This window comes from Mytilus trossulus, chromosome 10 (genome assembly GCF_036588685.1).
Source record: "Mytilus trossulus isolate FHL-02 chromosome 10, PNRI_Mtr1.1.1.hap1, whole genome shotgun sequence".
Lineage (NCBI taxonomy): Eukaryota > Metazoa > Mollusca > Bivalvia > Mytilida > Mytilidae > Mytilus > Mytilus trossulus.
The window spans coordinates 48,023,424-48,167,602 of NC_086382.1; the positions used below are offsets into that span (position 1 = coordinate 48,023,424).

The 144,179-nt window shown below is 32.4% G+C and overlaps 6 protein-coding genes across 11 annotated transcripts; 3 read left to right on the top strand and 3 right to left on the bottom strand.

Moving 5' to 3' along the window:
• Positions 1-1,792: 1,792 nt before the first annotated feature.
• On the bottom strand, positions 1,793-38,723 carry LOC134687521 (glucose dehydrogenase [FAD, quinone]-like). Of its 5 annotated transcripts, none has more exons than XM_063547888.1 (12): positions 38,616-38,723; positions 35,597-35,742; positions 34,268-34,476; positions 32,830-33,019; positions 32,285-32,413; positions 31,011-31,132; positions 30,135-30,302; positions 7,095-7,245; positions 6,469-6,629; positions 5,194-5,368; positions 2,829-3,054; positions 1,793-2,210 (listed from the first exon to the last, which is right to left on the bottom strand). In XM_063547888.1, exons 2-12 carry the CDS (start codon positions 35,724-35,726, stop codon positions 2,039-2,041), a joined length of 1,833 nt encoding a protein of 610 aa, XP_063403958.1. In that variant the 5' UTR covers positions 35,727-35,742; positions 38,616-38,723; the 3' UTR covers positions 1,793-2,038. The 5 variants fall into 5 exon arrangements, with proteins under 5 accessions (XP_063403958.1, XP_063403955.1, XP_063403957.1 ...); XM_063547885.1 differs by lacking the exon at positions 7,095-7,245 and adding an exon at positions 29,363-29,513; XM_063547887.1 differs by lacking the exons at positions 30,135-30,302; positions 31,011-31,132; positions 32,285-32,413 and adding exons at positions 8,221-8,388; positions 10,801-10,922; positions 11,396-11,524 and having other exon boundaries at positions 1,794-2,210.
• LOC134687522 (alcohol dehydrogenase [acceptor]-like) lies at positions 20,980-26,495 on the bottom strand. Of its 2 annotated transcripts, none has more exons than XM_063547891.1 (4): positions 26,241-26,495; positions 24,972-25,146; positions 22,034-22,094; positions 20,980-21,221 (listed from the first exon to the last, which is right to left on the bottom strand). In XM_063547891.1, the coding sequence occupies exons 1-4, from the start codon at positions 26,364-26,366 to the stop codon at positions 21,050-21,052; spliced, it is 534 nt and encodes a 177-aa protein (XP_063403961.1). In that variant the 5' UTR covers positions 26,367-26,495; the 3' UTR covers positions 20,980-21,049. The 2 variants fall into 2 exon arrangements, with proteins under 2 accessions (XP_063403961.1, XP_063403960.1); XM_063547890.1 differs by having other exon boundaries at positions 22,034-22,259; positions 26,241-26,482.
• A 13,967-nt stretch (positions 38,724-52,690) lies between the features above and the next one.
• On the top strand, positions 52,691-63,742 carry LOC134687523 (uncharacterized). Its single transcript, XM_063547892.1, has 3 exons — positions 52,691-53,154; positions 59,346-60,352; positions 63,203-63,742. Exons 2-3 carry the CDS (start codon positions 59,346-59,348, stop codon positions 63,726-63,728), a joined length of 1,533 nt encoding a protein of 510 aa, XP_063403962.1. The 5' UTR covers positions 52,691-53,154; the 3' UTR covers positions 63,729-63,742.
• Positions 63,743-64,844: 1,102 nt separating this feature from the next.
• Positions 64,845-98,800, bottom strand: LOC134687965 (receptor-type tyrosine-protein phosphatase alpha-like). Its single transcript, XM_063548430.1, has 14 exons — positions 98,666-98,800; positions 87,633-88,833; positions 81,307-81,424; positions 80,744-80,836; positions 73,063-73,144; positions 71,800-71,890; positions 71,294-71,391; positions 70,629-70,751; positions 69,621-69,755; positions 68,569-68,691; positions 67,737-67,888; positions 66,710-66,848; positions 65,913-65,994; positions 64,845-65,079 (listed from the first exon to the last, which is right to left on the bottom strand). The coding sequence occupies exons 1-14, from the start codon at positions 98,783-98,785 to the stop codon at positions 65,051-65,053; spliced, it is 2,586 nt and encodes an 861-aa protein (XP_063404500.1). The 5' UTR covers positions 98,786-98,800; the 3' UTR covers positions 64,845-65,050.
• Positions 74,074-75,699, top strand: LOC134686400 (uncharacterized). The gene is made up of 2 exons (XM_063546072.1): positions 74,074-74,696; positions 75,144-75,699. Exons 1-2 carry the CDS (start codon positions 74,371-74,373, stop codon positions 75,697-75,699), a joined length of 882 nt encoding a protein of 293 aa, XP_063402142.1. The 5' UTR covers positions 74,074-74,370.
• A 3,716-nt stretch (positions 98,801-102,516) lies between the features above and the next one.
• On the top strand, positions 102,517-114,046 carry LOC134687966 (von Willebrand factor A domain-containing protein 2-like). The gene is made up of 11 exons (XM_063548432.1): positions 102,517-102,590; positions 104,566-104,633; positions 105,512-106,069; positions 106,809-106,844; positions 107,261-107,362; positions 108,163-108,281; positions 109,723-109,740; positions 112,085-112,192; positions 113,063-113,080; positions 113,460-113,564; positions 113,937-114,046. Exons 1-11 carry the CDS (start codon positions 102,580-102,582, stop codon positions 113,976-113,978), a joined length of 1,185 nt encoding a protein of 394 aa, XP_063404502.1. The 5' UTR covers positions 102,517-102,579; the 3' UTR covers positions 113,979-114,046.
• The last annotated feature ends 30,133 nt before the right edge of the window (positions 114,047-144,179 follow it).

Sequence of the window (144,179 nt, forward strand, 5' to 3'; positions counted from 1 at the left end):
TATAAATAGACTTAGTTTTTTTTTCTGCGGGGAAACATAACATTCACTCTGTGTTCAAAGATTTTAGAATTTTAATAACTTTCTTAAACTATTCTGGGTTTGTACCAAACTTGGACAGAAGCTTGTTTATGATCATAAGATAGTATCCAGAAGTAAATTTGGTAAAAATATAAATCCATTTTTTCCGTATTTTATTTTTAAATGGACTTAGTTTTTCTTTGGGGAAACATCACATTCACTCTGTGGTTAAAGTATGGACTTAGATTTTCTTTAAGTTAACATTACATACAGTTTGCAGTTAAAGTTTTCAAAACATTCATTAGATTTATTAACTATCCTAGATTTTTACTAAACTTAGACAGAAGCTTCTTACAATCATAAGATTTGAAAGAGGAAATCAAGATCAAGAGAAAAATTTTTATTGATTTTTTTCCTCATTTTTGTTGAGCCCGCGATTTACAGCAAAAGTAGGCGAGACACTGGGTGTCGCGGAACCCTTACAATTTTTTGATAAACGACGAGCATACCTTCTGAAACTGTTCGCTTTTTACTCTTAATAACCCCATCCTCCTACATTTTTGAGAACGAAAGTATGATATTTGTAATGTAGACTTGATGATCTTTCCTTTGATATGCGACATGGTCCAAATATGGTATCTAAGAAACCCATTTACCAACACTGACTTACATAATTACTGAATGTACAACAGATAACATGATGTATTAAGCTTTACAATTTATTATATACATAATGTCCAATACTTTTACAAGTATAAATAACATAAAGCCCACCATAGAATTTTAGTGTAAAATATAAACGTTAATAGTTTGTCAACATCGTATTAAACGTATTCAAACATCTAGGTCAATCAGAGTTTGGTCCATTTATCTAACATATTTAGACCAATGCCTTATGTGTTTTACTTGCTACGCTACCATAGCATGATCATTGTACCAGCTAAGCTACATTAATTACATAGGGAACCCAATACCAGGGTTGGTTGATAGTAGGAAAACATACAACCTGTCGATAAAAGTTATTTCCGAAACTTTCATAAGTGTTGTCAAGAGAGAGAAAGCGAAGGGGGGGGGGGGGGGGGGGGGGAGGTGGGGGGTTAATCATCTCACCACACCTCCAGTAAGTATATCTGGCATTTTTACCTTTCTTTTTTGAGAAAAATGTGTTATATGATTTGCAAGCAGATTAATCAAACAGTCAGAAAACTTTTGTTTGATACGATTGTTTGGAAGTGAGGTATAAAGAGTGCTTACTTCAACCCAATCCACAGCACTTTATTTATATAAAACATGCAAAGACCGTTATACACTCCAATACGTTTATCGGTTACTGTACACTGTAGAAGACTTTCTAGAGGTCGAGATGAAATGATATTTCCATTTAAAAAAAAAGGATATCAAGTTCTTATTGTCAATAACAGATTTGACAGCTAGTGTTTGTTTTAAACAGTTGTAACTTTTCGTAAATATCCACAGAAGTCCACAAATAAAAATATAGCAATTAAAACAGTAAAGTAATGTCAATGGCTGGAGGAAAATAAATGGACAAACAAAACTTTCAAAAACCTGTTTTGGGGATTTCAGAAATGTTTTTACAATTCGTCTTGACGTTCCTCGTTAATGTGACTAATTATTGACGGCCAAATGATCAAGTAGATTTGAGATGAACACAAATATAGGGAAACAACTTGAGGCTGCACATAGATTCGAATCTTGCATATTTTAATATGTTAGTGTAAAATAACGATTATGGAAGCAATAAAATGTTAATGACAATTAATTTGGTATTCATTAGCATTTTACTATTTGCAATTTTTAGTCAAATCAGGGCTCTAATTGGACGTTCTCGTTTATTAAAAAATATAGAAAAATTATATGATGTTTAAAACTAAACCTTAAAGTCATATAAATGTCTCTAGTTAAACTTAATTATTATTAACATGTATAGCTATCAACAATTTAACCAGTTGAGTTATATCATATACAGCATACCGTAAAAGTTAGTCCTTGTAACTTTGAATTATAAATTTAATTTAGAAATCTGTTTTCGGAAATTGTAAACGGTATCTTTTCCTCGAATTAAATCTGCAGCTTTCTCGCCAATCATTATACACGGTGCATTTGTATTTCCTGATGTTAAATGTCTCATCACAGATGCATCAGCTACGCGTAAATTCAATATGCCTTTTACTCTGAAAAAGAAAAGTTGTTTTGTCAATACTTTTAATAATTATGAAACATCGTTTGTTAGAAACTTAAAATATGCATGAGTTGTTGATAAATGAATATCTATTTTTCCGTTTACAGTCGGTTACCTGCAAGTTTTCTGACTGATATATATATAAATCCTTTTCAAAATTTGACTCTTGTGAATGAAGTGTGTATTGTGATATTTTTGGTTTATGATATTTTCTGAACACTATTCTTTTGAAATAGTCAGTTTATTCACATATCCCTTTCATTGCCAATTTTATAGTTTGCTTTTAAAATGATAGTCTAATTTTAGTTTACTATGAGAGATGACACTGATATCATCATTGATTTGGTTTGATTCGATTGGTAAAAATAAATAGTGTATGAGAATAGGTCACTCTACCGACCTCTTTTGAGTTTGTTTGCTTATTGGATTTGAATGTGTGGTGCTTGTTTTTGTTGTTGTGGTTTTTAATTGAATTCTATTAAAAAAAGAAAAAAGTATCAAAACTGTCTCAAAAGTTCATTGTTACCAGAAATAATAAAGCCCAATAATATGCATGTTTTTTTGTCAAATTATATTCATTATTTACTAATATGAGACTACTGAAACAAACCTTAATTCAGGATCAACAACTGCTGAAGGGTCTGTTATTGCTCCCATACGACATGTTGATACTGGATGATAAACAGTGACAGTAAAATAACGGATTAAACATTCCCAATATTCGTCAGTGTCAAAGTTAACTTTGTCACAAATTCCAGGAAAATCTCGTCTGACTAATGTTCCACCTAATTGTTTGAAAACCTTTGTATTCATCAGCTGTTGAGTTTTACGTATTGCTGTAAAAATATTAAAGATGATAAAAATGTGAAAATACTATGGCCAACTATTTGAATTGACGTTAAACCAAGCGTTTGAAGCTGACCTCAAGATTCATATTACAATATACTCCGTCTTTGTTTCGCCTTGACGGAGTCAAAAAGCGAGACATAGGTTGCTGCGTCCAGTGTCTGCGGCGGCAACAGCGGCGATGGCGTCAACAATGTACTAGTTTGTGATAAGGTCTTGTTTTAGTAGGTTATTCATATTTGGTATGCAGTTATAAAAGTATTGGTACATCTCATTTTCATGTAGATTATTTGGCCCTGCAGTCAGTCATGGTCTATTGACTTCAAAACTTTTGCTTATTTACATAAATTAGTTTGTGACTGGGTCAATTTATGTGGAACCACAAGTGGTAGGTCAATGATATTTGGTATGCAGTTGTATAAGCATTGGCACATCTAAATTCCATGGAAATTAGTTGGCCCTACCTTTCAGTCATTGTCTATTGACTTCAAAACCTTTGCTTATTTTACATGTATTAGCAAGTGATTAGGTCAGTTTATGTGGAACCAGATGTGGTAGATCAACAATATTTGGTATGAAGTCGTTTAAGCATTGGCATATCTCATTTCTATGGAGATAATTTGGCTCCACCCCTTAGTCATGGTCTATTGACTTTGATTTTTTTTTAAAGTTATCAGTCTTAGTTTGTGATAAGGTCATTTCAAGGGGAACAATTAGTGGAATATGTGGAAGGCCAATGTTAATATTTGTATGCAGTTGTATAATCATTGGCACATCTCGTTTCCATGAAGATTACTTTGCTCGCCCCTCAGTCATAGTCTAATGACTTTGAAATTTAATTTATTTTACGTGTATTAGTTTGTGATTAGATCAGTTTAACATGTTTAAGATGAAGTGCTAATGTAAAGCCAATGATATTATGCATATTTATTGGCATTTGCAAGTATCGTGTCCATTGAGATTATTTAGCCCCACCCCCTGTTCATGGTTCATTGACTTTGAAACTTTTTCATAGTTTACAAGTAAATGTTTGTATTTAGGTCTGGGAACGACTTATAATAACTCGATGGTATTTAGTATGCAGTTGTATTAGCATTGGCACATCTCATTTACATGGAAATTGATGAGCCATGTTACTCAGTCATGGTCCATTGACTGAATATTTGCCTAACTTGTGTAAGATGTTAAAGTTTTGCTATTTTGATTTCAACATTTGCATAATCAAAATTACAAAAAGGCGAGACATATCTCTGTGATAACAGTTTTTCGGGGCGTACATCAACACTTTTATTGACTTTCAAAGAAAATTTATGATTTAATACGACGAGCCACAGTTTAAAACAGTGTACGAAATAAAGCTTTAGAAAAAGTAAGACATTCCAGCTGTTCAACTTGTGTCACTCATCGTGTTGCTTAAACTATTCAAAATCAACTGTCTGTTAAAGAAGAAATATATAATCAAAGTGACTCTGTAAATTGCTCGATTTTGTTCCCCCTCATTTTTATAAATGGGTCATATGAAGTATAATATTAATGTCAGTATAATCTAAGTACAATTATACAAATGGGTATTAAGTTTGCACATGTTTAAAAAGTCTATTGTGACCAATAGTTGCTTGCATTCACATCATTTGGACATCTGTGGATAGATGTCTTCTAAATAAATTCATAACATATTACACTATTTTCATTAAATGATTGAAAGAAAACCCTCTGAATTGTAAGAAATTAAAACGATGAGAAAACAGATAGGTATGCAGGGTCAGCATCCTCCATCAGCATAACGCTTTTCCTATTACATTTTAAAGTTTTGATGTCTGTATAGGGTTTAACATCTTCGCTAGCCAAGGCTAGCGATGATGAGGTTTTAAGTGGACCATTATAATGAAACAAGAACAAAGAAAGCTGCAAATAGAAATTAATTTATTGATTACTCTAATACTTCATCAAGATAAGTCACAAAATTTTAAGTTCATTTGATTATAATATTGTAAATCTCCTTAAATTAATAATATTTTATTTTCTCAATTTCTAAAGAGATTTTGTAAGTGAAATTGGTTAATCTGAATACCAACTGTGACGATGATAACATAATGCAGATAAGTTGCACGCTTTAAACTTTAAATTACCTGCAGTCATCACTTTAATATCATATGGATTTTCGAGGTAATGTGGATCTATCAATGGAGGATCAAATGGGTCAGTACTTTGAAGTCTAATAGTTCCTCTACTCTTTGGATGCAATCCAATCAGTGCATAAGAAAATTCGTTACTTTTGGCTCTTGTTTTGAACAACTTGGTCACCTTTAAAAGTAATACGTAATCCTGTTACTCTTGTTTAGAACCCTATTTCTGAACTTACAATTAACTTAGAGATAATCTAGTGAAATTGTTCCTAGATATCATCATAATCTTAAATGATTGGGTCACCTCTGTCGAGATCTTTTGAAACACACGGATCGACTCTCGCTAAGGTCATATTGGTTTTTAGGCTACAAATTGTTTTCAAAACACCAGGTGATTTAACCTTAAATATAACTGTTACGTTTGTGCAAAAATTATATCTCCAAAATATTAAATTGTTTACGGAGATTTTGCTGATACTAAAAAAGAAAAAATCTCATTTGTTTATGAAAAATGTTGAAAAAGATCGTGAGAAATATTGTCACAAAAATATCTCATGGAAAGTGTTATTCAATATATAAAACATTATATTAAATCATTTAGTTTAGAACTTGTATGTGCCTTGTTTTTGCAAGTCCAAATCTATATGAAAATTGACAAAAATCTGCATAATCTTCAAGAACATGCGTAGAAGGATTTTTTTCCAGTGACATCACAACTGCATTTATCATGACTTAGTCGATGTAAATGCTTAATTTTGTTTTGTATTATCTCAACTTTATAACGATTTATACGAAAGCTTCGATTAAAATTTCAAATAACAATAACAGAAAGAAAAAAAGATACTTATTGCATCTTGTTTCTTTTTCGTATAGCTGAGGGACCAAGCGTATGCCATAATGTTGACAATTTAACATCTGTTTTTTGGCAACTTACGGAGAATGTCATTTTCTTTGTAATCGAGGAAAACTTGGTTATAACAAACATTTTTTTATTATTCAAAATTCCTTTCGGAAAAGAAATTATTATATTCAACTCAGACGTAATTTTTGAGTTATTTATCAGAATTAAAATTTCAGAAAATTTATATCATTCATTTTGTAGTTTATAAATGCACATGTCGCATCGTTACGCGATTCGATTGTTATTTATGTTTGTTTAAAGAACATATCAAACCAATGAAGACAAGCTTTTTAGAGTTTTTATTATGCATTGAATTATGAAACGGCTAATAAGTTTTCAATTATCATGCACACCCTTTTTAAACTGTATGCAGTTACCTCAGGCTTCATATTCATATCAAGTCCATAATCTAAAAATCCCTCGTCTTGAGCTACACTGAATAACGTCATCTGGTAGTCTGGGTAGTCAGGTTCTGCGGGATCACGGTTTGGTATTCTATCCATTAGATCAGCTTCCAATCCACTACCAGAGTATATACCTAGCAGATGCAATTATTTAGAAAATTCAAATAGATGATGATGATGATGATGATGATGATGATGATGATGATGATGATGATGATGATGATGATGATGATGATGATGATGATGATGATGATGATGATGATGATGATGATGATGATGATGATGATGATGATGATGATGATGATGATGATGATGATGATGATGATGATGATGATGATGATGATGATGATGATGATGATGATGATGATGATGATGATGATGATGATGATGATGATGATGATGATGATGATGATGATGATGATGATGATGATGATGATGATGATGATGATGATGATGATGATGATGATGATGATGATGATGATGATGATGATGATGATGATGATGATGATGATGATGATGATGATGATGATGTTTTATAAGTTATTACTCACCTTTTAATACATTCTCTGAAAATTGCATTATATGTTAGTTTGCTTTACCTGTTTTGGAAAGTGTATATTGAAGTTTTGGTATTGGCGCCTGGAATGTTTGAGTATTAATTGATATACTAGAGTTGATATTGTATTTCATATGGAACATCATGTGATCTTGTAGGTTGTTTCCGACTGGAAGGTCTGCGACAACCGGTATCTAAAATGTAAACATGAATGTAATAAAGGCAACAATATTATACCGCTGTTTTGAAAGTCATAAAACGATTAAGACACAAAACAAATCCGGGTTTCAAAATAAAACCGAGGGAAACATATCAACAAAAGAGGAAAACAACGACACACTACTCAAATATAGATATTTTTGATGGGAAGTTCTGCGATATCAGATATCTAAAATATACACCTGAATGTAATACACAAATATTGACTATTTCCGACGATGCAGTCTGCGATGACAGATATCTAAAACATACACCTGAATGTAATACACAAATATTGACTATTTCCGACGGTGCGGTCTGCGATGACAGATATCTAAAACATACACCTGAATGTAACACACAAATATTGACTATTTCCGACGGTGAGGTCTGCGATGACAGATATCTAAAACATACACCTGAATGTAATACACACATATTGACTATTTCCGACTGTGAGGTCTGCGTTGACAGATATCTAAAATATACACCTGAATGTAATACACAAATATCTTGAATATAAACATGAATGTAATATACAAATATAGATTGTATCCAACGGTGAGTTCTCCGACAACAGTTTCTAAAATATAAAAATGAATATCATACACAAATAAGCATTCCTCTTTGGGGGGACAACGTTACAAAATCTTTTATAGATTTAACTGCAAAAAAAATCAACCTTTGATTAGAGACGAAGAACTGCAATTATAAAAGCGCCGTTCTTTTTCTGTTTGTGTTCTGCTGTGCATATACGAATTTTGTGCCTTGATGGATACCCCATATCATTTCTTGTTTATTCTATTCTTTGATGTTATCATGAATTTTTTTACCTTTGAAATTTTTTTTGGAGTTTTGCTAGAATCAGTGTTACATGTATGTACTGACGATTGTTACAAAGATTATTAACGTACAACTTTTAATTGTCGTATTCACGATAGGAAAACAATACTTTTGATAAATAAATATACCCCAAACTCCTGTAAATGATCTTTAGGACCAACGCCTGACAACATAAGTAAAACAGGGGAGTTAACGGCACCACCAGATAAAATTACTTCTTTGTCAGCAAACACATGGCTTTTTCTGTTGTTTTGAATAACTTCCAAGCCTTTTGCTTTTTTATTTTCTATAATGATCTGAAAAGAATGAAAACATTTATTTGAAGCAAGTTTATGACATGAATACTATTTTTTTGCTCGTATGTGGCTATATATGTTACGCTTAAAAAATGTATTTAATTGATAGTGTATATTTACTTGATAACTTTGTGTCTGTTGTATTATTTTAAAACAAATTATTTTTTTTCCAGATAAATTGCATTAAAATTTAACTTTAAAAAGTTCATATAACAAATATTCAATGAAATATATATATATAGATTCTTACATTGATACCAGTGGATTATCGGATTTATCCAATCGAGATAGTTAAATTATCAATTTTAAAGTCCGAGCCGCCTCGGCGAGGACTTTAAAATTTTTCATTTAACTATCGAGATTAGATAAATCCGATAATCCACGAGTAACTATGTAAGAATCTGTTTCTCTAATGATTAAAAAGACATTTCCTTTTTTTTTTTACCGAAAATCCCTTTCGAGTGCCTTTCACATTGCACGAAGTTGTCAATTTCATTAAGACCTGTTATCATATTTTGATTCATTCAGTTAGCTAAAAAGGTCATGACCCTCAAAATCATCCAATGATCTTTTGAGATCACCAGCAACCACACGTTGATTAGATTTTTTTATACAAAGGGTTCGGAAAGGGATAAATTTCCATAGAGTTAGAGAAATATATATATTAAATGTTTATAACTTAGATAAATAAGGCAAAACACTGTACATACATTTAATTCAGCCTAATTTTGACTCAAGTTAAGAATTGACACCGGTTCTGCTTGTTTAAGGGGGTATAGGCAAATTAAACATAAGAAATTTATGTCGTTGTCCATTGGGAAACATGTCACATGCATTTCAGGATGATTCAACAGCAAACACTGCATTAAATCTATTACACATAAACAAATTAGGTACAAAAAAGGTTAATACTGGTCGTATTACCAGTACAGACTATAGATGAATGGGCATTTAAAAACTCAAAATGCGAATACATATGTTCAAACACTTATTAAGTCATTTTTTAGTAACAGCAAAGAAAAGAAATATGTCAATTTGACATGCTTTGATACTGTAACTATAGATATTTGGATGGTATATTGGCTCTCAGTAATTACGACGTCAGTATGTATACTAAATAAATGTATCCTGTTGAACTAAATCTAAATAAAGCTACCACTAACAATTAACACTTCCCTTTCCTCGATCTTGATATAATTAACTCAATACCAAAATTTATGATAAAAGAGATGATTTTTCATTTCCTATCGTTCATTATTAATTTTTAATTGTGACATTCTTTTATCACCATCTATGGTGTTTATATATCTCAAATTGTAAGATTCGCTCGTTTATGTAACAACGTATTAGATTTTAGCGAGAAACATTTGCGTATTACTGAAAAATTATTACACCAGAGTTTTCGATATCACAAACTAGTTTAAACCTTTACTAATTTTATCATCGTTACAAGGACACCATTCGTAAATATAATTCGACATGCAGACATCTTGTACATTCAGGTATTTCACATCCATTTTTTTATGGTACTTATATTCTTGACAGAAACAAAATTGTCGGCATTTACATTAAAAGCCAACAAAAACTTTAAACATGCATTAAAAGCCAACAAAACTTTTAAACAGCTATTTAGAAGGAATATAGTTACACTTCTGTTATATTTTGGCTTAAATATTGATTCACTTATGATTATTTTGCATCGGAAAAAACACATTTATTCTAAAACTAGTTGTTGGCATAATACGGGTTATGTTCTTCTCTTATATTTTGTGATGGCAAACTACTAAATCCCTATCGGCAGGGATTGTACTTGATATTTATATGATGGAGACATAATCTATCAACCAGTTTAATTTAGGTCTGGAGCTGGTATGTCAGTATGTGCTAGTAGTCCTTTGTTGATTTATCTATCATTATTATTTTGTTTAGTTTCTTTTGTTACCTATATTGTCATTGGACTCTGAATTCGTTTGAACTCAGTTTTACTGTGCGTATTGTTGTGTGTTTGTTTTTTCTACATTGACTAGCGGTAAAGGGGAGGGGGGGGGGGGGGATAAAAAAAAAATGTTTAACTCCGCAACATTTTTTGCGCCTGTCCGAATTCAGGAGCTTTTGGCCTTTGTTAGACTTGGATTTTTTTATTTGGATTTAGTTTCTTGTGTATATTTCGGAGTTTAGTATGATATACGTTATCACTGAACTAGCATACATTTTTCTTTAGGGGCCAGCTGAAGCACATCTCCAGGTGCAGGAGTTTTCCGATGCATTGAAAACCCATTGGTGGCCTTCGTGTGTCTACTCTTTGGTGAGGTTGTTGTCTCTTTGACACATTCCCAATTTCCGTTTTCAACTCTAATTATATCAATTTTATCAAAGTAAACTAAACCAATTGGAAGTTATTCGTGTAGTTACCTTTGTTGCCATGGTATTTGTACTAATATGTAAATTAGGTCTATTCATAACTGGTCGTAAGTAGGCCTTCACAGTACTACAACGTTCTCCATTCCTAACCGAAGATTGCATGTATGAAAATCCTAAAATACAATAACGAAAACGGAATTAATATAAAAGGGAATGCTTAATTTTTGTGCAGGTTAATTGTATATTTATGATAATCTCCGAGTAAATAGATTGACGTTTGTTTACTTCCAGTGGCAAATGTAACAGGCGTATTCGAGAACAAGTCTATTAAATATGTGATGCAAAGGACGAAGAAATAAAATACCCCTGGAAAAAGAGACGTATTTGGTAAAGGTGAGACAATTAACTTGTAAGGTGACTCAATTGACTGGTTTGAACATCATATAAAAATATCAAGTACTACTCTTTATTAAATTGTGTAATCCAGGACGGGAACTTAATTGTCTTAAGTCATTTCTTGATGATTGTGATTATTATTTGAAGAATTTGGCATTGATGGACATCGTTGGTTGTTTACGTATTCGGTTTATTCACGACTTTGTAAACATATTTTACTAATTAATATATAAATATATTGTTTTGATACCTATTTGGTCTTCACCATTTTTATCCACAGTTTTATATCCCAATTCTTCTGATGCTTTCCTATACAATTCTGGCAGTGGTGTGTCCCCAGTCTGGGAAACTGTCAAATATCCTCCTTTTGAATGGTAAGCTATAACACAGATTATTCACTTGTTATCCATTTGCTTGATGTGTTTGAGCTTTTGATTTTGCGGTTGATGAGGGACTTTCCGTTTTGAAATTTACTTGGAGTTTAGTCCTTTTGTGAATTTACTTTCAAATTAGTAATTCCAGTCAGTTTGAACAAAGTGCAAAACGGATTGCATAAAGTATTATGGTGTCAAGCTGGCGATTGGATATACTTATTATATGTAAGAAATTAATGTAAAAATATTTTTTATTGAAGTTTTGCATTAATTGTTATGAATTTGTTTGAGTAGTAACCCCTATATAAGACTTCTGGACTACAAATTTAATATTGAGTTATTTTAAGTAACATTTTACATAAAATGATATCAATGTTATATAAAAATCAACCCTTTTTAAATATTTCTCCAAGATTTGTGAATTCACACAAATTTTGAAGCTTTGCACTTGCTACTTTTTAATTGTTTGATGTATTTTTGTTTACCAATGTATGTTTCCTTGTATTTCATTGTTGATAACAGCCTATCGTCTATTGCCTAAGAATTGGTGTGTGTAAAACTTCCTTTTTAATGTTTTATATTCAAATTCAGTATATTGTTGATTATAATTTTATTACCTTCTTTCGACTTATGACTAATTCGCCCTACTTTCTACAACAATGTTTAGCCTACGAATGCTCGTACATTCATTTCCTTGATGAATGTACAATAGCAGGTTTGAAATTGCAATCAGAACTTATGAACTAACAAAAGTAAGTGCTGTTACTTCATACAAATTGGTATCCTTTATAATGATATGCTGTATTACATATATTGAGCAAGATATAAATCCTAACAGCTGATTAATATTTGATAAGCAAGACGATTGTTAAACTGAAATATAACATACGTTAAACTTTCACTATTTCTTACGGGAATCATATAAACTAGGTATTTGAATGTCTTCCATTTTCAGAAAATATGGCAACACATCTTTGTAGCTCCACCCTTTACAGCCTTCCTTCTGCCACTGATTATAGTCATGTCTGCTTCCACGGACAAAAGCCATGTAGTTTAAATTACTTGTCCCTCCAAGAACTCTTCCTCGAGGCCAAAAACTTCGCTATTAATTCAATATTATAAGCTAAGTGCAGTAATGTATGATACTATATTACACCTTAAAATTAAGTTTTTATCTTTAAGAGCTTTCAGTTCTATCATACTAATGAAAATTGTAAAATAGATCATGTAAGTTATAATTGAGCCTTTTTTTATAGTGATTACTTGAGTATCAGACCTAATGTTTCATCATTATTTGAATTTTTGATTATCTAGGATTGTGTTTTTACTCATTTGATTATCTTGTTTGAAAAATATTGAAAGATTATGTGATTATATTTGCAAAACATTTGTGATCATGTGATTTCTTAGACACTCTCAATAGGGGCCTCATTATTCGGACTTTATTCTCGTTTAAATCGAAATAAAATAAAATAGAAATTGTACAGTTACCTGTTCATTCATCCCTTTTTGACTATTCTTTTGAGGTACAGTATAAAAGGCCCAGTCATGTTTGGTTTTCTGTGCAAACGATGCTTTTAATGGAACTCTAAAGGTGTCAGACTCAAGTTCCGATCCACCAGCTTCAATGAGTAAAATATTGACATTCGGGTCTTCCGAAAGTCTACTAGCAATTACAGCACCCGCCGATCCTGCTCCAACTTAAAATAAATGAGTACATCCTTAGGTTCTTGTTTCCATGACAAAATCAATGCGAAAAATCTGATCATTTAAGTAAATTGTATAATTTAATTTATTTTAAAATCGTTCTGTTATAGGATGACCGTTTGAGTTTTATTATATAACTTGTTTAATACAGTTTTGTTATAATTAACCACTCGCTTTATAAAAAAATGATAACTGGTTGTACCTTGGTACGCTATAAACGCATTCAGTCTACATAAGACAAAAGTTGAATGGTCAAATCAAGTTCAAAGTCAAAAAGCATTCCCAGTTCGTCAAACAAATAAAAAAAAGTAATAAAAAATGTGTACAAAAAACAAGCTGCGGTCATCTATGAATAGTGGGGAAGAAATCCCTCGAATTTCTTATACTTAAAATCTAGAAGCAGTTTTTTTTAACAAAAAAAACTCTATTAATGATAGTAATGTCAACAGAGAAGTACTGATTACTCAATCGTCGATAACCGCTTCGACAAAACGACCAATATAATTGGTTATGAATAAAATTTATAGGTAAAACCAAAACATTGAAAACCAAATATTTAATAAACGTGTACCAAATATTACGACGGTCATGTATGCTTGTTTTTAGACTACTCTAGATTTAGCAGATGTGTGATAATATAATGTATATATTCATTAAATATGAGCGTTTACTGACAAGGACAAGTGTTTTCAATTGACATTGGAGGTATAAACTGACTAATATGGCCGAAGCTCCTGGACCATTTATCCATTTGCAGAAATATAGACACGTCTAGAGCGAAAAACACACCTCAGTTGCTTTACATACCAATGATATAGTCATACGTTTTGTTCATTGTTTTGATTAAGAACATGTCCTGGACCTCGTTATCTTCTTGCCAGTAAAAGGCCAACATTATGGATAATAACATCACCACTGAAGCAATTTTCCCAATCATTATTGCACTGTAGAAACTGAAAAATGTACAAAATATTTGTAAAAATAATGTTCCTTCAGGTTGCACTTTGTAAATACAGCTGTTTCTCAAACCACGCCTATTTTGCGTATTCTTAGAAAACTTTTTTTTTTACATACTGGTTCACAGCTCGGATCTGTATGTTGCATCTCATAGAAACATAACTTAATGATACCAGTAAATATACATGTGCATACTGTTTATATTGAAAACTGTGGTAACCCTTCATACGAGGTAGAGGTAAGAAAATTAGTGTTAGTTTAAAATCTGAGAAGTTCAGGGCATATAAACGTTGAAATTTTGCCGCATATCCCTATATATTTTGACCTTTGAAAAAAATTATAGTGCATAATGAACTTTCATTTCTAGGGTAAGATTTTTTCAAAACTCCATTGTAAAAGTGGTACAGTTTTAGCCGTAAAAGGAGTGCATACGGGAAATTGCATTGTCAATATTTCCAGAAATACTACCTCCAAGTGTTTTGATGATTGATAAAAGTTTACAAACTAATAAGTAACATCTGTTTTTTTGTGTTTGTTTTTTTTGTTTTTTTATCTCATTGACCTTTACCCCAGGGTGTGGCTTATCATTAACTGATCCATTTTCGTTGAATTTGTGGATGATTTGGATTAATGTAGAGGCTACAAATTCAGTCTTGTCTTAATTGAATGCTGTGAAAGGCTTTATTGGATCATGCCCAAAACAGCATGTCGCTAATTGTCAGAAAGTCCTGGCATTTACTCAGATGTTTATTGCAGTTTCCTAACAATAAGGGAAGGAAAAACATGACATTAGCCAAGCTTTAAAGACAAAATCGTGAAAATGGTGCGTATGTTGAAAAGCGGTGAATTCGGTGTATGTCCGTTCAAAATAAGCCTTACTTTGCATTTGTTCCAAAAATCACTCAACCATAAAGTTGCATTAGATACGTTTGCATCTATTAAAATGATACAAATGTATTGATTTTAACTATAGAAATTTTATAGATCAGATAATATTGGCATTTAAACCCATTGAAGACGGGTGTACTTTTAGAAGAAAGAAAAAAAACATGTACTCAAAGTAATTCGGTATGGTAAACGTGTTTCCCAAATATACTTCGAAACGAAAACTACATACAATTTGAGTGATATTAAGTGGTATTATTCATATCAACAAAATTTGACGAGGAATGTAAATAAGAAATATTAAGTTTGATTTAAATGAATAATTTTGTTATATTTAACTTATAAATATAAATATTTTACAAGCGTAGATAGTTTTTGCTTTATTTTAATATTTTTAAAATTAGCATTTTAAGGAGAGATAGCGATATAATTCCGAAATAGCGCATTTCCGAAGGAATCTACATGAAATATCGATATTTTATATAACAGTCTGAATAAGCGCACGGTGACCCTATCTTTTCTTCTGATATTCCCAAAGCAATTACTTTCTTGTGTATAATTCGGAGTTAAGTATGACGTCCATTATCACTGTACTATTATGCATATTTTTAGGGGCCAGCTGAAGGACACCTACGGGTGCGGGAATTCTCGCTACATTGAAGACCCATTGGTTGCCTTCGGCTGTTGTTTGCTCTATGGTCGAGTGGTTGTCGCTTTGACATATTCACCATTTCCTTTCTCAATTTTACTATAAGCTATCTTTTCGTATTTGATTTTCCAGTTCTATTACTTAGTGTAGCTTCTAATCACACATTGATGTTTTTCCCTGTATAATCAATGTGTGGCAATCTGTAAAAACCTGTAGCTTGCGCTAATGCCCGGTGACCTTTCATTTTTATAATTTTCACAATAAATATTACATTTTGAACAAATCCCATACCAAATTTATTTCATTTAAAGAGAACTGAAGGAACTCTCTGAAAAGGCTTACATTTAGAAAACGTTTGAGTAATCTTTTACTGTATATGATTTATGAAGTAAATTCTATTTCAAATCTACCATGCTTACATATAGTACGACTTCCTTGGACTTCTACGAAATGTTATATATTGTGTCTGATCTTTCTGTTTATATTTGAATGGATAATTTTAGATGTTTACTTTAGCTCGTGATAATACATCATTACATATCTCCTTGTCTATCGACTTACCTCTATTGTCAGGACCCGTCGTGCGGGTCTCATAATGTTTTATGACCACTTTTGATTCATACAGAGATATCTATTTGAAATCTTCACTACTTTTCAAATACTATTGCTAAATTCTAAGTCATTTAAGTTACCGTCATCTTTGCCAGCCAAGGGTTACGATAGCAGGAGTAGAAAGTACACATTGACATTAAAAAAGTTGCGCGAACCACACAATGGAACATCAATGAGTCGATTAAGAACTTTAGAATCGATACTTGAAATCGTCCAATGTTTTGTGGGGGTAAGACGTGTTGCTCAATCAGCACGTGACACCTGTTTATTTGCATCTTCTACATTTATACGTGGTCATCTTAAAGGCGCGTTAATATTGGATGCAGCCACGTACAACTGAGACCAATGGAAATCATTACCTCGTTGATCCAGAATTCTAGCATTAGTGGAGTGGACTGGATAGTAATACTTGGTTAACGATGAGAATTTTCATTGAGAATCGTCGACTTAGCAATCATACTACATCTTGTTATTTTTATATATGAAAGACACCAATAAAACTAAAGAACTTCTGCTTTACTGAAAAAATCTTTTCGACACCATGAGAATATTTATTAAAATGGGATTGTTTTTGTGATAATTACAATATTTATACATTTATCGATAAAATCATGAGATCGGTAAGCATGGTTAGAAGATTTAACATCACTTTTGGTGAGAGGATGTAAAACGCTGTTTAAAGACCAAATGACGCTATTTCAAATTTATTTTTAACTTTTATTTCGTCTGTTGTAGATACTGATGTAGTCATGCAGTAGTTATGATTTGCACGCAGTGAACTAATCAATTTATCAATACCGTTTAGAATATTGCATGCCAAGTTCTTTATACCCTCTACCCCATCCCTGTGACTATATCGTTTTAGAATCAAAGAATGTTGGCATTATCATCATTATAAAACGATTATTTTTATTATCAATATAACATTATTATACAATCATTTAAATAGTATTTCAAATGGCTACTTTCCCTTTCAAACATGTTTAGTTGTTTTGAATATAAATGCGTTTTAAATATAGTATGGCCTTAGGGATAATCAATCAGTACTTACTGCAAAAGTCGTTAGCAGTTCGTTCTGTATGAAACTAAATCAGGGTAGTACACACATATTCTGTTATTCCAGATAAATTTGTTATTATATTCAAGGACACACTTTTATCAGTGTGTGTCACTCACCGATAAACAAGTTGTTTTTACAATTATATAGTTCGAATATTAAGTAAACATGGTAAATAAAAGTAACCCTATTTTATCCTTGTCGATCACACTGTTTTATCAAATAACCACATTGATTGATAGATTGGTACATGTTGCTAAACATCTAATAACAATTGTATCAAAAAATCCTGAACGAGAAAATCAACAATAAATACAATAGTTTCATTTGCATATTCAGCAAGGTAGGTCGGTCATGGTGAAATGCAGGAATAACACAGTCTTGCATACGGCCAAATATGGGCCCCTCAGACCTAACGATGTTACAAGGGGTCTTTGTCTCTATTTCATTGTAAGGACCCTTTTACAAATAAATCATGATAAGATATATTTGGTTTTATTTTTGAAGTTATCAAACGGCAAGTGATGATAAGTAAAAGATGTAAAGTCCTGATAGGTAAGTAAATATTACTTTTGACATTTAAACTCGTTTCAGCGCAAAAAAAATCAAAATCGTTCCAATTAACAATTTTATTATCAATTATTTAGTTCACTTGATTCCTATATACTGTGTAATAATTTTATCGTAAACATTGCTAACGAGGCTCACATTATCCATGATACTGGGATAATACTTTCCACACACTTAGTAAGTTCAAGAACAGTTTAACACATTTCGCCGCCAAACAGTCTATCGGAGTTTTAATACTCTTCAAGAACAACGCAAAATGTTTAATATTTTTTAAACCGAAAATATTACATTGCGAATAATTCAGAGATACAATCTGCATAATTCTCTTTGTGAACCATGTGTTCTCTCATTGATCTGATTCATTGAATTGTTTTGAATATTCACAATTTCCCAAAAGTGTGATTTGAAAAACAATGGTTTGCTTTGACTTTTGATGACATTGTGATAATAAAGTCATAAAGACAAGGACATATATAATGTAAGAAGTATTGCATCGACCCTAGAGGTTCATCAAATATAAGAAATGATGTTAATCTTAAACGTAATTATCTTATAATTATTTTATTTTTTTCAAAGGGAGTTATTGCATCAGACAAAATAAATTACCCTAGATTCTTCTCATATATCTTGCAGGTAATTGATTACCGTAAAACAACAATGATGATGCTGTTTTACATAGCTGACGAAGGAGCATGTTAAATTTAGCGTTGATTTATGCAAATGTTTGTGTCGGCAAATATAAAGAAAGAATAGTTGATATTCCTAAATTTTATCATATCAATCACATGAAAAATCTTAAGACTGAGAATGAATTTGTTAGTTTCTAAACCGCCTTGTCAAGGTGCGTTCGAATTTTATCATACTTGACACGGATTTTCATTTTTCCTATTGAACGAAGGCTTCTACAACCAACACAAATTTTCCATCATGATATACTAAAGTGCTGATCGTAGTGTTGTACGAATATAACAATCGTGTCCTTTTCTTATTTCTGATTATTTAAGATATAATTTAGTTGAAATGCACTAGAAATCAACAATAAACGTATACATTTTTTGAAAGACCAGACAAATGAAACGAAAGATATCTAACTCAGAATGAAGTAAATAGGACAATTAGGTCGATATTATTTTCGGCATGTTTTGAAAATGGCCTAATTATAACAAAGAGAGGCACTTAAAGTGTCATCAATATCTCCTGCTAATCAACCAAACAACATGGCTAAAGTTAGGACATAGAAGTTTATTTCATTTAATGCAGTAATTGTCACTTTTTTTAAAGGAAAACAATCAGCTTACAAGTTAAGATATATAAGATAAGGATATGTGGTATGATCGTCAATGACGTATCCACCAAAGTTCAAATGAGGTTGATATAAGCAGGCATAGGCAGTCATTAAAAAAAGAAAAAAAGCCGTATCGTCTAGTCGGCTCTAAAAAAAACTCCGACCTGAAGATATGAGACAATTAAACTAAGAAAACAAACGGTCTAACCATACAATTTACAAGAAAGAACTATGACAGACATGAACCAACGATTACCACTAAATAACAGGCTGCTGAGTTAGGACAGACACATAACACCCTTTCTTAACTGTGGACATTGGTGTAACAGTACAGCATAAACCAAGCTTTCATAACCAGTTTAGACAGGCAAAACTCATCAGATCTATTCAAGGATGAACATCAAACAATTACCAAGACAGGACGTGGCAGAATATGTATCCAACCATGAATACTAACAAGAGAAAAGACAATTAGTACAGATCTGAGCGTACTCGTATACGTAGTTGCTGTTGGCTTGTACAAAGCCAATAACAACTGGTTTTTAAAACAAAATGTAACTAAGACTATAATATATAATCCATTTGATTAAGTGTAAAGATGTCATTTACCGTCAGAGAAAAAAGATGACCATATACAATGCCAAAATATATTGATCGACATATATGAAATACTAAGTATGGTTTAACTTACTGATAACAGAAACATTATTTTCACAAAAAAACCAAACACCAATACTCTAAGATTCAATTAAAGTAATGAATTAGTAAGCTTATGAAAAAGTTTACCTGGATTGTATCTAAGTTTCAGGGCTCGGTTGAAAACATACCGTAAAATTTAGGATCTGCAATTCCGTGTAAAATATTGTTTTACAGTCAAACTTTGAGTAACTTATGGTAACGAAATCCCCGACTGAATAATTTAGGAGTAATGCACATATTGTGCTCATTGAAACCCTAAACGTCACAACAGATATGGGCATAGCTAACCGTCAAACGGTGCCAATGGAACATCACCGTCCAAAAATAATTTATCAATTAGAAAAGGGATATAAAAATCAACTCATTTGTCAAACACTTTTGTATGACGTTTCTTGTTTAACACTGGTATATCGATATATCATTAAAGTAAATTCCTTCAGGGAAATGACAGCAGTATAGTTAAATGATACTTGATAAATCTAAGGGTCACTAGCAGTCAAATTCATGTTAACTGATTTGACTGAAATTATCATTTTTGATATATTAGATACGAAAACGTATATCCAATTTATAGAAAATCTGAAACATTTTTTTATACATAAGATAGATAATATGTATCAACATTTTGTGTGTGTTTATGTCTAGACGTAATTAACAAGTGTTGAGACCTCTGAAAATTGTTTACGGTCATATAACTTGGTGTAAAAACAAATGTATGCATAGATTGAGAACACATGTAATTGTAATGTTTTTAAGGTCTGTTTGATTTTATATAATATGTTAAAAATATATGTTTATAATAGTTTTACCTGTATAAGAATGAGTGCTTTTGATCAAATCAGTCAATCAAATTGCTAGTGCCCATGTGATGCATTTAGTGGTTTTGAGATTGCAGTCAAATCACAGCTCTAAATGAACTAGAATTACGCTACATTCAAAGTGTAACAGTCAGTCGAGAACGAGCGTAGGCGCTAAACGAGAGTTATCGTTTTTTCAACAACATTTAACAACAACTATATCAAACAAAAACCCAATCATATAAGTCATATAAATTGTTTGTATTAAAAGTTAAATATAATTTAGCTATCTACAATTTAACCAGTTGATTGTTATAATTTTAATTTAGCAATTTGTTTTCGGAAATCGACAACGGTATCTTTCCCTAGAATTAAATCTGCAGCTTTTTCTCCAATCATAATACATGGTGCATTTGTATTTCCTGATGGTTCATTGCGCATGACAGATGCATCTGCTACGCGTAAATTCAATATGCCTTTAACCCTGAAAAGGAAAAGTTGATAATTATGATACATCTTCCGTCAGAAATTCCGAATATTCCAGATATGTTGATTAATGAATATTGTTTTTTCCATTTTCCAACTGTTACAGTGTTATCTATCTTCGGTAACATACAAGTTCCAAATCTGCTCTATATCCTCTCGAAAATTTGACACTTGTGCATAACGTTTGCATTGCTTTTTTTTTGGGGGGGGGGGTATTTTTAAAACACTTTTCTTTTGAATAAAGACATGATATTTATATGTCACTTGTATTATTGATTTCAAAGTTTTGCTACATTATATTTTACTTTTAGGATGAAAATCAATACCACAATCATTATTTATTTTGACTACATAAGGGGAAGAAGTTTGTTGGACAACGCAATTTGATGATATTTAACTCTTTATATATTTTGAAAGTTTGAAAAAGAAAAAACGAAAATACATAAGGAAATTCATTAGGGACAGTCTGTTATCAAATGGCAAAATTAAAAGCTCAAACACATCAAACAAATTAATAACATTATCGTATTCTTGACTTGGTTCATTGATTTTCTTATGCTGACAATGGAGGATATAACCTGGTGTTACAACTGGATAAAACTCACACTTTTAAGACAATCACATAAAATTCCATTATACTAAATACGATGTTTGAACACAATTAACAGACATAATAGGTATCAAAATTGTCTTTAAAGTTCAGTATTACCAGATTGGATATAGCTCAATGAAAATCATGTCTTTTGGAGTAAAATCTTCAATGACAAAATCATTTTCATTATTCACTATTATGACACTACTGAAACAAACCTTAATTCAGGATCAACAACTGCTGAAGGGTCTGTTACTGTCCCCATACGACATGTTGATACTGGATGATAAATAGTGACCGTAAAATAACGGATTAAACATTCCCAATATGCATCAGTATCAAATTTAACTTTGTCACAAATTCCAGGAAAATCTCGTCTGACTAATTTGCCACCCAGTTGTTTGAAAACCTTTGTATTCATCAGTTGTTGAGTTTTACGTATTGCTGTATAAATATTAAGAATGATTAGAATATACATATTCTATGACCAACGATTTGAAGTGACGTTGTTAAACGTACGAAGCTTACCCTAAGATACATGTAACAAAATATTTCGTTCTTGTTCCGTTCATCGGCTTTCGGTGTGTAGTAGCCCCTTTACATCAATACATTTTCAAAGAAACTTTTTTGTTTAAAAACGACAAGCTACAGTTGAAAACGGTGAATGAACTAACACTTTGGTAAGACATTTCTGTTTAACTAATTGCACTCGTCGTGTTGCTATAAATATAAAAAATCAACTGTCTGTAATATATGATAAACATATAAATAAAGTTTGAATGTTTTTGCCTTATTTTTATTTTTGATGCTAAGAACATATATGAATTATATTAATATCGGTAAAACATCAAGTATAAATGAGCAAACGAGTACAATATGTAGACTGTCAAAAGCCTGTTGTGCTTTCATTCGCGTCATTTTGACCTCCGTGGAAACATGTCTCTTAAATTCAATCATGCCATATAAAAGTAGGGTGCCCAGTATCGAAATAGGCGTCTAGTTAACGTGTTTAAGTTAACAAATAACACACGGCTATATTTATATGCAAACGATTGGAAAAATCATTACATTTTTAATCATGAATGTCGTCGTCTGCTACCGTGGTCACGTTTTTTTAAATTTTGTGGTTTCTTTGGGTACCAAAAGACACCTCATCGTACAGACCATCTTCAACCGTTGATACTTATCATTTAGTTTAAAAGTTAAATTTATCATATAACGAAAGCTGAAAAGATTTATATAATTAAAGTATAAGTATTTCATGATTTTAGTAAGGCTATTGTTTTAGTTAAAATTTACCACATTTTGAACAAAAGAAAATTTATTACGTATTACTTTCACGGGATTTTTACTCTGATTACATCAATAACACATGGTTTATATGTGTGTCAAATATCTTTTGTGTAATGTTAATCGTCGAGTAGAAAATAGCAATTTAAAACACAAATTAGATGTAAATCTACCTTGGTTCAAACACGCCTTTTCTTATCAGTTCAGTGAATTTTAAAAAATTCCCTGAAATGTCAGTGATTTTACAATATCCCTGATTTCACAAATTCCCTGTAATATATTTATATATATATAAGTATTATATTTTACATGGAGAAGAAGAGAAACAATTTATCCTTTTAGTCCTCAAAAACTATGTCAGTGCTATTTCATTCCATCAATTGAACTGATCATTCCCTATGTTTTACATTTAATTCATTAAAAAAAATGTGAACTCTTATTTAGGTTTGGATATTACAATGGGAAAGGATAATTTTGTACGGTCACATGAAAGTGTGAATATGTTCTAAACTGGTCAGACAATACTTGGTCATGTTTTATGAAGTATTCTTTGGGCTGAAATCTTCATAAAACATGACCAAGTATTGTCTAACCTATATATAATTTGAATTACTGTGTTATTTTCTTTTCATCATTAAAGCGTTTCTTAATAATAAGGATTGTAAATGAGTTTAACCATGTTATCGTGTACAACGATGCATTAATATACCTCCGATCACAATTAATTGGTTAACACAATACCAACATACCACTTCTAACTTTTAACATCTTTATATTATGACGCATCTGTATAATATCTGTTTTCTTTTTACAAATTAAGACAAATTCAAAGTTATTTCTAATAAATTAGAAATGGGGAATGTGTCAAAAAGACAACAACCCGACTAAAAAGCATATATACAGCATATATGATAAGTAAGTAACCGAATCGCTATCAAGGCAAACCGCGATGTTCTTGCGTAGGAATTTGAGAGCAAACATTTGTAAAAGTATGTAGTAAAACAGATGAAGTCATAATATAATAATCAGAACCCAAATTGACAAATAAACTATTCATACTTGTTTGATGCATGTGAAATAGCCGCTCGAAATAATAATAAAATATAAACGGTAAAACTCGCTATTATAACAAAAATATCTACTTTATCAAGCAAAATTATAAAAGAAGAATATCTTAAAAATCGAGACAACAGAGCGAATACAGGGATTTCAACCTAAATCGACTAGTCACTGACTTCTACTAATTGATCTCAACTCCGCTAACCTCACGGCTACCAACTCATACTATACGACTGCCTTTTCTATATATGAAGATACAAGTCCTGTGTGTCCGTTGTACCGATGTATGTCATATGTTCATGTATACAATATTTAAAATAGACATTTAAATTAACCTATTGATAGCCGTCCGTGAGGTTTCATAGATGTGTTGATGTCTGTCACACATAACCGATTTCAAGGAAGGGTTCGTTTGTCATTGAAGGCATATAAAAATTACAAAATTAAAGTATAAAAAAGAAGATGTGCTATGATTGCCAATGAGACAACTATCCACAAAATACCAAAATGACACAAACATTAACAACTATAGGTCACCGTACGGCCTTCAACAATGAGCAAAGCCCATACCGCATAGGCAGTAAAGGTAAGTTTTAAGATAATTACATTATTTAGTGAACAGAAATCAGTAAATTTACCAATTCAAACTTGTTGAAGTTAGGCACACAAAAGAAAATAAATTGAACATAATTTGGTGTTCAATTTCAGTGGCAGATTTGGAAATGTTGATTCTAGAAAAAAAAATCTACATAAGATGAAAAGGATAACGCCACCACAATTGTTTAAATGTTTTTAACTATATCTTACCTGCAATCATCACCTTTATATCATATGGATTTTCTAGGTAATGTGGATCTATCAATGGTGGGTCAAACGGGTCAGTACTTTGAAGTCTAATTGTTCCTTTACTCTTTGGATGCAGTCCAATTAGTGTATTCGTAAATTCGTTACTTTTGGCTCTTGTTTTAAACAACTTGGTCACCTTTAAAAAAACAATACACAATCCTGTTTTTCTGATTGACAACTCTGTTTCTAAACTGATGATTAGCTTTGAGAAAATAAAATGAAATCAGATCTATTTATCAATATACTTTCATCAAAACGGGTCACCTCTTTCATGCTCTTTTAGATACTGTAGGATGTGTAGCAATGTTCATATGAATGGTGACGGCTTATACCATCTTAGAATATTAAAAGTTTTGTATTAATTTTAATTTATCAATTTTTTTTTAAAACGTTATATAAAAGGTTTGTTTTAGTCTGAGCTTGCATAGTTAATGTGTTATTCAGTACTACGTCTTTTTCAGACTTGAAAACAAAGGAATGGGGTGTGCTCAAGAAACTTTGATTTTTTTTGCCCTATACATTTTATTGAGATGCGATAATCAATCGTGACTTTAATACAATTGACAAGTTAGTGCAAAATGAAATGTCTGTGAAATATTTGAATAATTTAAAGATATTTTTGAGTCGCTTAAAAGGAAAATCTGATTTGTTCTTATGAAAAATTACGAAATACGCAAACAAGTAAGAAATATTGTCACAAAAATTTTAACATGGAACGTGTTACTTTTATAAATCGTTATTTGAAATTCCCTGTATTTACAAGTCCAAAAGTTTATCGACGAAAATCATCAAAACTACATTGTCTTCAAGAACAAGTTTACAAGGATTTTCCCGAGACATCATTACTGCAAGCGTATATTATGACTTCGTATTTTCTTTGTATTCCAGGTAAAATTTATGATGATAACAAATATTTTTGATAATTCGTAATTCTTTGTAAAAAAAATGGTATTCGATTCAGACTACATTATGTTTTAATATGTATTAACAATTAAACCCATACATTTGTTTTTATCATTCATTATGTAGTTTATAAATGCACATATACACGTAACAGCTTTACGCGAATTGAATGTTATTTATATTTACTAATAAAAACTATCTTCTTATGCTTTTGACTATGTATTAAATTGTGAAACGGATAATTATTTTATCAACTATAATGCCCACAGATGAAGGAAAGATGTCAAAAATGAGACTTGAGACCTCTTTCTCAATCTAAGCAGTTACCTCAGGTTTGATATTCACATCAAGTCCATAATCTAAAAATCCCTCGTCTTGTGCTACTGTGTATAGCGACATCTGATAGTCTGGATAGTCAGGTTCTACGGGATCACGGTTTGGTATTTTATCCATTAGGTCACCTTCCAATCCACTACCAGAGTATATACCTACCACATGCAATGATATAAATAAAGGCAACAGTAGTATACCACTGTTTGAAAATCATAAAACGATAAAGAGAAAAGCAAATCAGGGTTTAAAACAAAAGTCATAACGGTTATGATTAAATAATTAAACGATTATGATGGTAATGATAGATGACTGCTTATCGTCCAGTGGCAAGTTAAATACTTATTCAGGACAAAACATTTTTATAGAATATAAATTTTGAACCCTGCTTCTGTACGCTGAACCGGATTTGAATGTGATATCTTAATATGTAACAGTTCACAAGGATACATGTTTCCCTCGTCGGACACATTATCTGAGTCTTCTGATTCCGGGTCGATCAGTCGTTGTTGATTCTCCTAAATGCCCCTTGCTAAGCGTAGAATAAGCTGATAGCAATTATCGAAGTTTTTCAAATATCTGAGACCGGTGATCGAACCCTCGAGCTTCTGTATTAGAGACAAACACACCATCAAGGCACGACCGAGGAGGTTAACAAATAAAGACAGCAAAAAAACCCAACCCAAACAACAATACGTGCTGAACTAACCATCAATACATACATCTTATCGGAGGTTAGTTGAACTTCAGACTTTTAACATGGAACGTGTTACTTTTATAAATCGTTATTTGAAATTCCCTGTATTTACAAGTCCAAAAGTTTATCGACGAAAATCATCAAAACTACATTGTCTTCAAGAACAAGTTTACAAGGATTTTCCCGAGACATCATTACTGCAAGCGTATATTATGACTTCGTATTTTCTTTGTATTCCAGGTAAAATTTATGATGATAACAAATATTTTTGATAATTCGTAATTCTTTGTAAAAAAAATGGTATTCGATTCAGACTACATTATGTTTTAATATGTATTAACAATTAAACCCATACATTTGTTTTTATCATTCATTATGTAGTTTATAAATGCACATATACACGTAACAGCTTTACGCGAATTGAATGTTATTTATATTTACTAATAAAAACTATCTTCTTATGCTTTTGACTATGTATTAAATTGTGAAACGGATAATTATTTTATCAACTATAATGCCCACAGATGAAGGAAAGATGTCAAAAATGAGACTTGAGACCTCTTTCTCAATCTAAGCAGTTACCTCAGGTTTGATATTCACATCAAGTCCATAATCTAAAAATCCCTCGTCTTGTGCTACTGTGTATAGCGACATCTGATAGTCTGGATAGTCAGGTTCTACGGGATCACGGTTTGGTATTTTATCCATTAGGTCACCTTCCAATCCACTACCAGAGTATATACCTACCACATGCAATGATATAAATAAAGGCAACAGTAGTATACCACTGTTTGAAAATCATAAAACGATAAAGAGAAAAGCAAATCAGGGTTTAAAACAAAAGTCATAACGGTTATGATTAAATAATTAAACGATTATGATGGTAATGATAGATGACTGCTTATCGTCCAGTGGCAAGTTAAATACTTATTCAGGACAAAACATTTTTATAGAATATAAATTTTGAACCCTGCTTCTGTACGCTGAACCGGATTTGAATGTGATATCTTAATATGTAACAGTTCACAAGGATACATGTTTCCCTCGTCGGACACATTATCTGAGTCTTCTGATTCCGGGTCGATCAGTCGTTGTTGATTCTCCTAAATGCCCCTTGCTAAGCGTAGAATAAGCTGATAGCAATTATCGAAGTTTTTCAAATATCTGAGACCGGTGATCGAACCCTCGAGCTTCTGTATTAGAGACAAACACACCATCAAGGCACGACCGAGGAGGTTAACAAATAAAGACAGCAAAAAAACCCAACCCAAACAACAATACGTGCTGAACTAACCATCAATACATACATCTTATCGGAGGTTAGTTGAACTTCAGAATCAAGTTTGTATTTAGCCTGGCTCATTTGCTCAAAAATATAAAACTAGGTTCAATCCACCATTTTCTACATTTGAAAATGCCTGTACCATGTCAGAAAAGTTCATTCGTTTGATGTGTTTAATCATTTTATTTTGCCATTTGATTAGAGACTTTCCGTTTTTGTATTTTTTGTGAGTTTACTTTTTGATATAATCATTTAAATGTGTACTTATTTGCTTTTTCTAATACTTATATATGTACAAGTTGACATCACATTGCTTTTATAAAGACTATAAAATACAATTGATTTATTGAATGGTACTAAACACTAAAGTTTCATGTTGATGGTTAATTTTACTTTATTACTAGGTTTAGTGGGAAATATTTAGGATGTGAATTAATAATTATAAAACATTTTATTCAACTATTAAGGTGGTACCCAACACTTTCACTAGAATTAATTTGGCTCGTTTAATTTTCATAAAATTTTGACAAAGTATTTACTTTGACCCTTTTACAAAAAAATCAAAAAATTTGAACCAAGCGTTTTGTCAGAAAAATTAGACTGGTTATATAGCAGTTTGACAAACACTTATTTTGATCATTGAGAAGCTTTATATTGCCTTCACAACGCAACGTTAATTAAAACGTTAAGCTGATATTACAGAGTTATCTCCCTGTAGTGTTAGGTACCACCTTAAACGATTTTTCTATGTGGGCAATTGAGGACACACTATGAAAATGAACTGTCTCTGAACAGAGAATATGCTGGATCAGAGAGAGTAGGTTTATTCTAAAAAAATATGCATTAATCGATCACCACTGATTGTTGTTTTGTGTTAAGTGTTATCAAATGGATCAATATGTAAACATCGAATTGTAGAGATTGAATACTAACAACTGAAGAAAGTTCAACACCATACCAATTACCAACTACTATACCCAATCCAGGATATATCGACCCAAAGAAGTATATCGATCTCGGACTTCGTCCTCATTCAATATACTTCTTTCAAGTCAATATTTCCTTGTATCGACCTCATACAAAGACTTTAATTGTATAATATACCTATGTACACACTGACTTTATATACGTTTGATATACCTGTTTTGAAAAGTGCATATTGAAGTTTTGGTATTGGCGCCTGAAATGTTTGAGTATTCATTGATATACTAGAATTGATATTGTATTTCATATGGAACATCATGTGATCTTGTAGGTTGTTTCCGACAGGAAGGTCTGCGACAACAGGTATCTAAAATGTAGACATGAATGCAATACAAAAATAAAGATTGTTATGGCGCAAAAGTTCTGCGACAACAGGTATCTAAATTGTAAACATGAAAGTAATATACAAATAAAGATTGTTTGACAGGAATGTTCGCGACAACATGTATCTAATATGTAATATACAATACACGAATAAAAATTGTTTTGGCGAGAAGGTCTTCGACAACAGGTATCAAAAAATATAAACATGATAATAAACATGAGAATATAATTAATAAATATGCAATGATGCCCGGGGGAACTAAGTAACACAACTTTTCATAGATTTGAAACATTTTAAGGGAAATGATAAACTTTTGACTTAGAAACGAAGAAATGTAATCAAAAAAGCGCCGTTTCACTGTTTGGGTTTCTGCTGTACATATTCCAATGTAATGTCACGGTTGGGTACTCCATATCTTTTCGTTTCTAGTCAATTCTTTTGAGTTGAAATGCACGTTTTCATTTTGGAAAAACTCAATTTGTTTTTCGCAAGATTCAGTATCAATTAATATTAGTACTGAAGACCGTTAAAAAGGATAATAACATTTTGCTTTCAATCGATGTATTGACGGTAGGAAATCATACTTTTGTTAACTAAACATACCCCCAACTCCTTTAAATGATCTTTAGGACCAACGCCTGACAACATTAGTAATACAGGGGAGTTAATTGCACCTCCAGATAAAATTACTTCTTTGTTGGCATACACTTGTATTTTTCTGTTGTTTTTGATAACTTCCAAACCTATTGCTTTTCTATTTTCTATTAGAATCTGAAAGGTATGATATGTTATATTTGATGCGAATTTATCACGTGAATAGTATGAGTTACACAGTGTGTACTTGTCCTAATACCAAAAAATTTATCGGGTCAATAAAAGTCATATCGGGTGGGGCGAATATTGACCCGAAAACTTATCGTATTACAACAAATGCACACTGTGTCACTTATATAATTGCTTTTGTGTCTACATGTTTGTCATAAGTTTACAAAATGTATTTAAATGATAATGTATATATTATTTGAATAACTTTGTGTCTCTTGTGTGATTTTTTAATAAATTGATTTTTTTGGAAATAGATTGCACGGAAATTCAATTGAAGAAGTTAATAGAATAATGATTCAATGAAATCTGTATATTTTATGTTAAGATGGTAACGTTTCTTTCTACAACCAGATAAATAAGGAAGACTCTGTACATCAACTTCACCTTAATTTTGGATCATGCTAAGAAATTACAACGGTTCTGCTTGTCTAAAGGTGTATTGGCAAATCAAAAATAAGACATAATCACCTGGTTAATTTGCATGTATTTGTCAATTAGACAACATGTCACATACATTTTCATGATGATTCAACAGTAAAAAAAAGCATTAATTACAGTAGTGCGTATAAATTGGCACTTAGACAAATAAGAGACACTTAAATTTGCTACTGGTACAAAACAAAAACTTAATCAACTTAGTATAATTTAATTTACCTTTGTTGCCATGGTATTTATACTTATATGTAAATTAGGCCTTTTCATAACTGGTCGTAGGTAAGCCTTTACAGTACTACAACGTTCTTCATTCCTAACTGAGGATTGCTGGTATGAAAATCCTAAAATACAATATTGAAAACAAAATTAAAAAAAAAGTAAGTTTTAATGGGGGTACAATTGCATATCTATGATAATTCCCTTGTAACATATTATTTGATTGATGTTTGCTGACTTACAGTTGCAAATATTTCATGTGTATTCAAGAACAATTATATATGGTCTGCGTTGGACTTGACAAATTTTAAATGTCACTGGAATAAATATTATGATATATCAAAAGCTGAAAGGAACAAATCCTTGGAGCGGATTTCTCACTGTTGTTCACTCAAGAAAAGCTGTTATTTTACAAAAGGATATTAAAAATTCGGTTAATTTGTTACAAACATTTCATTAAACACTGAAGCAAACAATAATAAAGGTTCTCAATATAAACAGGGATATGCGAATACTTAAATAACAGTGGAACAAGTATGTTTCCATAGTACATGTATGTCTATTCACACAATCGTTTTCTATATTCAGTGGACCATAAAATTGAGGTTGAGATTATAATTTGGCATTAAAATTAGAAAAACCATATCATGGGGAAAATTGGGTTTTGAGTTTCAAGTTGAATGGACTTTCACTTCATCAAAAACTACCTTGACCAAAAACTTAAATCTGAAACGGGACAGACGGACAATTTAAAAAAAAATTAAAAAAATGTTTGTGTCCATAGTACTAGTACATGGATGCCCCACTCGCACTATCATTTTTATTGTTCAGTGGACCATTAATTTGAAGTCAAACTCTTAATTCGGCATTAAAATAAGAAAGATCATATCATTGGGAACATGAACTGAGCTTCAAGTTGACCGGACTTTAACTTCATCAAAAACTACCTTTACTAAAAACTGCAATCTGAAGCAGGACAGACTGACGAACGGATGAACAGACGAACAAACGAACGTACAGACCAGAAAACATAATGTCCCACTACTATCGTAGGTGGGGAATACAAATCAAATATATGTTCCAACTGGTACGGCATTCAGTGCATCAACACACTCAGCATTTAAAACAGATCAACGTTTAAACCTGAAACAAGTTCATTTCCGTCTCATGTGAGGATTTATCGTTGATAGACATCTTCGTTTGTTTTCCGTTCTGTTTATTCAAAAATGTATTAGACTAGGGACGAATTTTACCATTCAGAATGTATCTTCTCATACCTATTTGGTCTTCACCATTTCTATCCACAGTTTTATATCCCAATTCTTCTGATGCTTTTCTAAACAATTCTGGCAGTGGCGTGTTTCCAGTCTGGGAAACGGTTAAATATCCTCCTCGGGAATGGTAAGCTATATAACAAAATAATTACTTGTTATCTCTAAACATTAATGTTAACATAATTTCCATATCGATCAAAGAAAATAAAGTTATTGGTCGTAAAAAATCAGAGACAGGAAGTTTATAAAATATTAATAAATTTGTATTTGTAATATAAGTCTGTTGAACAAAGGGCAAAACGGATTGCATATATATAATAGTGGGGTAACATGCTTGCGATCGGCTCAGTACTTATTTTATATATTAAGTTATTGTGTACAGATATTTTCCATTGATATTTTCCATCTGCTTGTGTGAATTTGTTTGAGGTTTGCCCCCTCCAATTGTAGACTTTAGAGCTAGTACTAAGTTATTTCTTATAACATTTTACCTAAATGATACCACTTTGAATGTTCAATAAGTACGATGAACTACAAGTATTTCTTACGAGAATCATATAAACTTGGTATTTGAATATCTTCCATCTTTAGGAAATATGGCAACACATCTTTGTAGCTCCACCCTTTACAGCCTTCCTTCGCCCACTGGTTATAGTCATGTCTGCTCCCACGGACAAAAGCCATGTAGTTTAAATTACTAGTCCCTCCAAGTGCTCTTCCTCGGGGCCAAAAACTTCGCTTTTGATTTAAATAATATCGGGTAAGTATGATGGTATATTAAAACTTGAAATTAATTACGGTATTTATAGATTCTTACATTTATTAAAGTGAATTATCAGATTTATCCAATCGAGATAGTTTGATAATCGATTCTGAAATCTGAGCCTCAGCGAGGTCTTCAAAATTTTAAATTTAACTATTGAGATTACATAAATCTAATAATACACGAGTTACTATATGAGAATCTGTTTCTCTTATGATTAAAACATATTTTCATTGTGTGGTAAACGAAAATCCCCTTCGAGTGCCTTCCACATTTCATTAAGTATTTAATTTCATAAACACCAGTTGGCATATTTTTTTCATCTGGTGAGCTGATAAAGGTTATGACCCTCAAATTCATCAAATCATCATCTACGATCAGCAACAGCCACACGTTGACTAAATAAACTTATCACAGATACCAGAATTGAAAGGACAAGGTACGATAAGGCCCATTTTTGGCTTCACTATTTTCTCATTTTCTAAATTTAGTTTTTGAAAGCTACTGATCACGTAAAATATATTCCCTTAGGTTTGGAGTTCGTTTGGATGACCTTCAAAACCATTAATTTCAGAAAATTATTAAGGTAAGGGGGTCATCAAAAACGTCAAAAGAAGGGAAAATAACGAATTTTTGGCCATTGCTTCTTAGAATTTAAAACCGTGCGCCTACGTGACCCGGAACAAATTATGGTGATTTTGACAACAAAAACAGTTCTCATCACATTGGAATAAAAAAAAATCCTGAGTCACGTTGGCGCAGGCACTAAAAAAATGAAAATTTGTTTTAAAATCACCTGCAAAATCAGTCGTTTGAAGTTCATTAAAAGAAACTTCAAATAAGTCGCTTTCCAAAACAGAATTAAAAAATTGAGAAAAAAGGTGGCAAAAAACAGGCATCAGTGACGCTGGAATAAAAAAAGTGTAAATGAAAGTTCAAAGTTGAAGAGCATTAAGGACTAAAACTTATTTAGATATAGGGTTTAAAATTATTTATACAATAGGGTTTAAACTTATTTATACAATGGGTTCGAAAAGGGTAAAATTGTCATAGAAATAGAGAAACTTATTAATCAAACAGCCGCTTACTTTTATCATTACATAAAAACTAAGTATTACCTTTGTTTTATTTTAATACATAAAAGATGTAAAGTAGTTAAAACATTTGATAATGCGGACACCTTTTGTTTTAATGAAAATGAAAAAAAATTACTGTACATTTACCTGTTCGTTCGTCCCTTTGTGACTATTCTTTTGAGGTACAGTATAATAGGCCCAGTCATGTTTGGTTTTCTGTGAAAGCCATGCTTTCAATGGAACGCTAATAGTGTCAGACTCAAGTTCCGATCCACCAGCCTCCACCAGTAAAATATTGACATTCGGGTCTTCCGAAAGTCTACTAGCAATAACAGCACCCGCCGAACCTGCTCCTACTAAAATAAACAGTTAAGTCCTTAGGTTCTTGTGTCCTTGACCAAATCAATGTGAAAAATCTGAGAATTTAAGTAAATTGTATATAGTTTAGTTTTGACATCGTCATGTTGCAGGATGACTGTTTGAATTATATCATATAATTTGTTTAAATGTTCAAATTTTTGGTATAATTGACAACTTACTTTAAAAAAACTGATCAAAGATAACTAGCTCTTAATTTGGCTCACCATATACTTTTTTCGTCCACATAAAGCTCTTCAGTGGCCCTCAAATATACAATTTTTGAAAAGCCAAATCTAACACAAAGTCAAAGTCAAAGAGCATTACAACCACCCTTAACAAAACACAAACAGATTAAAACATAATGGAAGAAAATCCTTTGTATTTCTAATAGGTCAATTGTATAAGCAGTTTATTAAAAACAAATGACTATATTAATGATGAATAATGTCAACAGGTAAGTGCTGGTTACAAGGTTGGTGATAACTTCGTGGATAAAACTTCAAATAGAAAAACAATTCAGAGATAAAACTGAGAACGAAGTTGAATGGCGTTGAAAATCGAAAGTTTCACAAATATGCACCATATATTACTACGGTCATCTATGGTTGCTACTAGACTGCATGTTAATATAGATTTTGCATATGTATGATGATATGTACATGATTGTATGAATGTATACATTGTTTTTTAGATACTTTATGTTTTAAATTTGCTCAAAATCTAGCACAATTCAGTGCTATTATATATTTGACATGCATATCAATTATTTGGTCATTCTCATGAATTTACTGGTTTCAAAAGTATAAATTATTCGAAATGCTTTGAATTTTCTTATCTAAGGAATAGATTACCTGACCCGTATTTGTGCACAAGTTTTAGGAATATTGAATCATCCATGCTCTGCAACTTTGTACTTGTTTTGGCTATCAAACTGACCATCACTAAAGACGAAACAACCGTCTGGCGTATAAAATTATGAGCCTGGAACTATCAAATTATCTTCAATTGATATGGAAACTTTTTTTAACGGAGTCATATGACTTTATCGTTAAGAAAGGATGTACCAATAGAAGAAAAATGGACACTTGTAGAGCGAAAATATCCTATTTTACATACCAACGATATAGTCATATGTTTTATTCATTGTTTTAATCAAGAACATGTCCTGGACCTCATTATCTTCTTGCCAGTAGAAGGCCAACACGATGGATAATAGCACCACCACTGTAGCGATTTTCCCAATCATTATCGCACTGTAGAAACTGAAAAATAACATAAGTCACAATATGTGATTTTTTATTTTAGATTCTTGGGTATTTTCGAAGTTTGATATGACGTCCAGTGTCACTGAACTGTTATACATTTTTGTTTCGGGACGAGCTGAGGCACGTCTCAGGGTGTGGGAGGTTCTCGCGAAATAGAAGACCCATAGGTGACCTTCTGCTATTGTCTGCACTATGGTCGGGTTGTTGTCCCTATGACACCTTCTCCATTTCCATTCTATTTTTTTTTCCAAACAAACAAAAAGCAACAGGATAAAAATTATATATATTGCATCAAAAACTGACGATTATGTGACACACGAAATAAATATGCCTAGAACAGCTAACTTAATTAAACAATTAAAAAAGTAATTACTCATCAAAAGTTTCTTTGCTGATTCGTATGGCTAAGGCTGATATTGGGACACTGTTCCTACAATGAACTCCTTGATTATATGAAGTTAACAATTTAAGAATTAAAGTTTGTAAATATTGTCATGACCAACGCATAAATTGGTAATTTTCCTCAGTTTAGGACAATATCTGTTATAAGGAATTTACTGACAGTTTGGCTATTTGACTTATTCGTAGATCTTTTAATAGTATTTTTTAAATATTCTGACTTCGAACATGCACATAAATAATGTCTTTGGGATAAAAATGATGTCGGACAGCGCCATACCATTCCTTAACCTGGGAAAATGGTGTAGTACAACATTAGAAAACATTGTAAAAATCTGCTGAAAAGGATTTTTTTCGTAAACAAAGCCATCAAGGAACTAACGAAGTTGAAGAGCTTTGACTTTCCGCGAATGTCCAGGATTTTTAGTGTACTTGGTTTGAAATTGGCTTATATCATATTGATCTAGTACATACTAAAAGTAAACATTTTATCAAGTTATTATGACACTTTTGTTGGAATACTAGTGTGAAAGATCTTCTTTTATATCGACATAAGGAGTATTGATATAACTTTTTGATTAAAAAATGTAATGATTTATAAAGTACACATTTTTTTTAATTTTATTTTTTAGCTAATACCATTTGACAGTGTCATGATGCATGTTTCTACCAGACATAGTATCCGAAGCGTAACAGTTTAAAACGTATTTTCTTTACATTGACACATAAAATATGCATTTTAAATATGCTTGTATTTATTTTTTATTATAACACACATTTAATGGTTTTTACTATAAAAATTATATAGAGCATAATATGTTGACATTTAAACACACAAAAGATGTGTGTATTTGAAAACATTTAACCGACTAGTGCGGTATGGTAAAGCATAACACAAAAACTCTAAACGACAACTTAAAAACATTTCCAATATATCAAGACGGAATTGAAGAACTATTTGAAAACAGGTAGTTTCAATGTTGATATTACTTATGATACGGTATTTATTCAAGGGATTTGCTTTAACAAAAATCATACGCTCGGATTACTACTTAACTTTCTGCATCGCAGGCAATTTCTCTAAATGGTTATTGCATTAATTTGTAATTTAGATTTATTGATCAGAATAAAGAATTTTGCTCTGCAATTTTCAAGATGTCTTTCATCAACAAGGAATAAAATCACAAAAAAATACTGTACTCCGAAGAAAGCTCGAAACGGAAAGTCTCTGTTCGAATGGCAAAATCAAAAGCTTAAACGATAACAACCTTCGTACTTCTGACCTGGTACAGACATTGTCTTACGTGGAAAATCGTGGATTGAAGTTGGCTTTATAGCGAAATAAACCTCTCACTTTATGAAAGTCGCATAAAATTGTATTCTATTGACAATAATGTTTGAACAGAAAAAAGACATAAAAGGTAAACATGTCAAAAGAGAGGTGCAGCAGTCACCATAAATTTAAGATATGGTCCCTTGTCTAATAATATAACGATGTATGATGCGCTTCATTAAGGCTCAGTTGCTTAGAAAAATCATTTGCATTATGTTTTTTTACAAAAATAAACAGAGACAAGTGCAAAGAACATATTTTACACAATGAGTTCCATGTTAAATCCATAGACCAATCAATATTGTTATGATTATCTTCGGAATGTATTGTAAATGTAGGTAAATGAATATGTGGTCAACACTTAATTCTCTTTACAGTTTAGGATCCCAGTATATTGCTTCTGTGTGCCTTTTATATATGGGTGCTTTCTTGTTAGTATACCTTTTATTTATTTTGGTTAGTAGTAGTTTCTCATGTCACCAGAAGTTATGATTCCAAATTAGTATACTCTGTGAACCCAACGATTCGTCCCTATCGTCTAAAACATTAATAAAATTGAGAATGGAAATGAGGAATGCGTCAAAGAGACAACAACCCGTCCAAATAAAAAAACCAACAGCAGAAGGTCACCAACAGGTCTTCAATGTAGCGAGAAATTCCCGCACCCGGAGGCGTCCTTCAGCTGGCCCCTAAACAAATATATACTAGTTCAGTGATAATGAACGCCATACTAATTTCCAAATTGTACACAAGAAACTAAAATTAAAATAATACAAGACTAACAAAGGCCAGAGGCTCCTGACTTGGGACAGGCGCAAGAATGCGGCGGGGTTAAACATGTTTGTGAGATCTCAACCCTACCCCTATACCTCTAATTGCATGCCAAGTTCTTTATTCCTTGTAACCCTACCCTGTGAGATTGTCGTTTTAAAAGCAAAGCATGTTGGCATTTTCGTCATCATAAAACGATAAAGTTTATCTTTAATACACTAATATTATTAAATATACATTTATAAACATAGTGTTATAAATATAGTATTTTAAATGGCTACTTTGATTTTTAAACATCTTTAGTTGTTTTGAATTTATATGTGTTTTAAATATATTATGGCAATATTAATAATCAACCAGTACTTACTGTAAAATTCGTCGGCAGTTCTGTATCCAACTTAATCAGGGGTGTTCACACATTGACCCACAATTTCTCTTTATATGCATGAGCTCGTTACAAAATTCAAGGACGCACTGTTATATCACTACATATAAACAAGTTGTTTTTACAAATATTTACAAAAATAAAATATAAAGTACGTAAAAGTACACAGTTTTTATCCTTGTCAATCAAATACACACTGTGACGTTACATATTTTATTTGACGGATTGTTGCTTGCTAAATGTCCAACTGCAAAATAAAAAGGAAAATCCTAGACAAGAAAAATTAATAAATAATACAAAAAATAGGTTCTTGAAGGTAGATCGACTGTGGTGAAGTCCGGGAATTAAAAATTATGCATGTACTGTAAATTCAGAAATTGTTTCGATGTTTTTATTCTTGTAAATAATGCGACAGGGTAATAACTGCATTTTGAAACTTTTGATATGAATTAAAAAGATTTTTTGTTTGATAGGGAAGGATAATTTTCTTTGCAATGTTCCTTTTTCACAAAGGCTTCATTCTTTTCTTTCTATACTATAGTCAAATGATTTAACTTCTCTATTTGATCGGACGTGTCTGCATATGTTTTCAGCCCGCATTGCCAAATGATAAATAATGCAAATTAAAGACGTACCATTTGTTTTTATTATCTTTCTTGTATACTGTCTTATCACTATACAATTTTCACTGAGTTTTATATCAATTATATGAATTTGATATGCTAGTATTATACTCCTTTAAGGGAGTTTGTTTGTTCAATCTATTTTTTAATGATTACAAAAATAAAAAAAATTAATAAGTCAATGAATATTCCAACTCGTTTTGATGTCAAGCAGCGTAACAACCAGGTTATACTGTCAACGAAATCAGTACAATAAAAATTGTATTACATTTTCTGAACAAAATACACTTAAGTAAATTTCAGTACAAGTCAAAAAGTTTACATTTTTCTTACCCTAAAAAATCTTGCAATTTGACGTTCTTTGTGATACAGCCTGTTTAATTCCGGTATTGACGTTTGTTTACCGTTCTACTTCTCTACGAATTTTTCTTGTTAGACTTTCACAAATCGCTTATATCGTTCAATTGCGTATTTCGTTGATTTAAGCAATGAAAAAATTCTAATGAAAAGAATCATCAACTCTTCGTGTTTTCTTTCCTTAGTATGCAAGTCATTGGGTCTCTTGTGGAGAGTTGTCTCATTGGCAATCATATCATTTCTTCTTTTATAAAGTATCCACCCCAACTTCTTATATGAAAAAAAAACCAAAAGCACCTGTTATATATATTGCTATTGTCATCTATGCTAGAGGTTCCATGACGATTTGCCGGGCATTGGTGGCCGAGAGATCAAAGTAGTTACTACTGTAATCACTAGCCAGTCAACACTGAGGTTGTGAGTTAGAACTCCACTTGCGCGGGTGTACTCGACTCCAATCTTAATTGAATAGATTGTCAGTGTTCCTATCAATGCTCGTTGGTTCATTTCTCCGGGCACTCAGGCATACTATTTTTTTTATTTGCATATTGTGTCATACGAAGTATGTCTGAAGAATTTACCACACATCATCTTTAAAATAACCGAACATGAGTGTAAAAAGCGGTTTTATACATCGAAAATAAATAGACTATTTTTTCAATTAGACAATATGATTTTTTTTTTTTCAAATCCTTTACTCGGATACAATTAAACCCGTTTCATTGTAATAGATTGAGTTGCAGTTCTGACCTAAGGCCAGTATCTGGTTTGCACGACGGGTTGTCTTTAACTACAACGGTTTAGTATCTATCAGTACCATGGTCGAAATGTTTAACATATCGTAGGACGAAATCATTCTAGTACGAATTTTGACGCTTAGAGATATAATCTGTATAATATTCTTTGTGAATCATTTTTTCCTTCTTTTGACCGCTCGAACTTGTTTTTAAATATTACCATCTTGCCAAAAGCGTTGGGTCGAAAAACAATAGTTTTTCTTGACTTCTTATGACATTGCGATTCTAAGATAGTTATAAAGTCAAGGGCAAATCAAATGTTGGAAGCATTGCGTCTACCCTAGAGGTTCATCAAATATTTCAAAATGATGTAAATCAGGCTTTCAACAACGGTTAACTTTGCTTTAAAGCTTTGGCGGACACGCAATAATCTTGCCTTTATGTAATTATTTTCAAAGGAAGTTATTGCGTCAGACTAAATAAATCACAAAAGATTCTTCTGAGATATCTTGCAGGTAATTGAATACCGTAAAACAACAATGATGATGCTGTTTTACATAGCTTACGAAGGAGCATGTAAAATTAATGGTTGATTTATGAGTATGTGTGTGTCGGCAAATATCAAGAAAGTATAGTTGGTATTCATGAATTTTATATAATCATTCACATGAAAATTGTCCTCTACAGTTTTTAGACACATTTCTTGCTATCTCTCCGGATTTTTACTGGATATAAAACGATTTCCAATAATTGAACAAAACACAGGTATTGTTTGTAAAAATTTTGTTTTATGTTGTTACAGTGCTGTTCCACTTGATCACTGGTGTCAAGGTTATGATCGTAACTGCAATTACGATCATCACAATATGGCAGACACAAATCTATTGAAAATATAGAACGCCGATTTCTCCACTTTAACAGCTTATTTTCATATTTGTTTTATATCAATCAAACTTTTTATCTCTCCGGATTTTTACTGGATATATAAAACGATTTCCAATAATTGAACAAAACACAGGTATTGTTTGTAAAATTTTGTTTTATGTTGTTACACTGCTGTTCCACTTGATCACTGGTGTCAAAAAAAAGGGGGACGAAAGATACCAAAGGGACAGTCAAACTGGTAAATCTAAAACAAACTGACAACGCCATGGCTAAAAATGAAAAAGACAAACAGAAAAACAATAGTACACATGACACAACATAGAAAACTAAAGAATAAACAACACGAACCCCACCAAAAACTAGGGGTGATCTCAGGTGCTCCGGAAGGTCAAGGTGACGATCGTAACTGCCATTACGATCATCCCAATATGGCGGACACAAATCTATTGAAATTATAGAACGTCGATTTCTCCATTTTAACAGCTTATTTTCATATTTGTTTTATATCAAGAAAAAACTAAATAAGCATTGCCATTGAATATGTTTTTCTTAAATGATAGACAAAGGACCAGCAGAAAGAAAATCGAGATCCGAAAAAACACGATGATGATCGTAACTTAGTCTATGGATGATCGTAACTTGAACTTGTTTTTATAAAAAAGATGATCGTAACTCAAAATTTACGATGTGTTTTTTCTTTGAATGAACATCGTATTTAGCAGTCACGATATATTGGTATTACTTCAAAAATAGTATGATTTTAAAGCTAGACAAAATGAGCTTTAATGATCACCGCTATTTGTCAATAAGAAATGGCACAAGGGGGAATAAGCAGGCTTAAATGCACATGTCCTCAATATTATTTCTTATGAGTAATTTAGTTAACATTCAAAATGAAATATATACGTTGATATGAAGTAAATATAATTATCATCCTCATAAAAATAAATAAAAGTTAAGATCATCATCGTGTTTTTTTGTATATAGATTTTCATTCTTGTTGCTTTTCCTTCATGAACTAAAACGTATTTCAATGGCTATGCTTATAAAGATGTTTCTTGACCTAATACAAATCTGAAAATAAGCTGTCAAAGTGGACAAATCAGCCTTCTAAAATCTCCCTGAAATTATAGAAGTCAGCCCTGAATATCATAGGTGGATAACAATCAGCTAACAGATGAGTATATGTCCAGTTTGGATTTCCGAAAATTGTCAAATTAGAAAAGTATATTTTGATAGAAACTTTATTCATTTTTATCGAACATACTAATGTATGCTACATGTGTTTCCGCCCAGCCTCAATAATATTGCAAAACATATGTGTACGATACAGTTTCGCAATGTGTGTTCTGCGCTTTTCGTTAATCAACGTCTCCTTGACTTTTTGTTTTAAAATTTTAAAACAACTAACTGTCCAAGACACCTTATTTTACCAACAAAGTCATAAGAACACCCAACTGTAGTGTGTTTAGGCTATTGATGGCCTATTTTCTGTTACGCTGAAGACCAGAGAAAGTTTCGTATTACTCGACCAACACGCGTTAATTAGATAATGTATCTCCGTCCGTTCTATCGTATTTTTCTTTTTCTTTTTTTGTAACTAAGTTAACATAACTTTTGAGTGAATAAATAAAAGGAAATGTGATGTCTTGTTTAATAGCCATAATCGTTTTGATGAATACATCGTATAAATCAAGTCTAATTAATAAAGGCAAAAGTAGTATACCGCTTTTCAAAAATTGATAGAGAAAAGATAATTCCGGGATACAGACTAAAATCGAGGGTTACTTTTTAGAGGAAAACCACGAAAAAACAGTACACTAAAGTGAAACAAAAAACAATCGACAATGCAACATACAATGAAATTAACTATTAGATAATAACTGCCATAATCCTGAATTTGTACAGGACATTTTAAGAAAAATAGAAGAATGGGAAGAGTAGGAGGTTAATCTTGATATGAAACCAGGTTTGAACCACCATGTGTCTCATAAGAAAATGACTGTGCCCAGTTAGGAAAATGAATATTAAGACAGTATTATCCATTCGTTTTGTGTATTGATTTTGCCATTTGACTGCAATGTAGGAGTTGTCCTTTCTTTTTAGATTTTTAGAGTCCAGTATTTTTGTTATTTTAAATTATTTGAGAGCATATCACAACTTTGTTTTCTAATATACAATAAGTATGCCACAATTCTCAGTTGAATACCTATGTTACTAAATATCCACCGTTTTTCTGACGCATTAACAAACCATATACTAATAGTCTCTTAATATAAGCATAATTCATCGATGCAGTTTTAGAACCTTTCAAGATACCTATGTCAAAAAACCTTCTATGTTTGAAAAACCGTTTTTTCCCATTACCTATTGAAGCAAAGACTCAGTTTTTGTACACGCGAATAACTTTATTCCATTTGTGTTCGCTACAAATGTTATTGATCGGACGTCTGATGTCAAAAGTTTCTAAATATATTTTTGGTCTTATCAAAAAAGAGTTTCAACAATATTGTTGTTTTGCGTGAAATGTTCATTTAGAATTTGTTCCCTAATAACAAAGTTAAGGCGATCACAAAGATAATTAACGTTGACTATTTGGTAATTTAAAAGTATATGTCTGTCGCAGGAAACTCTACCTTAATTTGAATGACAGTAATGAAGCGATAAGTTGTTTTAAAATGGATTAATCTTCATAACAATTTATTTTAAGGCACGTTAGTCGTTGAATATAGTCAAGAATATAAAAAAAGAGCCTGGAACATGTACTAAAGATATCTCTCCCGTGTTCAAATGAGGAATCATTCTGATTAATCGCATTTGTAAAAGATCCAGTTAGTTGTCTTTCTAATATTGTGAAAATATACTCATAGCACATGTATTCTAAATTATATCGTACAACAAAGCTATCTAATATAGATGTAATAATACCAATCTTTTAAATGGTAAAATTCTTATCAATTTTCCCTCAAATTTTGTAAGCTACATGTATAGACATCATTGAGTCCTACAAAAAAAAAATAAAGTTACATACAATATCTCTCACGGAATAAAAATTAAAATCACAAAAATACAGAACTCCGAGAAAAATTCAATCGGAAAGTCCCTAATCACAAGGCAAAATCAAATGACAAAACACATCACAGAAATGGACAAAGTTCTGTCATACATAAAGGCAACAGTAGTATACCGCTGTTCAAAACTCATAAATCCATGGACAAAAAACCATACTCCTGACTTGGTACAGGTATTTTCAAATGTAGAAAATGGTGGATTTATTCTGGTTTTATAGCACAAAGTCTCTCACTTTTACAAAAGTCTTATCAAATTCCGTTATTTTTACAACGATGCGTGAACAAAACAGACATAATAAATAGAATAGTCAAAATATGGGTACAGCAGTCATCACTGTGTTGCAATCTTAAAACAAACAATTTTACAAAGCACACACACATCTATCAAAAACACATTCATTGATTTGCGTGTCTGCCGTCTGCTAACTTTTAAGTCACATAGGAAGACATTTTGTCGTTCAATGTTTACACAAAACAATTTAATAACTTCACATGGTAATAAGCTTTCATTTTCTGTAATAAGTTAACGTGTGGCACTTTGTTGAAATATTCTAAGATATTTTCAAATGATCCTTAATAAAAAAAAGTATGAAAGTAGATTGAAATGGCTGTTTTGAAACAACTATTGCTGTATATGTCTATAGCTTTATTTCAATAAAGAGTTTATTAATCTCCGTTTTGTCAAGATATAAAACCGTATGCAGATCACCATATGTTATGTTAAGTTTCTTTTCAAATTAGGAATACTACAACGCATATCAAGTTATTCCAGTAAAATTCGGTTTTATTTGTATACAAGAACATGGTATTTTTTTTAAATATAAAAGTACCTTTAAAATGTGTGCGTGTTGATTTTGTTCCCATGATAACACAACCATTGGTCGTGGTTGTCATAATTCTTTTTTTTTTTTACGTAAGTGGATGTTATTATAATTTTTTGTGGTGGTCTGAAGTAATATTACATCCGTATGTGTGAAAGATTTTTAAGCGTGTTTGTCTTGAGATACGGACATAATGAAATGGTAATGTATACCGGAAATTTTCATTTTTCCATGGCGTCATATTTACAGATAAAATAAGGTTTTTAAAAGTACACGGATCTATTAATACTTTTGTGACCGGGTTATTCCCGTTTGTCATTATGAATAAACATATTAATCTTTATTTTATAAATAATCGATGTTTATAAGATTAGAGTTATCCTACCTGAATAAGACAAAGTATTTGATTAGTATTATAACGTTAAAAGATTAATTAACTGTTGACATGTCTATAATAGAAAAACAAACAAATGACAGCTTTTTTCAAGTCCACAATAAAAAAAAAGATGTTTTAAGATCTTTTGTTTTTTTTCGAATGTTCGGGAAACTATTTGTTTTTGTTGTCTTCTCATCTGTTTATCACATGTCTGTCAATGATTAGTTAAATGTTTCCAATTGTAGTAAAGTCCCTACTCTCTTGAATGTAGACATCATACGAAATCGTTTCAAACTTCAAAAATTGATTACTAGTAAATGAAAAAATTGAAATCCCATTTTACCAAAGAAACGATAAAAAAACAGGACAAATTTATCTTTTGTGGGGATTGGTCTTTTTAAAAACAACTATGTTATTCTGAATTTCTTGAGCAACAAGTGTGAAAAAATAGTTTGTTCCAATGAAAGTATGTTTGAAATTAGCCAAATAATAAGGATTAAACACGCGTTTATTCCTCTTTGTTCTTGAACAAAAATTTGATTTTAATCCTAATTGAGAATGTTTTTCGAGAGAACAATTAAACAAGGCCCTCATGAAAAGAATACACTTTGTATCAGACTGTCTTTAAAAAAGGAAAACAGATCATTCTGTTTCAATCACGTTTACCTTAATTTATCGGAGGGCATGTACAACAATCAGTCCGTTCGGAACAAGTCTGAACTTAATTAGTTTTATGTAAACGAGCCTAAGATTTTTTGGCAAGCTTGAGTGCTCGATATTAAAAGACGGAACCTTGCAATAACATTAAACGCAATAGGATGAATGTAATTGTAAAATGATGTGGCAAAAATGCAATTTTCTGTAATATATCATGTTTCTGTTTATTTTTTTGGAAGTGCTGACTAGCATTTAGGATTATCTGTGCGTAGTGTTGTTATTATGAATATATGTCTGTCTATGCCAGTCTTGGACGAATCAGAATTTATTTTTGAATATTTGTTTTTTTTATATTTTAGATAACCTTAGCCAAACATTGATTTATTTGAATAAATGTTAAGGGAATAATGCGGCTGCGTAATGCTAGACGATGTAAACATAAAATTCAGCAGAAAAATAGTGATTCCAGTCCTGATAGGGATGATGAATATAATCAGATTTACTGCAAAATAGATTTTCGTTGCACTGTCTGTGACGGTAATATTCATATATGCATGTTGTGGTATACTATATTCACTCTAATCATTATTATATCTAAAAGAGGGACGAAAGACACCAAAGGGACAGTCAAACTCGTAAATCTAAAACAAACTGACAACGCCATGGCTAAAAATGAAAAAGACAAACAGAAAAACAATAGTACACATGACACAAATTGCACTAGAGTATTCTGACTGAAACGAGGGTCTTTGATTGACAATACAATATTGAACTCGAACTTTATATAGTTCCCATGTTTGACATTTTAGTTATGTTTAAGTTTGCCGATGAGGACTTTTAATTAAATATATAAACGGTTTTTCTTTATTTTCTTTATAATTTAGTTCTAAGAAAAATGTAGTTGGTGTTATTCCGCTAACTTCTGTTTCGGGTATAGTTTTTGATACTCGGAATAAACTATATTCTTAAATTCTGCATGCCGCTGTTTCTGTGCAGTTTATGGTTTGTATTGCCAAATTGTTCGTTTTTCGCCGCTTCGCTGTGGTGCACAGTACACTTTATTCCTGAATTTCTATTAATATCTCGGTTATTATTATTATTGCTTGGTAACTATCACTGCAATTTATGTCATTATTGGACTGTTGCAGATTTTAACGAGAAGAAGCGTGCTTTCTAATGGTGATTGTACTTAATTTGCTTCTTTGAAATAACGATGCAATAACGGTGCTTGTTTTTAAAGTATAAAATCAGTTCATCAGCACTAAGTTCGATATTTAATTGATTGATTTTTTTGTAGCAATTTTGTTCAAAATATTTTTTGTAACTCCGCGCGCTTTCCTCTAAATTTTATCTTGTTTATAAAATGAAGATCGTTGAGAATTCGAACACTACAACCCAAATGACGAACGTATTATATTTTTATAGATGCACTTCTCTGCTCTGAGTGTTTTTATTATTTGTTTTTGTTGACACCTGTAACGGAACGTTTTCATTTTAGCGGTATATTTTAACATGGCAATATAAGTGGGAGGTTTAAAAAACAATTGATCCAGGTTAAACATATCACGTATTTTCCTAAAATGTCTTGTAAAAAGTCAAGAATCTGGCCATTGTTATCTAAAAGTCCATTTCTATGACTGTTGTCATTTGTTTTTGTAGCAGGTCAGGGTTTTTGTTATTCTGTTAGTTTCCTCTTATATTTGATATTCTAGCCTCGGTTTTTGTTTATGACCCAGATTTGTGAATTTATTTACGTCTATTTAACAGCGGTATACTACTGTACCTTTATTTAGAATGTACAGGAAAAGATGCAATGTAAATTTGATACGTAACGCTTGTGCATATTCAAACTGTACAGACCGTATTACTTGAATGTGTGTGTGTGTGTGTGTGTGCATCTTTTGCAAAGCTGCTTGAGCAAAATTATGAGAAAAGAACGACTGAAATCGACCCTAGATAGGTAAAACGGTCATCATTTCACATGTGTTAATCGATACGATGTGTCTGTTGCTGATTTAATCAGCGAAATATTTTCACTGACTGCCTAAATAGTCGTCTTATCTGTAAATAACTATCAACGGTTCTCGGATTATAATTTAATACGCAAGATGCGCTTTTCGTCTACATAAGACTAATCAATGACGCCCATATGGCTCAATATCTTTAATTGTTTTACATAGGTGGTAATGGTAACGTTTTTTCCTGTAGCTCAGTCCATATCGTAAATTTGGAAATGTATGGTAGCTCGTTTCGAAGCTGTGACATTTTCACATATGTGGTTAATTTTCGGGGTACGAAGTGAGATTACTTTTTCCGTAAATTAGCAAACCCCGAACATCCTTTTGTGATGCGGCTCCTTGTGGTAAAATATCCCCTTTTGTAATCAAAGGTTACAATCAGAAGTTTTGTCCTTGTTTTGACTAGTGTAGGTAATCTGGAAGAAATTACTTATACATACTCATTATATTCAAAATAAATGAATATAGCGACGAAAGTGTCATTGCCTTGTAGTGCTAAAACAACTTTATTTTTTTTCAGAAAGATTTATTCAGAATATTATACCGATGAAGATCACATAAAAATATTTGGAAAAATCAGAAGTATGGATTTCAATATGGGACACATCCCTAATGCGCCTTGAAATGAGGAACTCAAAAGTCAAGTGCAAAGAAAAAATCTCTGTGTAGTGATATTGGACATGTTTCTATTTTTAGCAAATGACTGAACTTATTTATTTGTGGTGATTAGGAAAGTAGAGGAACATAGAATAAATGTGTAAAAACTATGGAGCTATTGAATGTGTTCAAAGTATTAAATTTTCAAAGAATTTATTGTGTTCAAAGGGGGATATTTTACCACAAGGAGCCGTATCACAAAAGGATGTTCGGGGTTTGCTAATTTACGGAAAAAGTAATCACACTTCGTACCCCGAAAATTTAACCACATATGTGAAAATGTCACAGCTTCGAAACGAGCTATCATACATATCTAAGTTAACGATATGGACTGAGCTACAGGAAAAAACAATACCATTACCGCCTATGTAAAAACAATTAAAGATTTTGACCCATATATATAGTTATAAAGTACAAAGTTGAAGAGCATCGAAAACCCAAAGATCCAAAAAGTTGTGCCAAAAATACGGTTAAGGTAAGCTATTCCTAGGATAAGAAAAGCCGTACTACGAATTCAAAGTTTTGTAGGAAAATGACCATATAATTGTTATAAGTGCTAACTTAATCGATTGTGTCCTATTCCTTAATGTTACAATTTGACTGAATGTTGATTAGCATAATAAATGTTGCTGGCATAACAGAAGACGGTTACCTTGTACAAGCACACGGTCTCGCTACCTTTTTGTTTTAGCAAAAACGAATCCCACATTTTTAATTATTTCTTTGATTTGTCGTCTTAATCGATATATAAGATTTGACATCTGTAAACTGAAGCAGGCAGATCAATTCGGCCGAACGTCCACTAACGTATACAGTGTAAAGAACAGTGTGTCAGGATATAGGACCACATGGAAAAGTAATGGTTTACAATGCATATAGACTCTTACTCTTCATCTTTTATATAAGCTTTGGATTTCAAATATTTTGGCAACGAGCATCACTGAAGAGACATGTATTGTCGAAATGCGCATCTGGTGCAAGACAATTGGTACCGTTAATCTTATTACAAATGTTCAGGAGAATCTTGTATGATTAGTTTAGACATAGAAATAGGAATAACGGTTATACTCATAGCATTACGTTTTAAGTTATAAACGGTATTGTTTGCACTTTTAAACTTGATCATTTGACGATCTTAATCACTAACCTAAATCAGTTTTATTTCTTGTCGACAAGTTAAATTACTACTAAATGTGTATTTTCATTTTTTCGCTTACACATTCTAAATAGCAGCTTCTTCCGATGTAAACACTAAGATCGATTTATTCTCAATTCTGTATCGATTAATATGTTAATAAAACGATTAACCAAGAAAAATATGGAACAAAATGAAGGATGTTATTCCTATTTTTGTATCAAATATTTTACTTTTCTTAAATTGGCATATTATTGAAAGATAAAAAAAAACAAACAAATACTTTCATACTTAACAAGGCGATCGTAAATGATAATTTTTCCTCTGACAGCTATTTTTCTTCTTTATCACGATGAAGTTTCCTTCCGATAATTATCAGTTAAAATAGTCAACCTATTATTTCTGTTTGACGATATCTGGAAAGTTGGTTTGTGGGTCGTTGAATTATATTCATAATTACTTTTGTTTTCATATTTTCATGCTTTCATGTGATTTATATACAACATCTTTAGTCGGGAAGCAAGGAATTGAAAGTAGTATTGCGTATGGAAACAGTTGTAATATGTCATACATATGTCATAAAGCTCATCGAAGAACCAATATCAATTTTATCTGTTGAATAATCTGACGAGCCTCAAATGGCTTTTATTGTTTCCGTTCAGTTAAAATTTCTTAAAGCTGCCAACTCTCAATGTAATGGTATACATCACTAACATATCCATAGCATATCTCATTTTCAAAAGTTTTGCATTCTGTGATCTTGATCTCTAGGTTTCAAATCTTCTGTCGAATTTTCTTCAATATACGGGAACAGGTTTTTGCCTTCAATCCTATCGATATAATTGCGTACTTGTATTAGCAAAATCATGTTGATGATTTTATTGCTTATTTGTGTCCTGCTTGTTTGCATAGATAATCTGGTCTGTGCATGGTTGATTGATATGAGTTGTTTCAGTTTATGTGAGTCATCTTTCTATTTACTGTCACGATTTTTCATGAATAATGTTTTATTTATGGTAAGCATTGCAGTAAACTCATATTAGCGACAGGTTTTCATGTCTCGGAGCTCATCATCACTTTGAGTGATATTTCGTCAGCTAGGTGATTTCTTACTGGTTTTGACTTATAATGTGCAGGTAAAACACAGCTTTAAAAAGCTTATAAAAGAGTGGTACGCGATAGCACATGGATATGCAAACTCCTAAGACGAAATAAAAATGACAATTTCATGGATATGTAAAACAAAAAGGAAGAAATGGTTCTCAAAGCACAACATAGAAAACTGGCCATATCTTTGATCGTTTAACTACTTATAATTGAGTTTTTGTCCCGACACCATTTAGAGCACTGCATTTTGTAAACACAAAATTTTCATTTAAATTAGTCAGTATTAGTTTATCCATATACGTATGTCAAAAATCAATCAGGATGACACAAATCTAAGTAATATGAATAAAAAATTGAGGCAATTGAATGAGCTTCAAAATGAATGAGTCAGGAAATAGTGCTCTACACGCCGTTAAACTAGACCGAATCTAAATATTGGAAATGAATACAATTAGTATAACGTATATAAACGACTTCAAACGTTAGTTGATGCTTACAGGCTCTTTTTATGAATTAGTATGTTGGATTGGTCACTTAGTTTATGTAAACAAATGTATATGCATTACATTTGCCATCTGTAAATGTGCATAACATGCGTAATCAATAAATGTGCATTGCATTTCAAATCGATAAGTGGGTATAACCTATGCAAAATAAAGGCAACAGTATTATACCGCTGTTCGAAAATCATAAATCAATTGAGAGCAAACAAATCCCGGTAACAATCTAAAACAGAGATAAACACATCAACTATAAGAGGAAAACGACTAAAACACTGAAGCGCAACAAAAAACCACAACGACAATGCAACACACACAGAAACGAACTAATAGAACTGTTAGATAACCAATATACATTGCATTGCATGTGATATTGATAAATGTGCATTACACGAGCAATCGATAAATGTGCACTGCATGTGCCACTGACAATAATTGAGATTGTTAAGTCGTATCTTTGTATGGTAAAAGTACAGCTAGCTTGAACATATTGTTTACCTCCAAAACCCACTTGTTTTTGTTAATGTTGAAAAACAATCAAGTTTTTATAACAACAATAAAATTCCATTACGTTTTCTTTAAAATCGTGACAATTAACTTTATAACTGTCCATTTTTACGTATACATTGCTATAAATTCTATTTTTACAAGATTCAATGTTTATCTATTAAGGATAAGATATGAAATACCTCTTGAGATTTTAAACGGAAACATGAAAAGTTAGTACTTTTTATCTAAGATTACTTCAAAGAGTTTTTCACATAAATCCACTAAACACTAAATGTTATATATATCTTGAATATATCAAGAAAGGATAGATAATAATTTACAGCCATAATTTGGTGTACATATACATTCCTTAATATGAAGTAGCATTTGATTTAAAATTAATACATATAGATGTCAGTTATATGACATACTGGTCAATTCAAGTACAAACACTTTATTTGGGTGCAGCCCAGTGTAATAAAATTGATATGATGTTGAATATGAACAACGTCTACCTGTAATTTCTGTATCAAAGTTAACCACTTATTACCTGTAATTAATACAATGTCTGTATTTAGTATTGATGCGTGGATGAATTGGATCTTTGTTAAGGTGTAATGAATAGAGAGAAAAGTCACAATATACTCAGTATATAGATGGTGAACTTGATCTATAGTTTCCGTTACAATGATATTTACCTGTAAAGTGAAAAGTGAAATTAATAAGCTATGTGCATTAAAAAATTAATAAGATGTCTTTGTTCTTGGTATGAGAGCGAAATAACATGCATGATAAATACTGTTTAGTTTGCATCAACTAGACTACTGATTAACTGACTTCTGTTATTTACTTGTTAAGAACCTCAATCCCTGGGACAGTTGACACTTCTGTAGAAAGGACGAAGTTCATCTTCATATAAAGTGTATAATAAATACTTAAACATTATCTGTAGTTGTTAAGATAACAATGGCTTTATTACCGTCAGTAAAGGATATAAAATTTGATTCTTTTCAAAAGGAACCTGTACAGTAAATATGTATCCGTGGATCTCATTCAATAGTTAAAGAGGATTATATTAAATCGAAAAGGTACGTATCAGTTTAATGTATATATTTCTAAATGGTAATTTTATTATTTGTTTGTAAACAATTATTTGTATATCATTATAGACAATTGGCGGAAAAACGTAATTAATCTTGTTTCATAGAAATTTGAATAATATTCTGATTATCATACTATATATATAAAGTAGTTCATGTGGAGATTATTTTACTACTATGTGTATGTAGGTATAATAATATTCACTAATTAACTGTTTATAACACTTTGAAACTCTGAAATACTAAGACTGTTTTACCTCAGGAATAGATAACATAAGCTATATTTGTCAAAACGTTTAGTAATATTTGGTCCTCAATGCTCTTCAACTCCGTAATTCATTTGATCTTTTTGGTTATTTTTTTTTATTAGAGCGTCACTGATGAATCTTTTGTAGACGAAGTCTGGCGTAAATATAAATTTTAATTCTGGTATCTATGATGAGTATATTCTGAATGTTAAAGTGCCTAGAATTGAATTTAACAAGTAGTAGTGAGGAAAAGTACCGACTATTCCGTTTATACTTACATTTTCAATATGTGTTGCTTGGCATAATTGTCATCTTTTAGTGTCCTTTCGCCGTGTGTGTATATTTTTATGTGTATGCTTCTTTAAGAACAATTTGTATATTTTTTGTGGAGTTGATCATTGGAAATATATATAAGTTTTTTCACTGGTTGAAATAATAATTCTAAATTTTAATCAATATACAAATAATAGTATACTGATCTCTTTAGTTCATATACAAAATTATTAAAAAAAAAAAGAAGCCAGAAAACATCACAGTCTTATGAAATCCAGTTTTTCAGTTGTTGACAAATCATTTCTTTATGAGAAATATTGTAATCAAATAATAATTGAAACGTTTATACTACATTTTTAAGAAACACAATGAAAATAGCATTGAAATCATATCACTGTGTGTCTGCACAAGTAAGTGTAAAAAGCCAAAACAGGATACACTTTTATATTTGGATTTATGAGTTTTGAACAGCGGTATACTTCTGTTGCCTTTATCTGTATATACGACAGACGCGCGTTTCGTCAATATAAGACTCATCAGTGACGCTCGAATAAAAACATGGTAAAAAGGCCAAATAAAGTACGAAGTAGAAGAGCATTGAGGACCAACAATTTCTCAAAGATTTGCCAAAAAAAAATGTAATCTATTCCTAAAGTAGGAAAGCCTTTATCTTTAAAAAATTCAAAGTTTTGTTAACAGTTGATTTATTATTATGAACATAGCAATGATAACTTAAGTCAACACACACGTGATGACTATTGGGCTTGTGATACCCTCGGGGAAATACATCTCCACCAGCAGTGGCATCGATCCAGTGGTTGTAAATAAACGCCTGTCCCAAGTCAGGTGCCTCTGTCCTTTGTAAGTTTTGTATGATTTTTTATTTTAGTTTCTTGAGTATAATTCGGAGTTTAGTATGGCGTCTATTATCACTGTACTAGTATACATATTTTCAAGGGGCCAGATAAAGGACGCCTACTGGTGCGGTAGTTTCTCGCTACATTGAAATCTAATTGGTGGCCTTCTGCTGTTGCCTGCTCTGTGGTCTGGTTGTTGTCGCTTTGACACATTCCCAATTTCCTTTCTCATTTTATCATGATAGATACCAGGATTAAAAAAAATTATATACGCCAGAGGCTCGTTTCGTCCACAAACGACTCGTCAGTGACGCTCGAATGAAAAAATGTTTAAAAAGCCACATAATGTACGACGTTGAAGAGCATTGAAGACCAAAAATTCCTAAAAGTTTTGCCAAATACAGCTTAGGATTCAAAACTATGTTATATATAAAACTGTACATGAAATGTATGTGTTGTTGTGAGTTTCATGTTTGTGTCGCTTGATTTTAACTTACTATCCCATTCATTGTCAAATTACATAACTTAGTCTTAAGGCCTTTCTGTACGGTTTTGGACATCAATCGTTCAAAAAATGTGTTTATAATGATGTTTAATCGAAAATTAAGGTGACAGTAGCAAACCGATGTTCAATTCTCGGAAATTCATAATGAAGAAAAAATCAACTTAGCAATCGAAAATTGTTACCAATACAGGACCCCAATTGTAACCAAACTGGTTCCAAATAGTTTTAAAAAATGTGTCTTTAATAATTAAGAAATAATTCATGGGGGCTTGCATATCATGATTTTACCACGGGTTGGCCCTTTATGACAAATATTTTACCCTGAGCGAAAGCGAGGGGTAAAATATCGGCATAAAGGGACAACCCGTGGTAAAATCTAGATATATTCAAGCCACCATGAATTATTTCAAATCTAATGAGACAAATACGGTAGTTGTTTTATATCGAAGCGCTCTAGGTGATGGCATTTTTTGCAGTTCCAATAAATAAACGCACTATTAAATTGACATAAAATAACGGAGCAAACTGAATAAATGATGATGCTTAAACTATTTATAATAACATATTTAGATAAATTCAGATGAATCCAATTATTATTGTACTTATATGTCTCATATGTATACAAAATTGTCTAAAATAACTCATTTTAGCAGCATTTGTTTACGTTTCCTTGTTGTGATGATTTTCCGTTTCATAAGCGTGTATTTTCCCGTAAATTGCTTATATTCTGACGTCATTGTTCTATGACGTCAAGTAGCTCATTCATGAAAAAACATATGACGTGGGAGAACAATCGGAACAGCCCTTGCAATATATTCATATTTTACCACAGGTGTGTACTCAAAGCGTTTGAAGGACGTCATGTTAGAATGTTTAATCGAAAATCAAGCCGGCAATAGTAAACCGATGTTATTGATAATGAAAAAACAAATTAAGGTTACTAACAAAATATTGAAGGGATCGTCGACATAGCAAGCGTCTACTACTTTGCACACATCACCCTTAAGGAGTCAAAACGCCACAAGCAGGAATAGGACGCAATCGGTAAAATCACTATCAATTGTTATAATTGAGTCAACTAAAAATCGAATCGGTTAACCGATTCGTGATGGTAATCGCAAAACCAATGAAATGACCATGAAATAGTTTGTAAATCATCTTTAATGTTTATTATTCTCAATGTATCGTACGATTAAGATAAAACCGTAATTTGACATCTCGCTGAACTTTATTTTACCGTTTGAAGAAATATTGACTCTTGAAATGGAAACTTCTTACATTACTGAAGAAAACAGATAAAATCAATGGATGAAACATGGGCAATGGATTTTGAGTGGGATGCTTTTCATTTAATTGCAAAATCGAAAATTAGTAAATATTCTACTTAAAATAATTTTAAGACTTGTCAATAAACATCAACACGAAGATCTTGTGGTTCCTGATATTGTATATTTTCCAATATATGTTTTTTTCTTTCTATCCAAACCATTTTCCTCAGAACAAAAATAAAATGTGATTTTCGTATTAAGCAAACATTCGGTAAATTTATTTGCAGAAAATTTGATTAATATAAGATAAGCTGTGATTGTTCAATGTTTGAGTATTCGATCTAACACGAATAAAACAAAATAAACTAGAAGTTTACATAGCTTCTGGTCTTACTACATAGACCGTACACGATTAATTAACAGAGGCTATTTTCAATTCAAAATTGCTCCAAAGCAGACAGGAAAGCCACACAGTTTCAAATTTATCAATAATACTAAAATTACGAGGTCCAATTTGTCAGCCGTCATCACGTAAATTCACGGTGTATTCAGGATTAATATGCTATATACACTTCAATTTGTTAGAGGGCATGACGTAAAACAGCGAATCAAAAAATTCAAGTTTTTTATAACTAATATAGGACAATGCTGTTGATTAAAAAATACTCTATTCCAGGACCTTTTGTTTTCCAAATAATTAATATTACCAATAATTGATAAGTTCCAGTTCGACAGGTTCAAACAGAAAGATTTGAAAGCAGAGAAAAAACTGTGTATCTTATAATCGGCATGACTTTATCAGATGACAATACTAATACTAAAATAAGGCTTGCGCATAGTTATATACTTTAATTCAGTCACGGACCCGTAATATCACGGGTGTGTTCTCGTATATATATATATATTTATGCATATACATTTGGCACCATGTAGCTAAAACGACAATCACAAGCTAATGCATGAGACACATATAAACGTAAGAATAAAGTAAATAATTACTCGAGTACAATAGCTGCATTAAGCATAAATATATTAATCAATAACAATACACGTATACTGCGTTGAAATAAGTAATTTATTTTCAAGTTAAGTTCAAAGTTTTATTAACATACTGCATGGTGAATCATTCGTATTCATAAGATTTGCCCAAGTCAATAGTTTAATGCAAGTTAAAATGGTGCACATTTTACGGATCACGAAATAAACAGGTGTTAAAACTTCATATTCTCGTCAATATATCATTAATCACGCATTTGAGTTTACGTCATATGAATAAAAAAGGCGGTACTATAAACGAAATGTCTATGTTAGGGTACAGAGTTGCTATGCATACTGCGGTTTATCTTATATCTAAAAATTTGTTTAACGAGCGGTATCTAGATTTATTCTTATTTTAAAGATACAGTTAGCAATTGAAATCTATTTTCATACCTTTTGTTCAGGCGATTAAAATTACTGAATGCGAGTTTCCTGCAATTTCCTTTAAAGCACCATCGATTGATTGGATGAAAACGCAATATCTATTAAATTAAATAGCACACACTGAATAATCTCCGTTCTACTTCATCCGCACGTGCTCACCTAGTCGTATCTGTGATTTAAATATTCGGGAACTGTTTCCTTGGAATGCATCTAAGAGACCCTTAGATATAATAATGGGACATTAAATATGTAAGGCTATAGCGATGAAAGAGAAACGAAAGATACCAAAGGGATTTTTTTCAAACTAGCAAAAAGTCAAAAAGAAACTAAAAATGTCATGGCTAAAGAAAAGGACAAAAAACAATAGTATACAAAACACAACAAATAAATGTCGAAAGTGTTAGCAGATTCGATTACACATGTGACACCCGTCGTGTTGCTCAATTAATTGAAAATACTGTGATAAGTCTATTTCGGTTGAATTGGATCATCTTGTCCTGCAGTTAAGCATTCGATAAGGGTGCGGTTTTTTGGCTTTACTAGAAGTATACATTTAGATATTCGAATATGTTTGATCGGTAGGGGGCATTGCATATAATACCTCCTGTAGGGGGTATTCTGCTCTTTGCATGCATGGAACAATCACTTTAAACAAATATATTAGGGTTGGGTAGTTGACTCTACTAAGATAAACCCTTCTTCTTTTAGTTTACATATCTCGTCACGGTTGATACTATTTGGCGTTGCCTAGCCTATTGGACTGATTATCAAATTGTTTTCGCTTCATTATGCATGAGATATTAGTTACAGAACGTGTATCGAACAATCGTGCACATAATTTTTCTTTCTTTTAATAATGAGAAGTATATCGCAACTTGTTATCGACATAAGAAAAAATCTATTTAATGATTTTAATGAAAAGGTTATGTTGAATTAGTATAGTGATGTTGATATACGTTGGATATTACCTCCTTTTATCTATGTAGATCCACAATATGTTTTCTATAAGAAAATACTGCGTAAATGTTATGTGGGTTCTGGGATTATTTAATACAATCTCCAGGTATTAAATTAAGATCGAACTTTTAGCCAAAATCATTTATTTCCATATCATATCATATCTGGTGATGAAAGTATTTTACTGTTGACGTAATAATTAATAACTTTAATTTCCATTTTTTTATATTTTCAATTCAAAATTGAATGTAATTCACAAGTGTTGATATATAGTCTCCAAGGTCACAGATCTAGCAGAGATAAACATGTTCTACAACCTTAGTAACTATTGATAAATATATTTCAAATTTATAAATTATTAATTATGTGTAGGACGAACAAACTTTCATCCATACACTCACTGTCATGTATCAATGAGTTGCCGTTGTTTCTTGTCTTTGTTTGACTACTGTAACAATTTGTTTATCGTCGTGCAGGTCTTTTTATTTAGTTTGAAATATTTTAAATGAATGTCGAGGTTGTTATTATTATCATAATTAACATATAAAATATAACTAGGAATCGTTTTTCGGTCTTTATTGGGTAAAATCATTATTTAATTTGTTTATCAGCGTGATTGCACTCAGTCTATCATTTTCTTTGTTTGCAGATGCCAACATCTAGTCAAGCCTTAATTTTGTTGTCGACTGATGGACAGCTTCCGAGGTACATTTCAACTAGAAAGTTTCCTGTGTCATCCATCCCGTATCCATTACAGAGCTTGGACATTAATGCCGTTTCCAAAGATTATGAAGACAGCCTTTCGGACTTTGAACCTCCATTTTATGACAAAAAAAGACATACAAGGATTCAACTAGAATCCATAACGGAGAGTCTTCCGGAACTTTTATCAGTACGTGGATATCGTGGTTCTTTGTCGTATGATCCAGAGACCAAAGTTATCAAATGGCAGGTCAATACCGAATTGCCGAAAGAAACAATGTTCCCTCAACTTACGTTTAAAACTAATCAACTTGTCAATTTTGTTGGAGATGACCAAAATGCCACAACCTTACCGCATATTGATGTTGATCGTCCATTTAGAATACCGAATTTGGCGGGAACTGGTGGGGTGAGAGACGATCCAGATGTTCTTGCACAAAAGACAGAAGATCTTCGTCAGTATTTTTCGCTCCCAAAGATATATAAAGCCACTGTAGATTCAGAAACATACAAACGACTTTGTGATCTTGGGTTTCGAAAACCCAGTTATGACGATGTTAAGAAGGAAAAGACTAATAACGGAAAAGAAGCCAGAGTGCGTCATGTAGAATTCATAGAGATTCCTTCGGAAACTTGTGATACGGATGGCACAGAGGACAAAGATTTCCGAATAGAAGATCTTAATCTTAACCCAGATAGTGCACGTATGGCAAAAATGAAATTATCAAGCTCCAGTCAATTTCCCAACCTTTCTAAAAACGAACATTTTAAAAACTTCTTTGCAGAAAGGGACACGTTAATCAATACACACGATTATGAGAATGGGGACCATCATTCACGCATGCATGCGCACAAGCATCCAGAACATCATTTTAAGGATCATATGCGGAAACGACATAAACTAAAGTTGAGCGAGGCCACATTATTTCCCGATTCAGAAATGTATATAACGAGGTATGCTTAATTTCCCATTATGTATTCAGTTGGCTTTATTCACACGTTAAATGTGCACTTAAGAGCATTGATATCAAATACTAGTCTATCACCTCAGAAATGTAAAGCAACCGGACTATAATGCGTTTTTTATTGATGCGATTTATTGCTGAATAAAGATAAACATCTTAAGTAAAAGGTTAAACAATCCGCCTTGTTTCGTACACATAAATAGAATTCCTTTGTGACAAAACTACTTTTGAAGTATAAAAATTATTTTACCAATACTGCGTAAAAAGCATTTGTTTCATTACGTGTTAAATCTTTGAACCAATACTGATTAAAACTAGTGATTGCCAGTATTCTTCTGAGAAGTACATTCTAATATTCAAGCTCCTTCTATAGTGTTTTAAGTACTGAGAATTCAATATGCGAATTAACGCGTTTTCAGGGCATATTTTGAGGTAAGTTGTTAAGAAATTTTAACAAGTAAATAAAGCGACGTTTGATCAAAATAAATGCCTTTGAACGTTTGACAAAACAAATTATAATCAGTACAATGTAAAGCATTTCAATTCTGTTAATTAATTTTTGATACACATTACAATCAACGTTAGAAGCTGGATATGTCAACTTTGAAATGAGAATTGTCCGCTTTGAAATGAGAAATGAAATAATTTTTTCATCAAACAAAAATCTTGGACGATTTAATTAATCGCGATTTTAGATAATAGGCGCAACATCTGAAGTTCTGACGTTGCTGTAATTCATACACTTTACTTTATCAATATTGCAATAATAATCTATGTTTTGTCAAACAATCCTTTTGAATGGTAATGGTCGCTAAAGTCACAAAAAAGTGCTTAATATGTATGAAACATGGACTTTCTTGGACGATTTCATATCAGTTCACGTAACAAATAAAGGTAGACCTTAGTTTTCACTGAAACAAAAAAGCGTGACACCAAAGGTTCATCTAAAATAAAAATTCTCGACTGTTGTTAGCTGATCGTAAAATTGCAAAATATTTCATGATAACTCAATTTTATATGTCTTAGTAGCAGAACATCCTTTCAACAGGCACCCCGGTCCTTCAACTAGTTCCGAGATTTGTTCTTCAAATTATAAAGAGCATTCAACCTACCTACACTAGACATCGTATCGAATTTCATGTTGTTATCGGATTTGACTGTTGTATATTTAGTCATACCAAACAAGCAGACAAACATATACTAACATGAGTTTTATTGAAAGACAAGAGACGTCAAGTGGTAATATTCTAATAACCCCGTTAACACTTAAAATTGATAGACCCAAACGGTCGTTAATTATTAACAACATTTAAAGGAAATGCGACAAAACAACATGCAAAAATTATAATTCATCGATTGGTGTTTGCTTAGCGTCTTCAGTGATGAGGAAACACTAGGAGTATCCAGATAGTAATCAATGCGAAAACGATCGTTGCACTTCAAACTTTAAAGATAGACACTAAAAAGTCTTCTCTCAAAACAGCGGAACGTAAGGATATTGACGTTTGAACAAAAGATATCTGTAATCTTATTGTATTCACATTCTATAACCTACATCCGTTCTCCTATAACAACCAAGCATATCCAACAAATTTAAAATTTAAAACGAAATGGGATTGAGTTAATGAGTAAGACACATATTTCATGAGATACTTAGACACAACCCGAGCATACACCAAGCGTACTTCTTGTGTTCAACAATCATAAATAATAGGTTCTTTAATTTCATGGTATAAATACTTCAACGTCGACTATTCCTCACTCATGTGACCAGTTATATAAATGTGCATCAAATTGTAGAACAGGTAAACATAAATGGTTTGTTTTCATTTGTTTAAATTGAAACAAAACTTGTTGCAGTGCTACTTTAACGTGTATGTATGAGTTTCAATAAATCTCTGGTTCGTGCAGTTAGTTGATGCTCAAATAAATGCTTGTGAAGCTAAACTGAATCTGCTATGCAAATAAATGTGATTCAAAGAGACTTTCTTCTAACGCAATATTGACTTTACCTTCTGCGATGGTGGCTAATTTTTCCGTTTGCACAGTTATTTTATCATTACTAATCTTTTTTATTGGTTTAATCTCTTCAATGTTTGTATTAAGTCTTGGACTTTCCGATAATTTGGCCTTGAACATCACTGAAGAGACTTTTATTGTCGAAATTTGCATCTAGTACAGCATGTTTCCCTTATGTCGTAACTACAATACCCTTCCCTTTTCACAATTGTGACCTACCGAATTAGACTTTTAACCGGATTTGTAATAACATAAGCAACGCGACAAGTGCCACAGGTTTGATGGGTCTGCTTACCCTCCCGGAGCACATAAGATCACCCCAGTGTTTGGTTGGGTTCGTGTTGCTTAGTCTTTAGTTTACTATGTTTTGTCTTCTGTACTAATATTTGTCTGTTTGCCTTTTTGTTTTTAGCCTTGGTGTTGTCAGTTTATTTTCAATCTAAGAGTTTGACTGTCTCTCTGGTATTTTTTGTCCCTCATTTGCATCTAGTGCAGTAAGATGGTATCGTGTTTTACATATAATTATGTAATCTTACATTTTGTTAGGTAACATATTCATTATTTTGCTCTTTTGTGTAAGTTTATTTATTCAGTTTTTTGAAGACCTTCAGTTCCAAAACATTCATTTCAACAGAAGTGGAGACATTCAATTAAAAAAGTGTTAACCACTACAATGTACATTGGCTCGAGATTGTTATCATTTTAACCAAAGTAAGAGAGCAAAATATTATTTTATTTTCTTCAAGTATTTCTCCTCCTTATTTAAACTACAATGATATAAATAATAAACTCAGTATAAAAAATACAATATCTTTTGTAGAACCAGCAAAAGAAACGATGTCGGCGATTCTGATTCAGAGAAAGAAACTCTCAGACAACCTTTGTCACTTCTGGATGACGTCAAAGAGATGTCAAACTATAACAAGTGGAAAAAAGCGAGAATAACATCCATTCGACTAAGGAAAGAAGCACCTCCTCCTCAACCTTTAGCTATATGCTTTTCGTTACCGGACAATGCCAAGCCACATCAACATGTTAAATCATTAGTTGAATCGCAAACTGGAACTCCAGTTGTACAATTACAGTTTGATCCGGTTGCTGTTCATGCAATTGATAGAGATGCTAAAAGTCGTTGGGTAGTAACATTAAGTGACTATGAAAGTCGTGATTTACTTGTGGAATGTGGATTAATTGTGAATGGTGAGAAAATTGAGGTTCGAAGGTATGATGACGTCACTAGGGATGAAGTTCAAGCTTATAAGATTTTTGAATTGATTCAGAAAGGTCGTTCACAAAACGAAATGAATCAACCAAAGCTGAAAAGGAGAAAATCACGTGCGAGATAAATTGGCAGACAGAATTTATTTAGCAAAGGTTGCTTTATCTGTATTATGTATCACTTGTTTATTAAAAAAAAATATTTAAAGTTAAAGGCTTATTTGATGGCATTGTTTATGTACAAATTGTGATTTCTATTCTCCAATCTCTCTTTTTTATTGGCTTTAGAAATTATCTGTATTTCCTCCAGAAATTCATTTTTTATTGGCGTTGCTTGGTTATCTGTTGAAAATGAAAAGATGGTGTGATGATGACTACTTTACTTTACGTCGTAACTACAATCCATTTCCCTTTCATGGCTGTGACCTACCGAATTAAACTTTTTACCGGATTTGTAATCACATAAAAAACACGACGGGTGCCACATGTGGAGCAGAATCTGATTACCCTTTTGGAGCATCTGAGATTACCCCCAGTTTTTGGTGGGGTCCGTGATGCTTAATAGGTCTTTAGTTTTCTGTGTTATGTCATGTGTACTATTGTTTGTCTGTTTGTCTTTTTCGTTTTTAGCCATGTCGTTGTCAGTTTGTTTTCGATTTGTGAGTTTGACTGTCCCTTTGGTATCTTTCGTCCCTCTTTTACATTCAGTGGCAAATGAAAATATGCTTATTTAGACGAAAACATTTTAATATAAAATTAATTTGTAACTTCTTTGTCGCAGACCGACACACTGACTCAGATTTATACAATGCAAGTTTTATACCCAACCGGACAAATTATTCTCCGGAACGACCAGTCGTTGCTATTACCACTGAATAAAATTGAAGATGGAAATGGGGAATAGAGCAAAAAGGCAATTATGAACCTTATCATACCGTATCTAGCATACTCGCAACTATCTACTGAAATAGCAGAAACAGTACTGGAACACAGTTCTTCAATGTGTAATAGAAATAAGAAAATGTGGTATGAGTGCAAATGAAACAACTCTCCATTCTTAAGGTAATACCAGACAAGAAAACGTTTCAACAATAAAGCGTCGATACACTTTCTGTCATGCGATATAATGTGAGATTGCGAGAAAATTTCTCTTTTTTCATAATTTTACCTGATTACCGCAAAATGCTACAAGAAGAACAAACATGCTGTAATAACCTGTAGGATTACCTCAAGTAACACTTCCATCATATTTTAGCATTTAATGGTACAGTTTTGTCAAAATTGAAGGAATATTTAATCAGAAAATCCACATTGTGTGTTTGGAATCTGTAAAAGGATAGCAATACACACTGTTATCATGTGACCATAAGTTCGTGTAGTGACAATATGCTTCAACTTCGAGCCTCTTCCATATATACATGTAGTCTTGAAAACTTCAATGATAATAGGATCAAAACATCGATGTATTTTCATACAGTTCTGGAAATAGATAATGCATCATTATGTTAACTAACAAGTGTAAATATACAACATCTAATTAGTTTACAAATATTTATGAACATGGTATGATTTTCAAATTACAAAACAAATTTCAATCATATTTTATTTACAATGATGTACAGCATTCATCAAGCCATTCACATATCCACGAAATTCTTTCCATGAAATTTAGAACCGTCACAATACTTAAGCTTCAAATGTAGAATCGAAGTTTTCATATTTTGTGTCATTTAATGCGGTGGTATCAGAAAGGATCCTAATGAAAAAATACGCCTTTCATTGAACTTATATAAGTATGAGCGCACTTTGCATGTCATCTTTCCATTATTATAAATATAGTTTTAAAAAAGAAGATTCTGAGGGTCAAACAACATCACTATGATATTAAGTTGGTGCCTGTCGAACAAGAACCAATAGCAGTTAAAAATGAGAAATAAATCAAAATTTAAGGCAAACAAAAACACACAAATAAGAACTACACAAAAAAAACAGGGAGTGAGCTCAATGACTCGTGTGCTCTAAATAGAAAAAAAAACAAACATATTCGTACTTATCGATACCAATTCAAGATAGCATCCGTTAAAGTTTCGATGAGATAATTAAGCTTCAAATGTATCATACGAATCATGGTTTAGTAGTTTCTCTGTTAGCAGGACATATCTTTCAGAGAAGATTTGACAATAAACACGTGGTCTTGAACATCTTATCATAATTATGGGAGAAACACCGAAATGCCGCTACACATATACTGAAAATTCACTGTGGGATATAGTACATAGGTATGTGTATTTGAACATATTTAAACGACTTACGTTCAGTGTCGTGACCGTTCACACTCTCTGCAACAGGACGCATGAAATCCCGAATGCACTCGTGGATGTATATATACTGACTCTGAAATAGCCAAAACGGTTATTTTTTTCTGTTGATATGCATTAGCCAGGAAAAAAGAAAAAAACACCTGGCTAGTCTCACTTTTCAACCTGTTTCTTAAACTAGCTCCATCATGTTTTTCCGACAATGTACGTAACTTTAGTACAAATTAGCAAAGGAGAACGGAAATAGAGGTGAAACAACAAGATTACGATTGTGTATTTTTGTAGAATTTCCATTTTTTTAGAAGCATAACCAACATAACATACATGTATTTATTTTTTGGTGTTTGCTATTGTTAATGAATATATCTAAATAAAAGTCTTTAATACCAGTATCTATAGCATGCGTAATGTACAGTATATTTTGTGTTGTCGTTAAATTTAAGAATAGTCTGCTTTCGGTAGAATTCCACGTTGAGCGTACTCAAATTCAAAAACAAATAAACGCAACATATGCATATACGTCTGAGCAGGAGGCTTCAAAGTTTGTCCTTGAAAAAATATGGACAATTGAAAACACTGAATTGTCATTGAATTTAAAGGAAGTTATGATCAAAACCAGTATAATGTTCAGAAAATAGTGAGCCCGATTCACTCGAAGAGTCGATCTCAGCCCGACACAACACCTACCGAGAAAATAAGTATTTTTTTTATATATTATTATTATGATTTCGTTAAAAATCATTGTGATTAATCCAAACACAAACTGACATTTATTTTTACAACCAAATTACCTCTGTTTGTACCATATTAAGTCGACAATGTCGCAACTGTAAGATTTGTCCAAATATATCTATACTATCATCCCCATTCTGTATCTTCCTAATTAATGTGTCTAGGGTAATGAAAGTTCCTGTTCGACCAACACCAGCACTGCAGAGAAAGAAACACATGTTATATTAAGATGACATCATATTTAGTAAAATAACATATGTAGCAACGGGAAGTTTGAAATAACGTTTCAGAGAATCAAGCCCAGTCATCTATGTCCATAAGAGCTTGCCATATTTATGACAATTCTTTCTATTGCTCTTCTTCTCAAGACTACCTGCAGAACCGTAGCTTATAGGTCCTTATTCTATTTTTTATTTTACTATCCGCAAATAGTTAAAAAAAAAAATAACACAAGGATCTACGAGCAACGGTTCCACAGCTATCTCAAGATACATGTAACTCTTCTTAGTAGCTAAGTCACAAAAAAAATCACAAAAATAAAGCAAAATTATATAAAAAAAAGATGAGAATTTAGTTTAATATATATATGTTTTATCAAATTTGGGATGCTATGATTGCTTATAAATGTGTGTTTTTTTTAATTGTGCTAATACATTAAAGAGTTACTGGGTAAAAGAATTAATTAGATTCAAAATTTGGCAAATTTTTAGGGTAGAACAGAGAATAATCCGTGCTAGAATTATGTCTTATCATAAGCTATTTTACATACATGTAAACGAATTTCATATACTTTCATAAATTGTTATTTCGAGAGTTGTCTCATTGGCACTCATACCACATCTTCATATATATATTGACTAGAATGAACACAATATTGTTACTTTTGGACTGCATCCTTTCAGAGAGCATTTATTTAGTTGATACAAAATTTTGCAGGGTTCTTTTTGTTGAATAGTATTTTTTTCTGTGAAGAGATTTACAGAGTTTTGTAGGTTTGTTCTCTTTAAGATGCTACAGTGGAGAGTTTACTTCTAACACCTTAACCCGCCGCGAAAATAATCCGATATACGGTGTAAGTCATGTTACCTGCAATGGACAACGATAGGACCAGTCATATCCGGTCGTACGTCACATCTTATTGTAGATACAAATCTAATCATATAATCAGTACATGCTGGTGTTCCCATGTCTGGCCATAGTAAGTAATAATAATGCCGAACTTTTCTCTCTAAATCGCCCTAATGAAATGAAAAAAAATGTTAGCCAAGATTTTTTCTTGATTTCAACAGCTACGTATAGTAATACATATTGTCAAAACAAAAAAACACAACATTAACCTATTGGTGTCCTGTTTAATTCATTCGTATTTGGTTCTAGAAATTAATACTTTTATATATTTCGTATTTTATAAATTTTCAACCTACTGACCACCCCTAAATATGTTTCAAGATTGTATTTTTAAGAGGTGCAAAAAGCTTGGTATTATCTCTACACGAAAAAAACAAATTTCACATCCACGTTTTAGGGTAAAGACAAAATGTAACTTTATTCAGTTGAATAATCAAGGAAGAGAATTTGTACATTTATCATATTAAAATAAGTAACTAAAGATTTATCACAAAAACTCTCGTGTTAACTTTACTTACTCGGGTTTCAACAATAAGATTTTACTTGAACCACTTGAGTTAACCCCTCGTACTCTGGTTCCAACCTCACCGAGCCAGGGTTAAACTCGAGAAACTCTTGAATGACGTCAAACCAATGAGAATATCTTATCATTTATGCTTGGTCGGAGCCTTACCCTAGATTTACTAAGCGTTTTTCAGAATATCAACTCTAGTGCGTTCACGTGATAATCTATTAACTATGAAGTCGATTGTAGAGTATCATGTGAACTCTGCCATTTATATATACTCACCACTCTCAAACTAAATGTTCTAAGGATGAAATCCGGTAAATGCGATTCACTATCAAGCTGTACTACTATATCACCATAGTATAAAGACTCATTCAGCATAGGCCAATAATGCTCACATTTTTTCTAATAAGAGAGAAGCAGATTTATTAATCAATTTCATTGACATTTATTTTTTACGGTATTTTTTTTCATAAATATGAAAAATCATATTTTAAAACTTTTATAGTATGAATAGGCAAATAATTTCAAACTGATTTTTAATCTGTTCTTATGGTGTGATGTTATACCACTGTCAAAGGTTTGGGAATTAAGCTCCCTCGCACATCTTTAATGCCGATATTCTTTATCTGTGTATGTGTCTGTCCCAAGTCTTCGGTTGGTTTTTATTTTAGTGGTTGACGTTGGTTGTTGTCATTTTGAACCTTTTATAGCGGACTAAACGGAGTAAAGTTTTTGGCACAACTTTTTGGAATTTTGAGTCCTCAATGCTCTTCAACTTTGTATTTGTTTGGGTTTTTAACTGTTTTGGTCTGAGCGTCACTGATGAGTCTTATGTAGACGAAACGCGCGTCTGGCGTATTAAATTATATATAATCCTTGTACCTTTGATAACTATTATCATTCTTGAAGACCGTACAATATGAAATATGATTCAAAGTTGTCATATTGGCAATCGCATTGGATCTGCTTATCTATAAATCAACTAAAAATTAAATGTAGTAAGAAGTAAACGATAGCATGATACAAACATAAGTATGCTTTTATTTGCGAAAAAATATAGGTCTAAAACTGAATTATACTTTTTAGATATATTTACATAAACGTTTAAAAATATAATGCCACTTAATTAACAAGGACAAGTGGTGTGATGATACGGAACATCTGAGCAGACTGCTTGCACTTTGCAGCAATTGTTGTTACCGAGTACATGTATTTATCGTTATTGTTGTCTCATGTGAATTCACTCGTATCATTTTAGTCAAATTGAATATACATGTCACATATAAATCAAATGTGTACTATGAACATGGAACACGGTTAATGTAAATTACCCTTCCTCTTTCAACGCATTGTGTTAACATGACTATAATGCTAGCGTTCTGTTCCCAGATCATTCTCCAGAAATCATTTATTGTTGACGCTAATGGTCCTTGTGCTGCTATGTATTCCCGAGCTGATGTGAATCCCTGGAAAAAATACTTATTCAGATATATAACAGATCAGGAACTTGCGTGAAGATTTTTTTATTTTGTGATTCTATATCGTTTGCGCATAGTACATTTTTTGTTTTATTTATTTTAAAATAATGTATTTCTCAATCTCTATAAAAACTTTTAATGTTGGTCGATTACCATTTGAACTTATATTCTCATCTGATCTATTTCAGCCCAATTTAAGAGAAAATTTGAAAGAGACTATTGACATTTTAAGAGATAAAATTTGGGCGCTGCTCGTGTGTTCAATTTTGTGTTGTGAAACAAGAAATATTTACATAAAAAATAATAACAAAAAAGAAAACATTTTATCGCAATCAGTGTACGAGTTGCTCAGGCGTTATTAATAAAAATAACGGTACCAATTTTCTTGCACCAGATGCGTATTTCGACAATACATGTCTCTTCAGTGATGCTCGTGGCCAAAATATTTGAAATCCAAAGCTTATATAAAAAAGGAAGAGCTATAATCCAAAAGTTCAAAAAAAATAGCCAAATCCGTGAAAGGAATCAGAGCTTTGTATGAGGGAGATACATTCACAATGCCAAATCACCGTAGACATATTTCAAAAGTAATATTTAACTTTACAACTTCAACCCCTACCAAATATTATCCTAAAGTTGTGTTTTAACACTGTACGCTGTATGATAATTTCAAATATATGTTATCTAAAGTAGAATATGGTTTATATCCTCTGTGTTTGATGGCAGTTCAAATTGTCCCAAGTTGTATAGAATGATATTACAACTATCTCGTTTTGATCACATTGTTATTATCATTTAATCTCGTCAATATACAAAATGATTCCCATTAGCTTTGAAATAGTTGGTCAACTAATTACATACCAGTGCATAGTTCGCATTTATATAATCGGATCCAGGTTCATCCTCAAATGGCAACAGTTTTACACGTGTCTTATCGACTAGAATAGAAAGGCAAATATCATAAAAACACATGTAGTAGTTTTCCTATAACAGTTTTAGGAACAAGCATAGTAAAACTATCGAAATTAGTACTACTACTTGTAGAACAAGACCAGCCTAAGATCTGTCATTAATTAATAATTTTATTCAATAATAAATGGATAACCGAAATTAACCGTTTTTTATGGGGTTGTATTGTACCATCTTTTGTTTACTTAGGAGCGTTTTGTTGAGTTGTTTATACTTTTATGTCATTTTACCTTTTGATCATGCTATTGTCTGTTTTTTCCTTCAAACCAATTCGAGCACTGCTTATATTTAAAGTAATACATGTTTGTAGATAAAATGCGCGTATAAATCATAAGCATGATAACTTTAACAAGTTTGTATTCCTCCTATGACTTTAGTTTGTTGATTGCCCCCTTGTGATATCTTTCTTCTTTTTTTTTAATTCTAGACATGTCGGTACTATACTCGGCTTTGAACTAGTTTTCGGTAAATGCGAGGACTCTTAAACCGGTACTTTGTGTTTTTATCATAATGACATATCATAATGACATTTGCTAGCCTTTGTTATGGGCACGAACATTTGAAGTTTTTTTTGCAGTATGGATAGTAATGTAAGAAATTGCAATGTTCATAAATTCACTAGATGAGAACAACTGCGTAGTATAAACACAGAAATCTGAATGTACAATGCAAACCATGACATATAAAATATCGAAATCCTGCTCTGCTTGTGCAATACAAAAATGTACAACACGCCATATTAAACTTTATTTTGGGATTTAACTGAATAAATAAACAAACGTTTTATTCCTCTCGTGATTAATTCCTTAAATCTTTCTTAAATTGTCCAACGTCTCTTCATCAAATAAAACCCTTGTTTAATATTCAATTTATATCCAAGACTAATGTATAGCTGTTGAATTTATGCTTCGATGCCTTATAAACAACTAGAAAAAAATAATGGTGCGGCATTTAAATTATAGAAAAACTGACTGCAGGAACAAGCTATGACTTTATAATTGAGATTATCAGCAGAAGAGAGATAACTCCATGTTAATACAATAGACATAAGTAAAAAACTTACATGGCAGTATATTGGTATATCTGTTTTTTAGCCTTGTCTCCTGAAGTTCAGCGTCTGTGGTGGGAAATTCCGGACTCAATATATTAAGATCCTGAAGAAAAAAATGATACTCCAAAAAAATATTATTTAAAAATGAGCAAGTAAAGTATGATGTAAATGCATCCATCGATTTCTTAAAAAATAATAATCTAAGCATGAACTAATTTTTAAGTTGTTCAAAATAATTAAAGAAATAGTAAAAAACATCTGTTTATCAATTTTCAAAGGGTGTGATGCAATTTGGGTTTTCTTTGTCACAGAACATGATAAAGAACCGTTTGGACGTCGGTTCAAACCCACTTTTCTATGATTCAATATAAATTTTAATTTGAATGGGTGTATCTTCACAGAAAAAAAAGGAGACATCTTCAAAATAAACACAGAATGGAAACTTTTGTCTGCGTCATAGATAAATGTGGGTAAAAACATTGTCAAAACAATTGCACATGAGAGCCGTGGTGTAGTGGTTAGTGCATCGGATTACTTACACAAAGGTTCCTGGTTCGATTCCCGTCTGGGATGAAAATTTCAGGGACTGATTTTCGGCTCTCCCTTGACACCATTGGCGAGTATGGTCTTGAGGAAACGATGATAGTCCGTCGGAAGGGGACGATAAATGGCTGACCTGTGTTAAGAGAGAGCCATATCTCTTGCACGTTAAAGACACCCTTGTAGATTTCGAAAAAGAGTAGGCTAATGCCGCTACAAGGCAGCACTCGCACCCGCAAAGTGGAAAGGGATTAATATATATAAGTTTTACTTGTTTCCCAATCCACTATAAATTAATATGTTTAAACTAAAACAATTGTTAAAGAATAGTAAAAATCGATATTAAGGGAAACAAAGAGAAAAAATAAACAAGTTTCTCTTTTTATATTTTATAAAGTCATCTTCCTCTCAAATTTTATTATATTTTCTTCCTGCTTACATAAATTATGAAAATAAAATATTCACAAACCGTGAGAATATGATACGGTAGCTTGCAAAATTGGCATATTATTTTCATAAGTTTGGAAATACCCTGAAAGAGGATAACAGCAATATTTGATCTTTTATAAATAATACTTCTTTGCTGTCATAAAAGAGCGAACATATTGAATTATTGGTCTATTGATGGGAAATTTCATGTCAAGTTAGGTAATTTTATTTCAATCATAAGGAAAGACGTATATCATATGTGAAGTGACAGGTTTATATTGAAGATATTATATAAGTTTGACATACCTGAAAATCTTGGGAAAATAGTAAATTAGAATCAGCTGATAATTGTTCAAAATGCGAGCCCATGTCTGATAACTTAACTGGTCTGAAAAAAATACGACAAAAATGAAAGCCAACATATTTTGAATTTAATGCATTCAAACATCATACGCAATTACTTATTTTATAATAATAATAGAACACACCCGCGAAATCGCGGGCATTCAGAGCGTATTTGAGAGGATGTAAAGTGTTTTGAAGGCAGTATTTTGTAATAGATTTATAATGACTTCAGAATTTCAGGAAAAGTATCAAAAGTCATAGGTGCTTGGGGACAGGAAAATGTTTTTATTAACCCTCCTCCTTTATTTCTAAAATTCCTATTTTTTTTTGTTTTCTATTAATGTCATTATTAACATACATTTAGTGTACATGTATTATGAACACTCCAGTCAGGAGCCTGTAATTCAGTGGTTCAGTGATATTTGTTTTTCGTTCATTTTTTGTACATAAATAAGGCTGTTAATTTTCTCATTTGAATTGTTTTACATTGTCATTTCGGGGCCTTTTATATCATACTTTGCAGTATCGGCTTTTGCTTATTGTTGAAGGCCGTTAGGTGACTTCTAAATGTTAATTTGTGTCATTTTGGTCTCTTGTGGAGAACTGTCTCATTGGCATTCATAATACCACATCTTCGTTTTTGGTAAAACATTTAGCGACTTGAGAATTTCAGAAAAGGTATCAAAAGTCATAGGTAATTTGGGACAGGATAATTGTTTTTCTAGCCCGGCTCCTCCTTTTTCCACAATTTTTTTTGTTTGTTCTCTATTAATTTTAATGACACATGAATAATTTTAGCGCTTATCTGTATATTATGAACATTCATTAATACCCCCTTCATATACACGAATGTTTCTTACGAATGCTAACGAATCACCAAAATTTACAAGATTCGTTAAACTTTAACGAATCTTTTGCGAATAAACCACTTTTACGAGTGATTTGCGAGTGCTTTACGATTGGCTACGATTTACTAAGAATGAATGCGATGCTTTTACGATAACAGTAGACGATTCATTGCGAATAGATACGAGCAATTAACGAATGCATACGAGTGTTTTGCGAGCACAATACGAATGGTAACGATCTGATCCAAGTTTTTACGATTGGTTAACGAATAGTTTACGATAGCCCACGAACATTTGCGATTGAGTTACGAGTGTTTTACGAATGTTTATTTTTTTTGCAATGGGAAATGCATGCACTCATATAGATAGTAGGCCATACAGTCTCATTTATTATCCATGTAAACATTCGGAGTAACAAGACATGTCTTACGAGAGAAATAAATTATTACTCTTCCATAACTTCCTTCGACTTCTTCTTCCACTGGCACAGAGGGCAGAGGAAGAAAATCAACAACTGTTTCCTCTTTGTTTTAGGAGGAGGAGGAGGAGGCGGACTCAACGTAGATTTTGGTGCAGGCCATGGCTCATCAGAAGAACTTTGTTTGGACAATATGACCAACTCCTGCATGAGCTTAACCGGGAAGATGCGTCTGGTTACAGAAACTTTTTAAGAGTTGATGCCGACTTGTTTGGGGAGATACTTGACAGAATTACCCCTGCAATCAGAAAAAGCTCTACCTCTTTCAGGTAAGTACTTCAATTTTCAAGCAAAATAAAACAGAAATGTACATTAAGAATAATAGTTAGTTTTATTTTGTATGCTGACTATATCATATGAATATCCGACGGTGCCGAAGGACGAGGCTTGGATTTTCCGCATGATATAGTCAGTTTAGAAAACCATACTAACTGTTTTTTCAGAAATTCATATCTAAGTAAAAAGGTCAGCAAAACAATCTTTTAAAAACATTTCCTTAAGCACTTTGCTTCTAAATAATTCAATTTAATACAAAGTGAACAAAGTACGTGTTAGTAACGCCCCAAATAACGTTCGTATTCATATGGAAGTGGGTATATTAAACTGTCTTGTCTTTTGTTATTCTAATGTATGACACATTTCCAGTTTACCTTTTATGCGACAAAAAATATTCTTTTAATTGCATTGTAAGTTTAGATAAATATTTCTCGTTACAGGGAACCACTTGAACCAGGACTGAAGTTAGCCGTTACACTCAGACATTTGGCTACCGGTTCCACGTATGCTGATCTTATGTATGCCTTTCGTGTTGCCCGGAACTCCATATCACTCTTTGTGCCTAAAGTCTGCGAAGCAATTTACTTAGCATACAAAGATGAAGTCATGCCGGATGAGATTACGACGGAAGATTGGATGCGTATAGCATCTGACTTTGAAAGAATATGGAACCTCCCACACGCTTGTGGTGCTTTGGATGGGAAGCACATTAGAATAAGAAAACCGCCTAACTCGGGGTCGTTATTTTTTAACTACAAACATTTCTTCTCTACAGTGATGATGGCTCTAGTTGATGCAGATTATAAGTTTATTTGGCTGAGTGTGGGCTCATACGGAAGTGCATCTGATAGCCAGATATTTAGGGACTCGGAACTACGACCAATGTTAGAAGATGGAACTTTGGATCTTCCGCCTCCCTCCCCTCTCCCAAATGGTGAAACAGACATTCCTTATTTTTTATTGGCGATGACGCATTTCCTCTCCGATCATGGATGATGAAACCCTATTCAAGAAAACGTTTAGACCACGATGAGCGCATCTTTAACTATAGGTTGTCCCGTGCACGTAGAATTGTGGAGAATGCTTTTGGCATTCTTGCCATGAGATTTCAGATTTTGATTGGAACTATGCATCAACTGCCAGGAACAGTAGATTTAATCGTACTGTCTTGTACTACTCTTCATAACTTACTTCGGATAAGGAAACGTGCTGATCTACAACTGTTTGCTGACGAAGAAGACAACAATCATAATTTAATAGAGGGACAATGGCGACAAGGTGCGCAACTTACCGACGGAGACCCAGGGTATCAGAGAAATTTTGGTAACGCTGCTGGAATTGATCAAAGGAACTATCTTAAAAATTACTTCAACTCGGAAGCAGGCGCCGTAGATTGGCAAGAGAACATGATTTGACTGGTTCAGAAACATTGATTGTTTTGAATGCATCAGTATTGTGTTAATTGATGTAATGTTTAAAAATAAAAATTTAGATATAGATAGGACTATAAAAAATCTCAGAATGAGGTTCTATCATAATGAATAATTCACTCCAACTTTGTTTGACATACACTTTATAATACAAATTTGTTGCAATACTAGTACTTGGAATGGTATTTAAGGGATAGAATATGAGTGAAGACGGGGAATGTGTCAAAGAGGCAACGACCCAACACGCGCAAAAAAGAATAGGTTGAGTTTAAACACAAACTTTGATAAGCATCAATAAATGAGTTTCAGAATGATTTTGACATTTAAGCTAAACGACGGTTGTCACACTTGAAGCAGGAGCTGCTAACCCTTCCAGGGTACTTGAGTTCACCACATTTTGTTTTTGTTTGGGGTCCATGTTGCTTTGTTTTTAGTTTTTGTTATGTTGTTATTTGTGTTGCCTGTTGTGTATTTGCCATGGCATTGTCTTCTTTGTGGTTTATGATTATTGATTGCTCCTTAGTGTGTTCGAATTTGATTTACAACTAAATGTACATTGAAAAGGACACAGGCGCCAAGTAATGGCAAAAGATTCCGTTTGCATATTACACTTTTCAGCGATGTCATTTTTTATTGGTTTTGTTTAAAAATTTTGGTTCCTAAAATAAACAACATAAACAAATGTGGATTAACCTATTTCTTTTCATTCTCAAAAAAAGCTACAAATTTTCTACAATCTACAAATAGTTATACATTTAAAGGTTCTCTATTCAAGATTTTCCTAAATCTTTTCTAAATGAAAATAAACAGTCATTCACGTCGAAGATCTATATGAAAGGTGTTTCTGGGTTTATTGTCTCATAAGCATCCGTCAGTACTGATGTTGTATCTGTCGCAGTTGATTCAATAGCACTTGGTGTCTGACTTGTAGTGTGAGTTGAGTATACTGTCTGTTGCTGTTGACCCATTAAGATAGGTTGCAAGTTAGTCGGTTGCAGTTCTGCCCATTGGTATCGACCATATTGTTGAAGGACGTCAGCTGGCGGATTCGAAGCTGCTAAGTTGCGTGCAATGATATAGTCGCGATCAGTAGACATTTGTTGCGGCTGACGATGCCTGAACGACATGGATGATGTTGTCGGTCTAATTGAAGGCCTGTTATTTCCTACTGCAGTTTGCTGTTGAGGTTGTAATTGGGTAAATTGAGGTAATGTTTGGCGATTTACTTGCTGGGAAGGGTCTGTGAATGTAGATGAAAGCTGGGATGGCTGTATAAAATCATCCCTTGGCGGTTGTTGTGTTTGACGCTGTTCCTGTTTAGACTGTTTAACATACTCCATTGCCTTGAAGATAGTTTCATTCGTAAAATCCTCCAGACAGGAAGGGGTCATCTTTGCCATTAGCGTACTAAGGAAATCGCAGGTCTTCTCAATGTCACTCTTTGGGACTGCTAACTGCTGAGAAACTTTTTCTAGGCAGTCAGATATCTTTGTTGTAGTTGACGATGTTGTCACTGACTGTGGTGTACTTTCCATGGTCGTTATTGATGGAACTGATGACTCACTGCAGTCTGAGTACCGGTCAGGTTTCTTGATCTGTGACCCCTTGGTTCCTCTTGCCTGACAGACAAAGGGTTTTACAAACTCGAATTTCTCCAACAACCAGCTAGTTCTAGATGTTAGCAAACCATCTCCGACACCGGCTCCGGATCGTGTGGTGTTTTCTCTTTTCTTTACTTCTTTCACATACGTGGTTCTTAAGGACGTATACCATCTTTGAAGATCACCGGGATTCAACTTCATCCTCTGTTCCATTTCATGCCATGTTCGCTCTTTTTTATCGCGATTTTTGAAATCAATACTTGTCTTGTCGTATAGAAAACGATTTGACTTTAACCACTCAATTACTTCGTCTTCCTCTTCGATCGTCAGTATTCTCGCACTTTTAGTTTTGGGTTTATTCTTCTTGCGAGTCTGAAAATACACAATGTCCATTTTCGTGATAACTATCAACGACTTTACTATAAAATACACTCATAAATATTTTTATAATGACCGGTCTTTCAAGAAGTTCATATGCTGATTGCAATTGTTTGAAAAGTATCATAAACATTGTTATCTTTTTTAATTACATTTTTGCCAATACGTTCAACAACAGTTATACACTGGCCTCTGGATATAGATTCCGTGTTATAATTATTTTAACTTTAATCTTATTATATTGCTATTCTGTCCAACTAATCTGATTTAAATAATGCAGATTTTCTTTGCGTGTATCGTAGTTTGATGATTTATTTGAATAAAATGCAGTTCCTCAATTGCCAATTTCACTAAATATCTGTCTATGAAACTCATACATTTTTTATGTGCTTTATAAAGGTGATTTTCAAAGACATTGAATAAGCAAATCTCACTTACTGCTGCACTGGTTGTGGCAGTGGCTATCAAATCGTCCTCATCTGAGGCAAAGTTTGAGCCGGCTGTATCAACATTGTCAGTATCTGAAAGTTGCTGCTCAGGATATTCGATACCAACGGTTTGTGGGTTTGCCTCTGGTGGTGGTAATTCGGCGGGGTTTGGTGTTTCGGGCGATGGTGGTGGTGGTGTAGGGGATCTAGGTGAAGCAGGATTTGTCTTCCTTTTCCTTGCAGCAGGTCTTCTCTTTGGAGCCATGATTCAATAGTAAAATGCGACTTCCTTCTTCCACGATTTTATAACAACTGAAACGAACTATTAGAATAAAAACAAAACCCCAATTTTATCGTCAAATCATTTGTTAAATATTCCTATTTGTAAAACATTCGCAAAGCACTCGCAAAGCAGTCGCAAAGTATTCGTATACATTCGTAAAGCAATCGGATATATTCGTAAAGCACTCGCGTGAATTCGTATCAATTCGTTAATCCATCGCAAAGCGATCGTAAACTGCTCGCAACTATTCGTAAATGAATCGTTAAACATTCTTAAATCAAACTGTTCACGATTTCTTGCGAATGATTTACGAGTTGTTGCGATCGGTTAACGATGCATTAACGAATTATTGCGAGTGATTTGCGAGCTCTTTACGAATGAAAGGATTCGTGGACATTCGTGTAAAATTTTTGGAATGTCCAAAAATTTCCAAATAGTTTTACGAATCGATACGATTGTCTGCGAATGTCTACGATTTGTTTAAGAGTGGTTTACGATTGCTTGCGAGTGATTTACGATTGCTTGCGAGTGGTTTACGATTGCTTGCGAATGCTTGCATTTGATAAAACAAACAACATTCGTAAGGAATCGTAAGACACATTCGTGTATGTGAAGGGGGTATAAAGGGGGGATCGGGGCAGAGGCGGATTTAGGAGCCCGCCCCCCTTTTCTGAAAAAATAATTGGTTGCTTATATAGAGATTCACTGAAGCATGACCGGAGCGGACCCCTTCTTAGGCAGTCAACAGGCCCCTGCGTATGGACATTTCTGGATCCGCCACTTCGGAGGGGCCCTGATCCCAATATCCCGGGCTTAAAAACATGAAATCCCGAGGTTCTGAATTTATTATACAAATTAAATATCTCGACATCCCGAAATGGTAAATCCTGAAATTTCGATCTTAAAAACACCCGCTCCAGAGGTTCTGAAAGTCAGTGTATTTTCTTTTTACAGTCAATTCTTAGTTTATTAATTGATCCACAGCAGTCATTGATATATTATTCAGACCCTCCCTATTAAATAAACCCTGTGACTGCCGTGGATAGTAAACTTGAAAATGATATCAGACAGAAAATAACTTTATTCGTAGTATATGTATTTGTTTCAAAATAAAAAGAAAAACGCAAACCGGAGGTCTAATCTGACATAAATTTCGTGCATTGACGGATATAAGACAGAAAGTACACTGTATTCGTAGTATTAAAAGTATACAGAAAAACGCAAACCGGAAGTCTAATCTGACTTAAAATTTCGCCCAATGACGGAAACATATCCGGATGTCTTTTTTCTTGTTTTTCACCCAAAATAACTCAATCTGAATAATCATATGAAATGGATGTCAAATATGATTATGCACTAAACCCATAGGACAGAGGCATGATGATTAATTTATTGTGGAAAAAAGAGAAGCGACACCCAAAATGAGGTCTTCTCGTTTAATAGTATAGATGTACAGGCCATATATTTACGTAAATGGTGGTCTCAAATGCGAATGTCATGGGTTCGATTCCTGGTTGGGTCAAACAAAATAACTTGACAATTGATACTTGCTGCTGCTCCGCTCGTTAATATATGGCATTTAGGAGAGAAAGCTAAGACAGTTGGTGTGTCAGGAGTAGGAATAATGCGTTTTGTTTGATGATATTATGTCTTCATGTGGTTGCATGTTACAAAAATGTTTCTAGTGAAGAAGAACCTAAAAAGTCCACCCCAAGTGTCTGGCTATACTGCGTAATCATATTAAACAAAACGCTAGCTCTCCTCATGAATATACATTTTAAAATTGGCCATTGGACGTTAAATATTCATATATCTACTCATGCAATCCTCAGTATCCATTATAACCATCATCATCTCATATAGCATAAAGAATTATACATGTAACTTGATATTGTGATAATTAACAACAACAATACCTACCGAGATCGTCTTACATCAGCTAATTCTTCTTCTACAAACGCAACATTGTCCTCTCCATTGTTAGACTTTCTCATTGGCTTACCACTAAAGCAACTGAATAGTGAAGTATCATATACATTGTACATACAAAGTTCAAAGAAGGCAATCTACACTTAACCAATTTCCATGGAATTAAAGTAAATGATTTAGCCTGATTAAAGAGTGAGGCGACGAGTTAACAGTAATAGGGATAGATACAGAATGCTGTACCTAAATCTTTTGATTTATTTCAGAAGTATAATTTTTGAACATTTGTATACATATCAATAATAAAACAACACTTAATTGATTCTGACCAAGATAAAGAAGGTATTCCGTTTATCGTCGATAATAAATGTAAATGATATGGATAAGTATTCGGACCTACATCCGCTATGAAACACTGTATGTTTCTATACGTAGTCAAAAAAAATGCGAATGAATAAAAATAGAGTTAAGAAGTCTAATGTGTTATAATTTTTCAAAACAAAACATTGACTTTTTTAAGTGACACCCTTGTTGAATACTTTATTTAAGGTACTTACGACAGTTGTCTTCTCCATAAGTACAGTGTAACACTACCAATCAGTACAACTGTAAGAACAAACCCTATCACACCACCAATAATGGCCGGTAAAGGCTGTGATTGCTGATCTTCGTTTTCTTGTAAAGGAAAAATAAAAAAAATGCATTTAAAATATTGAATAGATAAAAAGATCGTACACACTTGTATGGATTTTAGATGTCTGCTCAGACAAATGAAAGCCGCGTATCCGAATAGTAATTTTGTTTAACTACGGTGCATTTGTAAACACTGTTCTTTTAAAACGATTAAACCAAAATACATTTTGTATATCACACTGAACTGTAAATAGGAAAAACATACAAACTATGAATAACGAGGATCCGATGTTTGAATATTGTGGCAGAGGATTTTAAAACATTTTGGCAGAGGATGATTTCAACATTATGGCAGATTATGGTTTTGAACATTGTGACAGAGGGTTTTAAACATCGTAGAAGTTGATGTTTTAAACATTGTGAAAGAGGATATTTAAACATGTTGGCAGATGATTATTTTGGGGCGGTGATGTTTTGAACATTGCAGCGATGATATTTTGAACATAGTGACAGAGAAGATCAGAGAACGTTAAGATATTGTAGCAGTTGATGTTTACACATTGTGGCAGAGTATATTTAAATATTGATATGAAAGAGAATGTTAAAATCTTTTGACAGGGGATATTTAAATAGTGGGGCAGTGTATGTTTCAATAAAGGCAACAGTAGTATACCGCTGTTCAAAACTCATATATCCATGGACAAAAAAACAAAATCGGAGTAACAAACTAAAACCGAAGGAAACGCATTAAATATAAGAGGAGAACAACGACATACATTTGTAACACTAAAATGATATACACACACAGAAACGGACCGAGTATTAAACAAAATCCCACGAGAATAACAAATATAACATCAAAACCAAAAACATGAATTTGGGATAGACAAGTACCGTGACACGTCTTATCGCAATGTGAATTTACACTCAACAATAAGAGAAAACAAACGACGCAACGTTAAAATGTAACACACACAGAAACGAACTAAAATATAATAATGGCCATATATCTGACTTGGTACAGGAAGTGTGGAAGAGGGTGTTTCAACATTGTGGCAGAAGAATAATGCATATCATTCAAATCAAATAACAAATTCAATATCACACTTCCGGTACACAGTATGCATTTTTGCTCTGCTTTGATATTTGATTAAAAAGAAAATAAACATCCCTTTAATTGTGAAAATGTAGTGAGAATACCATACTTTTTTTTAATCTAATGCGTGAATTCATTTCAAAGATGTTTAATAAAAGGAACTATTTCGATCCATTGATGTTTCTGTTGATTTATGCAGTTAACAGGGAACTATTTCTTACAAGGAACACATATCAATGGTAATTTTCGCTCAGTACAAGTTGTTTGAATATGATAAGGTGGTAACGAAAGTGAACCTTTATAGTCACGTTATGACAAAACTATTGATAGACGTCGCGTACGGTGTTGGTGTTAGTTTTGGTAACGTTATTTTGACGTTATTTTTCATGCATTTTATAAATATCGTCGTACTTTTTTTTAATTTCTTGCAGCTCAATCATACAGCACAATTCATATGAGCGGTTTGCTTGACTTGCTACATGTACGTATAGAACCGAAATGCAAAAGCGGCACATATTTTTTTTTAAGTACAGTTAAATTAAAACGGAAAATGATATTCATTTAAATTAGTATCCCCTTGGAGCAAAGATATTTTCTGCTGCTTTTTCTTTTAGTTTAAACATATTTATTTATAGTGGATTGGGAAACAAGTTATTACAACTTATATTAATCCGTTCCACTTTGAGGGTTCGAGTGCTTCCCTGTAGCTTTAGCCTTTTCGAAATCTAAAAGGTTGACTTTTATGTGCAAGAGACATTGCTCTCTCTTAACACGGGTCAGTCATTTATCGCCCCCTTCCGACGGACTTTCACTGTTTCACATGCAAGTCCATCATACTCGCAAATGGTGTCAAGGCTTTTATCCGCTTTTGATAATTTCCGAATACATTTTTTATTAGTTAAATCGTTTGTTTCACCGCCTGTATTAATAAATGTTAAAAGAATCAACAGTTGAAAGCAAATTCAAAATTAACCACAATAAAATTAATTTAATCAAATTTGCCAATTACATAAAAGAAATTTAATCTCAACTATGAACAGGAAAACAGATGAGCGCAGATAATTTTAGCGAAAAACTACTAGGGGACATTTTAGCGGAGACATTAGAGCCCATTTAGCGCAGGATTAGGGAGATTTTTATGGGGGGGGGGGGGGGGGGCTAGGATGAAAAATTTTGTCCTGCCTTTTTTTTTTAGTTGTAATCTCTGTCCTGCCTTTTTATTTTTCATTCTACCCGGTCCTGCCTTTTTTTTTAGTTTATCCTGACTTTTTTTTACATAAATTGTCATCCTGACTTTTTTTTTTAACAAGTGTCTCATCCTGCCTTTTTTTTTTACTCAATACTCCTGTCCTGCCTATTTTTTTCAAATTTCATCCTAGCCCCCCCCATAAAAATCAAATGGTAGCTCCCTTAATCCATTCAGCTGTATTTTCGATAGCCCATTTTAGCGAAAACTTTCCTAGTTGAATAACTAAAACAACGAGCATTAATTTATGCTGGTTTAATATTAAAGTTGTATGTATATATATTTTCACTTTGGTTCATTATGGAAATAAAAGTAATTCTATAGTTGTCACTCAACTATTTACGTTTTTCTTGATACTATCATCAGATTGGAAACAACAACATATATAAAAATACAATGTACAGGCGAATGTGCACCGCAATCGAGACAAGATAAAGAGAACAAATCAGTTCCTACTGCAACTTTATCAACAGTATTGTACTGATTGTGCATGGGTTTTCTCTTCTAGATCTTGCGCATGGGTCTTTGATTTTTAATAAAAAGTGTGCAAACAAAATAAATATTGAAACAAATATATAAAGAAAAATGCAAGGATGAACTTACGGATATTTCATTAAATAAAATTGAGAATGGAAATGAAGAATGTTTTAAAGAGACAACAACCCGACCATAGAAAAAACAACAGTAGAAGGTCACCAACAGGTCTTCAATGTAACGAGAAATTCCCGCACCCGAAGGAGTCCTTCATCTGGTCCATAAGAAAATACAATTCTACTTCAGTGATAATGAACGCCATAATAATTTCCCAATTGTACACAAGAAACTAAAATTAAAATAATACATTGTATGTGCCCATCAAAATTAGTAAAGAAGCATGCCAGCATTGTTTATCCTTGCATGTTCCTATGTACCTAGAAACACACTATCCATTCTTTCTGATTTGAATATGTGCAATATAAATTGATCCTTTTTCTATTATAATCGTTTGTTCTAAGACATCAGGTCCCGTGTACTAAATAAGGAACATTCAAACAAGTCCCCCAAACTGCCTCAAATAATAGATAAAAGGGGAGGGAGAGAGTTTCAGAAACATTAAATCTGTTAAGAAAGTTTTGAATAAGCATTCAATGACATATTTGTCGCTGGACGTCAGATAAACAATAAATCAATACACAAAAAAAATGCGCCAATTTGGGTTACGCAATGTTTCAACCATTATTCTCATTTTTATGATTAAATCATACTATTGGTAGAGAAATTCACAATTTGTTATATGAAATTAACAATTTGTTATTTCTTATTAATAATTTGTTACATCAAATTGATAATTTGTTATACCAAATTGATAATCTGTTATATCAAATTGATAATTTGTTATATCAAATTGATAATTTGTTATATCAAATTCATTATCTGTTATATCAAATTAATAATTCGTTATATCAAATTGGAAAAAAGTTAATTAGCATGGTACGTAAAGGCTTCCGCAATTTTAAACGTTCTACATGTCAAGTTTTACAGAACGTAACGTCAAAACAAGTAAAAAAGCATGGTGTGACAATATGACTAGACAAAAGTAGCCGCTGACTGTGTCGTTAATACTTCCGACATGTGATCGAAAATGGGTTCAAAAAAATCCCTGAACAGTAGATTTAAATGTTATATAGTATTTTCTGTGCTATTATAATTTCAAAATTCCCCCCTCCAAAACTGTATAATATGACTTATCATACTTGTAACAAAAATGTAAAAAACGGCGTTTTGTGACATTTTGACTAGACAAAAACAAAAAGATCGCGTTTATTTTTTCTTCAATATTTTCTCTTAAAAATTCGACACAATTTTTTTTCATACACTTAAATAAAAAGTTATGACGTTTGAATAAAATTTCATATCATAGAAAAGACTGCAACTGCCTATTACTTTTCAGAAGACACTTAACAAATACGCCAAAACGTCAGAAAACGGCGAGTGTGACATTTCAACGGATTTCATAAAATGAACAATCTAGGACATAATTTAAACAATACTTACTAATTGAAGACATAGCAAGTTGTATATTTATTGTATAATTTTGACACCGGAAGGGTGGATATGTATATTGCGGTTTGGATCTGCAGCATTCGTTCGAATTTCGAAGAGCTCCAAAATATATGCGAGATTTGGGTTTTGTGACAGAAATACAAATTTCAAAAAATCATTAATTCTGCCACGATCTTTTGAAATGTTGTAACAAAACTTTTTATTTATTCTTTTCTTATTATATACGGAATAAAATGACGTATCATTTTTGGAATAATCTATTTGAATTCCCTTTAAAAATCACTCTTAACTTCACCCCTATCCATATTTTTTTTCAATTTTCGGCTTGACCACAAAAGAAAGTGAACTTTTCGTCCTGGTCAGACGCGTCCAGTTAACGATGACGTCATAAAGAAAACATATACCAATAACACCAAAGACTACTCTTGCTAGGAGTACAACTTTTTTTTAAATAAGTTTAAAAAATGACAAGAATAACTTCAAAGCAACGCTGATCATATGTCGCAGTGTTACTTGTCTACACGCTCAAAATCAGTGTTATTAGCGATCATTCGAGTAACAAAATGAATAAAAGTATTGATTTTAAGGCATATTTCATTTCTACTTTTAATTATGCACATTTTGATATACATATTTATATAGTTATTAATTCCGAAACTTGTAACAAATGCAATAAAGGCGAACTGGATTTGCAAAACCCGTATTATCACCAACACCGTACGCGACGTCATACCATAACGTGAACAATAGACATCCTTATTCAGATTGTACATGTTGTATAAAGTTCGAGGAAGTGAACGTAACAACTGCTTGTTGGGGAACACCACCAATCTAGATTTTACAGACGCTAGTATCAATTCAGAACACTCCTGATTGGGTGAGACACATAAACATATTGTTGGATACAAAAACAAAAAAACAAGATACCAGATTACATTTGTTGCACTATATGGGAACTGTAGTATCTCCTTGTAGTCGTAAAGAAATATTGGATTTTCACAAATATTAAATGTTGCAATATAAATCAAATATAAAAAAAAAAACATCTTTATGTAACTTTTTTTTTTACATCAACTAACTTTTCTAAAATACAATAAAACTTGGGAATGAGGTAAATGCAAATAATACTAATTTTATAACCGTATGGGTTTAACATTTTAAGAATTGAATGCTTCTTTTTGTAAATTTATTGGGTGGTAAAAGCGTTGACCGAAGTACATTTTGTATGAAGCGCGGAAGCGCTTCATTCTAAAAATGTACGCACGGTCAACGCTTTTACAACCCTATAAAGTTTCAAAAAGAAGTATTGAATACTTATAATTACATTTTTTTTAGCTAAAATCATGAAAACACGATTTTTATCCAGTTTTATTTAATTCACCTGTGCACTTTTTTTGTGGGACCTCGTGTCATCATGCATGATAAATGTTATTGTCTGATGCAATTGTTTACGGAATAACATGTTAGCCAATCAGAATAACCTATTATAATGAAACTTACATCTAATGTAATTATTAAAATATATTTCAGAAAAAACATGTTCTATGTTCAGTGAACCGTGCAATTATGGAATACACTCTAATTTGAGATTAGAATAAGAAAGAGCATTTCATAGGGAACATGTGTAGTTATTAAAACTCTAGTTGATTGGACTTCAACTTCATCAAAAACTAACTTGATAATTTTTTTTAACTAAAAACTTAAAACTGAGGTGGGACAAACGGACGGACGAACGTTCAAATGAAGAATCCGAAAGACATAATCATTCCTTAGGTAAATATAAAAATTTGTGGCATATCCATAGTGTCTATATATAATTATCTACCTAATATGAATTAAATCATGTTGCATGCTATAGTACTCACGTATTATCTGTGTAGTCGATTCTGTTGATGTGTTGATAACTGAAGATGATGCCGTTGGAATAACAGATGTCTTTGACGACGATATGTCAGTAGATGAAATAAAACTTGTTGAGGAAGCTGTTATACTAGCCGATAATGAAGCTGAAATACTAGTCGGCAAAGAAGCTGAAATACTAGTCGGCAAAGAAGCTGAAATACTAGCTGACAATGAAGCTGACACGCTAGTCGGCAAAGAAGTTGAAATATTGGTTGATATAGACGGAGCTATACTTGTCGACAAAGAAGATGAAATGTTGGTTGATGAAATAACCGAGTGAGTAACAGTGTCGGTTATTGTAAAGGAATGAGTTGCGCTGCTAAATCTTGTTTCGAAAGATTCTCCTTGAAGTGTTGAGGTAGTCTGCATTGTGAACGTTGTTAATGGAAAACTTAATGTAGAATTCATTTCAAATGAGGTTAATGTTGTTAATGGTTTAGGAAAATCAGTTTGAGTTGAGCGATATTCTGTTGTATGTAATTGAGAAGAATTTTCATTTAAAGTTTGTGTGATACTTGTGACTGTTGGAAAAATAGTATAGGAAGGTTCTACAATAGTTTGACTTATAGAAGACGTTTCAATCGTAGGAATTACAGTATTTTTATCGGAGGCAGATGTATCTGAAATTGTTGCAATTACGGTTAATGTCATGTTATTACTAACGGCGGTAAAAGACACTGAAGGCATTATGTCTCCGCTTGATTCTACCATAACGGTTGAAACATTTCCAGAAGAATTAGCATTTTCAGAAGCTGATAAAACATTACTGTGTGTATCGTAGATGGATTCACTTCCATACAAATCTGTTCCTGTGTCCAGGTCAGTACTTGGAAAGAGAGATACCATGTCAGTGCTGCTTAGAATATTTGATACAATGTCATTTGACGGACTAACAGTAACAGATGCATTATTTAACACATTTGATTCACGAATTGTTGTAAGTAAAGTAGTCGCAGTAAAATCAGTGATTGTTATTAATTCTGTTTCAGCTGTTAAAGTTGTATTTAACGTAATACTATTCTCAGTGAAATTTGTCATGGATAAATTGTTAACCGTTGATGGAGATGAACTGGTTGCGTTAATGACCTGGATGGGTGACACAGAAGAATCATCCACATCAGATACTGAATACGACAACGTATCTGTTGAAGCTACATCGATGACCTTAAATATAAATTATCATTGCATTTACATTATAAAGTAAATTTTCAATGCTGAATATTTTATACATATTCAACACCTTTACAAATTATACCATGCATTAATTGGGTAAATTAAATGGGGGTTTACCGGGACTATATATAGATGCTTACCTTTAAGTGACACTGGTACATTTATATCTATGATAAATCGTTTCTTGATTTTTCTCTTTCAATTTGTACTATTGGGCAGGGTCAAGAATATAATTTGTCTTGTGATAAATAGCCTCGGTACAACAAACATAAAGTTAACGAAGGGATTCTCGCACTTAAGAAAATAATTGAATTCTGGTCAACAGTGAGAATCGGATATAATATCCCCTGGTCCATTTGACGTTGATGCGTATTTATACACCCAACGCAACTCAGTGGACACATACTTCAAAAAGGTCATACAAGTTGTAATAAGAATTCGGATAGCCCGCAGTTAATCTCAATAATGTATATGCAATACGTTATTTTTTCTGCAATATGCATGTATATATTTTAGATAGTATTTCCTAGACTGAATATATTTTAAAAATATCCTCAAACAAATATAGCATGCAATATAACAGTTCATTAAAAAAAGTCCCTCCATGCCTTTCAAAGGCACCTATTCATAACATTTTAAAATTGATTTTTGATTGTTTCTTAACGTCGAGTAACAAAATTATATTCATTACGACAAAAAAAAAAGGTTTTGTATATAATCTGAAAGACTTATTCTATACTGAATAGTATAGAAGTCCCTGTCCACGTATATTTTAGCAGATCGTTTTAGTTAGTTGATCGACTTTGTCCAGAGATCACACTAGTACATCAAAGGATAATAATGGAAAGTGCGTTTTATGCAATTAAAAAATGGTTGATCAATTGGTTTTGATTTTTCTCCTGTGCGTTTTGGGGATTTTGTGTTGTTAATTGAACAATATATGATTTCCTTTTCAATATTAAAATTGTAATCGTTTTAGCTTTTAATTAAACATCGATAATTATGTTAAAACGCGGAAATTTATACTGAATGCTCATATCAAAAATCAAAATTGTATGCCTAATGTTTTGATACTAGTGTTAGTGGTTTTCCAAAAGAAAAGAGTTCCAACTAAAATTGTCTTGTAAAATAATACTAACTAATTAAACATGATTTTAAAAGTCTTTTCAAGTAATAATTATAATTTTACAATCATTTGAAGATCATAAACAAAGTCAAAATTCGTGTTTTATTTCTGGACTGCAGAAATAAATTGACTATTCAATTGGCATTTTTAAACTGATGTAGAACTCAATTAAAATTTCTTTAAAGGAATTAATACCTATTAATAAAAACTAAATAATGAAATAAGAATCTTACCAGTAGAGAAAAAATGTAAATGCATAGTAAATAATCCATGTATACATGTACATGTACAGATAATTTCGACATTCTAATGTTTACTAAATTACACTCAGCAAAGTCAAAGATTTTGGATATGAAATTTATTTGTATAGTGGATGATAAAGTTTTACAACCATTCAATATAAACATGACACGAAGTACTAAAGACCCTTTATCAACTCTCTATACAGGAATAAAAACTTCACCTGTAGTTTAATTTAAGATAACAAGGAAATGGAAAATATACGAACCCAGGGTCTCCACCCTGATTACATAAAAATATTACAATGTACAATTACAAGCTCGCGTGTTAAATATGCATGATAAATATCATATTTAAAGATAAGGTCATGTTTTAAAATGATGAACATAACAGTCAAAGTTATGATAAAAAAATCTCACAATGTTAACAAATTAAGTGTATTAGGGACCGTTCAATATTTGTGGATGGGGCAGTGCATTCTTAATATTGTTTCATTAAAAAAGTTAATGCCCATCCTTTTAAATGCTGCACAAAAGTTCTTGCCCATCTATAAAAAAAACTATAAAAAAAGTCATTGCCCCTCTAAAACTTAAAGACAATCAAAAATGTTTTAGGTTCTTTTTCTATTTTAAAGTTTGCATGTTTATGTCTGGAAATCAAAGAATTATAGACTTTGGTGTAAATACAAAATTCAAAATGTGCTAGTTAATTCCATATATATATATATATATATATATGTGTATGTGGGTAACATACATTTTATTGTTTTTATAAAACCAATATGAATATGCATGTATAGATTTGATTTTATACGTATAGCCTGAAATACAATATCACAATTAAATTTCAAGACAAAAGTAATAGCATACTTTATCAGCCAGCCTTTCATAGAGGCTTGAGAACTCGGAGACAGTTAAAAGAGAGCACACACTCGCACACATTCGAATTGCCATTCAGAGAAAGTATAAGCAGGCCCATAGCAAGGAATTTCCAAAGGGGGGTTATTTGGCCTTAAAAACTAGACGTTTGAATTGTTTTACATTGTCTTATCGGGGCCTTTTATAGCTGACTATGCGGTACAGTATGGGCTTTGCTCAATGTTGAAGGCCGTATGGTTACCTATAGTTGTTAATGTTTGTGTCATTTTGTTTTTTTGTGGATAGTTGTCTCATTGGCAATAATACCACATCTTCTTTTTTATATTTAACAGTCACAATTCGAACAGAACGTTGACTTTAACAGTCATTATTTGTTTTCAAGGCGGGGGGAGGGGGTCTTCCAAACCCCCCGAACCTCCCCCCTGGCTACGGGTATGATAAGATAGTGCACATACACATAATGCAAGTCCAAGCTCTATTTTGTCCAAAGTGTAACATGTAGACGGATATCTAAGAACGAAGTCAGGAGCCTCTGGCCTTTGTTAGTCTTGTATTATTTTAATTTTAGCTTCTTGTGTACAATTTGGAAATTAGTATGGCGTTCATTATCACTGAACTAGTATATATTTGTTTAGGGGCCAGCTGAAGGACTCCTCCGGGTGCGGGAATTTCTCGCTACATTGAAGACCTGTTGGTGACCTTCTGCTGTTTTTTTCTTTGGTCGGGTTGTTGTCTCTTTGATACATTCCCCATTTCCACTCTCAATTTTACTAGTATTCAATTCGCCACACTATCCTGAATCGAGTGTAACATGTAAACAGACTCACGGTACTAGTACCAGTATTTAATTTGCCACACTATCTTGTACTGAGTGTAACAAGGTGACAGATGATTTTCAATACTAAGAAGTATGTCAAGTTCAATCTTGTCTCTTGTGTAAACGGGTATCTATTCAATACGCCATGCTCTATAATAAAAATGATATTGGTGATGAAATGCATTATATATTAGTATGTAACAAGTATGGACACAGACGCAAATTGTCAGTGGGGTTAAAGGTCGTTACAAATGTATTGAAAGCTAGACTGGAAATGTGTATTAACAAATTGAGTTGATGTGTACATGTCTTCATTCAAATGCATTGACTGATAAAAGGGGGGGGGGGGGGCTTCAACTACCACCCCTCTCTGTGGATTAGTTGTTTGAGTGTTTGAATATGGAGTTTGTTAATAAATAGCTGCACTGTAAGCGCATGATATGTCTTGATTCCTTTTAAGCTTGCTTAAAGGTTGAACTATTTTGTTTTGTACAATTATTAGTCTATTTGTTTTCTCATTTCATTTGTTTTATATTTGTCATTTTAAGGTCTTTTATAGCTGACTGTGCTGTATGAGCTTTTGTCATTGTTGAAGGCTATTTGGGGACCTGTAGTTGTTAATCTTGTTTTAAATTTTGGAATGTAGCAACAGACTTAGACAATTCACCCAAGTTTTATAAAATGATGTGGAAGTGTTTATGTGAAAAATTGAGATGGGAAATGAGGAAAGTGTCAAAGTGACAACAACCCAACCATAGAGTAGACAACAGCTGAAGGCCTCCAATGGGTTTTCAATGTAGCCAGAAACTCCTGCACTTATAGGTGTCCAAAAACTATAAAATCCCTTCTTTTTTTAGCATATATAAAAATTCATAACACAAAAATGTATAATCTGAAATTTATTACAATCAAAAGGGACCTAAGGTCAATAGTGTAAACAATTCACCAAAGTTTAATTAAAGGTGATGGATGCATTTTTGTGTTATTGTTCAAAATTGGAAAATTGTCTCTTTTTAAAGGATAAAATCTCTCTTCATAACATGGAAATGAAAATTCGAAAATTTATAAAATCGATGTGGAGCTTATGTCAATAGATATAAACGTTTCAACAAATGTTTTTGAAAGTAGGGGGAAGTGTTTTCTAGTTATTGTCTGAAGTGTGGATGGTGGACTGATAGACAACAGTATACTATATTATGTTGTGTGTGAGACATTGGTATAATAAAATGGTTTCGAATGAATAATGATTAGAAACTGTTTAATGCAGTTATTGAGGGAACAACAGTGAAGAAATTCCTGAGATCAATGCGTTTGAATCCGAAGAATTCAATTTTTGTTGAAATGAAACAAAGTTCAATTTTTGACCCTTTGGATCTTAATGTAGACCAATTTGAAAAAGGGACAATCCTGTGCAATTGAATATTTCTTGCTATTGTGCAATACTGTGCAATTAAAAATTTCTTGCTATTGCACAATACTGTGCAATTGGAGATTTCTTGCTATTGTGCAATACTGTGCAATTGAACATTACTAGCTATTGAACAATACTGTGCAATTGAAGATTTCTTGCTATTGCAGAATACTGCACAATTGAAAATTTCTTGCTATTGCACAATACTTAGTATAATAATTTTTGACCCCGATTTGGACCAACTTGAAAACTGGGCCCATTATATATTAGTATGTAAATACTTTGAAGAAAACAGGAAACATTGCCTGTCAAATTATTATTTAAAAAATGCAAATATTGTCAAATACAATCAGATTATGTCTTCAAAACAGATCAGAATAGATTAAACTATGTTAATTCATAAAGATTATTAACACAGGTGTATGTGCTCCTGGCTAAAATGGACTTCATATATGGTATTAGCAACTATTTTGTTTGTTCTGTCTTGTTGTAAATATTGTACATAATTCATTTGTCTTCTCTGTACCTATGTCATATGGTTAATTGAGAATAAAGATATATGTCCTGAGTGTAACATATAGACCGATATATATATATTCAATACGACAAGCTCTATCCTGTCACGAGTGTTACAAATAGTCCGGTATCTATTCAATACGCTTAGCTCTCTCTTGTCATGAGTGAAGCAAGAATACAAGTATCTAGTCAATTATACACCAAGCTCTATCATGTCTATATTGCCGAAGAGTAAAAGAGGGACAGTCAAACTCATAAATCTAAAACAAACTGACAACGCCATGGCTAAAAATGAAAAAGACAAAAAGACAAACAATAGTACACATGACCCAACATAGAAAACGAAAGAATAAACAACACGAACCCCACCAAAAACTAGGGGTGATCTCAGGTGCTCCGGAAGGGTAAGCAGATCCTGCTCCACATGTGGCACCCGTCGTGTTGCTTATGTGATAACAAATCCGGTAAATAGTCTAATTCGGTAAGTTACATTCATGAAAGGGAAGGGGATTGTAGTTACGACGTTAGGAACATATCCGATATCATTTGTTAAACGGTCATTCCATAACGGTCAACCAACTCGTGATGGCGTCCGTAAAATTTACGCAGGGATGATTTCAACGTCACCATTTGGAACTCTTAGTTTAATAGCTTCCTCGTGAGCAGCAACCCTCTACCAAGAAAATCATGATAGGAAATGCAAGCACGGGAATATCGTATCCATTGGGAGATATATACCCCGTATGCAGTTGTTGCTGGGATGTTGCTTCTTAGAAAGGGAAAGTTCACAATTGGAAAACTGAAATCATCTCTTTTGTCGTAAAATGTTGTTTTCAACCGACCCTCATTGTCAATTTCTAGATGAAAGTCAAACTAAGTAGACAGGTATTTTTTCAATAAGCCAAGCTATATCTTGTCAGAATGTAACAAGTACACACCTGAAGTAGACATACCTATTCAATACACCAAGCTCTATCTTACCTGAGTGAAACAATTAAACGAGTATATATTCTATACGCCAAGGTACATGTATCTATACAATACGAAGAACTACATTGTAGCAAGTAGACAAGTATCTAAATTATATTTAATACGATACGGGAGTACTAAGACATGTATCTATTAAATACGCAAAGCTCTGTTTTGTCCCAAGTGTATCAAAATAGTCGCTGAACACAAAATAATTATACTGATATTGTGTATTTTAAACTAAAACCGAAATCATCAAAATTTCTTTGTTTATATATAATAAAAGATTGGAAAATATGTGGAAGCCTATTCAACATTAATAAATCACACAAATCCCCCATCTTGTTTTTATTATAAACTCTATGTATAATGAACATAACATGTACATGAGAACTATAATTGTGATGAAAAAAATATATGGAACGCAAGGGTAACAATTTGTTAATTGTTCTTCTGACGATGGAAATAAATATATATATTGTACTACAGACGTTAAGATAATCATATTTAATACTGAAATAATTCACAAGTAGTTACTGTATCCCATGACAAACACAACGTGACGTAGTCCGAGATTACTTTGACGTCAAACGGATGTTTTGCCAGACAAGCTGGGGCTCATCCCATATCAAAAAGTGGATGTTTTCCCATCCAAAATAGATGCGCTGCTTCGACGATTCTGGTGCCAACTAACAGCCTTGGAATTATATAAATCGGGTGTTAATTTTTTTGTGAGCTTTTCTCATCACTAGGCTTCCGGCGTCCGTCATCGTCGTCCGGCGTCGTCTGTTAACTCTAACAAAAATCTTCTCACCTAAAACTGCTGGGCCAAATTTCCACCATCACCGAAACACAATTTTGTCATGAATCCATCTGTGTCCTTTGTTTAATATGCACATACATTGTAGACCAAGTTGAGCGACACAGGCTCTTTAAAGCCACTAGTTCATTTATCTCTTCATTTATGTAAGCTTCATCTACCTGCCACCCTTTTTTCAAATTTAATTAGTTTTCACAGCGACCCATCGATTCAGACATTTTTACTTTTATTTTCAAAAGGACGTCAAGATAATCACGTGACCACGAGAAAAAAATGATGATTTATGCAAATGACCATAATCAAACACTTCTTTTATTTACTATGCAAGTAATCTAAATGCCCGAGAGCTTCACATTGTTATGGTTGGCACTACATGATTCATACCGATCTCATGTAAAGGAGGTGAAAAATCGTGGTTGGCTACTAAATGTTAAACATCAATCTCTTATAAAGGAGGTGAAAGAGTATAACTATTTGCATGTTTGAGTTGCGAGGTCGCGAGATCTCTCGTAACTTGACGTCCTTTTGACAATAAAAGTTAAAATTTTCAATCGATGGGTCACTGGAAAAACTGTTTAAATATGAAAAAATAGAGGGTGGCAGGAAGGTGAAGTTTACATTAATGAAGAGGTAAATGAAAAATGAACAAATTGACTTTATATAATGCCAAGGCCGTTAGTTGCGGTAGAAGCGACGAAGCAGCGCATCTATTTTGAATGGGCAAATATCCACTTTTTGATATGGGACGAGCTCTCACCTCCCACGGCCCAAGCTTGTCTGACAAAACAGCCGTTGCGCGTCAGAGTTATCTCGGACTTAACGTAACGGGACAACTATATCACGTTATTTAATCCATTTTATTACTATCTTTTTTCGGGCTGTTGTATCAAAAACTTAAGATCATTTAGACAAGTTGTTATTTACATAATTGCAAAAATTGTCTGTCTTCTGAATAGTCACATATTTTTTTTATTGTACTCGGATGATCCTGATGATTAGGTGACTGATATGACCATCAACAAATGATATATGATGATTAGGTGACTGATATGACCATCAACAAATGATATATGATGATTAGGTGACTGATATGACATCAACAAATGATCTCTGATGATAAGGTGACTGATATGACCATCATCATAAATGATCTCTGACGATAAGGTGACTGATATAACCATAAAAAATGATCTCTAATAATTAAGTGACTGATTTGACCATCGACAAATGATATTTGGTGATTAGGTGACTGATATGACCATCGAAAAATGATATCTGATGGTTAGGTGACTGAAATGACCATCAAGAAATTATCTCTGATGATTAAGTGACTGATATGACCATAAAAAATTATCTCTGATGATTAGGTGACTGATATGACACCAACAAATGATCTCTGATGGTTAGGTGACTGATATGACCATCAACAAATAATCTCTGATGGTTAGGTGACTGATATAACCATAAAAAATGATCTCTAATAATTAAGTGACTGATTTGACCATCGACAAATGATATTTGGTGATTAGGTGACTGATATGACCATCGAAAAATGATATCTGATGGTTAGGTGACTGAAATGACCATCAAGAAATTATCTCTGATGATTAAGTGACTGATATGACCATAAAAAATTATTTCTGATGATTAGGTGACTGATATGACCATCAAAAATGATCTCTGAAGATTAGGTGACTGATATGACCATCAACAAATGATATCTGGTGATTAGGTGACTGAAATGACATCAACAAATGATCTCTGAAGATTAGGTAACTGATATGACCATCAAAAATGATCTCTGAAGATTAGGTGACTGATATGATCATCAACAAATGATATCTGGTGATTAGGTGACTGATATGACCATCAACAAATGATATCTGGTGATTAGGTGACTGATATGACACCAACAAATGATATCTGATGGTTAGGTGACTGAAATGACCATCAAGAAATTATCTCTGATGATTAAGTGACTGATATGACCATAAAAAATGATCTCTGATGGTTAGGTGACTGATAAGACATCAACAAAAGATCTCTGACGGTAAGGTGACTGATAAGACGTCAACAAATGATCTCTGATGATTAAGTGACTGAAATGACATCAACAAATGATCTCTGATGATTAGGTGACTGATAAGACATCAACAAAAGATCTCTGACGGTAAGGTGACTGATAAGACGTCAACAAATGATCTCTGATGATTAGGTGACTGATATGACCATCAACAAATGATCTCGGATGAAAAGTTGACTGATATGACCATCAACAAATGATCTCTGATTAACAATGGTCGGAGAACTGAAGATCTCACAGGATGAAGTTCGGCGGACATTAGCTCATGGAGACATTATTAATTACTATAATATCATGGGAATAATCAATGAATAGAACAAACCAATCTTTACAATGTTGACTAAATAACCTGCAATGCTTAGAAATTCAAAATTGATTCAACTGTGTTGACGACTTTTTTCTTTCTTTAAGATCTTAGGCAAGAAAAAGAAGAAAAAAAGCGGAGAAGAAATAAAAAAAACAAGATAAATCATTATGACTGACAACAACAAAAACCCAGCGAATTGTATGAATGTATTCCTTGGTCAAAACACAGGTAATTTTTAACAAAGGGAGACACGAGATTTACTGCTGTGGAAAACAATTGTACTAGTCAAGTTTGTAGTAAAGGATTAGAACAAGAAAATATGACCGAGTATACTGGTCAAGTGTGTGATAAAGGGTTGACAACGGAAGAAAAGTCCGAGAATACTGGTCAATTGTGTGATAAAGGATTGAAAAGTGTTGAAAAGTCCGACATTTTTCAAGAGTATCGTAATAGATTGAAAATTACAAAAAATCCGACACTACTTATCAATTTCATGGTAAAAGATCTAGAGCGGTAGAGAAGTCCGAGGAACATATAACAATTCGATGTGGCGATAAAAGGTTTAAATGTGACATATATAATAAAGGATTTAATAAAACATTTATCTTACAATCGCATTCTCAAAAACCAACTCAGTCTGATGATAAACGTTTTACCTGTGATGTCTGTGGTAAAAGTTTTGGTCTTGAACAGCACTTAAAGTCACACATGCGTATACACAATGAGGGTAAACCTTTCAATTGTGACGTGTGTGCGAAAGCATTTAAACGACCCATTCAATTAAAGTCTCACATGATTATGCACAATAATGATAAACCTTTTAAGTGTGACGTATGTGGGAAAGCGTTTAAACGATCTAGTCAATTAAATTCACACATGCGTATATGTTCCGGACCATATGAGTATTTGGACCATACGCGTATGGTCATGACCATATGGGTATATACTCATATGGTCGGGGTAATTAACACTCTGTTACAATTTACTTTTAATACTTCTAAACTCTTCGTATGGTATGACCGATTCTTAAAAAAGACGGTATCATATAGGTGATTTTCAAGATTATTATATTATCATAAAAAGATAAACTAAATAAAAATTAGAATTTTAACTTAGTTAATTTTATTTACTTGTCAAAACTATAATAAACACATTTTATTCCGATGGTCATTATTTACCGATGGTTATTACCGATTTGTTATTACGCGTGAATAGCAATATGTCGATTAAAAAAAAAAATATCAAAAAATTTCTTATTGAACTGTTACACAAGTGAAGAAGTCATTGGAAAGTAACATAGTTTATTTAAGTTGTCTTGTGAATATGGTGTATTGCAGTCATGTTACAATATTTGAGACCTAGAGCTTCTTAAAAACACCATAGACATATCGGAATGACCAAAGACCTCGGTATCACTGTACACATCTACATAAAGGCTAGATTTTCCCTCGCAAACTAAAGGTGTAAATGAAAAGGTTCGTGCACAACCAAGACTTGCAAATGCAAAAAAAACTAAGGTACCGTGTGGAAGTAAATGTCACTCCAAGCCTTCATGCAAGAATGTAATTAACGATGAAAATTAACTATGGCATCAATATTTAAATTGTACGTAGTATTTGAATTATAAAAAAATAGATTGTCATGTAACCATCATTGTTTTTTAGTTAAAGTTTTTATATAATTGAAACTTTTATAATGTAATTTAAAAAAAAATATACCTACATGGTCCAAATACTCATATGGTCCGGCCCGTTAATAACCAAACGAGTATTATACTCATATGGTCCGACCATACGCGTACGGTCATGACCATACGCGTATGGTCCAAATACTCATATGGTCCGGAACATATACACAATGACGATAAACCTTACAATTGCGGGTTATGTGATAAAGATTTTAATCGCCGGCAAAATTTACAGAAACACATGAGTATACACATTGATGATAAACCTTTTAATTGTGAGGTATGTGGTAAAAGTTTTGGTCTTGGACAGCACTTGAAGTCACACATGCGTATACACAATGATGATAAACCTTTTAATTGTGCCGTGTGTACGAAGGCGTATAAACGATCTAGTCAATTGAAATCACACATGCGTTTACACAATGATGATAAACCTTATACCTGTGATGTATGTGGTAAAGGGTTTCATTAACATAATCAATTAAAGACACACATGACAAAGCATACTGGTGATAAACCTCATACCTGTGATGTATGCGATAAAGGATTTGCCAAAAGTGGATGCTTACGGACACACATGAGAACACACACTGGTGATAAACCTTATAACTGTGATATATGTAGTCAAGTTTTTAGTCAAAAACAGCACTTAAAGCCACACATGCATATACATTAAAACTCATACTGGTGTCAAACCATTTATATGTGATGTATGTAGTAGAGGATTTAGTCGACGTGATACCTTAAAGGGACACATGAAAACACATACGTTTGAAACACCAAAAAAATGAGAACACATACAGGTGAACAACCTTATAGATGTGATGTATGTGAAACCAGATTTCGTCATAGGTCATACTTACGGATGCATATGAGAACGCATTAACATAGGCAAGACTTACGGATAGATATGAGAACGCATTGACACAGGCAAGACTTACGGATGCATATTACATGTACTAGAACGCAATAACATATGCAAGACTTACGGATCCATATGAGAACGCATTGACATAGGCAAGACTTACGGATACATATGAGAACGCATTGACATAGGCAAGACTTACGGATACATATGAGAACGCATTGACATAGGCAATACTTACGAATGCATATAGGGCATTGACATAGGCAAGACTTACGGATACATATGAGAACGCATTGACAAAGGCAAGACTTACGGATGTATATAGGGCATGAACATATTAGGCAAGACTTGCAGATGTATAAGAGAACGCATTGACACAGGCAAGACTTACGGATTCATTGGAAAACAAATTAACATAGGCAAGACTTTTGGATGCATCTGAGAACGCATTGACAAATCCTTAACTTGTGATAAATGGACGTGGTGTATCTTATTTAGTGTTCAGATACTCACATCATGCACATACAGAATATGAAAAAAGTAAAATCACAAAAATACTGAACTCCGAGGAAAATTCAAAGCGGAAAGTCCCTTATCAATTGGCAAAATCAAATGATAAAACACATCAAACGAGTGGACAACAACTGTCATATTACTGACTTGATACAGACATTTTCACATGTAAAAAATGGTGGAATGAACCTGGTTTTATAGCGCTCAACCTCTCACTCTGAACGTCAGACTTTTCAAATAAAATGTGTGCGCTAATGTTTAAGTCAGAACAAAATCTAATGATAATATTGAACTCTCAAACTTAGTTATCCTCAAATACACTGTCAATGACTGTATTTACTCTGTTTGAACCAAAATCCAAAAACCAAAATTGATTGTAATCGTGTTTTTCTTTGATGTCCCCACCGTAGCAGAAGGGACATTAAATTAAGTTTTACCCTTGTTCGTCTGTTAATAAGAAGTATAAATTGAATCAATTACATGTCATTTGCATATGGCCGAAAAACATATAATTGGGATAAACTTCAAACAGACAAATGACAGAGCATGCAGAGTGCCGAAGCTTTTGTCTTGTTAAATTGGTAGAGACACCAAATAATTCAGTGCCAGAGTTTGCGCTTTATTCTTCAAAACGTTTAAACTTTTGTATTATATGAATTCCATCAAGTGAAATGTCAATCAATATCTTCATATATGCAGTATATTTATAAATATAAAATTATCTACATACATTATTCAAAAACACAGGGACTACAGATTTTTTTTTTTGTAAACATTTTTAAGTTTGTCGTTAAGTAAATTTATGGGAAAATAAAAATATTATAATTTGACCTAAGTTTTGATTCTAGTGTTCATCATTTTGTTCACCGTTATCATGGTTATTCAAAGTAATACAACAATTCGAAAATAAAACACATGTACATTAAAAGTGTTTACCGTTAATTATGATATACTAGTACTTAATTAAAAATTTCTGATCATAGATGACCAAAAGTTAAAACTGAAGCGACTTTTGTAAACATAGTCAGAAATTCATTTAAACTGTAGTTATAAACTTTATTACAAGACTTCCGTCAGTTTAATTATGATCAATAATTGATTTATCCTAATTACTATACAAAATGTTACTGAGTACATTTTCATATTTCTATATTCAGCGAAGGTAATAAATCCTATATAAACATAGTTAATCCAGAAGGATTTCTGAACTGGATATGATCATTTGTTAGTTTGTAGTGTAGTAAATTGCTGATATAAATGCAGACAAAAACACTTTTAATACTTTAAAACGAACAAAAGATAAAGAAAGATCCCAGACAACTATACTGAATTCCTTGTTCTTATCAACAGTATGTTATCCTAACAGCGTACGTAAATATTGGTCAAGTAATAGGTTCATTTTACACTATCTATCTCTGATTTCCTGGTTGAAAGAAGAACAATGTATACGTAAGTCTGAAGGAAGGGAAGTGGGTAAGGGTATTGTAGTCGATTATTTAAAGATGTTTAGAAAGTAAGTACAAATACATAATTATCATCAACACTTATTTCTTATGACATTCACAGATAATAATTCATGCAATCAATTTCTATTTTGCCTTTCGTAGTCAAAATCTCTGGAAAACACGCTATTGGTTACGACACAATAAGGAAGTTATCATCGAATCATGTTTTCTTTAATTTTCTTTCATCTTAAGACAAGAATTATGATTTCCTAGAAAAGGCCAAGAATAATACGAAAAATATGTTTCCTGTTATTGTGACACCAAATAAAATTATCGATAACACGAATGAAAGACTAAAGATGTAACAACCTTAATGTCGAAATACATTATTTGTAAACAGATATATATTTAGTACAAGGATAAAGTTGCTAAATGTCAAATTACAAATAATACGAAGAAATCTTCTGAACACAAAGAACTTAGATGCTTTTTTAGCAGCGCTCTCTTATCAAACAACACAACACACACAAACAGGGTATTAGCTTCCTTCAGTTTCTGCGTGCATGCTTTGATATTGTATCTCCCCCTATCAGAGACGTCTCGAAATACTTAATTTAAGTATCGGACCTATTATTCATACATGTAAGGCACAAGGAATGAAGATAGGAAATAATTCAAATTTGATTATCCCCCTTTTACCAGAAAAAAATCAACTGAAAAGTAACTCATTACAAAACAATTGCCCATACACCTGTTTCTTCTACAACTAATAATTCTCAAAGGTACCATTCAAGCTTACAAAAGTTTCGTCTTAACTCACCAAGGATGCTCAGATTAGAATTGTTGGAAAGCCAAACAACTACAAAGTTAAAGACTTAAATTTCCCTCATAAATTCGTCCGAATTTAAATCATTTCTTATCTATCTACATGGCTAAATAAGGGGCAAGTCAAAATGTAGGTTTGGTTTGCTCGCAGTAACTTTGATAAAAAAAAAATCGTGAGTGTTGTCACTCCAACAATGATGCAATTTAATCATAAAATGTTATCTGTCTCTGAGAATTTTAAAAATTATTAGAAAAGACAACGCATTCTTTTAGAAACAAGAATCTGACCAAATTCGACACAGTCACAAATAACAAATATATAAATATAAAATAATGAAGACTAGCTGTTGAACGTCAATCGGCAAGTTAAATGCATATGCGGGGATAAGGACTTGTTAATGTCATAAGAATAATAAGCCCGCTTTATACAAGGCTGACAAACGCAGCTGAATCAGATTTTCATGTTGCTAGTTCACATTGCAACAGTGATCGTGAAAACATGTCTCCCTACCAGAACAAATTATTCTGAGTCCGAGCCGACTAGTCTTTGCTCCTACATATACTCCTTAGTCTTTGATTTTACCATCCGGGATTCGGGCACACGACTCCTTGTACTCTAGGCGAACATGCTACTAAGACACCACCAAGGCGGTTACTAGTATACATTAGAAGTTTTTGTATGTTTGTTTATACATGTAAGTCAACAATTCACCATGCAGAGATGAAATAGCTAGAGGTAATCGTACAGCATTCTATAATGAGAAAACCTTAAGCGTATAGTCAGATATATTATGCATAAACAATAAATATGACAGACTTCAGCCATCGATAACTTATTTAGTTGTCTCATTGGCAATCATACCACTGCTTCTTTTTTCAGTATTCACTAAAATCTCATGACTTAAGATAGGCACTCGAAGAATGTGAACACACTTCCGCCTTAACAAGTTTTCATTTTGAATTACACGAAACTACAACATATACAAGAAGTGATAATAAATAGAAACCATAAAAATCTTTTTAATCTAAAACTTTATTCAACCTAAAAAAAAATGTTATATCTAACACTCTATCCAGAATTATTTGCAAAGTAAAAAATGTATACATGTAGTGTGCCAGTTTATATTATGCCTTGCTAATACAAACAATGATATGCAGCTATAAAAGAAATTAATTTCGTCAATCTTTGTATTTAGCGGTTGTTGTCTTCTTTTTCAGAATCCAATTGCAAGTCCTTGTTATTTTCATATTTGGAATACATTTGAGTATTCAACAACTAATAACAGGTATAGAGAAATATTTACTGTTATATTAATATTTTATAACAGCTATACATATATATTACAAAGATGATGTGGTATGATTGCCAACGAGACAATTCTTCACAAAAACCAAATTTTACATAAAGTAATAGCTATAGGTCACCGTACGGCTTTCAACAGTGAGTAAAGCCCAAACCGCAAAATAATGCCACGAATGACAAATGTAAAACAATTCAAACGAGAAAACTAACGGTAAAATTTAGTAAACCAAGTTTACTAATTAAATTCTATGGTATTTGTTTATACTTACATGTGTATTCATTTGCGACGGCCTTAGCTAGCCTTTCAGCTACTAATGAGGGTCGCTCAAATATTTTTAAAGCCGACAAAAATACAGTTATATATAAAACAAATCAACCCTTCAGGAATATTATTCTGTATAAACACTGAACGATATAAAAACAAGATAATATGGTATGATTGCCTATGAGACAACTTTCTATTAGAGACTCGTATAATACGTAGAAGTAAGCGACACTATGCCATTGGTCGGTCCCAAACAGTGAGTAAACCCTATACTACATACTCATTAAACGTCCACGTATTGACACATGTTAAACAATTCAACGAGAAAACCAACGGCCTGATTTATGTACAAAACCATTATCAAAATACAAATATGATTCATACAGCAAGCAAACGACAACTACCAAATTACTGAATTGAGGCAGGCACATAGAATGAGTTTAACATGCTCCAGGTAGCTAGTGCCCAATGTTTAAGATCATTGTCAAACGTATAGATTCCTTCAAAGATAATTTGAGCTTTTTCAAACATTATATTATACAAATCAATGACATATCTTGTAAATATATAGGAACATCCAACCTTTTTATCACCAGGATGCGACACAAGGCCAGCAGATGTCATATTCCTACTTGACAGCTCTGGTAGCGTTGGAGGAAATTTTAACACAGAAAAGCAATTCATTGTAAACTTTACACAGGCTGTGCATATAGGACCTAACAAGGTTCAAGTGGGTGTAGTCAGATATGCATTCAATGCTGCTACAGAAATAAGTTTAAATGACTATAGTTCTGAAGGACCTTTACGACAAGCCATAAACAATATACAATATGTACCTGGAGGTACAAACACGGATTCTGCTCTCAGACATATTTTTTACAATGGTTTTACATTCCAAGAAGGCGATAGATCTAGTGTTCCTAATTTTCTAGTGGTTATAACCGACGGATTTTCTTACAATGCTGATGCAACAATAAAGGAAGCAAATAGACTACATCAATACATGACAGTTTACGCAATCGGAGTAGGCAACAGCATTGATATTAACGAACTCGCACATATAGCAACTGATAGAAATCATGTGTTTATCGTTCCTGACTACCATGCTTTACACACACTACAGACTGAACTCCACCCAATAGCATGCAATGGTAGTAAGTATAGAGGTTACTTTTTTATTTTGATACACACATTTCTGCACACACAAAAAATCAGCAAAAAGGTTCGCGGCAAAGTTGCCAGACCTATATGAATGAAAGAAAATGTCCACAAGAAGAGGGCAGAAATCTTGCCTTGCAACATGTAGTCTACGGAAAAGTTGCTTACAAAAAACGCCGTCCCGTTTTTTGCTGGGTGACGATTTTTATTTCTATTCGAAACGGAGTGTCTGTGTTTTTATACATCCAGCACAGCCAAAACGACCACCTAAGTAAGCAGCAGTTTTACCAATGGATTAGATACGAGAGCCCCTTTATTTATTTACCCACTTAAACAGTTGCATCTTTTATGATTAAAATAGAAGTTTACCTAAATGGGATATATATAATGGGTTAGAGAATAAATAGGCAGGCATGTGAGTGAAAACTGTTTGAATTCAAAATGTTACTAGGGTTTTGCATCTTCTGTTTTGTGTATCGCATATGATACGATTATTTTGTCATCTGCGGCAATTGCTTACAACACTTATTTGAAGAAAAATGTGATTCATTTTTGTCCACATGATAATTACATATTACAATGTATATTAAAAAGTATATATTTTTTAGTTTTTTTCTAGCTTTCATTCAGAGGTATGTTAATACGGTACTTTGGGTTTTGTTCAATAGCTGTTTCATGGCAATTATACCACATTTCCTTATTATACTTATTCGATAACGGATGTTATTGTTTCAGTGCAAACAACGACACCACCAACAGTACAAACAGACTGTAAGTAAAGCAAAAAGATCTAAGTATTGACTGCGAAGCAACAGAACAATTAAGTCTATGAATTTCTTTATGTTATTTTTAATTTGATATCCAGTTAATCCACCGGGTGCTGTAGAGATAAAAATCAATAAATACACGATTTCAGTTTAAAAAAATCCAAAACATGTAATAGTTTGTGTCATATATTAATGTATAAAACAGTTATTTCAGAAGTTGACGTTTCAAATAACAAATACTTGAATCTAATCAACTAACTGAAATGTAGATTTTGTACGAAAAATACTATAGATAATAACTCCGTGAACAAACATACTTGTCAGAAATTTCGGTATTAATGTTGTCTCAGGTTAAGAGATGCTTGAGCATTTGATGACATAAATTAAGTTTATTAACTAATTCCTTTTTAATCTTTCCAGCTTGTTCTAGTTCACCGTGTGTACATGGTCGATGTTTCCATGATCCTTTAAGTTATGTATGCCTTTGCCAAACAGGATACAATGGCAAAAACTGTGACAAAGGTACGACAGAAAATATACTAAAATATTGAATAGGAATCACAATAATCACTATTCCATGTATAAAAGGCATAATATTGTTGGAGAAACCCGATTTGTTTAGCCATAGAAAATTAAACTCGAATGACGCGTTAGTGTATTATACATGTAAAAGAGTAGTTCGTTTCGATATTACAGACATACTTATAAGTTTACATTTTGAATTGCTTGACACGTTTCCCGCTTGTCGCGTTTTGGACACTTCTTTCTATATAACAGGTAACATTAAGAAGTGACAATAAGTAATAAGTAACAGCTTCTCATGTTTAAAATCTATTTACTCAAATAGTGTTATGCTGAATAATTGTTATGATACATTATACTTGATGTGTTTTCGGAGGATACACGAGCAAGGACTTACATATGTTGTTTTGTGATCCACTTTAAAATTTAAACGAATTACTGTAAATTCAGAGATTTACTTGCAACAGAACATAGGCTTCTTCCAAGAGAAAAGAAATTAGTGTAACAAATTAATCATAAACTGTATTAACTTTGCATAATTTATTTAAAATTTCAGATTCAGAAAAAGCAGAAAACCTTCATAATTCTTTTTTTGTTTTTTAATTTGACGTTGCGTTGTGATATGTGGTGTTCTATTGTTTGTCTGTTTGTCTTTTTTGTCCATGGCGTTGTCAGTTTATTTTCGATTTATGAGTTTGACTGTCCCTCTTTTAAGGACAGTGTAAAAAATCGATCTAAATTATGGTAAAAGCAAGACAATTATGATATCTGTTTAATATATATTCATTTTCATGAGACAGATGTATGCAGTAGTGCACCGTGTCAGAACGGAGGAAAATGTTACAAGAATGTTGCAGACTATGTGTGTGTATGTAATAATGGATACTTTGGTAAAAACTGCCAGACAGGTAAAATCATTGTACATTTGATAAGACAGGAAAGGATATAATTCCATAGCTTGCCAGGATACTCAAATTTTATTTATTGAAGGTTCCCGTTCTATGATCTAGCACTTGACTCTCATTGTACAAAAACAAAGCGTTACTAATTTTTCTGCACCAGATACCTTCTACAATCAATTAGTCTTCAATGATGCGCGTGAACAAAATATTTGAAAGTTATAAATTGACAATTTTATGATTGATACTATAGCACTTCAATGTATTGCTATTGGTTTATATAATCTACATTGGCTATAGGTATATAAGGAAAGTTGAGATCTCATTAAACATGTTTAACCCCGCCGCATTTTAGCACCTATCTCAAGTCAGGAGTTTCTGGCCTTTGTTAGTCATTTTTTTTTTAAAGTTTAGTTTATTTAAATACTAGTATTATACAGTTTAGCATGACGTCCGTTTGTTTGAACTAGTACAGAATTTGGTTAAGGGACCAGCTGAAGAGTACCTCCGGGTAAGGGATTTTCTCGATGTGTTGAAGACCCATTGGTGGCCGTGGTTGTGTATTTTTACTCTTTGACACATTCCCCATTTCCATTCTTTATTAATCCATTTGTATAACACGTAAACTTTCTATCATTCATACGTGACCAGTACTTTTCTTTAAGAACTAGAATGACTATTTCAAATATATATATATATATACTTACCTTCTTAGTGCTTTATCTATTTTTGATAACTACCAATTGAGTTGACAAGTCAGGAACATGACAGTTGTTTTCCATAAATAGTTTGAGAAATAAACTAGATTAGTAATAATTTACAAAAATAGAGCTACAAACTAAGCCTTAAGTGCATTTACAAAAAGACATAAAAAAATATAACAAGAGTTGCCAGAAATATTATACAGAACAACAGACTACATCAATTACCAACACCAGACTCATCAAAATAACAAAGGAACGGTTTCGAATTTACGTGCGCAAAAACCCAATCCTTTACATATTGACCATTTTCCTAAACGTGAAACACAAATAAAACATTTTGCATGGTAGCTACCATCTTGTTTTAAATATAGAAAATGCAGTAAGAAATTAAATGGTTTTTTTATATCTCTCATAGCAATGTCAGGATTACATTTCTAGTAGTCTCTCACCGAAATGTCTTATAAAAGGTCATCATTAAATGGGTATTTATTAAATCAAAACAAAACTAAACAATACGTAAATGTCTTGTTAAAGGTCATCTTTAGACGAGTACTTGTAAGTCAAAACAAAACTTAACAATACCTTAATTTTGGAAACTAATAGACTTACTTTAATTCAAGTATTCACAACAAGGTGGTGGGTGTGGCTTGGAAAGAAGACATCTCACTTTCTATTGTGGGACTGTTATGAAAGCATTGTTTTAACAGTTAGATTTACCTGTTTCATTATATAAGGTAGTCCTTTTTTATAATTTCAGCTACTACTCAAACACCAGGTATGTGCAGATTTTTTGTCACATTTGTTGTAACTTTCATCGTAAATATTTTGGGCAAGGTAGATAAGAAATTGGACAAACCTGTTTAGCCGTTAACAATTTTTGGGTTAAAAAATTGTTTCATTTAGTTTCATAATTTTAGTGAGGTTCAGAAAATAGTTTGATACGTAGAAATGTGTTCAGTGAATGTCGAATTTCGAATGCAATATAAAAAAGAAGATGTGGTATCATTGACAATGAGATAACTATCCACAAAAGACCAAAATGACACAAACATTAACAACTATAGGTAACCGTACGGCATTAAACCATGACCAAAGCCCATACCGCATAGTCAGCTATAAAAGGCCTCGATAAGACAATGTAAAACAATTCAAACGATAAAAAACTAACGGCCTTATTTATGTATGTTCTCCTTTATGTTTTTCTGCTATGCTTTAAAATTATCATTATTATTATTAATCATTAATGATTTAATTAAATAAACGTGACATGTTTGACACTGGTCGTTTCGTTAACCGTAAGTGGCGTCAACCCTAAATGACAGTTTAATGTTTGATATGAAAAAAACAAAATCGATATTATTGACCATGACTTTGTTGCGAAGACTTTGAACAGCGGTTGACTTCTGCTGCCTTCTATGTTTGCCTTTATTGAAATGATAACACATTTATAAACCTTATTTACACATTTTTTAATAATTCCCTCTTCCTCTTTAAAGTTATGGTATTTTTAAATATTGTAAAAAAATGAATATCAAATAAATACGGACAAAATGAAACCGAAATGACATAAAAAATATGTAAAAAAAAATAAAATATGTTGTTACTGAAATCAATAAAAGTACAAAACTCAATTGATAAAGATGTCAAGAACTAATTAACGATAGAAACTCACCTTATCGTATTTCTTTGAAGCCAGTTTGTAAACATAGTTTGCATACCAGTAAATGTGTTAGGGTTATCATAATTATTTCTTCAGAAATTTAATATCTTAACATTCGTTCAATTCCTAGAAATTTTGTAAATTAAAATACAGTAACTTAAATCTCACATATAATGTAACCATTTTTTTTCTACAAGTAATAACAAATTGAAAAGTGCAGTCACATTTTAAATACAACCTAAAATGGAGTAAATCAGTAACATTTCATTGCAAGATAAAACCAAGGCTTACGAGTAAGACTGAGGAAAATTGCAACACTGCATAAGTTTTACGGACAATTTCATGAAATTGGTTTCACTCTCGTGCGACAAGTTGTTGATATTAAGTTAAGATATTTGTCTGATCTGTTCTTTTACCAGCTTCGTGTCATTCCTGATTGTAATAATTTGACTGAGTGAGGAATCACATGATGGGCGATGCTTACCCTTTTACATACACCGTCTTCATCTTTATTTCAAATTCAGTTTTTGTTTGTTACCTTAAATTGTATCTTTTCAATCCATTTATGAGGTCTGAACAAAGGAAAATTAATGTTGACGCAAATTAAATGATTCGACACGTGATAACGGCTATTGATTTTGTGTTGGTATACTATACAGTTATAAACATACAACTTTAACTTTTCATACATCTATAGGTCATACAAGTGAAAGGTTTGGCTAGATGTCAAACTAGGTTTTATCCACCACTTTCTACATAAGTACCATTTTGCAAGGGACTTTCCGTGTTGTATTTTCCATGGAGTTCGGTTAGTTCTTTCTTTAACTTTTAACAGTTAATCTGCATTTAGGCTTTGTCGCCCAATTTTTGGAATGACTTTGGAATGAAGTGTGCTGCATACAAAACTAGGTCTTCTATCCCGTCCATGGACAGGAGCTCAGTTATGAAGTGCTTTATTCAATTCTTATCTAACCTTTCGTTGTTGTGTGTATATATCAGCATATTGTAACCTAATAGAGTAAGAATGTGTCTATTCTTGAAAAAAACCCAGATCCAATGTACGAAGGGTAAGTATATATACATAAATGCTAAAATGTGCAATATGAAAATATGGAGATGTAGAATGATTGTCAATGAGACATTTGTCAACAACTGAAGGTCATCGTGCGGTATTGAAGAGTAACCAAACTAATTATGTGTAGTAAGTTATGAAAGACTCTGGTATGAAAATTTATAAACAAATGAAAATAGAAATCCGACTGCCTGGTTTATTCTTAAACCGATAGAACATGTGTGAAAGAAGAACAAATATGACAGACAGCATCCAAAGGCAACCATCGAATTATGAGTTCCCGACTTTCGACAGATACACACAGAATGTGGTAAGTTTAAACATCTCTGTGAGTGCTCAATCTGAACAGTGGTGTAACAGTACAATAACTAATAACATTTGTAATAGATAGCTGCAGTACAGCTCCATGTCAGAATGGTGGGACTTGTTTTGCGAATGCCGCTGACTATGTGTGTAAGTGCAGTAATGGTTACAGTGGCAAAAACTGTCAAACTGGTAAGAACTTTTATTCTTCACGCCAAAAGGTAAAATCTTGTAAAAATGAAGGATGAAAATATATAAAATGTGACCGTTTGAAGTACTTAAGCTTTTTTGTCATTTGATTACGGACTTTCCGTTTTGAATATTCCCCGAAGTCTGGTATTTTCGTTTTTTTTGCTTTGTTAGAGAAGTAAAGTACACGCAAATTTTAACAGTAGTTCTTCTTTTCCAATATTTTCGTAATCTAAGGATAGCTTACTACATTTGCTGAGACTGATTTTTAAGAATATTTTTTGTGTATTACGCATTAGTCTTTAATCTCAAATGAAACATATTTATCTGCCAAGATTCATTGTACAATATATCGTTTAAAGCGTTGAATTAACTCATGAAAGGTTTTAAGATTTATACTGGTACGCTAGGCACGCGCCTCATCCGCCAAAGTATATATTCGAACGTTACTCTTCACTTCGATGAACTTGAGAATCATTGAGAGGTTGTACTCAAATCGTTTTAAAAAAAACCATCCCAAACAATATAATAAGTAATAACGACTTGAATTGATACTTCACGTGTTGAACGGTGACCTTCATGAATTGGTTGACCGATACTATATTTCTGTGTACATGTATCAACTAAATACTACAATAACCGTCTCATCTTGAATATAATCAATCGTGTTCTGTTCCATGTCATTATCGTCATGAATGAGTTATAAATGTTTTACTGTGGGTTCTGTCTGCATAACAGTAGACGGCTACTAATTGACTCTGGTCCGTTTTGGAGTTCAGGTGCCTCTGTAGTTGTTGGTTTCTGACAGTTTTTCCCTTTTGGATAAATGATATTCCAATATTGCTTATAACTGGTGCATCTTATCTATTTCAGCCCCGACAGCCCAACCTGGTATGTAAATTCACATAGACACACGACACAGTTAAGTTTACTGAGATCACATTTCAAATAAAATAAAACATTTAGTTTTCACATGTAGAATATTCTTGTTTTGCGACGATAGTCATCACTTAATCTGTAATGACACCGTAATGTTTAATATTGTATAAAAATGCCAACGTCCGTTCATGTCTTTTGTGTGATAAAAGAACATACGTCTTTATAGTTAGTTTCAGAATATTTTTTTTATTATAAAAGATAATATCATATATATTTATATGAAAAAGTTCGACATCGAAGACAACACAATGTATAATAAATCATTATCAATTAATGTTATGTATGTAGATGGTATTTCATATGTTTTAAAATATTTAATATTTATCTGTAGGGTTTTGTGCCAGTCATCCTTGTCAAAATAATGGAAGATGTTTTGAGAACAATCAAGGATTTTTCTGCGATTGTGCCGCAGGCTATAACGGACAGACTTGCAGTGGTTAATATCTTTTTTGTTTAGAACTATATAAATTGTGATATTGGAATGAGTTCGTATGTACACTTTTATAGGCAGAAACTTCTGTTTTTCTCAGTGACAATTTTCCTGTGAATTCCGCATAAAACTGCAAAAATCTCCTATGTTAACCACTTCCTTGTTACTACTGAATTTCTTAAGGAACTCTATTATAAATTATACTTTATTGCAAAAAGTGAGACACTGACGGGTTATATTAGTCATAAAGCTTAAATTTTCTGAATAGTAGCGGATAATTCAACACGTTGAATCGTGTTCATACATGTACAAAGTATGCTTATCTATGTATGTTTTCTGTTTTCTTTAGTTTTTTCTTATTTTATTTTTTCATAATAGGACAAACCATCTCAACTACCTGGATTCCTATCCCTGCTGTAATAGGATGATGAAACGAATGGTGCAGGATCCAAATCTTATTCAAAATAAAATTTGCAGAGACAGTGAAATGTCTTTTTTTTTTTTTATTAAATATTAATATCTAAAAATGTCAATATACACAAGGCATGTTTTATGATAGACAAAAAGAAGAAATATGTAACCATGGAATTTCACATATATTGTTTGGTGAAGTAGTCTTAGTAATTCCTACACATTAATCACCAGTCTCTCAAGACTGAGGTTGTATTCCCTGTGGATACATTGAAAAATACTTACTAACATGACACAATGTTGACTGCTGTAACCCTATTTTTAAATCTAAACCTTTTATTTCTGTTTGTTTTGTTCACACATTGTTGTCAATATAATGCAAGTTTATGCAACTGTCATACAAGTGAGCGAATCAGTTACCTTAAAAACCAGGTTCATCAATTAAACAAAACTACTACTGCATATGAAATAATCATATAACTAAGAATGAATTATGAACCGATATTGAACATCGATTATAGGAGTCTTTGATCGATTTGACGTCGTTTTGGTAATACTGGAGGTCACATCGATAAGGGGATAAAAATGGTAACACATATTAGAGAATATGACATAACCTTGGACACCGAGTGATGATCGGATGTCGATTAGATACCGGAGGTCGGTCTAAGTCTAACATATAAACTAAATGCAGGCATATTCATATATAAACATATGTTCACTAAGACATTTTTTAGTGTATTTTACATATAGTTTATGTATTGTATAAGTTGGAGACGAAGACGTATCAATGATGAGTTTATTTAAATATTACAGTACAACATCAATTAAAAAACAAACAAACTTATAACTCATAACTTATAAAACGTCGTAAGTAAAATCCTTAACAAAAACCAAAATCGGAAACGTTACGCTATTCCCATTTATTTTTTAAACAAATATTCTTAAAAGTTTATACAGACTTCGTCACTATTCACTGCCTTATATTAAAATAACTTAAGATTTAAACTTTTATAAATATTAGATAATATTTTATCACAGTTCGCTCACTGTAGTACATATAGAGGAACGTACAATGTTATAAAATATATTATATCTCGAATCATGTATTTAACTTGAAAAGGTCGTCAGTTATGCACTCATTAAGGACGTCTTTTACCAAATAGAAAAAGTCCCTGTTTCCTTGCACCAATTAAATTTCAATCATCTTCAGGATAACATTCTACAGGGTAGTCTAGAAATAATTTGTATTCTCTATGTACTTAGTCTCAATGTTACATATGCCTCTGACAGAACGGTGGTCGACCAACTAATTTAGATTTTTATTTACTGTTTCTTTCATGCAGTATACATGTAGCAAACTTTTCCATCCATTTGCTCGTCATGTGTAGGAAGAGAGTATGCCTACATTTTTTCCACATCGGAGCAAACGATATAAATATCACACCCTTTGGATCAGAAATCATTCACCATCTGAAATCACTTTTTACATGAAACTATATGATGAATATAATACGATTATAAACTTTTGATTTCAGTTAATATCAACATCAGAGATATGATATTGACCGAGGCCAACGGCTTTTAACATATATATAAAATATAAAAAGTATCATTTATAAAACAAAAATAAAAATGACGCATTAAATAAACTATAACCCATTAAAAGTCCGGTTTTCGTGCAAAAATGTTCCGACCATGACTTTGATAAACAATAAACTCACGTTTATATGTTGATAAATAAGATGATGTTTATTTGATAACGGATGCTGATATGATTTTATTTATTTTTCAATCGGACGTTCGTTTTTTTAGGGCTCAATGCGTTTATCATTGAACTGAGTTGTTTTCTTTTAAAATCGTTAGTACGATCATTGATTCTTTCTTCGACCACGGTTTTCATCCTCGCATTTCTACATTGCGATTGTCGAATTTCGAACGATAAATATATGTTGAGGTGTCTATAATATGCTATAGCAGTAAATTTTCTGTTGACTTGAATGAAAATCAAAAGATGTTCTTATATTTTTTCGTAAATCATATAAACACGTGTTTTATATAGATATTCGAGTTTTAGTTATATATAATGCATAATTTTTCGTTGAGTCAAAAGTAACGTGCATGACTTCTAAGGATTTACTTCCTTGTTTGTATGTAGATTTTGATTTACCTTCAATGCACGTTTATTTTCTTTAAATATATATACATGTTAACATATTATTGACAAATCAGAAGTATTCATGAACATAGGATACTGACCTTTTGCAAATTCATATAAGCGAAATATAAAAGTACAGAACGTTGAGACTAGTTGATATACTTTCTCGTACATAAATAACGTAGTATCTCTTGAATAAAAATCCGCTTATCCTTGCTATTTACACGTGCATGTTTTATAAGACATTGTTTCAGCTAAGAATTATATAATAAAAATTTGTGTCTCGTTTTATGCCGTTTGAACACTAGTATACCACTGTTGCTTTTATCTATATATCTCCTGCTGTTTGTGGTTTGATCTATCTTGTTTTCTTCTCTTGAGTTGATTTTTATACCTTACAACTTAAAGTCCTCTTAGACCTTTTCTTTGTTTTCGAGTATTGAAACAAGTATTCCAGGATAACAAGGATTATGTTGTCAATAACGTCATGTATTTAACAATGAAAAAACAGCATAACTTATTGACATATTTTATACTTTAGTCTACATTTGTCTGTTACATATTGTTAGGTAAACAGTCTAGTCTGGTGTTAAGCGAAAAAAAAAAACGTGCATTAAAGCCAAATTTAAATTGAAAAATATTCCCGTTAGTTGTAATAACTGTCCTATTTCTTTATCAGTATGTCTGTTACGACGGAATCTCTTCAATTTCAAATACATTCTAGATTATCTAATTAATTTCTTAATCTAAAAATCAGGATATTTACAGATAGTAGTTTCCAGGGAAATAATTAATCTTTAGCTTGAAGATTGTTGTGGTTTATATTCTTTGTTTAAAAGTATGTAATCAATTGGTATCGGAAACAGCTGAAAGCAAGTAATTCTTTGAAATTGTAACATCCATATCTTAAAGCACTTGTCATATGTACAATATTGTCTGACATTTTGTCTGATCTCTTTAATGTGGTTTTTGTACATATTCGAATGTAGCTTACTGTTATTTTTGCTATGCACTGTTGTTCGTCTATGATCTTTTATTTTCTGGTAAAAAAAATATTTTAAACAGTTGTTTTCAAAATTTGAAACCTAATATTATATTTTCAAAATTAGATACATCTTTATTGTTTTGCTCTGAGAAATATTGGAATTTTCTCTTGCTTTCATACACTTCATATACAGTCCCAATGTTATAAACTCAAAATGACCTAGTTTTGTTTAAATGTGTCTGAATTTTGTCTTAACATTTTTAAAAGTATACATACTGTAAACCAACTTATTTTCGCGAATACTTAATATCGCGATTTATCCTATCTAGTCCACTTCGCGTCTATTTAATTTCGCGATTTTCTAAATTAGTGAGGTGGTAAAATAAGAAAAGATCCAAATTATACATATTCGCGAAGATTAAAATTCGCGATATTTTTTTACTCGCGAAAGTCGCGAAAATAAATCGCTCGCGAAAATTAGTTGGTTTACAGTAGTTGTTGACTTAGTCTCAACAAATTCGCAACAAGTTGTATACATTCTGAATTTATCTCAACTCATTCTAAACCTTTTGGTTTTCTTGACACGTTTTTAATTTGTCTAAACAGAATCCTAGCATTTTAAGTTTCTATAAAATGTTTAGAACTGTAATATAATGTAAAAAGAAAAATATCGAACTCTGAGGAAAATTTAAAATGGAAAGTGTGTAATCCAATGGCCAAATTAAAAGCTAAACCCCATTTAACGAATGGATAAAAACTACTACATTCCTGTCTTGGATTTTGAATTCATAAAAAACACTTTGTGGACTGGCATCTTATATCTAAGAAAAATGTAAATTGATAATGCTTTTTATGTCCTTTCATTTCTAGGGGAACTTGGAATTTGTCATATCTTTAAGCTTTTATCAAAAACATACTCTTTTTTTGTCAATTAATGTATATTGTCATAAGACTTGTCCGCGACAAGTTGCAGGATGTATAACAAAGCTTAAAAAATGACAATACTAACAACGAGTGTCACAGGACCACCCTTCACATATTCATTAAGTAAATACAAATATGTGAAGAATTAAAAGTTTAAGTTTAAAGTATTTTTTGATGTAATTGTTGTCCTCTGTGATTCACATATTATATATTGGTCAACAAAAACATGAGACGGTTAAGAATGTTTGAAGCAAACATTCAAATGTGTACATATTATTAGGAATGTTCTGACACTTGCTGAGGCAATTTTAAATAGAGAAGATAACTTCAAACTCAGATGTCGAAAACGACCGACAATGCCATTACCAAAAAAATAGAAGAAAAAACAAACAAGTCTACAAATCACAACATAGAGTAAAATTAGCAACACGAGCCCAAATTAAATCCTTGGTGATCAAAGGTACTCCGGAAAGGTATTCAGGGCATGCTCACATGTGGCGTACATCTAGTTGATCATGTATACACGCGATAAACAATCGGTTTTCTTTTTGCTTTAAGATTTTTAATAAATATACTTATCCCAATATATGAGACAAAGCGGTTTTATTGATAAATAATCATAGATATTAGTAAAAAACTATTACATGCAATTTTGCTACGTATTATAAAATTACCGCACGGGAGAACTACTGGAAAATTTGGATAAATAGAAAAGACATGTTGTACTTTAACTGTTTTATTGTTAAATCCAATCTAAATCATGAAAACAAAGCCACATATGAAAGTTCATATATCAATAACAACGGCAAAGTCATCTGGAAAGTCCTTAAAAGTGACAATAATTTACATATTCTATTGTTCTGAATTCCTCATTTTCAAAGCTTCAAATGTCCTATGAAAAAGCGCAAACGTCCATCGCCGCTTAATGTACCATTTTATAACAAATGTTGAATTATTTGAAAAAAACAAATGACACTAATTAATATGCACTTGACTTATTATGATAATAGTATGTCTTAATTTGGGCTATTCACAAAATTAAGTAGAATTTAAATATAAGGACGCCTTCGGGTGCGGGAATTTCTCGATGCATTGAAAAGGTGACCTTCTGCTATTGTCTGTTTTATGGTGGGGTTGTTATCTCTATGACACATTTCAAATTTCCATTCTCAATTTTAAGCTTAATCCGTCATATCATAATAATATTCATATTGTTTTTAAGTTATATTTTTACTAATTGAACTTCAAGAAGATTACAACGTATGGATTTCAGAAAGATTGTAACAAATTAAAACAATATTTAATTAACAAATTAAGTCATAGAAATATACTTGAGGATACTGGGATGATACCGATTGATAAAAATTTAAATAAAATTCAAAAATTTGTAAACAAGTTAAGATTTTATGAATAAATTATACCTACCTGACATATGTCCGTTAGGATTCCTTTTTCTCGTTGGTATTTAACTCGCTCCCCACCGGAAGTTAAAAACTAGTACTCAGATTACTAGATTAAAAATGAATTAAGAGAAAAATAAATGAATTTTTTTTTTTGAAAACAGATTTAAAAATATGACAAAAATATGACAAAAGCTGTTAACTCAAATGTGTCACTAAGTAGAGAAGAAGTGGTCATTAATAATTTAGAAATAGAAAAAAATGGACAATATCAAATTCTTAGAAAGGATATGATATGTTAACTGGGCGACTTGCTGCAAAAACAATTACATGTAAATATTAACTTACATTATTTTGTGTAAAAATTATTCAAAAGGTACAATATCAAACAAATAGTAATAAGACAATTAAGGTCAAGGAATTGTAAATGGGCTATGTCGCAGATTTTGCTAAAAATGTGCATACAACCTTGGCTCGTTGAACTACAACTGAAAATCGAAAAAATAATGCATTTATCTCAATTATCATTTGAAATATTACTGATTGAAATGTTACAAAATGGGTGAACATTTGTATAGAAATTAAAAACCTACCTGACATATGTCCGTTAGGATTATCTCTGATTCCAAAGCAATCCCTTTCTGGATGTGGGTAAATAGAAGTTTGCCTCTATAGATCTTTTGGAAATATTTTCCTCTTCTTCACATCAGTTCATTTTATATATATATATATATATGTACAAAAATCTTTTTGTAGTTTTAGTCTTAAATCTTCTGTATTCCTCAAATAATGTGTCAAAGCCCTCTTTGGAACTAATAATCTGTTGTTCTCAAAAGCTGGAACAAAAATAGTTGGACTTTGATGAGAAATTCTATCTTGTTTTGACAAACCATGACGTAAAAAAGTTACCCCTTTTTTCTGAACATTAACTGAACCTTCACCAATTCTCAAAGATTGCAAATCCCCACATCTTCTAAAAGTAGTAATTGCAATAAGAAAAATTGTTTTCCAAGTTATATATTTCAAACTAGCTTTTTTCATTGGTTCATAAGGTTCTTTCTTTAGTAGGTCTAAGACTAAAGGTTAATCCCACTCTGGTACAATTTTTCCTTTTAGGCGGTCTCGTATTAAAAACCCCTTTTAGTAATCTTATAATGTAAGGGTGCTGACCAACAGGGATTTTTTCAATAGGAAATAATACTGAAGATAGCATAGACCTGTAACCTGCATTTGTTCTATATTGTAAACCTTTGTCAAATAAATGTGTAAAAAAATTTGCACAATTTTCTAAAGAAGCTGTATAGTGATCGATATGCCGTTCAGAACACCAGCTATTGTATTTTCCAAATTTAGCTTTATAATCCTTTTGAGTACCTGCCCGCCAAGATGCTAACAAGAGTTTCTTAACGTTTTCAGAAAAACCTTTTGTTTTGAGCTGCTGGTCGATAGTAGCCATGCAGTTAACTGAAACACTTCTGGGTTCGGATGTGCCACTTTTCTCTTGCCCTGAACCAGCAGATTTTCTACTAATGGAAGTTTTAGAGGACAAGCTACTAGTAGTTGTAACAACTGGGGATACAAATGTTGTCTTGGCCAATGTGGAGCTATCAGTATTATCTCGCACTGAAATTTTTGCATGTGCTGTAAATTTTTTGGAATTAGTGCAAGGGGGGGGGGGGAAATGCATAGGCAAACATGTTGTTCCATTCTATGGACAGAGCATCCACTGCTAATGCTTGTGGGTGATTCATCCATGAGCAAAACACAACTGCTTTTTTGTTTTCGTTCGTCGCAAACAGATCGATTGTTGGATGCCCCAAATTCTGAAAAATTTGATGCACAACTGAATTGTCTAATTCCCACTCTGTTGCCTGAATTTTTATCCGACTCAATTGATCTGCTAACACATTGTTTACTCCCGCAATGTGTGCTGCTTTCAGATAAATTTTGTTTTCTAGGGCAAACATCCATAAATCCCATGTCCTTTGACATAGTTGAAGTGACATAGTCCCTCCTTGCTTATGTATGTATTGAACTACTGTAACATTGTCCGACCGAATCAAAACTAGTTTGTTTTTCAAAAATTTCTGAAATTATTTCAGTCAGAAAAACTGCTTCCAATTCTAGATTGTTTATATGTAACAGTTTTTGCTCCTCTGTCCAAAGACCCTGAGCTGTAAGATTGTTCATGTGACCCCCCCCCCCCCCCCCCCCCCAACCTGACTTGGAGGCATCCGTCGTGATCATAACTGAGGTCTGATTTTGTTTTAAAGAACTTCCCTGCATAATGTTTGCTAAAGACAACCACCATTTCAAATGAGCTTTTAGGTTTGGAGAACATTGAATTTGAAAATCTAAACTCATTTTTGATGGGGTCCAATTTCGAAGTTAATGTAATTGGACAGGCCTCATAAATAACCTGGCATTCGGAATCAACTCTAGACAAGATTCCATTTACCCCAATACTTCCATGTAATGTCTGGCTGTTACCATGCCATTCATTACTTTTTGTACTGATAGAAATAGACTCTGTATCCTGTCCTGAGTTGGTGATACCAAACCTTGATCGAACTTGAACACCGCTCCCAAATAAGTGATTGTTTGATTTGGTATTAAACTGGACTTTTCGTGATTGATTAAAAAGCCTAGTCGAACAAGGAGATTCAACATTATTTCTCGATCAATTACAAGTTTTTGTTGAAACTGATTGACACACATCCAATCGTCTAGATATACTGCTAGACGTATGTTTGGTTTTCTTAAATGGGCAGCAACTACTGACACCACCTTCGTAAAAACTCGTGGTGATGATGTTGGGCCAAAACAAAGGGCTTTGAACTGGTACACTTGCCCTTGAACGGAAAATCTGAGGTATTTCCTGTGATTTTTGAATACTTTTATATGAAAATAAGCGTCTTTTAAATCCAGACTTCTTGCCCAATCTCCTTGTCTTACTAAGTTTAACAATTTTGAAATTGTGTCCATTTTGAAGTGTTGCTTCCAAAGATACTGATTTAGTGGTTTCAAATTTATAACCGGTCTCATTTGTCTATTCTTTTTTGGAACTAGAAATAACGTACTGTAAAAACCTTTCTTTGACTGGTACTTTTTCTATAGCCCCTTTTTCCAAAAGAGAATTTATTTCTAAATTTAAAATATCCAAATTTTTTGTACTGACTACTGTCTTTTTTATTCCCTGAAAAGTTGGTTTTTGCAGAAACTACAGTTTGTAACCGTCTTTGATTATTTACAGAACCCACTGATCCCGAGTTATCCGCTCCCTTTCTTGTAAAAAATGTGTTAACCTCCCCCCGACCGGTATGTGTATATTCGGAAACTTCACTTTTCTCACCTTGTCATCTAAAGTGTCCCGAGGGTTTTCCTCCTCTACTGTTACTAGCACCTCTTTTAAACGTAGGGATCCGAAAATGTGGCACTACATTTTTAGTCTCACTATGCCCAACTTTTTTCTCGAACTGTCTACTATTAAAATTTGGCTTATTTGAATAACCAGAACGATCTGATGACTCTGTTTTGTCCTTTACAACATAAGGTTTCTTAGAACCAGATGATTCTGAAAAAGACACAGTCTTTCTCTTACCCAAGTATGACTTTTTAACACTAATGTCTGGTAGTAAATCGTCCAGAGCTTTATTTTTCTCTTTACGAGTCTTGAGAAATTTTTCAAAGTCAGATCCACACCATCGGCTTATAATGGTAAATCAGACAAGTTTCTAGCCTCATCAATTTCATATAAACCTGTCTCAGTCATAGCTAGTTGCCTTCGTACAATGTGATGAAAAGTACCTGTACGCCCCACTTGATGTAAGCTTTTAGTGGGCATGGCAAATACATCTCTAACCTGTTGTATTGCTTTATCAGAATCTACATTGTCTGACTGTAAGGTTTGCATTAGCGCACCCAAACCTTGTTGCATGTACATATGCATAACAATACCCATGTAGGCAGCTTGCTGACCTCTATACGCTATTTTTTCAATCATTTTACTTGGTTGACTGAATAAACATTTACCACCTTTTGTCAGTGAAGCTTTCTTGCCATGTTTTTTAATCAAACATCTACTTATCAAATCATCAATAGTAGGAACCAGTAAAAACTTTTCAGTATCTTCATGTACTGGAAAATCATCTTTGCTTTCTTCAGAAAAAGCAGATACTAAGTTAGGATGTTCAGCTCTCCAGCTATTTAACAATACCTGCTTTTGAGCCTCGTCAATTTCAATGCCCATTTTCTTTTCAGACTTTTTTGTCAAGGCATCATCCCCAAAGAGATCAAACAAACACTTTTTTGTACAACAGACAAGTGTTCTTCATCAGAGGACTTTGTGTCCCACTCATTGTCACTTTCACCTAATATTTCATCGTCCCTTGGTCTAATAGAAACATTGTCATCAGAGTTTTCGTTCTCTGACAATTCCCGGCGCAAACTTTGTGCTTGCTCACGACCCTCAGGTTGTCTTTGTGACGAACCTTTTGCCTCAGAATTTTTGTCGCCATTTTCGGCACAATTCTTGGCTTGAAACAATGTAATTAAAGTGTCAAATTTATCATTAACATTGTCCAACTTACTGTTCATTTTCTCTTCTAAAATGTCATATCTGCTTCTCCGTTTCTTCTTCGTCTTTGAACTTGAAGAACGGGTTTTCACTAATACCAATGGCGGTTCCCGCGCCATGAGCACTGCTTTCATCTTGTGGTTCATCCACGTGTTCACTAGTACTGTCACTATTCATTATAGTTACAGTATATAGAAGTTTTATATACCACGCTGAAAAACACGACCGTCTTTCAAGCGCCGAGAAAGAAAACTGATCTCGTTTACCTGGACCGGAAGTCATAACAGTACACCTGAGTACTAGTTTTTAACTTCCGGTGGGGAGCGAGTTAAATACCAACGAGAAAAGGAATCCTAACGGACATATGTCAGGTAGGTTTTTAATTTATGAAATTAAAATATCAAAATTATTTGCCCTTCATACGTTTTTTCATGGCAAATTTTCTAACATTACCTTATATGCCCAATTAGGCTAAATTATGACAGAACCTTTTAATTTTGCCAGATTCACAATTTTATTGATATTATTTAATGGCTTTGTTCTTAAACTCAGAGTCTTTAATAGCTGTTAAATCGGAGCACTAAGTTTCTTAAGATATATAATTAACAATTTGTTGATCTATGGTCCGCAAATTGTCCAAAAATGGCATAAGGACCAACAGCTCCGCCGGTAAGTTGTGGCGTAATCGTCAGTGCAAAGAGGTTCGCTCATTGAAGTCTTAAATGTGACAAAGAACAACAAATTAAACTTTGCAAGCATTTTTGTTTTAATTTGTTGTCTGCCTCCAAACGTAAATGCTTTGATTGAATTATGTTGTAACATTAACGGAGAAGAGTAACGATATTCTTAGATGGAGGTGTTAGTCAACACCACCTATCTTACTCAATTGTATATGTGATTCTATTTATAAATCGATTTAGCTTAACTTGGTTTTGTTATGCAAGATAACTTATTTTCAAACAAGTATAATAAGACACATTTTTAAAACAATTTAACAAATTTATATTGTTGACATTTATATTATGTATTCATCATTGCTGTCTGTTGTTTGTTATAACAAAATAAGTCTGTTTGAAATACAAAATATATAACTAAAGGTTTTGTTTTCTCTTCAGATATGTAAATTGCCTTGTAGAATAAAACAATTACAACTGCAATAAAAAATAGCTAATATAAATTTTTGGCGTCAAACAGAGCTAGTAGTCAGTATTAATTCTAAAGAAGAAAATATTATCTATCAATATGATAGTTATGATAGATAAAATGATAACTGAATAATACAACCAGTTTACAGATCATACATACGAAAGCAGAACAAAGTAGTAATTTTTAAACCGATTTGTTCTTTTCCCGAGTTGTTGTTTTTTTTTTTTTTTATTTTGAGCCGATTTATTCTTTTCCAGACCTGTTGAATATTTGTATTTAATCAACATGTGCTTCGTTTGATCTCATGCATGCAGTTATCCATTGGTTAAAATTCAATTACAGCGTAAAATGTTTGTTTGGTTTCTTCTGAATTTCCTATAGTGACATAGTGAAAACAAACCATGTCTGATGACGTGACAAATAAAGAACACTTATCGCGCATAACATTAATTCTTCAAACTCAACAGTTAAAATGTTAATTGTGTTCAACAAGCTCAGCAAGTCTTTTAACTCGAGTGGAGAAATATCGTAACACGCTTGTAATGTATTTGAATTATATTTTATAATGTTGTTTGATCTCAAATTTCAATTGGTCAAAATTCAATCATCACGTCAAATGTTCTTGCTGAGCCATGTCTTTTTCGTTTTATTTTCGACTTGTGAGTTTTAATGTCGTTTGGTATCTGTCGAACTCTTAACCATCTTGTTCAGCATTTAAAATAATTATAATGCCATCATTTGTTTGAAATAACAACTCGATGATTTATAGTATGAGTATACTATTTTAAAACTGCTATTCGTCAATAGATCACTTTCGAGTTCATCCGTCACCGGAAAAAACTCGTCAATTAGACGCGCCTCTATGACTTCATTTACCAGATAGAGGGGATCACCTGTATCCTTGGACTATTAACGTTTATCAAGCGTCTAAGTGGTCGTCATTGTGCAGAATAAACTAGAAATAATATTTATTTTGTAAGTACCTAATCACAATGCCCTAATGACATAAGTGCTGATTGTCAATTATGAGAATTTAATTTGCCGAATAATTCGTGCAATATAGAATTATATTTGGTCAACCACTAGCTCAACATTGGAGCGGAAGTGACGATGCCCCTAAACGCACGAATGATGTTCACTAAAAGCAGAGTTTTTGACGGAAATGCATCGAACTCGAAAAATGTCTATTCAGGCCATATGTTTATATTATAAAAAATACTTGCTTATTGACCGAATTCTGCACACAAAAAAAATGGTTAAAAATTCAATTCTATTTAGCTAGAATTTGATTAGATGTTTTTATGTGTCTGATGTTTTTTTGTTGCTATTTCTGCTTTGATTTTTATTGACAAAAATGGGATATTTTCTTGATGTTAAAGTATTACTTTTTATATTGTTTTTAAAGAGGTATGAGAAATAATAACGCTCCAAATTCCCATGGCGTTTAATTTAGTACGCCAGACGTGTGTTTCGTGAACCAAGAACTTGCAGTGACGCTTGCATAAAAAAGTCAGAACAAAGTATGAGCTGAATATAATTTAGGTACAAACGTTCGGAGGGTTGTTTTTTAATATCTTTTGATATTTATTCACCTATAAGGTTGTCTTTTCAGCTTTACGATGTTGAGAATGGAACATAAAAAATGTGTCAAAACAACAGTCCAAACAAAGGGAAGAACACAGTAAAAAAATCCGCACCAGAAGACGGGCTTCAGCTGACCCCTTAACAAAATGTTTACTAGTTGAATGATTATGGAAGCCACTTATCTTCAGAACATTCAAATGAACTACAATGCGAAAAACATACAAGACTAACAGAGGCCAGAGTCTCCTGAGAAGGGACAGGCCAAAAAATGTGATGCGGGGTTAACCATGTTTGCTAGATCTCAACCCTCCTCATATACATCTAGACAATGTAAAATAAACAAGTACGGAAATACGAAAGTCAATTCAGTTTAAAAAAGTACGAGTCCGATGTCAGAATTTGAAACAAATGAAAACCATAGCAAGTGACAATGATATATATATATTTAACAAAGAACTACTAGCAGTTGCTGACATGCCAGTTCAATACATATATAAAACTGATTTAAGATTATGTCGTCATCATATGAAAATCAGATTACTTCTTCAAAAGCAAGAGTACTAGCTATGATGGCATGAAGTGTCATCGTGTCGGGGTTTATGCTCTAACTGTTGGACTATTAAGTTTATAGTATCTGGTCAATAAAAGGTTTTTAACATGTTCAAACAACATTTTGGTTGCATTTTGTGTCAATAAGTTTATACAGTTGTTTATGTGACTATATAAATGTAACAGGTATATCATTCGATGGTCTTTATGTTATCCACGTTATATTTCGAAATTATTAAGCTTGAAAGTAATAATTATTATTGTTAAATTAAACCCCCCAAAAAATGTAAATCCTTGATATAGCCTAGGCCTGTTATGTTCAGGTTAGCTATTAAACATAGAGTTCCAAGTGATGAAGTTAAAGTCATCCATTCAAAAACGTTACGGACACAATCACGTGTATGCAGTATATGTTTCACAGATGACGACGGACACAATCACGTGTATGCAGTATATGTTTCACAGATGACAACGGACACAATCACGTGTATGCAGTATATGTTTCACAGATGACAACGGACGCAATCACGTGTATGCAGTATATGTTTAACAGATGACGACGGATGCAATCACGTGTATGCAGTGTATGTTTCACAGATGACGACGGACGCAATCACGTGTATGCAGTATATGTTTCACAGATGACGACGGATGCAATCACGTGTATGCAGTATATGTTTCACAGATGACGACGGATGCAATCACGTGTATGCAGTATATGTTTCACAGATGACGACGGACACAATCACGTGTATGCAGTATATGTTTCACAGATGACGACGGACACAATCACGTGTATGCAGTATATGTTTCACAGATGACAACGGACACAATCATGTGTATGCAGTATATGTTTCACAGATGACGACGGACACAATCACGTGTATGCAGTATATGTTTCACAGATGACGACGGACGCAATCACGTGTATGCAGTATATGTTTCACAGATGACGACGGACACAATCACGTGTATGCAGTATATGTTTCACAGATGACGACGGACGCAATCACGTGTATGCAGTATATGTTTCACAGATGACGACGGATGCAATCACGTGTATGCAGTATATGTTTCACAGATGACGACGGACGCAATCACGTGTATGCAGTATATGTTTCACAGATGACGACGGACACAATCACGTGTATGCAGTATATGTTTCACAGATGACGACGGATGCAATCACGTGTATGCAGTATATGTTTCACAGATGACGACGGATGCAATCACGTGTATGCAGTATATGTTTCACAGATGACGACGGACGCAATCACGTGTATGCGGTATATGTTTCACAGATGACGACGGATATAATCAAACTGTTGTAACCACACAATTCCGTCCTCTTTTCCTCGAATATGTCATCACGCTTGTTCTGCATTTTTTTAGCCATTTCATATTGTTATTTTTGAATTCTTTGTTTTAACATGTATTTCGTATTTCGTATTGACCTTTAATTTCATGGTAGGTATTTTTTTTCATTTTAGTATTTGAATCTGACACGATATATTTTTCATGTTTTATGTTATTGTCATTGATTTGTTTTAATTACCATGTGTATGTACAGCGCCTTAGAGTAATTTATATTTTTTATACAGGGCGCTTTATAAATTTTCATTATTGTTATTATTATTACGGATTTAGACTTATGACACATTTTTAATTACATGAGTAACACGTCTGATACCACGTGTGGAACAGAAACTGATTACTCTTGCCTGGCTCCTAATATCATACCCGTTGTTTTGGTTTATTTGGCTCAGTATTTAGTTTTCAATTCTTATTGAATGTTGTTTTTTTACTGGTTATTTTTCTTTTTTTGCCATCATATTGTCATTTTTTATAGACTTATGAGATTGAATATACCATCAAATAGGTATCTATTCTACTGCACTCTCTTAAAAATTGAATGTAAAAAGGGGGAATATCGGATTTAGTACAAAAATTCCTTTAAAGATAGAAATGACGCAAATGCTTCATAATTGCTGCAAGAGTTTAAGATCAATTTTTAAAATAAATATTTCCTTCCTATAAATTATTTTTCGACTTGCGTCACTACATTTATAATTCGTGTGAAATTGCATTACATTGGTTAGGCCTTTGGCTCTATTTCAATATTATATGAAACAAAATCATATAATGATATATGTTTGTGGTTTCCATGTGTACTATGCTGTCTTATATATCAAACGTATTTATAAATGAAAATGTTATTTTTGTAGAAAAGTGAACATAAGAATAGATGGATGGGGTGAGATGAAGGGTCAATTGGTTTGTGTAAATTAAGATATCTCCCAGTGTATTTTCTCTAATTTTGACTGCTCAACAAAAAGTTTTACTCTTATTAATCTGAAATATCTAGAATAATAATAAAAAAAACTTATAAGTGTATTAATTGCATAAATATTTTGAAACACAATATATGAAAGTAAGTTGTGGTATGATCTCAAATAAAACAACTGTTTAGAAGAGATCAAATGACGTACATTTCCCAGCCATATCAATTCTCCTACTTGAGAGTAACACAGTAAATTATGACGACGAATATGTTTTATCGTTCAATTTTCCCCGATGGTGACCTTCCGAATGTAATTTTTCACTGGATTTATACTAACATGAGCAACACTACGAATATAATTGTGAAACAGTAACTGCTTACACTTCCTTTATACCTGATATCACACCTGGGTTTTTGGTGGGGTTCGTATTTCTTGTGTTTAGTTTGTGTTGTGTTTTGTTTAATTGTGTTTTGAACATGACGTTGTCGTTAAAGTTCCAAACTTTAATGCATAATGTCCTTTGGTATCTTTAGCCTTTTTTCATTATTTTACAGAAAAAAGTGTATACATGAACTGCTCAGCTACTTATTTCACAAATCATATATTTTAAAAGTATTTCTTGTTGAAAAATCAATTGATTTTCAATATCATTGAGTTGTTCTAATCTAGTTTTTATACTAACCATTTTATTTAGTACAAAAGGGTCATTCATAGAAATTGTCGTGAATATAGGCCAAGAGACTTTAGTTCGTTATCTTATGTAGTTGTTTCCCGTACTTTCGCGCACACTATCGCTCAGGCAAAAATAATCCCGAATATAATATCTTTTTTATCTTACGATCATAAAGCATCTAAACTAGCAAGACCCTCAAGATAGAAGTATTTATATTTACGAATGAAAAATAGAAAGTTATAAGAAGGATCTTTTACGCGTATCTGACATAGAAATATAAGCCTTGTATCTTAAAGAGTTTCGATAATTCACATACAAGAAGATTTCAGCGAGAGAAAAAAAATCATTTCTTCATGTCTTGTTCACTTTTTGTAATATGTCCAAAACATGTACTCAAATTGAAGGCCACATAAATACGGACGGATTTAATGAGGTCGGATTATTCACTTGTAAGTAGATGTTAGGAAGACAACGCAACACATTTTTCTATTTTGATTATCTTTTTGTAGAAATTTGCTTTGAAATGTTTATATACCTTAATTAATATCATTGAACGTACATTGTATATGTTAAAGAGGGTTCTCTATGTTAGGTCATATTATTTATATATTTAATTGCTTAGCTTTTTTCGTACTAGTCACTTTAAATAATAACATTTTGGGGATAATTAAAGAATCGTATTTTTAAGCAGTGTTCAAATTAGCCTAAGAATAAAAAAAAATATGAATATGAAATGAAATAAATGTGCACATAATTGTTAAAATGACAACACCGACGAGTATAACCGCAGCTTAGATACATACACCCGCTAAAATATGTCCACCGTATCAGATATTTATAGATTATTACATGGCATTATCCATATTGTCCCTGGTATCAGCTCTAGACTCCTATATCAAGCCACAGTGCTTTAGCCCGAGGGCTTGATATGGGCCGTGGGCTGATACCCACGGACCATATGGAAAATGATATGTAATAATCTATTCATCACATATTTTCAAGCAAGAGAAAAAAGATAGCATATACCAAATTATGTTTGATATGTTCAACAAAAATTCAAATAAACATCTAACAAAAAAAAATAATGTATCACAGTGAGTTAACAAAGTTCGCATCATAGTGAGTAAACAAAGTTTTGTTAAAAGTTTAACAAATAATTAGCAATAAATATATATTAATTCTCAGAATTGTAAATATCAATTGACTTACAGTGTTACAAGTAATGCTGAGGAAGAATACATCACGCTACTATGATGAGGAAATATCTCCGCTTGAACTTTTAATGTCATACGACCGATAATCACTTTTCCATTGTGACGTCATATATTTTCTAAATTCTTTATGACGTCAAAATTTTACGGGAATTTTTTAGATTTCTACTGTTTTTTACATTTTGTCTCTACCAAAACAGATTCGTTTTTTTCTAAATTTCTTTTCATTGTGTTCTCATTTTTCAATATTAGCTGCTTCGGATGAAAACTTAATTGACAGGTTACAGGAGGTTAGCTCGGGGGCGCGATATGGATTTCGAGGGATAATATCGATATTGACTCCGATGGCTGATAACCAACCTTGACTTCCAAAAACGTACATATAGATTAGACCGTTGGTTTTCCCGTTTGAATGGTTTTACACTAGTAATTTTGGGGCCCTTTATAGCTTGTTGTTCGGTGTGAGCCAAGGCTCCGTGTAGAAGGCCGTACTTTAACCTATAATGGTTTAATTTTTAAATTGTTATTTGGATGGAGAGTTGTCTCATTGGCACTCACACCACATCTTCCTATATCTATAGTCAGTACAAAGTATGTTAAAAATTGTAGATACATTTTGCTTTCCCGAATCCAGATTAACTTCCATCAGTTATAGAATATATAATTGGCTTATATGTGTATATCTTTCTTCATTTAAACGATAAACATGTAGCTTAATATAATCTATACAGCATTTCATATATCTGTTTTTGCTATCTACTATCGATTTAAATATTTCCTCCGTATAAATGAAAAATAAAAAACAACATTTAGGTCATGTGCATTGCAATTTATGTTTCATATCTTCCAGTCAAACTTTCAATTATCTTCGGCTTGCTTCCATCCTCACGGAAAGTAATTGTAGTTAATGATCTTACCATATATTTGCAAAGTCTGTTGGTTTTATCCCGTCTGATAGTAAATAGATTGTAAGAAAACAAATCTAGAACAGGAATGCTATTGTTCAATTGGCCTAATTCTAGTAAAATAATTCAATTTCACTGTTAACTAATATTAACTTAAATGAAATTAAAATGTTTTTCATTATATGTAATATGGTTAACTCATATTTGCACATTAAATACACTTTATATTATATAATTACAATGAAAGCCTTTTTCCCGAAAGAGTCTTCGCTATACATTATTTTATTATAACAAATAAACTTATAAGTAATCATATAACATGAATGATAATAATCATTAATTAGTATTAGTTGGAAAAAAATAAGGTTCGAAAAAAATGCGATGTCCTCCAAAAGGTCAATTATAGTTGGCTTATCATTCAAATTACAAATATATTGTCATTCTGCAGTCATGCACTATTTAGTATGTTGTCTTTGCTAGTCATAAGGGCTTCGCATCGTCCTGTACTCGCCCTGTTGTATATACGTAATATAACTATGCAGTATGTTCCACTACATGCTGTGTGGTGACCGGAATCAACAAGCTACTACTTCGACCGATACATATATTAAGAACCATTTCATAGCAGTGGTAATGCCCAGAGTACCACAACAAACCGTCTTCACTTTTCTTTCATCACAGAATTAAAAACAAAACATAGTGAAAGATTTGAAACTGTTTTGTGTATTAAAAAAATATTGCAGACCAAATTTAAGTTTTGTATAAAAACTTATTTTTTAATATATGTTATCAAATCATATATAGTATTATTATATTGGTGATTTTGAATCTGTTCAAATTGTTTTCTGTTTTCTTTATATACCACATTGCCTCACATTCTGATTAAGAAAAAAATCACACATCTAATTAAATGGACATTTAAAAAGTCAGAATGTGAATATATATGTTCAAACTCTTTTAGGTCATTTTTTAGTAGCAATAAATCAAAAAACAATGTCAATTGGACATGCTTTGATACCATATCTGCCCTTGAATTTTTGCTAGAAAACATTTTTGTTCGTTTTTGAGATTCCGTATATCGTCAGGTTATCGGAATTCCAATGGGGATAACTGTGCGCCACTTATTGCGGACCTGTTTTTGTATTGCTATGAGTTACAATGTATGACAAAAATGAGCAAAGACCCGTCGAAACAACATCTGCTACACAAATTTAATAAGACTTTTAGATATTTGGATGATATTTTGGCTCTTAATAATGACGACTAAAGAGATTTGTCCTGTTGAACTTACTTTAAGCCGTGGTGTAGTGGTTAGTGCATCGGACTACTAACACAAAGGTTCCTGGTTCGATTCCAGTTAGGGATGAACATTTCAGGAACTCAATTTTCGGCTCTCCCTTGACACCATCTGGGAGTATGGTCTTGAGGAAACGATGATAGTCCGTCGGAAGGGGACGATAAATGGCTGACCCGTGTTAAGAGAGAGCCATATCTCTTGCACGTTAAAGACACCTTTGTAGATTTCGAAAAAGAGTAGGTTAATGCTGCTACAAGGCAGCACTCGCACCCGCAAAGTGGAAAGGGATTAATATAAGTTGCAAAACTTGTTTCCCAATCCACTATAAATAAATATGTTTAAACTAAACTTACTTTAAACAAAGCTAATACTAACAATGACCACTGCCCTTTCCTCGATCTTGATATCTATATCATTAACAGAAAGCCTTATACTAAAATTTATGATAAAAGAGATGATTTTGCATTTCCTATGGTTAATTATCCATTTTTAGATGGTGACGTTCCCTTTCCACCATCTTACGGTGTTTATATATCTCAACTTGTACGATTCGCTCGTGTTAGTAACAATGTTTTAGATTTTATCGAGAGAAATTTATGTATTACTGAAAAATCATTACACCAGGGTTTTCGATATCACAAACTAGTCAAAACATTTACTAATCATCCGATTCGGTATAAAGACATTAATCGTAAATATAGCTCAACATGCAGACTTTTTATACGTTCAGGTATTTCACATCCAATATTTTATGGAAATATTCTGTATAAAGCACAAAATATCAGTATTCACCTCAGAAGCTAACAAAACCTTTAAATAGACTTATTGAGAAGGGATATAGTTACGATATCGATACTGTTATCAGGTCATTAAAGATTGCATATTTTGCCGTTAATATTGATTCACTAATAGGATCTTTGCATCGGAACTGAACACATTTATTTAAAAACCAGTTGTTGGCATGACACGGGTTATGAACTTCTCATATATGTTATGATGGTATGGTACTAAACTACTCACACGGGGAGGATTGTGCCTGATATTCATATGATGACGAAATAATCTTTCGATCAGTTTAATTGGAGTCTGGAGCTGGCATGTCAGTTAACTGCTATTAGTCTGATGTTATTTATGTATTGTCATTTTGTTTATTTTCTTTGGTTACATCTTCTAAAATCAGACTCGGAATTTTCTTGAACTGAATTTTAATGTGCGTATTGTTGTGCGTTTACTTTTCTGCATTGGCTAGAGGTATAGGGGAGGGTTGAGATCTCACAAACATGTTTAACCCCGCCGCATTTTTGTGTCTGTCCTCAGTCAGGAGCCTCTGGCCTTTGTTAGTCTTAGTATATCTTTGTTTAGGTGTCAGCTAAAGGACGCCCCCGGGTGCGGGAATTTCTCGTTGCATTGAAGACCTGTTGGCGACCTTCTGCTGTTGTCTGCTCAATGGTTGGGTTGTTGTCTCTTTGACACATTCTCCATTTCCATTCTCAATTTTATTAATCAAACAATCGTGATTTAAAAAATCCAACGTTCAGCTGTCCTCATGCCTGTTCATACCTATTTGATATTTTAATTTACAAATTTTTGTTAGTCCTCAATTTTTTTTCAATTGTCCCTCACTTGTAGAGCTGAAAATATTTGAATATCAAATAGCGCATTTTTGTCCACATGTATAGTATAACCACACCTATAATAATCCCGAGAATACTTATCTCAACATAAGCTGAGCGTGAAACAAAACCAGATGTTATGTAAAAAATTATACTTTTAGGTATGACTAGCAAACAGTTTATGTAACTTCGTCTCGACATATGTCTGTAGCCTGTTTCCAATATATCCGGCTTTATCCAATATCCTCAATGTGTTATAACTAATCCGTTTGTATCAGACCAATCATTGTAACCAATTGTGTTTTGTATGTACCTGGCCATGTCAAGAACCTGTAATTCAGTAGCAATTGCTGTATATCGTATTTAAATAAATTCATTGTTTGACACAATAATTACTCCTTTTTAAGTTCTAATGTTAGAATTATTTTGATATTGTGATTTCATGGCCTTTTATTGTTTGCTGTGTGGTTTGAGTATTACTTAATATTTGATGCATTCCGGCAAACTATAATTGCCACTTATATGTTATTTTGTCCCTTTTTGTGAGATCTCTTATTGGCATCATACCACGTCTTCTTATTTTTATATAATATACTTCATTGAAATAACGATAAACCTACACTAGCAAGTCTGTTTAACTATGATACCATTATATGAGAAACTGGAAAAAGTCTACATTTGGTTCCTTCCTTAATTTATCCAAACCTTGATTTTAGTTTCCATCATTTATTCGTCTGATTGTGTGTTATGTTTAGTAGTGGAAAATAGTTCATGCATATTTTAAGTGGTAAAACTAATGAATCTAATGAATCTTACAGGAAGGTTCTTATAGGTCAAAATAAAAAAAAACGCATTCTTTTCGTTCGGTTGAAATAATCTTTTCCTTGATTTTCTTAATCCTCTAATGTTCTTATGCTTTTGAATTGCAGTTGCTCTAAGTTGTATTTCATCATAAACAGGCATTTTTTATCTTTATATCATCTGAAAAGTCCGAATGATAAATTTCCTTTTTCATTATGTCAGTCAATTTATAAACGTTTCTACTGCGGTAAATACTGTACTGTCAGATAATTCTTTTGCAGTCAATTCATTACTTTTCAGTAACTTGTTAAGTCAATTCAGTATGATGCTGATATGACATATGATAACTTCTGAATAGTCTGAACATGGGTTGAACAGATCCTTATTAACTGCAAATAAAGTGTCTAAAAGTGTTGATTTTTTTCAAACAAAAGCATAGATGCATCGGCCTCCTCTATAATACTACGTTATTATTTAACCCTTACCGCTATGAGATGTACATTTGTTATGGATATCGTTTTAACTCTGTGTGACTTAAGCATTTAAGATTTTATCAACACTTGTTCTTACGAAAACAAATTTGATAAAGCATACTTTATTGTATTTACAACCAAATATGTCAGTAAATAATGTTTAAAATCTATCTTTACTCTGATGGGTGTTGCGAACATTTCTCCACCTTTGAGACAATTTGTAATAACAGAACATTGTTTAAAGTATGCATGTTTTGGCATGATAATTTTTATCTAAATCTTCCGGTTTCATTTGCCATGAATTACAACAATAGAGGGGTCTTTTCTACTGTTCAAAATTGTTGTAAAGTATTTCGATGCATTTTTATAGCTTAATAGACCGGCACCTAATAACTAGAACTATATGAGTTCTACCTTGTTACCCATAGCTGTTCCTGAGTCATGTCTTCTCGCTTAATTATCATAGATATATAGGAATAATAATGTAAAGGAAAGACTGAACACTACAGGGACAATCAAAATCCAATTTATCAAATTCAGTACATCCAATAAGAAAAAGGCACTTCTAGGGTCTCGATCTGCGTCACAATGTTTAATTAATTATGATTATAACCTATCGGCAATCAGGAAGTAGCTACACGGCAGAAGTGAAATTGTATACATAAGCGAGCTTATAACAGACCTAATAAACAAATATTCGCCGCTTACAAAGAAGCCAATAAAAGATTGACAAAACAGTTCCCTGTACAATGAGTGCTGCATAATTTCAAAAAAATCGTACAACGAGGTAGCAATACAGAAGATCTAGAAATTGCTTATATTCTCCAATTTAACATTGTCAAGCTGGAAACCATATATAAAAAAAATCACTCTCACTTAAAGGTCTTTCAGTAAGACGGCATGACGGGCGGAGTCGAGCGGTTATTCGTCCTGTGATTGTCGTTAACGACGCAGAAAAAAAACGGCAAACACTAGAGCATTTAAACTTGAAAGACAACACAAATTGAGTAATCTGAATCGAATCAAATTTTCGGATACAATGTACGTGCTCCCAATAGTGGCAACCATCATCTTACTAATTGCAAGTGTTATTTCGTGATGACACAAATTAGCTGAAAATGGGATTATGTATAGGGCCACTACAAGTCTAATATATCCGTAGTTATCTGTTGTTCAGGTAAAAAATGTACTAAACCATCAACAACTAGTAATATAACTGACGAAGTCAGAAAACATTCAATGCTTTTCTTTAACCAAACTGTTTAGTTAGTATCAAAAGTACCAGAATCTTTATTATAAATCTAAGAGTTTTTTTTATCCATGTATTGTGCATTTCTATTAATACTGTGTTGACACATCACTTGCAGTGTTGTTTTACTAAGTATAGAAACTTCCGTCCATAAACATGGGATCTGTAGATATGTGATGTTATCGAATGATGCAATTATTGCTGTTGCATTTACTCTGTCTGTGAGGTATTTTAGGAGACTTAGAACGTCTCATTTAATTGAGACTGTTTTAACAGAAGTTTAAACATATATAAAGAGAATACTGAGACGTTTGGTTTTTTTCTTGCGCACTAGGGTCCGCAATTATTGGTCTTAGTTTAAAGCCTATTGGATGGGTAATATATATGTAGAAATACAGAGCCTTACTATATATATAAATTATATTTATGTGTGTAAATAAAGACGACAGGAGGTAACCGATGTTTATAGCTCGTTAATCTACAAATGAAGACAGCAAATAAAAACTTATAGAATCGTATGAATTCCAAGGGGAGCGAAATATGATGCGTTGAAACTTTCTCTACCTACAACCCTATTCGAATTTCACACTCAGTAATTAGTTGTCAAGGTACCAGGATTATAGTTTAGTACGCCAGACGCGCGTTTCGTCTTCATAAGACTCATCAGTGACGATCATATCAAAATAGTTATAAAGCCAAAACAAGTACAAAGTTGAAGAGCATTGAGGATCCAAAATTCCAAACATTTGTGCCAAATACGGCTAAGGTAATGTATTCCTGGGATAAGAAAATCCAGTAAAAATGTCACAATACGGAATAGGATCAAATTGCTATAACTGCAGATCAAGTTTGTTTGTTTACTTTGTCATTACTTTGATATGTATAATTTTGTCTTTTGTAGACGGAACAATTTTCTGGCGTTAAAATTATGAACCTGGAATTCTTGGTGAGTTTCCCCATGCTTTCGCGAGATGTTTCGTCAGCCACAGAACCAAGTTCAATCCACCATTGTTTTCTTAAATGTCCTGCTCCATGTTAGGAAAATGGCAATTGTTATCTTACAACCCGTTTCTGTATGTGTTGCATTGTCGGTTTTTTTTTGTTGCACTTAAGTGTTTTTGTTGTTTTCCTCTAATATTTGATGTGTTTCCCTCAGCTTTAGTTTGTAACCTTGATTTTTTTTTCTCAATAGATTTATGATTTTTGAACAACAGGATACTACTATGGCGTTTATTTACCAATTAAAGCGTCCCTGGTATTATTTTTGCAAAACGTTTCTTTAAAACAAAGTTAAAGCTTTCCCCTTCAACTGATATGAAACAATATTACATGTTCGAAATCCTTCTCTTAAACTCATTAGAAAAGAAAAGAATTCATTCAACGGAAACAATCCATGATTTTACTATTATGTCTGTTTGTTTTGTTCACACGTCGCTGGTAATACAATTGATCTTAATGCGACTGTAATGCAAGTGAGAGGTTTAGCTTGCTATAAAACCGGGTTAAATCCATAATTTTCTCAATAAGAAAATGTCTGCACCAAGTCAGGAATATGACAGTTGTGATCAATTCGTTTGATGTGTTTTAGCTTTTGATTTGCCATCTGATAAGAGACTTTCCGTTTTGAATTTTCTCCGGAGTTTTATATTTTTGTGATTTTACTTTTAACATTCTAATCGTTCATATGGTTTTATTTTCATTTCAGTTGTTCTTTGACTAAATCAATTTAAAACAAAACGGTTTTTATCATTTAATATAAACAAACCTTGAAAATGTTTAACAATTTAACAATATCAACACATTACAATAAAATAAATTAATGGCCATTGTATTTACAGTTTAACATAATATGGCGCTTTATCACAGTCTCAGAAAATATGCCATCAGTTGCTCTATTGTTATAATGTACTAGTTGTTTTAGGAATCACAATTTTGATATATCCAAGTGTACTTGTACATGTATTTGGTCAAATCAAATATAATAAAGTAGTTCTCACAATTACATGATTCTATAGAATAAAATATTTGTATATATATACTAGTCAACAAAAGAAAAAATACAAGACTTTTTTTCAAATTAAAGATGAAGTTTTCCGTTCATTGGACCAATATTGAAGGAAGTTATATTAATACGTTATGGAAATTTAAATCCGTTAAAAAAACGTTTTTTCGCGAATTTTTTTGTTTTTTACAAAATTTCGTAAAACGATAATTTTAAAAACAGAAGTTCCAACTAATGATTCCAACCCCTCATTTAAAAGTTAAGACAGTGTTTGTCATCAATTTGTTTTTAAAAAATCATACAGTGTCTGTGTTTATTTGTGAAGCAAAGTTCGCTCCGACGAGAAATCGTTAAAATGTATACATTATCAACTGATTTACCATAGACATTATGTGTAGAGCGATATTTAAAAAGCGATAACAATCTTAAAACTAATCCGAAAGGTTTAAAATTTACTGTGTGTTGTTTTCATATCTAAATCATTGATTTGAGACGAAAATTAAAAAAAATTTTGTTGCATTTTATGAAATTTCAAAAAACACTTTTTTTTCCCCAAAAATTGAAAAAAAACAATATTTCAAACCATTAGTTACAACATGAACATAACTTGATTAGCATATTGAATATTTTTAAACAAATTTGAAATTTTATTCAGTACTTAGAAAATTATGTGTCGATTTTTTTTTCAACTTTCCGCAAAACTAATTTGCACCCTATGATCGTTTACACGAAATTTAGATACTTTCCGACAAGTTTTGATTTTCATTATCACATGTGCATACATTGCAAATGAAAGCTTTTTAAAATAGTGTACATGTATCTCATTTTGTTTTATATTTAATACTTTTTGATAAATTTTATTTCAAAGTCGTGTATAGTTTCTTTTGTTGACTAGTATATATAAAGCTGATTTAAACAACATCATGCAATTAATCAACTGTAAAGCAACTAATTAATTTACCGAACAAAATAATTTTAAGAAAACGAATATTCTGGAGAATTCAGGGTATCCAACCAAACATATAGTAAATTTTAAAATTTCGTATGTTCGCTGTTAAACCATTTTAGATAATTCTCAGTTATCGTTATATATATATGAATTACCAAAAAAACTCAAACAAATACAACATGAATTATTTCCTTTTCCTTATTTTGCCTTGTATTACAAACAATAAGTTCACTTACAATTTTTTGGATGATAGTAATAGTAATGTTAAATGTTAGAACGCCGAAAAAATTATAACATATTTACAATGGCATCTGTTTGCTTTTAGCCAAACAAAAGATTTAAGTTGGAACAATGTGCCCGAGTATGGTGAAACCGTTCTCGGTGGTAACATATCAACACACAAATATCAAGAACACGGCAGTGTTAGTTTATGTGTCGTTCATAACTTGTCTCATGAATATGATTGAAAATACACCCAATGAACGAGATCCTTCTATACAAAAATAATATCATTCTTTATCAACATGTTCTTGTTTCATACGTAACGATTTTACATTCAGATTATTACAATATATATGTTTTATCATTTACAGCTGTATCTTATTAACTGATGTTATCGATTGTTTGATTATATTTATTACAACATATAAAATATATATTATAGTTAAAGTATAAATTTATCAGCAACAAAATGAAGGAAAAACACAAAATAGAAAGTAATGATGCGCACTCTAGAGAAGTACAACAATCGTATATTTTACATTAAAATATATAATAGACCAAACTAAAATACAAAAACAACACACTCACATAAAAAAAAAGAAATTAAAAAAAACAAACACACAAAATAAAAAACAAACCAAAAACAAAACAAGATAACACAGAAAACTGAGGTTTTCGTGAAATCATAACTGTTTGATAAAAAGAAGGCTAGATAACAAAATCTTAACAACGATACCAAGCTTATAGTTTATTAAGCCAGTCGTACAATTTGATAACTTATGACTCGTCAGTGGAGTTGGTGTATAAAAAGTTGGACGGCCATATGAAAAGAGAATTAAAGAAACGTAGTCGCCTTGCGAGCCAACATTCCAAAATATTTTACCAAAAAAATACCAAAAAGTGCTTAAGCCAAAAATCGTATTCTGAAATATTATGAATTCATTGTGATTTACCATGAAGGCATGAAAGATAATAACCATTCAAACATTGAACTTGATATGATATTAAAATTGGTTGAATTAAATTTACATCAATTGATATAAGACACTTAAAGAGGGAAAATATCACTTTTTATATATTTGAGTGACTTGTTTTTCAACTAAATGAAATACATTATATGAGCTGCTTTTGATTTGATATTACTACTTTCTAAGGAAACTGAAATGGAATAACTTTAACTTTTATTGTTTTGATTGAATATTGAAATTCTACCTTAATGCTTTACCGAGCAGTTAAGACACACAAAACCGTATCGTTGAAGGAGAGCGCTGCCACTGAATTTTCCAAATTTGAAAGTTTACTCTTAATTTCCCTATGAAATATGTACAGACAGTCAGAAGAAAAACTGACAGCACTATCGTAAAAAAACAAAAGTCAACCCAGTCAACATTAAAAGTAAAGGCGAATTCTAACAAGACCTTTGGGTGAAATCAGATGCTCCGCAAGAGTAAGCGGTTCCTGTTCCATCATTTGATCATGTAACAACAAATCCGTTGATAAATATCACTTAGTCACGTGATAATCGATGAATAGAGGACGGAATTATGTTAACGACATTCTTCGTGGTAGTGATGTGTATTTTCCTATGACAATTTCAACTATTGAATTTAGAAATTAAATAGCAAAATATAAACAAAACATTTGTACTTACAGATCAAAAATAAATACACGGAACGATATAACATTAAAATGTTCAAATCTACAACATGAACAGATTATTATAGAAAAATCACGTCGACAAAATTTAGTCCATCGCTGGGAAAAAGTGAAGTAAATAAATAATGACTGATATTCGAACCAAAAGATGACAAAGTAAATGGTGAAATGTCCAGCAAAATGGTAACAAAAATCTCTCGTAAACAAATTTACATAACGACAACCAAATATATCGCTAAATAAAAAGATAACCAAATAAAAACAACAATAACAAAGTAAACTAAAGCTATTAATATATACAAATTGCACAGCGTTATACAATTAAAATTATTGTAAAAATTATGCTTGTGATAAAAAAAATCTTCTTACAAACAACACCTATTTGAGTGTACAAAACATCTTATACATGAGATCAAATTGCAGTCAAGTCTGCAAGCAAACAATATACACCGGTATCAATGGGGGACATTGTTACACAATGTACAAAAATATATAAACGTACAAAAGTACAAAAAGTGTAAAATACAATATAGATCCATGTATATCTTTTGTAAAATGATCTACTGAATACATTTACTTTAATATAACAACATGAATATAAAAAAGATGAAATTCAAATAAAACGTGATTGAATTCAAATGACTGGCCTTTTGTTGATGTACAAATTATGAAAAATGAAAAATTAAGAAAATTTATTGAGACGAACAATGATATGTCATATCGCTGAGACAAAAGGATTGGTCCTCAATATTTTTTTTTAATTTAAATTACATTGTGAATTGTGTATTGTAGATCAATAGTATATTAGATATATCGTTCATTAACTGGTGAATCTATATTTCATTTTGTTTACATATATAAGGACAATTAATGCCAATATTTTATATATCAAAAGCATCTTTTAACTGTTTCTGTTTTGCTATTGTTTTGTTTATCATGAAAATCTCAAAAAAGACGTATCTAAAATTAAACACATACAAGCTATGCTACGAACACATTTATGTTTTCAGTGTATATTTACTTGCTCTAACATTACCCTGCTGAGTTACCTCTATAAATCATTAATAGCTTTTTGAAAAGAATTTAGTGTTCAAATTCAAATTACTGTTAACATATGGCACCCTTTGTTCGGAAGCTTTATGGTGCAAATGATATGCCAAGACGTCTAACCGTTGATAAAACATTAATGAATAAAATATATTTTAGTATGTACACGAATGACATTAATCTGACAATTTTCTTGACAAACAATACACTATAACATTAATTAGCAACATAACAAGGTATGATAGATGGTCGCTATTTGTTATACACAACAAGAACATAGCTATAAATACACAATAAAACATTATATTTACACCTTACAAATAACTATATATGAATCTATTAATTCAATGATATGCTTGTATGTGTTTATTTATACTTAACCGCTATAATTAGAAAAACAATATGATCAAAAGAGGGGCGAAGATACGAGAGGGACATTCAATTTCATTATTCGAGAATATACTGACAAACAATTGATTAAATACCAGAACAGATAAAGGACATCCTT

What these genes read in the sequence shown, in the direction of transcription:
- LOC134686400 (XM_063546072.1), top strand. Translation starts at nt 74,371, where the DNA reads ATGTCTTACGAGAGAAATAAATTATTACTCTTCCATAACTTCCTTCGA. An exon ending in AAAAGCTCTACCTCTTTCAG is followed by an intron (nt 74,697 to 75,143) that starts GTAAGTACTTCA and finishes TTCTCGTTACAG; the next exon opens with GGAACCACTTGAACCAGGAC.
- LOC134687966 (XM_063548432.1), top strand. An exon ending in TATTCAACAACTAATAACAG is followed by an intron (nt 104,634 to 105,511) that starts GTATAGAGAAAT and finishes TTTTATCACCAG; the next exon opens with GATGCGACACAAGGCCAGCA. An exon ending in TGGCAAAAACTGTGACAAAG is followed by an intron (nt 107,363 to 108,162) that starts GTACGACAGAAA and finishes TTCATGAGACAG; the next exon opens with ATGTATGCAGTAGTGCACCG.
- LOC134687522 (XM_063547890.1), bottom strand. Translation starts at nt 26,366, where the DNA reads ATGGATAAAATACCAAACCGTGATCCCGTAGAACCTGACTATCCAGAC. An exon ending in ATGTGAATATCAAACCTGAG is followed by an intron (nt 25,147 to 26,240) that starts GTAACTGCTTAG and finishes GTTTTTTTAAAG; the next exon opens with GTGACCAAGTTGTTTAAAAC. An exon ending in GTTGTTGATCCTGAATTAAG is followed by an intron (nt 21,222 to 22,033) that starts GTTTGTTTCAGT and finishes TTTCCTTTTCAG; the next exon opens with GGTTAAAGGCATATTGAATT.
- LOC134687521 (XM_063547888.1), bottom strand. Translation starts at nt 35,726, where the DNA reads ATGATTGGGAAAATCGCTACAGTGGTGGTGCTATTATCCATCGTGTTG. An exon ending in TATTAAAGTGATGACTGCAG is followed by an intron (nt 3,055 to 5,193) that starts GTAATTTAAAGT and finishes ATATTTTTACAG; the next exon opens with CAATACGTAAAACTCAACAG. An exon ending in GTTGTTGATCCTGAATTAAG is followed by an intron (nt 2,211 to 2,828) that starts GTTTGTTTCAGT and finishes TTTCTTTTTCAG; the next exon opens with AGTAAAAGGCATATTGAATT.
- LOC134687523 (XM_063547892.1), top strand. Translation starts at nt 59,346, where the DNA reads ATGCCAACATCTAGTCAAGCCTTAATTTTGTTGTCGACTGATGGACAG. An exon ending in TCAGAAATGTATATAACGAG is followed by an intron (nt 60,353 to 63,202) that starts GTATGCTTAATT and finishes TATCTTTTGTAG; the next exon opens with AACCAGCAAAAGAAACGATG.
- LOC134687965 (XM_063548430.1), bottom strand. Translation starts at nt 98,785, where the DNA reads ATGGGTCGTTTAAATGCTTTCGCACACACGTCACAATTGAAAGGTTTA. An exon ending in TTTTACCACAGACATCACAG is followed by an intron (nt 88,834 to 98,665) that starts GTAAAACGTTTA and finishes TTTATATTTAAG; the next exon opens with GTCATCGATGTAGCTTCAAC. An exon ending in TAAATGCGAACTATGCACTG is followed by an intron (nt 69,756 to 70,628) that starts GTATGTAATTAG and finishes TATTTTTTCCAG; the next exon opens with GGATTCACATCAGCTCGGGA.